This window comes from Micropterus salmoides, unplaced genomic scaffold, assembly GCF_014851395.1.
Source record: "Micropterus salmoides isolate LMB-PRFRI ecotype aquatic unplaced genomic scaffold, ASM1485139v1 Ms_hic_scaffold_14, whole genome shotgun sequence".
Classification (NCBI taxonomy): Eukaryota; Metazoa; Chordata; class Actinopteri; order Centrarchiformes; family Centrarchidae; genus Micropterus; species Micropterus salmoides.
The window spans coordinates 11367907-11469834 of NW_024040485.1; the positions used below are offsets into that span (position 1 = coordinate 11367907).

Here is a 101928-nt window from a genome sequence, read left to right on the forward strand (position 1 = left end):
GACACGCAGCGTGCCAACTCTTCATGCGGAGGACAAAATCATAACACACCTGGGTAATCACTGCGCACACCGCTGAACTGCCAGTCCAGCCAGATCAACTGCCCTAGAACGTCAGTTCCTCTGGCTTCATATCTACTCGAAATGTAGGCTTATTTGGTCCTATAAAATAAATAAATAAACGAAAACTAAGGACATTTACTCTTTCATTTTAGTTATTTTTGCAAACCTACAACACAGTTTTAGTTATCGTTTTTTTGGAAAGCCTTGTTTTAATTTTTATTTTTCACATCTAGTTTTCGTTATTTCGTTCGTCTTTGTTAACGATTATAGCCTTGGTAGAGACAGAGCTCAATTAAAACTTTATGGATGAAAGATACTTTTGTTACAGATTGATAACTCACCACTCTGAAACTCTTGCTCCAGTCCATGTTACTATCGTGCGGAAGAGGATTAGGACCTCGTGAAATGTTTTTTGAGTTCTGACTTTAAACTTAGAATTCTGACTTTTTTTTAAAAGAATTCTGACTTTTTTCTCAGAATTCTGAGAATTCTGCGTGATGTCACAGAACATAGTTACACTCACTGAGTGGCAGAAAGACAAGCAGCAGTGTTAGCTTGAATCAGCTAAAACACAAACAACACATCTAAAATGGGAAAGAGCTGGATCACTGGTTCTTTGGTAAGCAGTTAGGATCACTGTTGAGTCCAACTGCCTTTAATTTGAGCAAATAATCACTTGTTTTACTCCCAGTTTGCTAAACGCAGCTATGGTAACAGATGTTTTGCCACTCAGTCCAGTGTGTTCCGGAAGGGGAAGTGACATCAATGCATACCCTCTATTCTGACTTCTCAGAACTCAAACAAAAATCACACGTGGCCCAAACCCTCTTCCGCACTAACGGGATATACAACTGAACCAAAGCTGTGTTTACCACTTCTCACTGACCTGCCCTTCTCTGCTTCTCTGCAGTCAGACACTTGCGACTGAGTTCCCCTTCGAGGGAACTCGAACTGCGTCGGTTACGACACTATGGGAACGCCTCTAGGCGAAGCAGGTCTGAACGTGAATGAAATCACTCCAATCCTATTGGCCTGTTGCTAGAACGGTAAGGTGTGACGGAATAACCGGAGGAGTATAAAGCACACCTGTACACACTCATCATTAGCTTTTTTTTATTCAGCAGGCGCTCTGTATGTTGTTTGAAGAAAGCTCCAGTCCTACAAGCAGTATGTCTTACCTGAAGAAGAAGTCTACCAGCATGTCCGGCAACCAGATGTACAGAAGGTGTGTTTTTTCTTGCCCTCGGTATATCACGGATGGAGATTCTCATGAGATGTGTGTCTCATGTTTGGGGATGGAGCACGCACGGGCAGCTCTCGAGGGGGCTGCCTGCGCCCGTTGCGAAGCCCTTTCCGTGCGGGTACTGAGGTCCCGCATGGCTCTCTTTTCCGAGGATGGCCGGATGTGTTTTCCCCGTGGTGCGGGCCCTGCGGCCGCTGAGGCGGCCCGGCGGCTTCACTCATGGGTTCACAGCGTGATCTGTCGGAGGATTTCGGGACGGCTGAGGCTTTTTCCCGACCTTCATCCGCTGGCTCCGACGCTTCCTTTCCTCATTCGGGAGCCCGTTCTCGGCTTCTCCCGCTCGCGGTTTTGGATCCGGAGACGCTGCAGCAATCCCACTCCGAGGAGGCGGACGTGCTCAGCGCAGTGGACGATGACTTCCGGGTGTCGGGGCGGCGTCATCTGGCCGCGCCCGACTATGACGTGCTGCTGGAGGTGGTGACTAGAGCCGTGGCTAAGCTCAACATCAACTGGCCACGGGAGGAGCAGACACCACAGGCTAGTGGTAGCTTGATGAAAGGTTTCTTAAGCACCACACGCCACCTCCACGCCGGTCTCTGCCATTCTTTCCTGATTTACATGATGAACTAAGTAAATCATGGGGCAGACCCTTCTCTACATGGCTTTCCACACCCCGATCACTGAACTACAGTAATGTGATGGGGGTTAGGGACCGTGGTTATGGGAGGATGCCTCGGGTGGAGGATGCGCTTGCGAGCTGTCTCTCCCCTCGACTTGCGTCCTTCCTGGAGAAGCCGGCATTACCATCCAAACCATGTCGCACCACATCCACGCTTGTGGGGAAGGCGTACATGGCAGCAGGCCAGGCAGGTGCGAGCTTGCACACCACGGTGCTTCAAGCCTACCAAGCCAACCTGCTACAGGAGATGGTTCAGAGGGGGGGTCCCTCCAAGGAAGATCTGGCGGAGCTTCGCAGAACCACGGAGCGTTAGACGCAGTGCGAAGCGTTCCGCTAGTACCTCCCTCGCCGGTCTGGACCCAAGGCAGCTGAGGCTGCCAGGCGTAGGTCCCTTCCCTCTACGAGCTCCTACGGAGAGGAAGGAAGCAGAGTGTCGCTTCTCGGGGGCCCCCCGAGGAGCTGGGGCAGCAGGACGGCGCTCTCACCCTCAGCCGTCTGAGAGACGCGATCTGAGGACCGTCATCCAGTCCCGACGGAGCTCAGGGAAGACCGGGGTAGGGGAGTCTTTCTCCCCTCCCGCACCCCCCCCCCCACCCCCCCCGGAGGCCGACCGAGGTCCCCTCCGCCGTGGCAACAGGTGATGTTATCCCGCCGTTTACACGTTCAGGACGCACCTGCCACCACCGAGTCCGCGCCGTACTGCCTGCCCCGAGGGTCTGCAGGCGGACGGCATCCCGACTCACTCACCGTGGATCTTCGGCGGCTCCCCCCTGCCGTTCTGGGGCTTCAGGGGTCCACCAGAAGATCACACGAGACACCGACCACCAGCCCCGAGGGGCTGGTTCCGTTGGCAGACTTTGCAGACGCTTGGCGGAGCCTGACGAACATTTCTCCGCGGGTCCTGCGCACTGCCATAGATGGGTATCGACTACAGTTCAAAACCCGCCCTCCAAATTCAACAGAAGAGAGGGGGTGGTTTGGACTGTGGTCCGCCCGGAGCAAGGTCCGGTGTTGGGACAGGAAGTTTGTACTCTGCTGAGGAAAGGGGCCGTGGAACGTGTCTCCCCCCCAGACAGAGACGCCGGTTCTACAGCCGGTACTTCATAGTCCCCAAGAAGGACGGAGGGCTGCGTGCCCTATTTTGGATCTGCGGGTTCTAACCGGTCTCTGAGGAGATTCAGGTTAAAGATGCTCATCATCCCCGCCACCGTGACGCACATCCAATCTGAGGATTGGTTCGTCACGATAGATCTAAAGGACGCCTATTTCCAGGTCTCCATCCGTCCTTCTCACAGGAAGTTCCTGAGGTTTGCCTTCGGGGGTGTGGCTTACCAGTATCGGGTTCTTCCATTCGGCCTGGCACTTCCCCTAGCACATTCACCAAGTGTATGGATGCAGCACTGGCCCCGCTGAGGCTCCGGGGCATCCGGATTTCAACTTCATCGACGACTGGCTCATCCTAGCCCAGTCTCGAGAGTTGGCGGTTCGGCATCGAGATGTCGTTCTGGCTCGTCTGCGGCGTTTAGGGCTGAGGCTCAACGCAAAGAAGAGCGTGCTGGCGCCCACCTAACGGGCTACGTTCCTAGGGGTTGCATGGGATTCGACGACGATGCGGCCACAATTGTCTCCGGCACGTGTCGACACCATATTGGCTGCCGTGAAAGGGGTGAAGTTAGGCCACGCCATCACTATGAAACACTTTCAACGAGTGTTGGGTCTCCTGGCGGCTGCGTCCAGCGTAATACCATCTGGACTGCTGCACATGAGACCCCTGCAGTGGTGGCTAAGGAACAAGGGTTTTTCCCCGAGGGGAATCCTCTCCGTCTGGTTTGGGTTACGCGCAAGTGTCTTCGTTCCCTATCAGTTTGGAAGGAAACTTGGTTCCTGTCCCAGGGGCCCATGCTGGGAGGGTCTTGTCGCCGGCTGGTTCTTTCGACAGACGCCTCCCTCACGGGCTGGGGCGTGGTCATGGACGGCCGCTTTGCAAGGGGATCCTGGCAGGTGCATCGATCCGAGTGGCATATCAACTGTCTCGAGATGTTGGCGGTGTTCCAGGCTCTAAGGAGTTTCCTGCCCGATCTCCAAGGCCACCACGTCCTGGTTCGTTCCGAGGAGAACAACACAGCGGTGGTGGCCTATCTGAATCACCAGGGCGGTCTGCGCTCGCGCCCTCTGGACAGACTGGCGCGTCAGATCCTCCTGTGGTCCCAGCAGAGGTTACTATCGCTCAGGGCGATGTATCTCCTGGGGACGCAGAATCAGGGAGCAGACCTGCTGTTGAGGCAGGGGCTGAGGCCCGGGGAATGGAGACTTCACCCCGAAGTGGTGGAGCTCTTGTGCGAAGAGTTCGAGCCCCATAGACGTGGATCTGTTTGCGTCTCTCGTTCCTCCAGCCCCGTTGGGTCTGGACGCCATGGTACATTCGTGGCCGAGGCTACGTCTGTACGCTTTTCCCCCAGTCGCTCTGCTCCCGGGGTTCTGGAGCGGGTCCACCAGGACTATGTCGGCCTACTGCTCGTAGCCCCGTTCTGGCCAACCCGGGTGTGGTTCTCGGACATCATGTCGCTCCTGGACGGCCCGCCGTGGCGGGTCCCTCTGAGGAGAGACCTGCTGTCCCAGGCGCAGGGCCGGGTTCTTCACCCTTGCCCCGCCATATGGCGACTGTGGGTCTGGCCCCTGAGGGGGCACAGTACCTAGAGGCGGGTCTAACAGCCGGAGCAGTCGAGACCCTCCTGAGCTCCAGGGCCCCGTCCACACGGAGGATGTACGGCCTGAAGTGGAGTGTTTTCTCCACTTGGTGTAGGGAGCGGTCGGTGGACCCTGTTACCTGCCCGGTGGTTCAGGTACTTGAGTTCCTCCAGGACCGGTTCTCTGCTGGTCTTTCCCCTTCCACCCTCAAGGTGTACGTGGCAGCTATTTCATCTTTCCACACCCCTCTGAGGGAGGGGTTCTTGGGGAAACTTCCCTTGGTTGTACTTTTCCTCCGTGGTGCCCGGAGGATGAGACCTGCGACTCGGTCCAAGGTTCCCACTTGGGATCTGGCAGTGGTTCTTGGGGCGTTGGCTGAGGCCCCCTTCAAACCCCTGGAGTCAGCTGAGGCTAAGCACTTGACCCTCAAGATGGCCTTTCTCCTTGCTATCACCTCTCTGAGGAGGGTGGGGGAGCTCCAAGCGCTTTCGGTTTCCCCGCAAGCCTGGAGTTTGCCCCAGAATATTAGGGCTATCCTGCACCCTCGTTCAGGATACATCCCTAAAGTGCCTTCTTGTGCGGCAGGGTCCACAGTGCTGCAGGCATTTCATCCTCCACCTCATGTGACGGCGGAGGACGGGAGACTTCATCTGCTCTGCCCTGTCAGAGCACTGAGTATTTACACTCTGAGGTCCTCCCGTTGGAGGAAGGCTGACCAGCTGCTAGTGTGTTTTGGGTCTCCCAGGGCCGGGCTCCCTGCATCCAAACATACTATTAGCAACTGGATTGTTCAGACTATTTCCCTGGCCTATCAGGTGCGCGGTTTGCCTTCACCTGTGGCTGTGAGGGCTCATTCTACCAGAGGCAAGGCGGCCTCTCGAGCCCTCCTTTCTGGGGCCTCTTGCAGGATGTTTGTTTAGCGGCTGGCTGGGCCACTCCGCACACATTCATTCGGTTTTACAGTCTTGACCTTCCTTCGGCACCTGGCACTCGTGCGCTCTCCTCTTAGTAGTGCCACTTTATTGCGCACTGGGGCAGGCGGGGTTTTCGGCACGGTTTAGTGGGTATCTCGTTCCCATAGTGTCGTAACCGACGCAGTTCGAGTTCCCTCGAAGGGGAACGTCTCGGGTTACGTATGTAACCCTGGTTCCCCGAGAAGGGGAACGAGAGACTGCGTCGGTCCGCCGCACCTCTCTCCCCGCCTGAAGCGCCTGCTTCATAGTTTAAGCTAATGATGAGTGTGTACAGGTGTGCTTTATACTCCTCCGGTTATTCCGTCACACCTTACCGTTCTAGCAACAGGCCAATAGGATTGGAGTGATTTCATTCACGTTCAGACCTGCTTCGCCTAGAGGCGTTCCCATAGTGTCGTAACCGACGCAGTCTCTCGGGGAACCAGGGTTACATACGTAACCCGAGACGTTTACTTTCTATTGTGATAGTTATTGTAACACTTGTTTCCATGTATGAGATATCTCTCTCTCTCTCTCTCTCTCTCTCTCTGTCTCTCTCTCTCTCTCGCCCATTGCCATGAATGTTTAGGTTGCAATGTTGCCAGAGCACAAATTCACATATAAACAATAAAAAATATAATTAATAAATAATGTGATAATTAAGTTACTTTATACAAACAACAATGGTTCTCCGTTTGTTGCATGAGGAAGTACATTTAGCTGCAATGATATGGCAATAAGTAGGAGAGTTTCTGTGTGTCTGATTTAGCTCGCTCTCTCACACACACACACACACACTGTTTGGAGCAGGTTTTTAGTTCTGAGTTCTGTCTTATATTGCTACTGTGGAATGAAGTTAGTTCGATATAAACTATATATATATATAGTTTAAAAAAAAATTAAAAGTAGCTTAGATGTAACTAAGCTACTTTAGCCACGTTGCTGTAGCTTAGCTTGCTACATCTCACTGGGGGGTAGCTTCTGTGTAGTGAAGCTTCATTTAATGTAGAGTATAGTAGCTTAGCTCACTACATTTTCCAAGTAGCTTGCCCAACACTGATTAAAGCATGTTAGTGGATTTCCCCACTAAATTACAAGATTTAGGGACATTAACGGTTAACAAATTAACACATAACACATATGACACTGGCAATGGATAAAGTTAGCAGCACACAATATACAGGTGCAGCCTGTTAATTTATTTTAAAATACGTATTTTTTGGAAGGTGGTATTTAATTTTATTAAAATATATTAGTGGTGCGTGTATGAATAAAAGATTTCAAAACGTTATTTATTTATTTTGGGGGGAGTTGGGGATTTACCAACTAACGAACTAAAAGTAGTATACTAACATATTATAAAAACAATCTTCATAGTAAACATTAATTATGTTACAGCAGTAGACTCTGCGTGGTGAAGGAGCAGTGATGCTAAAGAGTACTGAGTGGACTGAGTGGTGAGATAGAGAACAACACATGATTGTAAATGCCTATTATAATATACTATTTATAAGAAATCATACTTAAAATGTTATATTATTTTCTTTCCCTTCTCTCGGTGTCTGCATCCCTTCTTTCTTCCCTTCTTAGCTTATGAGCTTATTTTCCACACAACAATTCAGGTTTATTTACCCACATTAATATAGCATAGTGGGTGAATGCACCATATTAGTGAACACTCAATTCTTACTACTAATTACATAATTACTTTGTACAAATTCATATCACATCATCATCAAAGTTCCTGTGTGTGAGAACTGCTTGAAAAAATAAAAACATGAGCTAACTTACAAACTATCTAGTAACTGATGCCAACATCAGCAGCAAAAGCTGTTGATGAAGTTCCAAAACTTAACAATGCATAACTTTCTCAATAAAACCTGTAGCTGTTTACAAGAAAGGTTGAATTGAGGGCAACTGGACTTCTTCTGAAATGTCATCTACAACCAAGTCCAGTTGCTCCCAATTCAACTTTTCTTGGATAACCATGACCTGGATGAATCTTTACAGATGTGTAGGTTTCTCTAACCCTCTCTCTCTCGTTCTCCCTCTCTCAGCACAAGAATCATAGGGGGTTCAGTGGAGCCTGAAGATAATCTGCAGTGATGTTTTTAATAAACCAAACATTAAGCCAATGATGTGTTCTTTCTTTGTGGAAAAAGTACCTCACATATTTTTTTGTTGTTAGCCACTTTAGTGATTGCAAGGTTGTTCCTGTTGACCTGAGTCAACCATTTTTCCTCCTCTCCATGTCAGCTGGGAAACCATACATTCGTACTCCTTTTTCTGACCGACTGCAGCAGCATCTCCACACAGCGCAATAAACCGTGCTGTAGACTATTGTAAGACAGTACACAGGCACAAACCACTTAACATGCTGTTTTCTGAGTTTATTGGAGATTTATTACATTAATACATGCCAATCATTGATAGTCACCTGTCTGCTCTATCTGAAGTCATAAACATTACATTAGTCATTAAGATCAATTGACCCTGGTACCATGGGATTACTAAAAGGAATGTTAGAAAGGTAAATCTGATCTGAATTTTAAAACGTGTTTTCAAGAGGAACGCACTTTCCAATGTAAGGTTAGCCAAAAAATGTCAACAAGGTAGGTGATTGTAGCTGTTACTTTCAAAAATATATGTGCTCCTTTTTAAAAAATAGTAATGTAACTACATACACGTGTCAGTGTGCTGTACAAATATTGTAAATCAACACATTTATTGTAAAAATGACCAAAAATTTCTTAAAATTGCTGTTTTTTGTTTCTCTCGCTCATTTTCAATTGCCTGCCTAGTACTTCGGGAACTATCTGCGGTCTCCATGAACCACATGATGATCAAGCATTTTGGACCTGTACTGACGCTCTCTCTTTAAAGGGCTCTGTTTGAATTGTCACCTGCCACCTGAATTGTGTTTCCCTTTACATAAATAAAAACATTTTCATCATAAATTAAGGTAGGAAAGGCAGAACAGGAAATGCCACCAAAATGCAGGAAATTATGTGTGTAATGCTCAAAATTATCTGGGGAAGGACCCCCAGAAAAAAAAAAAACTACGTAAGTACAGTAAATATAGAATTTGACACACTGTGATCTGTAATTGATAGAGCTGGTGTAACTGTCTCAGGGGCCTCAAAAAGGCAATATCATTTTACTTGTCTTTTATAGTTAAAGGACCAGTGTGGTGGAAAAGTACACGGACAAATTGCTGAACCTGAAACAGAAATGGTGATGACATCAACGTTTCATCAATCAATGTTTACAGGAAGTGTGTGCCAACCAAAAAACTACACAATATCTGGTATAAAATATTTTATTTTGTAAATAGTAAATTTGTACTGTGCGCCTAATGAATTATTGCACATTTCATAAGCAAAACAACATACAGTATATTAATTTCCACTCCTTAAAGAAGCAGATCTGGAAAACATCTTTTGAAGTTCTCTTGTTCAGGTGAACTGGTGAAACTGGCTGTTTCCATCATGCTGACGTGCTGTTCGTTTCCTTAAGATGTGATCTGGGCTTTATTTGAGGAGAAAGATTGGAGGGTTAAACAGTAGGAGAAAGAGAAATGTGCTATAATTTAAATACCAACAAACGAGTGCACTAACTGTCATCTACCTTTTCAGTGCTGAGCACATTTGGGGTAAAGCAAAGTAAAGCAAGCTTACCAATTTGAAAACACTACATCCTCCAGGTCTTCTCCAACAGCTTCTTCTGATTGGCTTTGCTCCTTTTCCAGTCCCTTCCTACAAAATAAGAATAAACAAAGCACTATCATACATGGAAAACCACATTCTACTGTTTTTAGTTGAATTTATAATCTGATAAATAACAGAATTACTGCTATTTCAAACACCAAAAATGTTTGTTTTCAGCTCTCTTTCTCTCAGTGACCTGTTTGACATCTAAACAGTCCAATGAAAAAAACACCATGTGAATCAAGGACCTGCCTACAACACAAGAAAAACTCCTTGCAGTCAGTGACCAGCAATGAGTCTTCTTACCAGCTCAGGAGACTGTTGTTGTTGATCATCTGTCACCAGAGCAGCTGCATCTGTAAAAGTGAAGGCTGTGATGAGCAGGAAAGCCTGCAGACACAACACGACCAGCAACACACCTTTGTCCATGGCTGATGAACTGAAGAGTCGGAAACACACAGGTCTTAATATACTCACTGCTGCTCACCACTTGTATGTGGGCAAAGAGGAAGCAGCAAAAGCACACTGAGCCAATCTTCCACAATTACGTAAGGCATTACATGTTTGTGATATTTTCCATAGAAGTGGCAACACTATTTTACATTACTAGCATAGCATAATATGCATAATATGGGAAATATGTGAAATATGAGTCTCTATGGGAAATGTAACCTAAAGTAGAAAACTTTGATGACATACAAAGACCTTACATTAAGCCGTAAACTAAAAACATTTTTTCCCCCCAGCCTTGGTAGAAAGTGTGTTTAAAAAACAAATTGAATTACTAATACTGTTACTATATTTCTGTAAATTAATGAATGGTAAAATTAGCCAAATGTTTTTCTTGAATGTGACTTATGTGATTTAGGATTTTAGTATTATTGTTTTGTTGTTGGATTGCTGAGAAATAACAGATGTTAACAGAGCAGTGAACTTCAATAACGACATGTGTAGTACGACCGTTACTTAATGTCTCTCCACGTGACCACATGTCACGCTACTGAATTCTGAGAAATTGCACCACCAACGAGTTCCATAAACAATTGTGGGGAAGCATCACAAAATGACAAAACGGCAAGAACAGAAAGACACATCCTGGTCTCCCTTGTGGTCGTTTACCGCTTTGTCTAGTCCTTCACAGTTTCTCTCACCACTTATGATGCAATATTTACGTGAAAAAACTGTCTTACATTGTTCACCAAACCTTGGTTACATTTTCTGTAAAGTTTACTGTTTAGGATTTGTAGTTATTGCCTTTTAGTGTTGTGATTGTGAAAATAAAGTTTTTCAAGTGCCTAATGCCCCACTCAGTAAAAATTAATGTAGGTTACATAATATATCTATATCTATATATCTATACAGTATATATATACATGCACGATGTCCAGTTTTATAAAGCTTATGCACCAACAAAATCTCTCCCATATAACATGTACTAAACAATAACGAACAAAGTAAACAACGTCAACATTATCATGATGAAACCAAAATAAAACATGATTCCAAGGTAGAGGCTCATATCAAGAGAGCCCTGCAAGGCCTTGAATAGTATAGGTCCCAATAGGGAAATGTCCCACCACGTCACGGAGATGGGGCCCTATATATTGTCCACACACTAGCATGGAAGTAGGAACCCTTTAATTGGATTAACTGTAAAAAAAAAAAAGTAACTGCAGCCATACTCAATTTCAATTGTAAAAGTAAATAAAAAGGGACATGTCACTCATACCTCTAGTAAAAGTTGACCTTGGAGCATCAGTCCGCAACAGAAAGCAGCATATATTTAATGATTTGTGATAACATAATAATAATTTCATAAAGACTATAATACTATGAGAAGAATTAATCCAATTGAAATGTACATTTTCACCGCTGTAGTTGTCTCCCCTAATGAGGTGCAGCTCGATCCTAAAGTATCGATATTTCTGATACCAACGTTTCCTGCACTAGGATCGATACTCTTATAAAAGGATGGATATCTAAACTCAGTCATTTGGAGTGAGTGTGTGTTTTATTATAAGTATCTTACTGTCCCCAGGATGGTCTAATTACTTTTCCTTCCGCCTGTCAAAGTCATGTTTGTTCTGTGACAGAGCTTCTTTGAAGTGAGCCGCTGCAGCCCATCACAGCCCCGCGATTGAATACTGACTCTGGCTGACTGTAAAAACAGTCACGTCTGGTTGATGTGTGTGCAAAGACAGTGAAATACTTTGGCAAACTTCGCTAAACATCTGAGATTAAGTCTTACACAATAATATGATTATGTTATGAAGCTCAGTTCTGAACAGGATATTTTATTATAATTAAAGAATATGACAGTAGTTGATGTCTTGGCATTATGCAGCTATTATTTTGAATTGGTAAGGCTACAGCCTACTCCTTATTTCTCTCATAAATACAGAAACGGGAGGGGGGAGGTCACATTAAACTATAAATAAAATATGTAAAAAGTATTACCAGTCTGGGTATTACTTGGTGTTGGATAGGATAGGAATTCAGTGGTATCGCACATCACTAGTCTCCCCACCTAAAGCTAATATCTGGGCTGTAACGTTAGCTTGCCCACCCTCCATTTGCAGGCGCAGTGGGGGCACCTAGCAAACTTACTGAAGTCTCTCTGGAACAAACGACAGGGGGTTCTCTTTCTTAGTCGGGGATAAAAGAGCAGAGGAGCTGAAGAGAGGAATCCGATGATGTCTATTTGTCCGGAGAGGTGGTGTCAGCCTGGAGGCGAGTCCAGGCTAAGTAGGAGTGGATGACCCACTTTTATCTGTAATCATTAGAACAGTTTTTTTTTTGACTGCAAGTTGGCACTCACACTGCAAAACCATTGAAATGCCGCAAATTCTGATACCACCTTTCTGCACTAGATGGCAACACTGGCCAATGTCACATGGACAACACAGGACTATATTAATAGGCTAAATGTGTAGGCCTGTGTGTAAAAACAAATAATTAGGAGGGTCTGGGCATGCTCCTGGTTTCAGTTAACTTGTCAAACAAATATTTTAATTTTAGAGTCTAGTGGCTTCCAAGGACAGCAAAATTTAAACAAACTTAAATAAAAGTCAATGTTGCATTGATTTGATCATATGTTAGGGGCATGAAATTGAGCATAACAACTTTATATAAATTATTATATATTATAAAATAAAAAGAAGGAACTTCTGAAATAAAGAAAGACAATAAAAATAATCTACAAACACACAAACTGACTAGTTTTAGAAACATTTGACAAGAAAATTAATTTAATATATCAGAATATTTGATGATTTCTCAGGGATTAGTTACCATCTTTTGTCCCCTAAGCAGTACTTTACAAATGGATGGATTACTGAGTGAGCCCACCAGTGAAAGGGGCCTCTGGGAGGCCATGTGTTGTTGTATTTAGTATAATATCTGTTCAGAAAAGTGTCAGTGTGGATCTGCTGTGACAGGAGACTTTGGACAGGATTCTCTTTATCTCCAGTGTAAAGGAAATACTGAAGTTCAGGTGCAGTCTTTTAACCAACAGCAGCACCTGAGAGCTCTGTTTCACCTTCACAGTGTCACTAAAAGAGACACAAAATGACTAAAAGAGACACTAAATGGACCACATTTACAACAACTTATTGAAAGGAATGCAAAATTGACACATTTCATATATTCTCCTATTTGTCTATACATCAATTCTGTAAAGAACAACAGGTAGAGCAACATGTCCTGCTACAGTGAAGTCTGTTTGAAGACAAAATAACCACGTTCTTTACCAGAAGTCAAATACCAAGAGTTTGACACTCTCTAAGATGAAATATTTTTCATCCTTACCATTACTAAATCTCATTTAATTATTGTAAATTAAGTTTTATTTGTTTGAAATATTGTTTTTCCTTTTATATCGGAAGTGTAGTAATGTTTCTTCCATTGCTTGAAATTCTGAATCATTATTCTGACTTTATAAACTTTGTATAACTATAAGAGATGCAATGATATATATTGTTATAGATGTTGTGGCTTATAAAAAGATATAAGACAGAACAAAAACAAAAAAGAAAAGGTTCCCTTACAAACATTTACAGTGCTTCAGCCAGGAGAGAAGTAACACTCAACCACCATGACTGCTGCAATTCAAATGGTTCCTCTTTTTCAATTACCGTAGTTATTTTTAATTAAGCTCAAAAATAATTATTTAATGCAGCTGGAATATATGATCACATGCAGTGGTGAAAGAAGTATTCAGATCCTTTATTTCAGTAAAAACATTTGACTAGATCTGTCAGATCAATGTAGTCGAATTTCCAGTTAAGTATAGTTATTGAGTAAATCTACTCTACTACCGATCATCGTTTATCCTAGGAAATAGACATTAGTTATTTTAGCATCTTAAAAGATTTTCTATTAATGCATATACTGAAACAGGGTTTTTGTCATTAAAACTCACATTTATTCAAATATATACCATAATGCAACATGTTTGCAGAAAATGATTTTACACAGATGAGATCTGTTCTTGGGTTGATGATTTACAGTATGATTGATGAGGAGTGGAGGTCGGATGAGGTCCGGACATCAGTAGTCAAGTTCAAATCCTTTAGTTCTGCTGTTGAAGAGCGAGAGAGAGAGAACACTACTGTAATTCACAACAACCTCTTCCACTGGCATACATCTCTTCAATTATGAGCAAATTAAGATCTTGAAATCTTCATAGGAATATTTTCTAGTATGTAATAAAAAAACCCCCATCATATTGCAAGACAGTAAATGTTGCATTGTTATGCACAGAATACCCTTATCTACAGTTTCACCATACAGAATGTGTTGAATTTGTTATCGCTCTTATTTATTATTAATAATATAATTACTGCTAATTTTTACTTTTTTGTTCTGTTTAGTGGCTCTCTCTGCGTCACATGTTTGACATTTACAACTTAACAATATGATGAAAATTTACATTTATACAGTGATTTTATTTCAGCATTTTTCAAAAGAAAGACAGAGAAAAGAAACAAACTCTGAAGTAAAACAAGTTTACCTTGCCAAAAAGGTCACATGCTCCTGCCATGTATTCACAGCCTCTCTTCTTCCTAAATTTCAACCTTGGTCTTTTTTCCTGATGAGAATAAATAAAGCATTATTATATGAACAGAACCCAACTTCTTCTACTGTTACTTGTTGAATGTGTGATCTCCTAATTAATAAGAGAATGACTGTTAATATAAACAGAACCAAAAACTTTTGTCTCTCTCTCTCTCTCTCTCACACGCAGGCACGCACGCACGCACACACACACACACACACACACACACACACACACACACACACACACACACACACACCATGTGAATCAGGGACCTTCTTACACCACATGAAAAGCTTCTTGCAGTCAATGACCAGCAATGGATCTTCTTACCTGATCAGGAGAAAGTTGTTGTTTATCATCTTTCACCAGAGCGGCTGCATCAAGAGAAGTGAAGGCCGTGATGAGCAGGAAAGCCTGCAGACACAACAGGACCAGCAGCACCGTTCTGTCCATGGCTGATGAACTGGAGAGTCTGAAACACACAGGTCTTAATATACTCACTACTAAACCAGTCTCATCCATGTAAACAAAGAGGAAGTAACAAGATCGGCAAGAAGTCACTGCCAATTACTATACAGTATATATGATAAAAGAGAAGTTGCATCTAAGTTTCATTTAGAAGAAGACAATGACACAGCAGAAGAAAAATAAAGCTAACAGAAAAACAATGCCCTCATACGTTACACAGGACAGGTCATCCAGGAGAAACAGGAAGAAACTGGAACATGTCCTGAGTCATGCTGCAATTTACTGTTTATGCCATGATTTGTTTATGTTATGGCAGAAAATTGTGTCCTCTTACATTTAATCTTTTATGTATGATGTTTTAATATTATTATTGTTGTTATGTCTTATAGATATATATGTATTGTGTTTTTAATCCTTAACCTTTCCTTCTTCTATACTCCTTATGTTGGTCTGTCCACATTTACTAGAGTTTAGGTCAGAGCTGTGAGATTGTTTTGGTGTTTCCCTCTCTTGTTGATCCTCTCCTCTCCTGTAATGTTCATTCAAGGCAGAGAGAGGATCTCTGTTCCCCAAAACATAGATACCTTGACTGTGTAAATGATCATGCATCCCTTTGCTCAGGGCCAGATGCCTGAAGCTGCCCTAGGCGGCAGGTCTCTGGACCAGCTGTATATGTGTTTTAGTACTTCTCTGTTTATTCTCGTTTAATAATAGAATAAATTCTTCAAAGACAATGGTTGGTTGTAACTTGTAAATTATTTGCTCAACCCCTCACCAGCAAGATACAATTTCCTGACAGTCTACTTCTGTGGTAACCTAGAGGTTAGAGAAGCAAAAAGTCACAAGTTCGATGCCAGGACAGCAGGATGAATCAGGGTGGAGAAAGTAAGAAAGCAGTATTTGCACCTCCCCTGCTCTCGAACAAGACCCTTACCCCAACTGCTCCACTGGAGCTGCCCAGGTCTGTACTTTTACTCTGAAGCTTCCAGATGCCAGTGTGTTCAACAGGGCTTTTTCACAGAAAACTGTCACAGAAGGAAAAGCACAGGTGTTAACAATAAAATAAGTGATGGCTGGATTTCAGGGCTTCAACTAACAAATAATTTTATACATTTAATTAAATTTACCCAGAGCCTGGTGGGGTGTTTCATACACCCTACTTTATCGGACCAACAAGCCGAGAATGTCTAGTTTACAGTCACATACATAGATAAAATATTCATATTGAAGAAGCTGGACCCAAAGAAAGTTTGGCTTTTTTAGCCTGAAGAATGACTGCAGCAATTAATCCATTATTTAAATAGTTGGTGAGTGATTTTTCATTGACTGACTAATCATTTCAGCTTAATAGCTGCTTTGGTTTCAGGGCCCTGCCTCACTGTCACACTATCACGACTCACTAATAACACCAGTACTTTTCCTGCAGTGACAAGTAAGTAAAATATCCGGTAAGTTAAAAGGCTTACTGTCAGATAAAACACCTGGATTCAATCAAATAACGCAATTAAACAAATCTATATTACAGGTTATTAAAAAAAGGTTACAAATATGTTAAGGTCCATCCTCTTCACCAGCATGTCGTCATTCAGACGCTGTAATTCTCCACCTGTCCACTAGTTGCCCTCAGCGCGGTTCCTATGTCTGCACACCTGTGCCTCATTAGCCCATCAGTCTGGCTTCCTGTAGACACACTCTGCACCAGGCTGTCTGTAGCTCTCCGGTTTTGTCCAGTTGTACTTGCCTGTTTTTGCATTTCTAGTTTTGTTTTCTGATTCGACCCAGCAATTTTTTGGCGAGTGGACCAAGTAAACATAATTTCATCCTTGACTTGTCCTAGGCTAGCCGGAAACAAGTGTTACAGTCAGTTATATAGGGATGTTATTGTCGTCTATAATCAAGTATCCCGTCAGGAATCCCCCCCCCCAAAGATAAACCCTCCACACTCTTATAAACGATCAACATCAGAATCCGTCTTTTATGTTTATAATCCAAATTATTTTCTCTCATAACGTCTTTCATCACTTCCATGTCGCCTGACTCGCCTGAGAAACAATGGGAGCAGATCAGACTTGATCCCAGAAACCGGGACTGGCTGCACAGATCAGACCAACACCGAGTGCAGTGAAAACCAACCTTTCCTACTGAGAAAAATACTCGAAGACTCTTTGCGACTTTGCATTTCAACTGATTTTTGGCGACAGTTTAGCGTACAATTCCCACAAGGAGTAAACGGATTGCATTGTGTGTGTTTTTCCCGTTTGTCCGCCGCCGGTGTGGTTAGTTTCAACAAGCGGGCCAACACCGGAGATCGGTGAGTTTTGAATTAATTATGAATTTTTGAAACACTTTTACAACAAGATATAATATGCAAAACCTATTTTTTTTAAAATGATGGGCCTATTTCTACACTTTGTTGTCAGCAGCCTGCACACAACGTACTTTTACCAGAATATTTCCAACTTGTGAATTATTTGTGGTATTTATTCTACTTTGGATAGAGTATAACATTTCTGCTGATCTGCTGTCATGGTGGCTTCAGTCATAGAGAAGTGGGCTTCTGACTGAGGGAGCCAGATATTTCCTCCTCAGGAATGCTAATGCAGGAAACCCAAATCCTGCATGATGTTAATTCCCTTCATTTGCTTGTGTAAGTGGCTTGTAGGATATCAAAATGAGTTATAGGTGCTTATGGACACAGTTCTGTACTCTATAATATTAACCATGAGATTTGGTTATCTACATTCACTGTCTGTCACGCCATAAACATGTGGGGGAAGGCGTCCAGTTAGTCAGTATGACTCTGAAGGGCACCTTACGGGGAATATGACAATATTTCACCAATATTTAAGAGATCAAGTTTAGAGCTTTTCAAGAATAAGAACTATTATGAACTACCATCGCCACTGGTGATCATTAGTCACTTCATTATTCCACAAAAATATACCAGTAGCCTACTAAGGTATAAAGCAGATTTAGTTTTTTAAAGGTCTAAGAAGTTCATGAGTGGTGTTTAAATGTCATGACAAGAGGAAGTACAATCAGTTGCCAGTTAGGTACACCTGATGAAGTCTAGCAAGGTGTTGATTTAACTGATCATTTTAGAGGCTGCAGTTTGTAACTGTATTGCATTATACTGGCAGGTGTTTCTATGATTTTATCCACGCCATTTATATCACTGAGGTATAAGTAACAGAAGCACCTCTTTGTGTAACACAATGCAGTCCAACAGATTAAAAAGAATCCAACAGTTGTACTGCGTCTGTAAAACAACAACAAAAACTGAACATTGCGACCTTTAAGGAGGGACGATTTATTGCACGACTGTTGGATTAGACTGCATTAGTTTTCGTTAGGTGTACGTAATAAACTGGTCACTCAGTCATAAATGCTATTAGAGTTAAACTAAAGTAGGTAAGTAGCCTAATGTCGCAGAGGGGCAATTTGGCTCAGAGCCAATGATAATCATTCAGTTAGGGATAATAATCACTGAATAAACAGCAATAATAAAACCAACAATACAAAATAATAAAAACACAGCAGGTTAGCGCCAAACGTCTCTGACTCTCGTCACCAAAACAATGTGGAGAAAACGGCCAACAGATGGTGAAGTTAGGTAGGTAGGTAGGTTTATAGTCACAATATAACAAGTTATAGAGTGAAATTGTGTTCTTAATACAGAATCAATTATAAAAAATGGTAAGCAGAAATAAACTATAATCAATGGAGCAGTGCTGAGGATGAATTACAGTTTCAGAGTCTGATAGCTTGGGGGAAAAAGCTGCTCTGCAATTTGGTGGTGTGGCAGCAGAAAGTTAGTTGACACCCTGTGACACCCACAGCTGGTGACAGGTCAAGTCACCTTTTGTTTAACAATAACTGACTAAAATACCTCATATAGCCTATTACCTGTCAGTGCCACCCCTCTACACAGGTGAAATCTCCATTCTGATAGAAGCAATTTGAAATTATTGACGTGCTTTCAAGTTTTATTATGTAACAATCTGATGTCTTCAAGTGCTTTACAAACCTCATGAAGGCTAAACATCATGTATTTGTCTACTGGCACCCTTGTGCCCATGTTTTTTTTTACCTCAATGTACTCTAAACCTTTCTCTCCTTTTTTTTAGATGATAAAAACAAACTGATCAGAGGGGGTGTCAGCGATGGGTCGGAAGTTAGATCTGTCGGGACTAACGGACAACGAGGCGGAGCATGTGCTGCAGGTGGTGCAGAGGGACATGAGGCTCCGCAAGAAGGAGGATGAGCGCCTCAGGTTAGTTCTGATGAGTGGCAGCAGAATGATCCACAGGTTGGAGCATACGAGCAACCCCTTTCTTACTTTCATGTTGTTTTCACATCGTCTTTCAGTACAATATTATAAAAATATAGATTTTAGTTCCTTTAATTTCCATCAGTTTCAAGAGATAAACAGTTTGTGAAATAATGAAAACAGAATCAAATTTAAGTTTTATAATGTATAAGCAGTGCACATTCACATACTTATTTTGTTGTTTTAACCGTTAATTGTGCAGTGCTTAGTTTGCATTCGAGGCATTTTTAGACCTCTGTGGGTATTTCCTATCCTGCCTTTCTTCTCAGAAGGGTGTCTTCATAACACTGGACAGGAAGTGACCTCCCTTTCCTGTTGTAGTCAGACCAGCTTCCTCAAAAACTTCTGACGTTAAAGCCCAAACACAATGTGTATGCTATTTGGGAAGGTTTAAACGAGTCTCTGGTGTATTATTGACCTGAGTTTGCTCTGAGAGTGAGAGGGGTCCATCATAATGATTTGTCTGCTTGTCAAAAATAAGTAGCAATAACATGGTTATGTAATTTCCCCGTGGCTCTTTTACATGTTCCTCGTGCTTTATTTCCTCACACAACATTATTCTTCTTCTTACGTTACTAAAAAAAGGCTTTCAGCGATCAGGGAACCCAATCAAAAGATTGGACCACAAATACAAGATAAAACTTGATGGCTGGGACTTCCTTAAGATTTCCAAACAAAGGAATGCCTTAATGTGGAATTTGGCTCAAGCCTCGTATACTGACGTCTGCTCTATGCGGCAGTTAGTTGGAACATTTTATTTAGTTAGTTAAATAGAAATGTTAATATATTGTGAAATTTGTGGACATACTCCATTACAAGTAATGATCTTGCATTTGAAGTCCTACTTAAAAAAAATACAGTATAAATAAAGTATTATAAGCAAAAAGTACCTGTTCTGCAGGCACATGTCCCCTGTCAGTGATATACTTGAATATGTCATTATGAGATTGTTAGTACTGCATCAATATGTTTGTAGCATTGTACTAATGCAGCTGACCAAGGTGGCGCTAGTTTATCTACTTTAGAGACAGTTAGGTAGATTTATCCAGTGGTTCAAACGTAAGCGTCAGGCCATATGCACCCCAATGGTCTGAAGATAAATGTGGGACAGTTTTTGGATAACCGCTCGTTTAATCTTTAACAATGTGTTGTATTTTAAAAAGCTCATCATCTGTCATATCCCTTTTTATCTGAAATCTTGAATTTTATAGTAACTTGTAACTACACTTGAGGTGAAAATGTAGTTGAGTATATGTAAAGTACAAGTACTTCAAGTGCAGTATTTGAGTAAATGTACTCAGTTACTTCCTCCACTATGTAAATTCAGCTCTTAATAAGTAAACCTTTGTAACTGGAAGGGTTTCCATGTGACGTTACCTAAAATGATTAAATGGTGAGCTTTCCACTTCCTCTAAGTATGGCAAGCAACGTGCTTATTCATAGCTAATCTTGTTGTTGTTTGCTGTACCAGGTTTGATTGGACTTATGATGACATTTGGCTCAAAAAAGGACATTTTTAAACACATTCCAACTGATTTCTTTATTAGCGAAGAGGCCACGAAGGCCTATTTTATGGTTAATCTGCCAAACACATGTACATCACACACTTTAGCAGAAGTACACTTACACATAAGATCACATACTATTTTCAGATATTGCATCTATTTGGTAAATCTCTCGTGTCACGCACATCGTGCACAGCTTCCTTAGTCTTCTAGTGTTTAAGTGGGCTCTGACTTCATACATCCTACTTTTCAGTTTCTTTGACTGACACCCCCTGAGATGACATCCAGGAGCCTTACGGAATGTCAAACAGCAATGAGTGATAGAGTGGGAAGTATAGGAAAGCAATCAGCTTCTAGAGTCAAAGTTTGTAAAGGAATACAGATGAGTGATGAATACAGTGCTGAATTTTGCGGCTGTTTCTTGTGGCTTCAGTTGCACAAGAAAGCCTCCCTCTATCTCATGCAAACAGAAACTGTCAGCGTTAACTCAGGGCTGATCTGGGCTGAATCTTGTATCACTGGACACGGTCTAGTAAACGTGCCTGTGAAAGATAACTGAATTATCAGGTACCCGTTTATTACTGAACTGATATTATGTAAGACCCTGCCCTGCATTGTTGTCTAGATTATTGCGACAGTATAAGTACTTTAGATTGCAATACTCTGCAAAGAAAAGGGAAGTAATGGTTTATGATGACATTAGCAAGATTCATGTAAGATTGATCTGTGTTATTGTAACTGCCAGGTTTAACTAACGGCAATATTAAACACTTACTTAGTGCGTCTACATATTTACTATAATCTGTATTCAGGGTTTCAAGTAATCCATTGTAATCCTAATTAAATTCTGAAGAATGAACAGTAAGTGTTTTTATATTCACTGAAATAAGGCAATTGAAATTTGTCTTTGAAACTTCTCGCACAGCACAGGTAACTTCAAGAACATACATAGCATGTTTCCATTTTCATAATTTTTATTTGTCTATTTTTATGGCTTTAATTATGTTTTCTTTTGGACCTCAAGTGTTTTTTAATTCAATATTTTGTGATTCATGTGACCTTATGTAGTTTTTCAATGAAATCACATAATAATAATAATAATAACAATAATCTTTATTTGTAGAGCACTTTTCAAAAACAAGTAACAAAGTGCTTCAACAAGTGCAAAGACAAATACCCAAAAGATGACAATACAAGCAAGAAAACATTGAAAAGACTAAAATACACACTTAGGATAAATATAAAGTCAAATAAAGTCAAATAAGATCGGGAAAGGCTCTCCTATAAAATTATGTTTTAAGAAGGGACTTAAAAGAGTGAAGGCGTGTAAAATGGTCTTGGTGTCCTCAAAAGTTAACATAGATCAAATTTTTGCTATATTTCTAAGTTGATAAAAACACGATTGAACAAGCTTTGTGGTGTGCTGCTCGAAATTTAAATTACTATCAAACCAGACACCAAGGTTCTTTGCAACAGGCTTAATGTGATAATGGCAGTATTTGATTTGCCATCTGCTGAGACCCGATGACCAGGATTTCTGTTTTGTCTGAGTTCAGCTGGAGGAAATTATTTGACATCCATTTTTTAACTTCACAAAGGCAGTTGTTAAGTGAACTCAGCATTCCAGGGTCTGTGGATCTGACGGGCAAGTACATTTGTGTGTCATCAGCATAAATATGAAAAGAAATACCATGTTTATGGATAACATGTCCAAGGGGAAGCAGATGCAAGGAAAACGAAATGGTATACAAGGAAAACAAAACATTTTTTACTTCCTTTTTGTCAATGGACTGTAATCTCACCTAGAAATGAACCTCACACCTGTTTTCTCTGTTGCTCGCAACAGCCACTATTCTGCTCTATGCGAAGGAATCGGCTCGAGATGTAGCTGCGTGTGCACTTCCAGGCCTCACCGCAGCTAACGAAATGCAGTCCACTAACACCATAAAACACAGACTCCAACATAAACTCCATGTAAGAATAAAAACCAACAACAAAGTTTTATGTGCTCGAGCCCATCAGGCCAAACGAGATTGAGATGATGTGCACACACACCTGTTGCAGTCTTAAAACTACACCCCTAGTGGCCACTGAAAACTACATATTAACCCTTTCAGTACTCCATCTTTCTAGAAACCTCTCAGTAGAACACTATGCAATTTAACAGCACCACAAACTACAGAATAAACACCTCTCTTAAACAGTTTCAACCACAACTAGATATTATAACCTTCATGCAGGTTGGAGTTATTGTGTTAGACTGCACTAGTTTCAGCTTGGTGTACCTAATAAACTGGAAAATCAGTGTAAAAGCTTCATCATATTCCTGAAAAATAATCTAATCTAATTCAGCAGCAGACTAGCTGTGTTGTGAGTATGAAATTGTTATAAAATGTGGTGATACTGATCACCCAATGTCTGTGTTTATTTTGTTAAGTCTTCCAGTAGGATAACAAGTTCTCAGGGAAAAGCCACAGGAGCCAGTCACTGCCATTGCACCTGATGATTTGGGGACTGCTGACATGTGTTTCTCAGTTGTGCCGCCCACACACACACACACACACACACACACACACACACACACACAGCTTGGCACTATGCACCTCCAGAGTGCTCACACCCACATGCAGAGCCTTAGTGTGGATGTTAATCCTGGCTGATGGAGAGTGGAAGTATGTGGAAGTGAAGTGTGTGTGTGTTACTGGAAGATGAAAGGGGGAAAAAAAATCCTGCCATACAGAAAACGAATGACAGAAAAAGATTTGGTTTGATGCCTTTTTCTGAATCCTCTGTAATTAGCCCAGCTGAAATTAAACTGCACAATTTCAGCTCATTGTTTAGAAGTTCAGTCCGCAGCTTCACTGTTTTGGTTCGCTCTCGCTGCTCTCATAGCAAGAAAAATAAACAAATACACATTCACACAAATGCAAGCAGACATTAGTGGATGTCACATCAGCTTATCACTAAGAAGCAGACTTTTTGTGAGGATTATTGCCGCTGACACAGCTCGAGCCGCTCTTTGTTTGTTCTGTTTTTATGCCTGAAGCTAGAAAGCTCCTTTAGACAAGGGTGTGTGAGGACAAAGCTGCACTACAGATTCTGTACAGCGTGAGCTGCTGAACATATATGTTTCATTTCTCCTAAGTATTCAGATGAGAGAGATCGATCGATCATGAATGACTGTTGTTATCCTTCAGATATTAGCTTCTTAGCTGCAGGTTTGTCCTGCTGAGTCAGAGGTGTGTTTAAATGGGTATGCATGTATATTTCTGCATGTTACTGTACCATGTTGCATCTTGCTGTGAGTGTCGTACTGTGACAGGGTGTGCGGTCCTGCCTCTGAGTTATTTATACTGTCCAGTGAGCGTGATGGAGTGTGCTGCTGTAGTGAGAGGGCAGCCGTCTCTCTGTCAGACGGGCATCTGAGGGACACTGTTAAATTTTTATAGTTTGGAGTTACAGAAATGTGGCCTAAAGGTTAGGGCTATCAGAGCTTCCTGCTTTAATGTGCAAGAAACGTGGCATTCAAAAAGTCAAACAGTGCGTAGTGCTGAAACGATTAGTCGATTAATCTAATTAATTTAACTAATTAATTAGTCAATCGACAGATTTTTCACAGGTTCCAGCTATTAATTTTTTTTTGCTGTTTCTTTTTTTCTTTTACAATATCTTTTTTTACTTTTTGAGCAAAAGAAGACATTTGAACACATCGAACTTGGGCTTTAGGAAATTGTGAGGATAATTTTTCACTGCTTTCTGACATTTTATAGACACTTAATAAACTGATTAATAGAGAAATACAATCAGCAGTTTAATTGATAATGAAAATGATGTTAGTCGTATCACTAATAATGTGTTATTTTGTTGTTGTTTTTTTTCATTTTTTAATATTTATATTTGTTATTTCTCGCTTTCTATCACTGGTTTCCACGATTTTCTTTTCTCTCTATTTCCCCCCCACAAAACACATACAGTGCACACCCTCAAGTGAATACAGTCTGGGTATAGGGAACGGGGAATGCAGAGTTTCATTTTTGCTTTACAGTTTTTAGTCAAACGTTAAAAGAAATGTCTTTTTTCCCCCCGTCTCTGTCCTCGTGTTGTCAGACTCCATCATTCTCCAGCAGTAATCACCTATAAATGATTCAGTCATGGCTGATGCTCTTGCAGTCCTGATGTGAAAATAAGCCACTTTGCTTCCAGCGCTACTTACACCAGTTTCCATTCATCCCTCTCCTGCCTCCTTGTTTTTTTTCCTGTGATTTCTTATTCTGTCGCCTTTTAGCTTCTGTTTGAGATGTATTCATGTGCGAGTGTTTGTGGATGCTTCAGTGGTATTTCTATTAATTTCATTCATTCATTTAACAGAGACTCACTTTTGACTTAACTCTTTTCTTCTGTTCAAAACTTCTGCAAAATACAAGAAACCTTGAAATTATGCTTATAACCTTGTGCTGTTGCATTTCCTGTATGTATCAGATATAAATCTGAGGTTAAATGTTCTTGACCTTAGGAACACCTGTTAAGAATACGCGCTTACCACAGGTAGCATTTGTGATGGTTTCGATCATATCACATGATCTTGATAAGCAGTTTGAGTTTGCCTTGTTCTCATGGACATTTTGATGTTTAAGTTTTCAGTTTTTTAGTATTTTTATGGCCTACACACCCCCAAATTGCTGACCACATCTCCGATTTGTTCAGTGATTCAGTTCGGTATGTTGTGCCCAATTCACAACTTAGAAGGATGGATTACATAGCTAGTTAGCCAACTAACGTGCAGTTCATGAGAAATAGCATCAGCAAAATGGCAACAAATGTGTATGAGATGGACATAGCTTAAAGACCATCTCATCCACTATTCTAAGTTTGAACACTACAGAGCAGTTACTAAATTGACCTTTTGGTGATTTTTTAAAAAAAGTCTCCAACTGTTGTTTCCAATGTCAAGAGTGAACTTTGAAGCTTGACATTTTTAGCGAACATGAAATTAGGACAAAGTTCATGACCAGCTACTGAACATTTAGCAGCTAAAGAGCCAGATATTTGCCTCAGGAGTTGGTAGAGACCAAAAACTGAGCTAAAAGAGAGTGAGTATTGGACTTGCGTTCATCAGGTGGCCACAAACACGACTCCAAATGAATGACACTGTTGCTCCATGTTGCTAGATGTGTAAATAAGCAACTGTTTGCTAACAGGTTTACTTTTTATCAATAACAATAATAGATTTAAAATTTATTTAAAACTAAATTTAAGCATCTACAATCCAATGACTTCTGCTGATGAAGATCCTTTCTATGTTTGAAAAGCTCCAGAAGATACTAAATTGACCTTGTGGTGAGGCTTAGGCAATAATAAATGTCCATGATTCTCATAGAGGCAAAAAAGCTGCTGCTGGAAAACACACCGATGTATTATTCAGCATGTACTTTAACCTTTTGAATGAGCACAGCAGGCGCCATTTAAATGAATGTGAAATGATAAACGATTAAATATGCAGTCAGACATTTATGAATGAGAATTTCACTTTAGCTAAAGCTCTAGCGGCATTTCACAACTTTAATAATGTACGTTGATGGAGATATTGCTGCTTTTTTTTAATCATCACTTAATAGAAAATGATAAAATGACCGACTTTGTGAAACCACTTTAATTTCTGCTCCATCTTTATTAAATGAGGATCAGTACGACTGGCTGTGTGTTTGTGTGTTTATGTGCACGCCATGTCCTCATTGTAATAATCGTCCTATTTGACTCAGTAAATCCACGAGTCTTGATTTATCCACAGAGAGGACCCATATCTCCCCTTTCTCATCCCACTCACTTTCACATACCAGTTTTAAATATTCTGTCTTTTCTCTCTCTCTCTCTCTCTCTCTCTCTCTCTCTCTCTCTCTCTCTCTCTCTCTCTCTCTCTCTCTCTCTCTCTCTCCTGGTTTCACTATCTTTCTCCTCTAACCATCCCTTCTCTCTCCCCCTTCCTCCTCCTCTCAGTGAACTGAAGCAGGAGCTGGACGAGGAGGGCAGTCGCTGCCTCCTGCTGTCACGACAGAGTTTCTTCAACCAGCGCTGCTGTATCCGCTGCTGCTCGACCTTCACCTTCCTCCTCAACCCCAAGCGCCAGTGCCGCGACTGCCACTACAACGTCTGCAAGGCCTGCCGGGTCTACAACAAGCGGGACAAAGCCTGGCTCTGTTCCGCCTGCCAGAAGAGCAGGTAAGGACGCAGAGGTAGTAGTTGTGGTAGTGTGGTGATTCAGATGGTGTATGTGTGCGCGGCGTGCACCAAGAACATGAGGCTAAGTTGAGGATGAGAGGCTGACAGTGACGTCAAAGGTTATTAAGGTCTTAACTCTGCTGTTGGAGAGATGGATTTAGCAGTTATTACTCACAACAAAGTCACGAAGATACAGTACAGGCTGGAATATATGTACTCTGCTTAGCACAACATGACAGAGAGAAAGAGACTTACTAGGCTAATGTTTGATGTTAGACCGCTTTCTTTGATGCACCATTCAGAGGTTCAGTATTCAAATGTTTGCTGTATTTCTATAATGCTGTGGTTTGTCATGTCAAAATTAGATTTTCATGTTTTAAATACAGCGCAAATATGTTTGTTTTATGAATTCACAACAGTCTGGTTTACTCAATTCATGAACATGGCAAAACCTATTAGATAAATTGGAAAATGTGTGGTTAAGATTCCTTTTATTCATGAAAAACTGACATTTTTGATATTTGATATTTTCTTTTAAATGATAAAACTTGTGTTATTTTATGTGTTTCTTAAGCCACGCAATTCACATTTGGTGCTATAGGACAGTGTATATCACGTACAGTGTCTACATTTGTGGTAATGAAGGAATGTGTAACAAAAGTATAACTTTCTGATGTGTTTCTGGACATACAAACACAAAAACAGACAACACAAATATTAGTAAGATACATTATTTGTTGGTTTAAGTTTTTTATGGAAAAAGGAATAATAAAAACACATATCCTTTGAAAATATATGCATTATTAAATACTGTACATTACACATTTGTATAATGTATTTTAAGAGTATCCCAAAATCCCAAAGTCCATTTTCAGTTTCCACTCAGTCTGTTAGTTTTATTCTATGGATCAGTTCTGGGTGGCAGCAGATATCATTGCAGGCATTGAGCAAGAAGGCAGACAGTTGTCACAATAACAAACACTTATAGTGTGAGCAATAAAAATAGAAAATGCTAATCCACACAGAAAGGCTTGAACACATACACACACATACTGACTGACCACCAAACACTTTTGTAAAAATGTAATAACCTAAATTTCACATTTTGGTACTAAAACAATTACTTCCTTTGAAATGTCTAAACCTGTCTAATGAATTCTCTGAGAAAATGCATAAGATTGTTTTCTTCCATATCAGCTATCATCTTAGTGATGACTGTGTGAGTTTTATAAATTGGTGGATATCTTTTTTTAATATATTTGTTTTTTTTTTTTAGAAAGACAGAGTTGACAGAAGAGCTGGTAGTTAATCCCCACTGAAAATATTCTGTTCAGTCTGTGGAGTTACCTAAATATGGGTCACACCTGGAGACTTCCTGTGTCACCTCCACCTCCTGTCAACACACTCATGGCACACACACTTACTCAGCTCCCTTCACACTGCATCTTGCACAGTGGACAGATGGTAACTCATTAAACATGCCGACATGAATATCTCTGCAATATCTTACAGCTGTGATTCCTCAACATTCAATTATATTCTAGTTAATTTTAGTCTTAAATTTGCGTTAAGCAATTCTAATCCAATACATTTCTTTTTGTCAAATTTAGGAAATATCTCCTCAGTCTGCTAGCTGTCCGTTCACTGTGAGCACTGAAAAAATATCCAGTGTATGTACACAGCCTTGGCTCTGTCAGTGGGAAAACACTATTCCAGCCATCCCAGCCATGATTTCTTTGTCAGCTAACGCTAAAAGACTTGCCCACGGACATTCAGCTTACTTTGTAGCTTGCCAAGAAATGCTGTTGCTGTGATGTTAGCAGTATTAGCAGGAGAGTATTGTTGTCTAGAGGTGGTGTGCTGGCTTCATGTTAGCTTCGCAGCAGCAACTGTAGCAACAATTTGCTAAACCACAACTTAGCTAACATTAGTTACGTTACTTGCTTGGTCAGTGTTGGCTCTATATCATGGTTTTTGTCATGTTGTTGGATTTCTCCAGAATCGCTTATTCCACCTTTTTTAAATACTACTACTACTAAATACTCTGATTTTTAATTTTCCTTTTATTTCACCAGGTATTATTGAGATTGAAGTCTCCTTTACAAGAGACACCTGGCCAAAAGGGCAGAATAAAAAAACCTTGTTACAACAATAAATACAGACAAAGATGACTGTCAAACCCTTTAGAGTAATTTACAAAGCATCAATCTAAAATGCAGTAAAAGAGTAGAGACAAAATTTTAATTTTAAGATTCATAAACTGGTATGATTTTCCAAAACGACACGTCTTTTAGAATTCTATAAAAACATGATTGTTGCCTGAAATATGTTTGTTTCTAAACATATTTGATGTTGAATGTTAGGTAGATGTAATTTTAAGGAGACAGTAATTTGTCAGTGTGGGAGACATGCACTGTATTTTCCTATTTACTTTTAAAGTTGCTGTAATCACAACAAAATAAGCAAGCTGTTTTATAATAAGTATCATACACTGTAAAAAATGCTATATCACTGCTATTATAATCCATAGACTAATTCTGGGAAATGTTACTGTGCAGTTTATCATCTGGTATTGGCATTACAAGGGGCAGTTGGAAGTGAATTGGAGAGCAGTTAAGCAGTTAACTACATTGACCTTTAGCATCAGCATAAAACATCACAAATAAAACAAAGTCTGCAAAATCAGAATAAGATGCATTCTGATGCACTTTTAACCTGCAGGTCTGTTTGTCTTCCTCAGATTGTGGAAGACACAGTCACTGGAGTGGTTCTACACTAATGTGAAGAGGCGCTTCAAGAGGTTTGGCAGCGCCAAAGTGCTGAAGACTCTTTATAGGAAGCACCTGGCGGAGCACAGTGCACTTTCAGAGCTTACTGGTAAACCACTGTGTTTATTATTAATGTTGCAGCTAAAACCTGTTTCCATTCACTTTGGTGATTTTATTTATTTTTTTGAATTTGGGTTTTGAGGATTAACAGAAGACAAACAACAAAGAACAAATCTGGTGTTATGTGACACACTTTGGAAAAATTTGACATCTGAAAATGTTTTGAAATCCTGTATATGACTTCAGATGTTTTCTACAAGCCTAATCCCATATTGAATGCTGAACAGATTACTGTAGAGAGAATCTACTCTCATGAGAAATTAGAAGTGTGTTTTTATAAGAAGATTTGTGTCTACCTCAACACACTGTGCCAGATTTTATTTGTATTTTTCTGTGCAGCACTGTGATTTTTGCTGTTTCATATCTCAAAGCAGTGTAGAACAGGAAGTTGTGAAGAGAGTGAAACAGGATTAAGCTCTTGCTTGGCTTTCATCTCACATAAATGCAGGACATTATTTTTGCTGCCAGACTCCCAAGTTTTTTTAAATGTTTGGTTGCTTCCTTCATATCATCATCCAGCAGGAAACATCCAAGGAGTCTGTGCTGTTGTATTTTGGTTTGGCAATAATAATGCTTATATACAGTTGTGTGTGTACAAATGGTAGATGCTTATGTAAATTTCACCAGTGCTGTTTTTTTTTCAATTTGGGCCTAAACAACCTGTCAAAATTGAATCAGATTTTTGAAGCTGCACTAATCAGGATTTTTTTATATTAAAAATAGATCAAATGACTGTGTCTAATGTAAATGTTGCTCGCAGTAACAGACCAACAGTAAAAATTATCACCAGACTCTCTTTCAGCGCATCATTTTGGTTTTACGTACCACAACTTTGCTGTTTTGGTTCACGCTGTAAAACCCACTGCCAGACGTTTTTCTCAGGAGTTGCTGGAGAGCCAAACTGAGATAAAAGGAGAAGGAATATTGGACTTACATTTGCAGAAACACGACTCCAAATGAATGATGATGTTGCTCCATGTTTGCTGGATATTTAAATAGGCAACTGCTAGCTAACATGTTAGCCATATCAACATTGTAACATTTGTGTTTACACCTTGTTGTGCTTCTTCCAAGGACCCAAAATATGAGTTAATGCAGATTTTTTATAGTTTGGTATGTCAGTTATATTTCAATTGAGTGTGTCAGAAAAAGCAATTTAGCAATACAATCTTTCCTTAAGCTTTACTTATTATGCCCCCCACCCCAAGGCGCAAGTTTAGATTTAGGAGAAAGCTGTTTCAGTCATTTCCTTCACTTTATCCAGAAGTAGTGTGTTTCTTTAAGCATTCCTCCACAGCTTAATGTGAAGTGTGTAGCACAAATACCGGAAAGGTTAGGAGCTTTGCTGGAGCCAGCCATGCTGAAAATGTATTCGTGGTACTATACAGTGCTTTGAATAAGACTGTTCACCCAGCAGCATGCTTCCAGCATGTTCATCTAGTCGAGGACAGAGCGTTACAGGCGGATGAGTGCATCTCCAGGCCATTAGTTCATAGTCTCTGATCTGATTGAACAGACACAGGATTTCAGAGAATTATAAGTGTTTTGTGAAGGAGAGGTCGCTGCCTGCAGATGATGCAGAACCGTGACCCTTGTGGGAGGAGGACTGATGTGGGCTGGCATCAGTCCACCCCCCAGCATGTGATTCTGGTTTATGTAGCTCCGTTTTTATTTTCCCCTCACACACGTGCACTGTATCATACATTTTAATTTGTTTATTACTGACTCCGACACTGGACATTCAGCACTGTTTATCCAGCTGCCAAATCCGATCTGCATAGTCTGACTCATGGAAAGCCCTGCTAATGTTACTTTGCATAAGAACAATGTGAGCTGCATGAATAGCAGCAGAATTAATAGAGCTGACATTTGGGAGCTCATAGCTGTGGGTATAGGCATCATATTGTGCAGCAGTGAAACATTTCCCCCTCAAGAAAGTGCTACAGCCCAGCAACAGTGCTCAGAGACATCCTCTAAAGAGTAATGCAAAATAATGACTTCACATGTTGTCCTGCTCTTGATGATCTTTGTGAGGTTGCATTTGTATTTTAAAAAATGTGTTCAGCTGTGAGTTGCTTCTGCTGTGACTCTCAATATTCTGGAAAATGTTTGGCTAGAATTTATATGAGATATTGTATCAAGAAAGACTTGAACTGCTATGACTGTAGTTTCTCTCTGAGTTAACGGGCCATCATGTACATTTATATTACACATTACATTATGTATAAACATAATACAGTGAGATACTCATGTTATGCCACTGTCAGTCAGTCTGATGGTGCCTTTGGGCTTACTGTGACCTTAAGTTGCCGTGGTAGAGGGAACTGTGTTGGTAATGGGTCTCTTTTATGTCCCTGCGCTGGGGCCAAATGTGTCCCGACTCATTAAATGTTACAACACAAATGTCTGCATGTGCATATCTCCCCCAAAAAATCCATGCTCCAGTCCCTAAAATACATAGATTTAATTTTGTCTTAAATTTACAGGATATCTCACATCAGTGAACTTGTGCTTGCCTATAGGGTTTTTAGCAATGAAGGGGAGTAGAGTGCTCCCTGCATGTTCAAAATAATCTACAGTCCATTTCACTTGGTTTGAGTCCTCTCTTTGCCCCTTAAAATGATTGGAAGTGACCCTGTGTGCTCTACTGCACCTCTGAACCAGCGCCTGCTGTGCACAGATCAGGTCGCCTGGTAATACCACACGCGAGGTCGCTCTAATGCACTTATATAACCACAAATGGCGGCATTGTTGCATGTAAATTTACATGATGTGAAAAAGGTTCAGTGTTGGAAGGGGAAACTGTCTACAGTATGACTGAGCTCTCTTCTGCTCCGTCATCTACTCCAAGTTCAAGCCCAAATATATTTAAAAGGCAGAAATCCTGTACATTGTTTTGCAACACAGATATCAGAAACTTCTACATTTTTGTATTTTCTTCTTTGTGTGTGTGTGTGTGTGTGTGTGTGTGCGCGCACGCTTGCACGCAGAGGGCAGCGTCTACCAGGGGAGTATCTGCGATGAGGGTAGCATCTGCTGGAGCGACTCAACCTTTTACAGACAAACTGAAGGTGCAAACATATTTTATAATGATTTCAGCCATCCTTGTTTCCACTGTACACCTATTTTTGTAAAGCATTTGTAAATTCAGCTTCAGACACAGGTTCCATTAATACAGTTTTATACAACCTTTTATTTCCGTGTCAAGACATCTTACAGTAACCGATACACAAAACCAAAAGACAAACTTCAGTTACAATACTATACCTCAATATACTTTTAAGTTAACATAATTTTATGTGCAACATTTCTAATTGTGTACTGAATAGCTGAATGGCTATAAAGCTTAAGAAAATGTATCATGTGTGAACAGCCATCTCAGGTTTTGTGCATTATATTTACTGTATCACATTTTAGTGGTACTGCAGTAGTGATAGCAGTGCCTTTTTGAGGAAGAAAAAGCATCTGTAATGGTGAGTTAAAATATTTCTGCTATGGTTTCTCTATTTCTAGCAGTGTGGCAGAAGTTGCTGTGCAGGAACTGTGCCCTAGTAGCAGTTTTATAAACTGTACTAGTAAAAACAGTAGTCGTAAATGTGGTTCTAGTAGTAATAGTTAAGTACTGAAGTGGTACAGCTACTACTCTGAAGTACCAGGGCCAGTTTAACACACTCAGTATTTAACCCTGTGTATTCCACAACCAAGTTTGGTTAGAAGTTGATTAACTGCTCATTTATTTAAGAATATGGATCTTTTCACAATATGAACTGATCCATTTGATGGTTTGAGAAAAATTACCTTTGTTGCTGAGAGTTTCATCAGAAGATTGACACCACTCTAATCGGTTCATAAGATCACCTTAGAGCTCTTCCCATTCTGGATTTTTGTACTGATTAAATGATATGTTAATTAGTGAGCTTTAGAGGGGCTGGTAGGTGGATACTATTATCTTTGGATAGAGGTTGGTTAGCTGTTAACCCCCGGTGTGCAGTCTTTGTGTTAAGATAACAAGCTGCCGGCTCTATCCTTATATTGAATGAGTAGATTTGAGAATCACATTAATGTGTATTAAGTGTATTATTAAGACTATTTCCCAAAATGGTGTTCAAACTAAATTTGGACAAAGTCCCCCTCTACAAAACAGGGCGTCAAGATTGAAGTAAAAGAAACATAAAAATGTAGTCGTCATAAGACCCTTTCCATGCTAGTATATATTAAATAATTTAATCAAATTACCACAAACTGTTTGAGATGCAGCAAACTTTTCACCTTTAGGGCCCCAGGGAAGTCCTGTTCGCCTGGTTGATAATTCAGCCTCACAGCAGTGAATGCTTAATTCATTCTACATAGGAAAGTCACCACAACTGACCCTCTTTGTCCACATTATCCAGCTCAGGGTTATTTGGGGGTCACTTTAATCCTCTAATTAATCCATAAACTCATATTTGTTCCCAGCTGCCAGTAATCTAATGCTTTACAGCAGCTGAAACATTAGAGAGATGAAACGTCAAATGAGCTTGGTCTTGATTATTGTTGTAATATTTTGGCTCAAGTTGCCAGTTGCATCTCACACAGCTGTGTTTTTAGTGTGCTCTTGCTTGCTACCATCCATCCTGCTGTGCCCTCACGTCTCCTCACTCTTCAGTTCACTGCACCAACAGGATCAGTGATTGCAAACATGACTGAAAAGCTGCAGCGGCCTGATGGTCATGTCTCTGTCTGTAGTGCCTTGGTAAGACCAATGAGGCAGTGAAACCAGATGAGTAACACGGGGCTTGAAAACAGAATTAAACTGAAAAGGATGCAATTACTCCCCCGTTTTACATAATTGCAGTGAGTGAATTGTATTTTTGCTTTGATTCCATTTGAAGGATCATTCGGTTAATAACAAAACAAGTAATTATTGCGTTTCTTGTGTTCAGAGCACAGCATGGCAGAGACCCTCACTGTGGCCTTAAGGGTGGCAGAGGAGGCCATAGACGAGGCCATTTCCAAGGCTGAGTTCGACACTGCCAGTCAGGTTATTGATAATGTTATTCACATTTTATGAATAGTCTGTCATTTTACCTTATATTTATTTATCTTTTACATTTAATTTTTCTGTAAATGGTCATTCATTACTTTTTCCCCCCTTTTCAGATGGAAGTGTATTGTAGTTGCTGCTGTATGTTACTATTTATTGGTTTGCAATTGATGTACTTTGAGTGTCCACTCCTTTTAGTTTCTCCTTAATTGGACTTCTCTACTTTTTCTCTCGGAGTTTGAGTCAGATTGTGGAAAACCATCAGAATTATGCCGCAATACAAATGATTATTTATTACTACAGTATACAGGGCCATTGATAGACCAACAAATGCAAAATAACAGATCACTGGCTATATTGAACATAAAGTAGTTGCTTGTTTTTCACAGTTTTGACTGACAAAGATGACTATTCAATGGTTTAAGGAAATATAACCTGCATCTGAGGCTTTGTTAGATGGTTTCCTATAATATTTTGCATAGTATACTGAAGTACTTGCAGAGTGTCTGTGTCTCAGTGTGGATCTGCTGTGGCAGTAAGCTTTGGAGAGAAGTATGACAGCCTCTCTTCGTCTCCAGTGTAAAGCTAAATAAAGTTTCAGCTCTAGGTGTTTCCCCTGTAGAATGTCACTAACAAAAGTGACATATAGAGATGTAAAATTACTTCAAAGAGACATGAAACAACTACAAAGAGATGCAAAGTGACTACAAAGAAGTAAAAATTACTTTAAAGAGATGCTCAACTACACAGATGGACAGAGCAACTACAAAGATACACTAAACAATTACATAAAGATGCTAAATGATGCTAAAGAAGCGTAATGCATGTCTTCTACTAGGTATTGACAACTTCACTAATCTGTAAGTTAAATCCCAAAGTACATTCCTCATTCTGCAGACTCTTTCTAAAATACTACTGTATGTTAGAAAATATTTCCTTCTCACTAATCTGTTAAAGTATCCTTCAACTTCAAAGAGAAATCAAACAATTACAAAGAGACACTAAATGATGACAAAGAGACTCCTAAAATTATTAAGAAGAGATGGGAAGCAACTCTAGAGACGCAAACCACCACAAAGACTCTGTTACTAAAAAGATGCACTAAAAACTACAAAGAGATGCTAAATTACTATTCAAATAAAACTTTCCAAGTTAAATCTTAAAGTACATTCCTGGTTCTGCAGCCACTTTCTAAAATATTACTGCATGTTAGAAAATATGTACTTCTCAGTAATATGTTAAAGTATCCGAAATAGTTTGAACTGAGTACTGCAAATATGTATATTTAGAGCATATGTTTAGAAGAGTAATCCACTTATGGTGTATATTTGTGTGTGTGTTGGTCCGAATAGCTTTCTTATTTGGGTGTTTGTGTGTTTACCAGGAAAAGCAGAATGAGGCACACTATCTGCGGGAGCACAGAGGAGAGCTCATTGAGGAACTTGCCAAAACTATTGTGCAAAAAGTAAGAAAAAATAAGAGATTTTGTAGTCTGGGCTGAAAAAACTCACTCACTTAAGTTTTTTAGTATGGAATTAGGTTGATTTACTAGTGTAAAAAAAACAATTGCATAATACTCGAATTTGAGTGAACAAGCAGGATGTGTTCAGATTTATACCTGCTGAACATATTAAAACAAAACTATTAATTTGTTCTGAAACTGAAAAAACTGCTAAATTTTTGTGTTCTGTGTAGGATAAGATCCATATGCAGTACTAATCATGCCTCTGACTCTTAGATTATCAATAGGAGGAAGACTTTGGCTGAAATGAGGGCAAAATATGACCAGGACTGGCCACTTGAAGACACCACTGACCATTATCAGTCCGCCAGCGGCCTCAAACACCAACCAGGCCTCTGGGTAAAAAAAAAAAAACAACTCGCGCCTTTCCAGTCTGCCGACCACTCAAAGCACTTTACACTACATGTCACATTCACCCATTCACACACATTCAGACACTGATGGCAGTGGCTAAGGTGCCAACTGCCCATCAGATACAGAAAGTAATCATTCACACATGCACAAAGCCATCGGGAGCAATTTGGGGTTCAGTATCTTGCCCAAGGACACTTGACATGCAAGACTGCTGCCAAGGTCCAAACAGGGAAAATGGTCTAATATTTAACAAAAAAAGTAGGTTGAGAACCACTGGACTAAACAACCAAACTGTATATGAAGTTTATAAAACTAGCTCCACTTCGACCAGTAAAATGCTGCTTGCACTTTAATACATCAGCAAACAATCTAATTATGTCACATATAAGCTTATATCCGTCAAATGGTCCATTTTTCTGCAGAACGAGTACTTTTACTTTATGTACATTGTGCTCATAATACTTACATACTTTCATTTAAGCATGATTTTTAAAGAAGTACCTTTACTTGTAATGCTCTTGTCCGAAACTGTGCCACCAAGTGCTCTAACAGTCACACCTCTACATGTGTCAGACCACTATTTCATTCAGTTCATGGTATGCCTACAGGGAAATCCCATTGTTCCAACATCGTTGGTCTCACACCGCCGCAACCTCCGCTACCTGTCTCCCTCTCACTTTGCCTTAGTGGTAGCTTCCGCTCTACCTTCCCTCAACACATTTTCCTCACTTGAGGTCAATGATGCCACACAATCTCTGTGCTCTACACTAAGCTCGTGCCTGGATAGCCTGTGTCCTCTATCAACCAAGCCTGCTTGCCCAAACCAGTCCCACCCGTGACTAACTGATACCATCTGTGACTACTAACTATTGACCAGTGTCTCTTCTACCATTTTTATCCAAAACTATTGAACGGGCAGTATTCAAACAGGTCTCAGAATTCCTCTCACGGAATGACCTCCTAGATCCATATCCTGGTTTTAAGAGTGCCCACTCTACTGAAACGGCTCTTCTGTCTGTAACGGAAGCCCTAAGGTCAGCTAAAGCTGCAGCTCAATCCTCGGTTCTTATCCTGCTTGACCTATCAGCTGCCTCTGACACAGTCAACCACAGGATCCTGCTATCCGCTCTCTCAGCAATGGGCATCTCGAGTAAAGCACTCCTATGGTTCGAATCCTACCTCTTGGGGTGTTCCTACAATGCTTTGTGGCAAGGACAATTATCCTCCTCCCACTGCCTCTCCACAGGGGTGCCCCAAGGCTCAGTGCTAGGGCCCCTTCTCTTTTCAATTTACACCACCTCACTGGGGCCGATCATTCGCTCGCACGGCTTCTCTTACCACTGCTACGCAGACGATACGCAACTCTACCTATCCTTCCCGCCAGGCGATCCCACCGTCTCAGCACGGATCACAGACTGTCTCTCGGATATTTCTGCATGGATAAAGGCTTGCCACCTTCAACTAAACCTTTCTAAGACTGAACTCTTGGTCATTCCAGCCAAGCAATCTATCCACCATAACATCAAACTACAAATTGACTCCTCAACCATCACTCCAACCAAGGTGGTAAGAAACTTCGGTGTCATGATTGATGACCAGCTGTCCTTTTCAGACCATGTTGCTGCTGTCTCTCGGTCATGCCGCTTTGCTCTATACAACATAAGGAAAATCAGGCCCTACCTCACTCAGTACGCCACCCAGCTTCTGGTACAGGCCATGGTTATCTCTCGCCTCGACTATTGCAATGCCCTCCTAGCAGGTCTTCCAGCTTGTGCAGAAACCTTTACAAATGGTTCAGAACGCAGCAGCGCGTCTGTTTTTTGATCAGCCCAAAAGGACTCATGTCACTCCATTACTCAGTGACCTCCACTGGCTCCCCGTGGCCTCCAGAATCAAATTCAAGTCACTAATGCTTGCATACAGAGTGACTACTGGGTCCGCACCCATCTACCTAAACTCCATAATACAAACTTACGTTCCTTCTTGGCCGCTATGCTCCTCCAGCGAACGCCACCTGGATCTGCCATCCCTTCACACAAAGCAATCCCAGTCCTGGCTATTCTCATCTGTGACACCACATTGGTGGAACGAGCTACCACACGCCATCAGAGCAGGGGCGTCCCTCTCTAACTTCAAGAAGCTCTTGAAAACTTCCTCTTATAACACCTCTAACTCCTAACCTCTAACATGCACTTTCTGTGTTCTTCTTCTATCCCCTACAATTATCTTGTATTGATTGCACTTTTTTTTGTATTGATTGCACTTTTTGTTAACTCTTAGGTAACTAAGTAACTAACTTCCCTAGGTATTTACCCCATTGATGTGATATGTGCTATGAGCTCTTACTAGTATTTATTGCTGCTCTTACTAGTATGTATTGTCAGTTGTAGATCTGTATTTGATGCTCTGTTGATGCTTGTATGTTGTTCCTCAAATGTAAGTCGCTTTGGATAAAAGCGTCTGCCAAATGAGTAAATGTAATGGAGGAATTTTTACATTGTGGTATTGGTACCTTTATTTCAGTGAAGGATCTGATTATCTTCCTCCACTAATAAAGGAAGAGTGAAATGTTGTGTGTGCAAGTCTTCTCATTTGTATGGTGACATTTGCTGACCTCTGCTGGTAAAATGGCTCTGTTGACTTTATCTTATTGCTGACGTCCGGTGTGCCTACAGAATGATTGTAGATAGAAGAAGTGACTGTGACACAACAGAAGTGTAATTGTTTTTCTACTTTTCATACATTTTTTTATTTGTCATATGTCTCTTCCCAGAGGTCAAACTCTGCCTTCTCTCTGATGGACAATGACCCTCCAGGTCTGATACAAGACTCTCTACAGGCATTAAAGAAGGAAGGCGGTGGGTTAGCTATGTCAAACTGGAAGAGTGTAGACAGGCTGGACAATGCTGGTAAGATATTTTTGCACATTGCTTCTTAAACCCATCAATCACCGTCTAGATTTTGTCATGCCACTGGTTAACTTTGCACATTTTTGTTGATCAAATTGTTTAATCGCTAGTAGCTTCAATGAAGAGCTATGTATATACGGTAATAATGGAGGTTAAGGGGTTAAACATAAACATATGTTATATAAGTGATTAGTAATTGATATAATCAATGTCAGCTATTGCCTGGCTCAACTGTGTTTGTTTATGTTGCTGCATGTGTTACTTTGTGTGGGTCGTGTGTGTGTGTGTGTGTGTGCGCGCGCGCTCACATGTGGAGGTGTGTCTTCAGTGCTAAAGAGCCCAGATGGGAACTGGATTGCCCTGCAGAGCGCCCAGCTGTCGCGTCCCAGCCTGCTGACGAAAAGGAAGAGCCTGGTCTACAGTGCCTTGGAGAGGGAGTCTGGTGTGGTGTCCGCCTACGAAGGCATGGGCTCTGACAATGATAGCAAACCCGAGCCCGACAGCTCATGGGGTGCTGCCCTCCAGGAGTTCCACAGAAAGATGACAGACTCTAACTTTAACCTGCAGGACACCTGCGACAGGATCCCGTCCCCACTGATGGGAGACCTAGACAGCAGAGACGATCTGTTTTCAGATGCTGAGGGGAACTGGAAGCCTAATACACCTCTGCTGGCTCTTTTTAAGAGGAAGATGCCGCGGAGATCAGGCAAACCTTCATCATCCCACAGGGCCAACATCATGGATGTGACCTTTAATGTGGAAGGAGCAGAAGATGAAGTGGAGAGCGAGGTGACTGCCGAGCCAGAAGCTGGAAAAGTCAGGAGACTAAGGAAAAAAAGGACGAGTAAAAAAGAGTCGTCTTCTTCTGTGCTGGTAAGAAATAAGTTACTTCAAGCTACAAACTGGTGAGATGAAATAAGAGGTGGATGTTCAAATTATGATACAGCCAAGTAGGTGTTACATAATCATGTCAAACTGCCAACTCTGTACTATACCATCTGTAAACTTCCTGTTATGGTTCATGAATTTAAAGTCTGGATCACAGGGTTTTTTTCAGTGAACACAAAAACAGCAGTAGGGTTGTTAATATGGGAATGCAGGAAAATATATCAAAATATTAAATTAATTCCTTGCTAGCTGAAACAAGAATGACAAACTTATGATTAAATGGCAAATATTCTGTGGTTTTAGCTTCTCAAATGTGAAGATGTGCTGCTGTTCTGTGTTTTATATGATTTTAAATGTAATATTTTGGACCAAACAAGGCATTTGAAAGTGACACTAGGGTCTCAAAAGCTTTCACTTTTTGTTGTGTAAAAGGAAAATAATCATTATGTGCCGCCCTAAATTCCTTAAAAACTAATTCTAAAAATAGCACCTCTCACTTATTGCAGGACTATTGTATTAGATGGCATCAGTTTTAACTTGGTGTTCCTAATTACCGGCAACTGAGAGTATAATAAATTTTCAATAAAATACAAAGAATTGCTGGTGTAACATGTGCAGGGCTTATTTTATCTGCCTTTGTATAGTTGAAATGCTACCTGAATTAAATAGAGATATAATGTCTTGAAGATTATTAAGCGAAATCCTACTTCATTCACCACAGAAATAAACATTTTATTGTTTACTTTTATTTCTATTATTTCTTACATTGACAGGATTACAGCAAAACAGACAACAATTCCCATCATCCTCCTGATGCTGTGACCCCCCTAGACACTATGACCTCTGGAGCCACAACCCCTGAACATTCTGACCTTGGGAGTGACATCACAGGACACGGAGCCAATCAGATGGACCGGGAGCTCACGTTAAAACGACAACAGGTGGCAGGTCGAGTTTCTGACTCCTCCTCTGGAGAGGAAGAAGACGATGGAGAGAGAGATTCTGGTAGACAAGGAAGCAAGGACAGAGATGAGGAATACGAGAAGCTGTGGAAGATGGAGATTGACCTGGATGAAGGAAGAACAGATGAGGAGAAAGAGGAGGAGAAAGAAGAAGATGATGATGAAGAGATGAAATATCGATTATACAAGCTGGTCGCACAGTCCAGACTCACGTACTTCTCGTCTACTGATGATGAGTTAGACAAAGTCGGACAGAGTGAAGGAGAATGGGAGGGAGACAAGGATGAAAATAAGGGGGAGGTAAATAAAGAACAGGAGGAGGAAAAGACAGACGGACTTACTTATAAACTCTGTCAGCTGGAAAGGGAAGTCGGGGCTAGTCAGTTCTCCTCCACAGAGGATGAGCTGGACAGGCTAGGCATCATGAATGAAGAGAAGAAGACAGGAGAAGAAGAAGGGGAGGATGAGGAGCTGGCGTTGAAAGTATGCCGATTAGCTAACGAAGTCAACGGCATCCAGTTTTCATCCACAGAGGACGAGTTAGACAGAGCAGGCAGAGGTGAAGAAGGAGAGGAAGCGATAGCAGAAGAGACGCTGTGGAAACTGGAGGCAGAAAAAGCCGTCCAGGCTGCTAAGTGGCTCGATTTGGCCAGTCTAGTCGGTGCTTCTCAGTTTTCTTCCACTGAGGATGAGCTGGAGAGAGTTGGAGAGAATGAGGGAGAGATGGAGCAGGAAGTAAATGAAAAGATGTTTGATTTAACTGATGAAACTGAGGAAAGAAAGAAAGAGAGCACTGATGTAACAACAGTGAATGTTTTGGATGGTCAATCAAAAGTGGAAGATGTCCAACAAAATCTAACAGAAGTAGAGGAAAAGAGAGATTGCATGCGGGAGAGAGTTACAGAGGCGATTGAGGATGAAAGGACGGTAAAGGAGCATATGTGTGAAGAAAAAGTAGATGTTTGGAAAGAGGATAAGGCTAAACAAGTAAGCGAGAAAGAGGAAAGACAAGAGATGGAAGCAGAGAGAACTGGGGATATAATAGCCTTACATGAGACAAAAGTCCAACAAGAGAATCAGCCAGAGGCAAAGCGGCCAGACAAAAAGGAGGGAGAGAGCCAGGAAGAGGAAAGAATAAGAGAAAGTGAAGGGAGTCAGGGGGAGATGGCAACAGACAGCGGCGAGGAAGACGCAGAATTTGAGAGAATAATCAGCAGCATGTTGATGATGACTCTGGACGACATGCAGGTAGAGACATTAAAGGATGAAGCAGCAGAAAATGAGAGAATATATAGGGAGACAGATGAGAATGTAAAAACAAGGGAAGAAAGTGGATTTGAGGACACCGTTGTGGATGCACAAAGAACAGATTCATCGGAAGAGACAGGAAGTGCAAAAGAGTTTCAAAGTCGAGGCGACAACGTGATGTCAGCTGTGAAAGAAAGACCAGGAGAAAATGCCACTGAGCACAATGGAGGAAATATTTCCAGAGAAAAGGAAACTGGAGATGCTACAGGCGGAAATGAAAATGAGCAGCAGGCAAAAGATAAAGATCCACAAGAAAAAAGAAATCTCGTGGAGACACTGGAGGCCAAATATACATGTGAAATAGTAGAAGTAGATGATGACAAACAAGAAGACAGAAGGGAAAAAGACGCAACTGAGTGGCAGATGATGGAGACGCAGGGAGATGTTGCAGAGGGAGGCTGTGAAAGTAAAGAAACACATGAAAGATGTGAGGAAACCAAAGAAGAAAATGCAGACGACACGGAGCAGAGCATCGCGTCTTCTCTTCAGGAGAGTTTACTGTCACCAGAGGAGATTCAAATTGTAAGCACTTTTCTATCTCTTTCTGGACTGTGACACACACAAGCATTGTTGTTCCGTGGTGGTGGCCAATGCTCCTTGCAAGAGTAACAAAAGTCAGGTTCAGTTTCAAAAACCTGTTCATAACCATATATTTTCCACTAAAAGTCTGTTGCAATTATAGTATTAAGGTGATTCTGTGTAAATTTTGAAAGAGAAATAACCTATTATCTATCTTACAAACGAAAAATTAGCAATAAAATGCACCGTTGCGCATTTCAATACTCTCAGGGGGGGTTTCCCTGCTACAGCTTCACTTGGTCTGGTATGACCAGTAGCTTAGGGTGGCTAATGTTAGCAAACTATAAATAGATATGTTTGTAACTGACAAAACTGAATGTTTGCTGACTTTATGGCTCTTCTTTACTTGCATTGTAGGATTTATTGTTACCTTAATATAGCCAAATTAAAATGTGATATTCAATAGCAGTAAAACATTTTTTTCCCAATTCAGTACAGCTGCAGCTTCGCTTGGTCTGGTATGACCGCTTGCTAATGTTAGCAGAAAAAGTCACCAAAGTCCTGAATGGTGCACAAGTTAATTATCTTGAAGGAACAAGTTATTATAAAAAAAAAACATACATATATCACCGTTTGGGACTTGATCAGCTGAGTTCTCTCTGTTATCTGATGTTGTTAGAGATGCATATGAATTTATAGTAAATAACTTGTTCTCATAGGATAAAATATTTTACCTTATGGGTTCTGTATAAAATAGATTTTGCTTGGTAACTAATGTTACTGAATCCGTTTGCTGACTTTATGCTTCTTCTTTACTTGTGAGATTGTTACACCATTATCACCAGTATCTCAACCAGCTAGTAAATTGTTGTGGCTAATGTTGGCAGACTTTAGATAGATGTTGCTGTGTAAGTGATATTACTCGGTCACTTTACTTTTACTGAGCATGAGAGCTCCTCCTTGATCTTGGAAACCTCAAATGTAAGTCTCTTTGGATAAAAGCGTCTGCCAAGTAAGTAAATGTAAATGTTGGAAATGATAGTTTGACCAAATAATCTTAGTGGTTATTGAGTTCAACTTATTTTATTAATAACTTTTCTTTATTTGTGCTACTAATATAATTTTAAAAGTACCCATCGTCAGCAAGAGTTATAGGCTCACTTTTAAGAAAGCATTACATCTGCCAGGAACTTGATCTGAGCGAATATCCTTTGCAATGTAACTAAATACAACTAACACTCTGCTTGATGCTGACTTTCTTCCCCTTTTGTCCTGTGTTTTCTTCTCTTCTCTGCTTTCGTCTGTGCACTGTAGGGTAGTGACATGGAGCTTTACAAAACAATAGCGTTTATATCAACTCTGCTGGAGCAGGTGAGAGCCTGTTTGGCTATAGGAAGGCAGCATAGCAAAGACTGCTGATTAAGATGCATGTACATTTACACTTTTCACTCTCATTGCTATCGTATATTTTATGCTCACATTTAATTTCACAACTTAATTTTCAAAATGCTGCTGTTGATCATGTATTCGGGTCACACTGGTGGTCACATCAAGCCTGTGTTGGCCAACTAGTATGAATGTATCAGCCAATCACGTTATTTACTGAAGATATGATAGAAGCTCCTCATCCACTGAAGTGTTAAAGTATCTTTTCTTTTGTTCATTAATGTCTTATTTTTTCATTAAAAGCAGTGATGTATTTTTGCGTTCCTCTTTTATTGAATAACAGTGGCTCTGCTTGATATGAAAGGCTGCTAATCCATGTAACATTTCATTAATCAGTTTCACTAAAAGAGCATTGGTATCCTCTTTTATAATTATGATCAGAATTCTATATAATCCTGTAGACAGGGGTGTAGGAAAATGAAATTCAAAGTAAAAATATAAAATTATAATATTTAAGTATAAATTATTAATAAATTTTTTTTTTACCATTCTCCTAAATATCAGGTATTACAAAGATATCCGGCAGCTTTAGAAAAACACCTGTCTGTCTGTGTATTTTAGAGGTACTCGGCAGAGTCTCTGCGCAGTATCACGACTGAGGTCCTGAAGGTGCTGAATGCCACTGAAGAGCTGCTGCACGGAGAGGAGGGAGGAGAAGAACCCCGACCCTCCACCACATCACTGCCCCCCAACACTGACCCCAAGAAACTGGATCAGCAGTTCTCTAGACTGGAGGAGAATGTAAGTTCAGCTTTATTTCAGTTTAAATTCCATTTACTAGATTTGAGCTGATGCTTGTCACTTGTTTTTTGAGCGTGCAGTAATATTATACTACAGACCAGTTCTTAATTGTAAGCATCTGACTGACACTATTAAACTCTTGTCTCATACTCATCTTTTGATCTTAAATGTCTTCAGTGAACAACAGAAACAAAGGAATTTGCCTTACCGTTCCAATACATTTGGAGGGGACTGTATATGTTGCAAGATATAGAAGGGCTTGTAAAAATATAACTAAATACAGCTACATGTGATCTTACTATAAATAGTTCAGTAGTTAAGTATTCATTACATTAGTTGTTTGATCTTAAAATGTTACAAAACATTCACTCATTATAAAGTGATGTTAAAGTGTTTTAAAGGAAACATAGTGCACACATTTCCTCTATATCAAAAGGCCATTTTAACTGCTGTTGTAAGTGTGTGTAAGTGCTTTGTAGTGATGCTAGTAGTGGTAAAGGTTAGAGAAGTGGACGTGTGGCCAGCAGGTTATAGTTCAGAAAATCTGAAGGGTAAAACAAGAGTAATGATTGGATTAACAAGCATCAACAGTTTTACTTCCCTCTAACAATGAGTAAAAAACAAGTTTAAGTTAAGAAAGTCACAAGTCTTGTTTTCAGTTTAAGATATGTTGAACTGGATATGCTGCAGGTGTATGTGGCAGCTGGCGTGGTGTACAGTCTGGAGGCGGAGCTGAGTGACCTGGAGGAGTGTGCCAGGGGCATCTGCAGCGCCACGTCCGATATGGAGCTGTCCTTCCTGGAGGAGCAGGTAGCATCAGCAGCTGCCAAAGTTCAACAGTCTGACCTACAGGTGGGTTGAAGTTGGAAATGTCCATTTCATAGCTGAAAATGGAATATCAGGAAACCCTGAAAGTCTTTTGCTGCTTATTATTAGACCTGAATACTACTATGTTTAGGAGATCAAGCTGTACTTTAGTTTGAATTCCCACACTCCAAGCCCCCTTTTGTTTGTTTTTTTACAAACTACACTTAATGTCGTAATGGGCGTTTTTGTAAAAGAAAAGATCAGCTTGTTTAACTCAGCACAAGCAAGCAGAACATCACCACTTTCAATGAAATCTGGAGGTACATGGCTTTTTTGCTGCAGGGTTCTGGTCTTTAAAAACATGAGACAGATTGGCTTTATGGAGGCGCTGCAATCAAAAGTCAACGATCTTATTTGTTTGCGTTGTTTCTGCTCTAGACTTGTGATATCTCAGCCAGAATTGCTGCTTTGAAGAGTGCAGGCCTCAATGTGGACACACAGTCACGCTCGACGAAGACCAGGACCATTCCAGTTATGGTGCGTACCTGTTTACGTTTCTACATCTTTATCATAAGACTGTAACTACCACAACACTATGTTACTAAAACAAAAAAAAACCTTATTGTTCACATGCATCCTCCTGCAGCCCGTCACCCTGGACTCATCCAGACAGGTGAGGAGGCGATTACCTGCACCACCGGTGAAAGGTGAGGAACTTCTATATTCCATACAACAAACAAACTGTATACAATGCATTATACTACTTGCCTTAGGATGCCATTTTGTAGGTAGTATAAACTAAAGTCAACATACTTAAAAAGATACATGTAACATTTACACATTAAAATATCCAAAAACTACAAGACCTATCTTATACATTTTGTTGGGTTGCGTACTTCCAAAGAAATCTGTACTTTTATTCAAGGTAACGGTGCGTTTAATTTGGTCGCATGTCAGTGCCGTCATATGTCCTCTTTAGTTCGTCAGAGTGAGGAAGGAAATCGGTGAACATGACTAAAAGTAACACGAATAAAACTTTAATGCACGTCTGATTTTCATCATTACTGGAGGCTGTTTAACAATGAAGACAACTCCCACGCTACTTCAAGACATCAAACTATGCCTTTTATTATTGTTTTGATGTGAGAGACCAACAGCAGCAGAAATGACTGTGTTTAACTGTTTTATACCAACAGGAAATTCAATTCCTGCATAAAACTTTACTATGAAAGTATATTGTCCGTTAAATGTTTTTATATTAACAGGAAATCAAACTTTTATTTAATTATTTATTTTAAGCTATTATTTCGTTTTATTGCCATTCACATTTTTTTCTGGCTGTGGCCAGCTCCTCCATTTCCTCTCTGCAATGCATTGTGGGACAATTGTGTCCATTAACAGCACACCTAAAAGTCAAGGGTTTTTTAGTTTGCGCACTAACCTTTTAAGTGCTTTGTCACTTTTCCAACATGAACATACCACATACTGATAACCTGTTAATGTATGTAGTATACTCATTTCATCACACTGTTATAACTTGGTACTCTTTAGAGATCCAAACCAAATATTATGGGGTATTTGTCAAGAATGTGCAAATTGTTTAGATTTACAGTTGCATAATTTTATTTTCTCCATTTTGTTTTATTCTTTCTCAGAAGACAAGGAAACTTAAATCATCGACCCAGGACCTTCGCAGTACCTCCAACACAGCAGTGCCTTGACCCCTGCAGCCTACAGGCCAGTCTTAAATGATCCATTCAGATACCATTTGCCTTAAGTTAATTTTAAACTTAACATGCCTCAAATAACACTCAACTGTATGTTCATTTGGTGTAGTTGTGCTGTATGTCATTGATAGTACAGGAAACTGTTGATTCTTGTCATCTTATCAAAATGTAGCGTAGATAGAACTACTTTACTTTCAGATTAATGACCAAACAGTTTTGAAAATGTATCAGCGTTGATCAATCTGGTAAAGACCAGGAGCAGGTAAACCCTCAGCTCACTAAACATGTTTTAAGACTTTTTTAGATTTCCAAGAAGTGGTAACTGGTGAAATTACATTAATGTGTACAAATAAATCTAATATTTTAATTGTAATACTATTTATAAACTAAATTTTAACATCAGAAGTCGTTCATTTAACTTACTGATGATTAAAGACATATCATGACTGAAAAGACACTAAAATGATCAGAAGTACAGAGTAAAATCTGCACTGTTTTTACCATTATATCATAAATGCACAGATTACACAATGGGAACAATTATAGCATGTTAGAAAAATGTTGCGAGACTGTATCGTAATTTTCCATGTTTGTAGATGTTTACAATGTTGTAGTGTACATGTTTTCTGTCTTTATTATAAAATTGACAAAATAAAGTCAAAATTCAAAAAGTTGCAGACATTGCTTCACTGTAAAAAAAACAACACTTATACTGAGAAACAGCATTGAAAACACTGTGCACCCTGTTTGCCCCTCAGGATGAAGGTGGGTGTAATGGTGAGGAATTTAGTCCGTATTTTTGAGATCAGGAAATAACACCCAAATATGACATTCCTCCTTGTGAAGGAGTGGGAACGACATAACAGCTCTTGAAAAACTGTCTCAAAACAAACATCCAGCAGCGTCACCTCTTGCTCTGTGACGCTACAGTAAACACGAACGAGTGACCTGAGCAAAGTTTAAAAACAAGTTTTCGTTATGCCGTAAAAACAGTCCTGTGGCTCACCAAGCGAACACCAACATAAAGCCAGACTGTTACAGTGTCCTTAAAATGAACTTTGAGCAACAGCTAAAAGAAAGCATTCAAGGAAGCAACACTTCCTCTCAGAGAACCAGCTCTGTCCCAAAGCTATCTGGGATACATAGTTTAGGTCAGGAGCTCTGAGACCAGGAAGCGCTCCCTCTGATCGGAAACTATGAATCCTTCTTTCTGGTCACTCTCTCTTCTGTCCGACATGGCAAAAGACTGTTTGGGGTCGATGACCACCATGCTGTCTTTGTCCTGACCAGGAGCCTCCACCTCAGCGTAAGAAGGGCGACCGGAACCCCGGCTGAACTTCATGATTGGCCAGCGGGTCGGTCGTCGCTGATGGAAAATGAACACACGAGTTGGTTTGTGCAAGGAACATTTAGATGTGTTCAGAGCCCACACAAGTACATAGCACTTTACTCTCTATAAGATGTGGGTTTCTGCTCTGCTGATGAATCTTCAACAGTATTTATATATTTAACAAAAGATTTGGGACAGACAAAGGAATGTTTGAAGAAGAACCACCAGTCACACCAAGGAGGGTGTTAGTTAAATTCCAGTTTCCAAAAATTCCAAATTACACAGAGGGGTGTTAGAAATGTTAGTGTTATGACAGAACTAATTGTGCACATAGATGGAGGGAAGTGCAACATTGCTTCAGTGAAGTGCTGAGACTTGGATAAACATGCTGAAAAGTTAAATAGTTCAGAAAAGGTCAGGAATTCATCAGAATCATAATTCATCGTCTGGGAACCCCAAATATCAGCTGCAAATGTCATTAAATCAATTTTAAAATACCTTTTAGTGGACAAAGGTATGTTGGTTAAAGTGACATTTTTGGTGCTAGATGAATGTGTTGTGTAACCAAAATATGTTAGGAATCACTCTCTGGGACGAGTATTCATACCAGATTTCGTGGTTATCTCCCAGTATTTGTTCGAGATTAAAGTAGTGAAAGGACCGACTTTTTATCTTTAGGCCGCACTGCTTGCAAGGCAAACCCCCCCCCCCAAAAAATCAATCTCACAAAATGTTGACTGATTACTTATCCCAATTAAGTTTTAAGTCTCTGCATTTTGACTTTCTGGGAAATGAACAAAAACCCGGGACGGTAGGTAATCCAAATGAAAACTGCAGAACTACTTGCTTCTACATTTCAAGGGATTATGGGGAATTTTAGATTAGGACAGTCATACACAGCAGCTGGGTGACACTGACCTCCATGAAGAAGAGGCTTGCGTTGGAGGTGGGGTGGTTGTACATGTAGACAGACATAAGGACGGCTGCTGCCATGATGACCACCACCATGACGATGCCTGCCAGTAAACCAATCTGCAGTCGCTCATCACTCTCTCCTGTGGTCTCGTCGTCTCCTGCTGTACAGTGATGCTGATTGGATTCTCAGTAATACTACTCATAGTTCTAGACTTAAAGTCCCTTTGTAGAATTTTTCAAATGACTTTAGCATCAAAAATACTGCCAAACTAGGGGACACTAGAGGTGAATGGGCTAAAAACAGCGTGTATGTGCAGATATTTTCACCAGGATTGTCTAATTTTTCTGTGAAGATTTCTTATGCATGCTTAAACAATGCTGTAATCACATACAATTATGTAGATGTAGGTGCGACAACAATTTGGTCTCTCACTAATGATTCAGGCACATGAGATGCAAAAGGTTTACAAGACAACTACTGAAAGCATCGTGTACCAATTAAAACAAATCAAAATCAAACACAAGTAGGTGGACATGAATGACTTACTCGCTTCATTGATGTGCAAAGACCTTGTGTCATCTAGAAAAAGAAAACGATTTCAAATCATATGACATGAGTAAGTTTTTTTTAATACATTTTCTAGTCTTTTTATCTAGCTAGTAAAATGCCAGCTTTTGTTAAAATGTTTGACACTTCACTTACAAATAACAGCCACTACAGAAAACCAGACCATCCAGCCCACCCATATTCTGACCCAAACAGTGATACACATACATTGAGTCATCCTTCAGCAGATGAGGACACTATGCAGTATTTAACATGGCGCTGTATACGCTCAGCTATGAGCTAACAGAGGGCTGGGAAATAGCTGACCACTTGACCCTCGCACTGTCAGACTTTGCACAACACGCTGGGCTGGGAATTCAGATGCATTCATTGTTTTGTTTACTACAGGTATTGTGAAAGCATTAGTCAGCTCACCTTCTGCAGGTTTGCTGGTAGGAGGCGGTGGAGTGGAAATAATTCTGCTTGTGCTGCTGCGCGTTGAGAGGTTGGCGACAGCGGACATCTTGCTGAGGGGGGTGGAGGTCATGCTGGAGCTCCTCTGCTGCATCGTGATCGTTGTAACAGGAGTGGTCATATGTGGGAGGAGGTGAGATGTGGTGTTTGTGAAGTCTGTCATTCGGAGACACCGGGGATCTCTTCTCTGGAAAAATAAAACATCAGTGAACTCTTTTGTTCAAACGGACACAAGTGGTGCTTTCTGTAGTTTACTCAAATGTAAAAATAATGAGGACCTCCTCCGGACAGCCATGGTCAACCCAGTCTTGCCGGTTACGATCAAAGCCACTGGAGCATCTGAAAAGGGATGTAAATATTATTAATGTATGGAGAGTAACCTATATCCATTCAAGATCCCTTATTGACAAGGTGCTTGATGCAATTTCCAGGAGTTTTGTAGCCAGCTTGTATATTTATCGGGCATTGTGTAAATAAGATGATACTGTGATCTGAGTGAAGGCGTGGGTAGGTATCATGTACAACATACTTACACTTTATACTCCCCTGCAATAGGGCAGCATGTAGTAAGGCAAAAGGACAAGAACAAAGCTTTTGTAAATTGGTTTAGTCTTAAAGGATAGGTCTATCTTAATGCAATACTCACATAGCCTACATTGAAATGTGACATTGGATAGATTATCGGTCTCTAATTGTTTCTCCTGTCCTTTCTGCCTGTAAAGAGATCCTTTCCTAAAGTGATTTCACTGTACAGTAAGTGATGGGTGTATAAAATCTTGTACCAAAAAGTCCAGAACATTTGAAAGATATCAACTTGATTTTACAAAATGAGGACTGTAGATTTGTCCCTCTCCGCTTACATGGAAATTACTTTTCAATGTGTGTGGCTGGTAAGGACAGCAGAACAGTTACAGAGAACAATGACTCTCAACTATCTCGATTAAAATATGGAAATGCGAGTAATATTTTAAAACAGTCCTGTGAACCTATTATTTATCGTGCAAACCTTTTACTGTAAAATGCATTAAAATCATACAGTAAATGTTACATACTGAGTTAGTTTTAATAATCATGTGATCTACACAGATTCAATCATTTTATACAGTACAATAATCTTTACTGTTCATGTTATTATTTCCCATACCATTTTCAAGTGGGTTGTCCTATTTAAAATAAAATACTATCTTGGAAACACTGATATGATGTGAACACACATCAGCATTTTCTGGGGGAAAAAAGACACTTATAGAAAACACTACAGCAGCATAGTAGATTAAAAATTGCTTTAACTCAGTGGTCATGTGTCTGACTGACTAGGAATTTAAAGGCCTCACACTCCCAGGATTGAACAGGATTCAAGTATTTTCATATAAAGTTTGCCATCAGCAAAGATTGTTTCTCACTATGTGCATTTTATTGCAGAGCTGGATTCAAATGCAAATTAAACATTCCTAACATTTTCTATTATTAAAATACATTTTATGGAATGAGCAGCCTTGTCGGCGGTCTGTGCTCTCAGTGCTTTCCAGTTTACCTTTGTAGCCGACTGCACCAGCTGCAGTTAAAGCCAATCTGAGAAGTGACACATGGACCGCAGCTGGAGAACTGGAGACATGCTGAGAATAAAGAAAGACCGTGAGGAGGAAGAGACAGATTTGAGTTCTGTAAATCAAACCTGAATGCATTTTTTCAGGCCATCCCACAGTGTAGAGCTAACATGCAACTGCTGCTACTGTATTATTGTCACATCCTTTTTTACAATTTGAGTGGCCAACAAAATTAAAAATAAAACGTTCCGATTAGGTTTACTGATGGTCCACATATACGGATAGGGGAATCTGTGTGTTTTGCCATCTTAGCAGCACATGTCTTTGTACATTTTAATTAGGATTAACTTACTAGGGAGAGGTATCATCTCCACAGCTGTAGAATTGGAGATTTTGGATTTGAGGATGTCGACTTTGTGGTACTCATAAATGGTTCTCCGACGAACATCTGGACAAAGTCAGAAAGGATATGAAGTGAATTAGTAGTGAGGCCCGGTGCTTTGATTAATAAATTAAATTAGTGATTTTACGGTGATTTTGTGCCACACACCGGGGATCTGTTCTATCTCATGAAGCACCACAAAAGCATCCGACAGGCCGACTTTGACAGGATGGTTCTCAGTGCTGATGTTGTTGATGTTTATGGGAATCTAGGACAAAAAAGCTATTTAATTTAACAAATTTTGCATTAACAGAAGAACACCAAGAGGAGAAGAAATGTCACCCGTTTGTATGCAAAGACGATTCGTCCGTCGTTGTGCAGAACGGCCTGAAAGGTGAACGTTCCCAGACTGATGTTGTCCTGGAGGTGAATCTGGTTCCATTGAACCACCAGTGCAGTGCCTAAACGGTGGATATACATGCACATACATTAATTATAAATATTCTACAGCAGACCCACAAACAAAAAGCCATTCTATCTTACCATTATCAAAGTAGATCACAGTTGAGTTTTTGGACAGGCTTGGGTCAAAATTCGCCATTAGAGGGGCGATGTACTGAGTAGCTGTGAGCATTCGGTGGAGTAAATCTCCAGTGTAAATGAAACCTGTGTGAGACAAACATGCAGAGGTTGCCATCAGTCTTTTCTATGAACTGCAGAGAGACATCACAATATTCATTTTAATTGTGGTTTAGTTATGGGACAAAGGGCCCCTCCCTCCTACTTACCAGAACCCCCACCAACCCCTCCAACACACACTGCTTCACTCGCAGTCACTTCACATGTGTTTTTTTTTGCAAGTTAACCCAGTACTTAAATGTCTGCTGTTGTTTGAAAACAGATCATCATCTTCAGTATTTTATTTTGTTCATTCTGGAGGTAAAGAGAGGTTGTATAGATACAGACCCAACCTGATCACACAAAATACTACAGCAAAAAATAAAAGGTAACCTATGATGCAGATGATGGCCTCTCAGAGCAGTGCTATTCTTGTGTCAAATCTATTTAAACTGCTTTACTCATTAAGTATGCACTGTGTATATGTACAACGAAGGTATAAAGTGAACAAAAATATAACAATTCACTCAAAATTTCTATAATGTAGCTCTATACAGTGTGTGTATCTCAAACTACTTTGAATTCAGACTGAGCCTCATAACTCTGAACTCACAACTTCTAGAGATTGTGTGTGTGGTTAAAGACTTACCTCCAGTTGCCACTGTGATTTCTTTTAGTATATGACCGTAGAAAGGGAAGTTGAAGGAAAGATTCACTCTCTGGAAACAAAGAAAGGCAAAGTGAAACATCAACTGTGATATGCTGATCAACACTTCATTAATACAATGTCTAAATAATTTGGACATCAACATCTTTTTTCCCCCCATTCAGGAAAGTCAAAGTAAATACACAAATTAAAAATGGATTGCCCACTGAACATCTTCTACATGAGGTTCTTAGTTTAACTAAAACAATGATTGTCCCATTTATTCACACAGACTGATTTCATACCTCAGCTTGTCTGTGGGTGCTGGACAGGAAGCCAGAGACCTTCCACTTGTCCTCTTCCATCTCATCGACGTTCACCCACAGCTCTTGACTGTCTCCAGGACCGTAGATTTTAGATTTATAGTAGGCGTGATCAATATCCTGTCCAAACATGTAGGGATTAAAATGCTTTTTATTAAAATCAGTATTTAAAAAAAAAAAAGAAGTGAAGTGGAACTAAAATTTAATTATTGCACTTTAATAAAAAGTGTGCTTTCATTCTTTTTGAAGAGTATAAGATGGACAGATTTGACAGGTATGAAAGCAGATAAATGAAGAAATAATGTTTCGTTGCATATTTCCCTAATATTACAATTTCCGGTCCCAAAGTGGGGAAAACATGAGAACCACTGCAATAAATATTTCCATCAGTCATTTTAATCAAACCTTTCTTGCTCATTCACTCTATACATTTAACATTATCTACAGAAAATGTGTTAAATTCTAAATTTGGAGTATAATACTTTCTCAAAAAGAGAACTTTTCCTTCCAGGAAACAAAAATTTAGATGTTAATTCACAATGTTCAGTTGGCTAACTTTTTTCTTCATCTGCTGAACCTCTCTTACCGATTAATAACTCTTACCACAATCTGTAAGGAATTGTCATGTCCCTCCTCCATCAGCAGGTCTGAATGTGACTCTTCTGGTTGGTGCTGCTCTCTGTAGTGGCCCCTCTTATCTGCAGCCTTGCTAGGGTCCCCAGACCTAGACCTGGATGCCCACCTCCTCACCCTGGGTTTGTGGTTCCCTGCGACTAGATACGACCTTCCCTCTGGAGGAGACAGCTCCTGTGTGTCAGTTCTGTAGATTCCTGAGGAATCAAACAGAGGGAGATCAATTTCCATCATCATATTACTACTAATAAAATCAAAATGTCTGAGATCTGAGCTGATGCTGACAAAGATATGCGTTTTAGAACTCCATGTATAAATGTACAAAAGTCATTAAGATTAAGACAATTTATATGACTTTTGTTCTTTGATAAATAAAATAGATGGTGGCGGTAAATACTGGCATATAAGTAATTGAAAATAATGGTTGATTAATTAATGAGTTGATAAAATGAATCTATGTTGTTGTAGTTACTGTCACATGAGGAAATAAACCATTAAATAAATAAAAAATAAGGCAACTCAGATACCCAAACAAATCTGACAATTCAGCTTTCTTAACTAGCTGGATAAATCTAGAAGTTCCTACAATTAAAAATTTTCTAAATATGAAAAAACAGCAATTTTTAGAATCGGATAAAAAAAGTTATGTTAGGTTTAATTTATCAAGAAAGGATGCAAAATTTTGCAAAAAACATTTGCTTCTTAAATATGATACGTTCCTGCTTTTCTCTGTTTTAAATAATGGAAAATTGTATATGTTTAACAAAAGACAAAACAAGCTAGAAGCTTAACTTTAGGAAATGTTCATAGTTATGTGGCATTTTATAAACTCAAGGACCCCTTAACAAGCAGCGGCCCACTGGTGGGTCAGTCATTCCAAACTCATATTGTGCAGGCAAACAAATATTCAAACTAGGGCTGCAACTACAAATTATTTTCATAATAAATTAATTTTTATTATTATTTATTTTATCCATCAATCGTCTAAAAACATTTAAAAAATTTAAAAAGTGAAAAATGCCCATCACAATGCCCTAGAGCACAAAGTCGTGTTTTGTCTTTTTTTGTCCGACCAGTTCAAAACCCAAACATACTCAGTTTACTACACAAGGACAGCAGCGAATTATCACATTTGAGAACATGAACCGTTAAATGTTTGGCATTTCTGTGTGAAATAATGACCTAACTTATCAAAATAGATGCTGATTAATTTTCTTTGGATCAACCAATTAATTAATCGTTGTAGCTATAATTAAAACTTAAATTTGATGTTTTCCTGTTTCAGATTTTAAAGTTAAAGCCAAAGATATGAAATATGTCAGGCTAAATTTTAGGGGAACCCATAAATACATTGAGTCTTGGGTTTGAATATTAAGAGCTTGATAAAACTGGCAGACGACATATATGCTGTCTGAGTGGAAAATTACAAACATACTATTATAACAAACTTAAAGCTGAAAGGGGAAATAAATAGGGAAAGCTGTATATTCAGGGAATAGTAGATTTCATACATCAGATTCTCAAACATCAGAAAAACAAACTCTTGCATTTTAAACAATTCCCGCGGCATGTGCCATGTGGCAAACATGCGTGGTCACCCCGTCATTCTGCCCTCCCAGTGACAACAGTGCGTCCTAACTTTTCTCTTCACAGCAGAGGGTGAAAGCATGCTTCACATTCTTCACACCAGCAGGTCCAGGACCAGGCATGTGAGGCTGGGCAGCGGTGGGTTGTTGGGTCTATATTTCTGTCACATGGTGGCCCTGTGGCTGCAAGGCCTGACAACCCTCCACCTGATGTGGGCAGTTTCCTGGTGCTACAGAATCTATAGTAGTTGTGTAGGTGTCTGTAGAACTACAAGTCAGATAAGTTCAGTAAAGCTCACCAATTCCTGTTGCAGCAGAGTCCACTGTTTCCTTTCCACTTAAAATACTCCAAATGTTTCACAGAAAATAGAAAACGACGATTATTGGCAAAAACAAGGTCAGAAACTGCTGCTTCAGCAACACACCTGAGCCTGATTACACCTTCAATTTGTCTCTATCAGTGATCCACCTGGTGGTCGCAGGTGGTAATACAAACACAGATAAAAGTGAAACTGGCTCCTACAAAGACAGAATTACTTACCCTGGTATTTGAGGTTAAAGACAGAATTATGAAACACTGAAATGATATTAGTGAGTTTCCCACTGTAGTCTAAAAGAACAAAAGACGTGGGAAAACAGTGAATGCTAATAGGCCTACATTTTTTAGATTTTTGGGGATTCATTATTTAAAAGACATTGTCAAACAAATTTTCTGCAATTGTCATATTCAATCCAAATTTCTATTTGGTTTTGGCATAGAACAAATATATCTCCAGCTATTAATTATGCATATATTTTACCAGAAAAAAGTTAAATAACCAATATTACAGGTGTCTTAGTTATAGTTAGTTATGTTAGCTGGTTATATAATAGGCCTACAGCAATATTAAATAGGCTAACTTTAACCGATCAAATAAAAGGCTATACTGCACAAAACGTTACGTTATAACTTACAGTATTGCGTTACCGAACCTCCTGTTACCTCCCCTAACGTATCTTAACCAAAGTCCACTCCATTATTTTTATGGCGTACCATGAGCGGATTTCAGCTTCATGAAACTTAGTTGAAACTGGAAAACAATGAGCAGTCCTGTGATGAGATTAACCGTCTTCCTCAGAGTCATCGCCATCCTTCCTCTCAGTTCGTAGCGCATCTTTAAAGGGCAAAGAATGAAACCAGGGAATTTGGGCAAAGCGAGTTTGCGCGTGTGACTGTGAACCTCCGACGTCTCACTGCTGGTCCTTGTCAAGTAAAAAATAATCAGAAACGACGACCTATCTAGCCTAACGTCGAGCTTCTCACATGTTGATGCCCATGTTAAAGGTTTAGCTCATGTTCGCAGACTGTCTGCGTCAGTTTGGTCTCGGGAATGAAACGCTGTTGGTGATGAGAGCCCGTACCCGTGGAAACGCTGCCTTCAAGTGCCGTTGTAAATGTCACCATAATGAGCCCGAAGCAGTGGTGGAGAAAGTAAAAGTCCTAATACAAATATTTTTATATTACGAGTAAAAAGTCTTGGATTGAAAATATCACTGAATTAAAATTATGTAAGTATATTCAGGAAGATTTGAATTAAAACCCCTGTGACTGTTGTATTATTAGCCTATATATCACCAGATTGTAGTTGGTTACAGTGGTCCTGGTGAACTATTTTGTATGGGACTACAACTAATGATTATATTCCTTATAGATTAATCTCTTGATTGTTTTGTTTCTAAAAATGGTGAGTAAATTCTGTCATGACTACTCAGAGCCAAAAGTGACATATTATAGGGTAGGCAATTTATTTCAGAAGCATTTTTTATTATGGTTAGTTCTCTTTAAATCCTGACAGCAATTAATCGACTATATGTGGCTGTCGCAGGACTTCAATAAGCATCAATAATTGTAACACAATAATTTAATATAAATTATTTGGAAATGGGCCAATCTGCTCAAGTAGGCCTACTTCTACTTTTAGTAGCCTACTTTCAGTATATTTCGATGCTAAATTTGGATACTGGACTTTTCATTTCAACAAAGTATTTTTTTCAACATGGTATCGCTACTTTAATTAAGTAGGCTACTTTATCTTTATCTTTGAATCAAAGTGATCCTCCACCTGAAAGCGCCGTAAATCAAGATAATTAGAAGCGAATGAAGGCAGCAGTTTATGTACTTAATGTAATTCCAACCTTCTCCACAAGATGGCCACAATCACATAAATTAAACCAGACACTTTTTAAGCCTTTACAGTATTTGAATATCATTTAAACGCTATACAAAGTACATGCAGAAGTGATAAGGTTGGCCAATTAAATAAATTAAAGATAATTATGGTGAGATGTGATTCTAATAGTCAGATTTAGCATCTTTATGCATTAAGTTTGGTTTGACATGAGCTTTGTTATAAAGTATTTTGTGGCCAATGTGAATACAGTGTCAGTACATAAAACATTTTAAGTATTTAGCATCCACACAGAAATAAAAAACTAAGATCTATTAACAATTTACTTAATAACTATTAAATTGTGCTTTAAAATTCATTCATCTGTTTATCAGTATCAACTGTCCCAATATTAAGTGTCCTAATATGTATAGATATTTATCACAATTACTTGTTTATTAGGTCTAAATCAAGTTAATGACAATGAAGCATAAATGTTGTGTACTTTGTTTTTAATGCAATTTCCACAGATAAGACCATTTCTAATGGATAACAAAGAAATTAAACATCAAAAACTTTAATCATGAGCCATTTTTGTTTCCAAACATATGAAGAGTTCCTTTACATTGTGTCAAAGGTTTCACACTGTCAACAAATAAGCTCTTCATTAAAAAGGTCTATCATGTGCATTTGTGACAATAATCATTACAATACTTTTGAGACACTGGAATAAACACATTGTTTTTTTGGCACAAAAAACCCCCAAACGGCACACTATTCTTTCTAATGTTTGTTTTTTGCCACTACGTTATGTATCTGATGTGCTATCTGATAGCTAAAGGATACGTCAAATATTTATCAGACAAACGTAACAATGGAGGCCACTAAATCCTTAAATAAATTAGCATATTTCCCAAAATGTCATAATATTCTTTTATGGTTTTTGGATTAGAGTGTCATCTTAGCACCAACAATCCTGCTGGAATTTGTTTGGTCTCACTTGTTTGTCAGTTGTCTCAATTTCATAAAGCAGGATTCTTTTTTAAGCAATGATTTATTCATGTTTATAAATGCTACTGACAGCACCTTTAATAAAACAGTTATTTGTGTCAGAGATGTGGGTGGAATGAGAAACTCTGAAGAGCAACATTCAGCTGAAACACTCAGCAACCGAGCAGCTCCACTTCAAAGATGAGAGTGGCATTTGCTGGGATGATAGGTGGGTATCCTTTACTGCCGTACGCATAGTCCGGCGAGCAGGTCAACTTGGCCACCTCGCCAACGCTCATCTGTTGAGGTGGTGAAGAACACATTAAATAAAAAGGTTATGTGGCTTTAGTATTTAATGGCTGATCTGTATTTTGGCATCTCTGTTAAAGGGCTGATTTAGTCCTGAACGACTGATGGGAGTTGTATTAAAAAATATATTTTCAATAGCAATGCACCAGAGGTAAACACTCCATGTCTGGTAAATGCTTGCACCTTCATAACTCTTGCCCCCATTTTGTAACGCATACTTTGTTACAAATTTGAAGTCTCCAAGGCCAAGCTGAGATAACCCTGATGACAAACTCCTCTAGAGCCATAGAAGACATTTTACAACCGTTTTCACAGTAGGGCTGGGTGATATATCATAATAATTTGATTAATTCATTTAATTATGATGTGTAAAAGATCCACATAGTGACAATTAAGTTTTTACAACATGCATAAAATGGCTATTTTCTGTCAAAAAATAATGTAGATGATAGCTGGCTGTGTGGTGTTATAAGACACAATAGCCCTGTTGTGCAATGTGAATAGTTAGACTAAATGTGCACCTGTTGCTGTATACAGGGCCATCTTGACTCCAGATGTCCAATCTAACAGTCCCATCGACAAGAGACTGAAAAAACGGAGCACTGGGAGCTGACAGACCAGTGTACGGAGTTTACTTTGTTCAGTCTGTCACTACCTGCTGGGTAGCTAACGTTAGTTAGCCAGCAGATAAACTGAAGTCCAAAAAAGCATAAGCAGATGAATGAATGAGCTCACTTTTATGCTGCGTTTCAATTAGGGCTGGGCAATGAAACAATAATGATTATTATTGCAATTTAATTTTCCTCAATAGCAATATAATAAATGTTCAGTATATTGTTAAGATTTGGTTTATTTGAATTATAGACAAATTAGCTCTTTTTCTGTTAAAATATTTTGCTAAAGAAAAGGGACTAAAAAAAATTTTACTAATGATATTTTTCGAAAAAGATTTTATCATAATAGTTTTGAATGTTCTACCTCATTTGTTAAGTGATCCCCTGTTTGGCATCAAATGTTTGTCTCATTCTGACCGTAAAGAAAAGTTTAACCACATAATTAACCATTTGGTTTCTTCAATTTTCCCTCGAGCAAAAATCAGCCTTTAAACTGCAAAGAAATAATGATTTAAAATAGATTGTGATAATTATCAATATTGAATGCTATGAAATGTTTTTATCGTTCAACATTTTTGGCCATATCGCCCAGCCCTAGTTTCAGTCCTAGCACATTTAAGGGTGGGGGGGGGGGGGGATTAACAATCATGAATTGTCTCAGCTTGAAAAGTATGTATATATTTGAATTTTGGGCCATATTGCCACGCCCTTTTTCACATGCTGAGCTGAATTTCCAAAGAGTCTTGATGTGTGAAATCGGTGGCGTGCCCCTTTAATAAAGTCTCTCTCCTTACCTGAGCTACACCCTCATCCCAAGCACGAATTACTTGGCCGGCTCCAATTTTGAATTTGAAGGGCTGTCCCCGGTCCCTGGAGGAGTCAAACTTCTTTCCATCCGTCAGCGTGCCTGTTCAAAAAACAGCAGCAGGAAGAAAAACACTGATTACACAGCGCGCTGTTGTTGTTGAGTGCGTTTGTAGCACTTTAAATACAATGTTGAGTGAGTGTTGCATACTTTAACGTTAGTCAGTGCACGCAGTTAGGCAGAACATGAATGGCTGGACGTTTTGGTATGAGGAGATCAATAAGCAAACGTTACCACTTCAACTTGTAACGTTATACATTCAAAATGAAGCAGCAGCATTATTACGGTTAGCTTAACTTAGCTTAGCACAACGACTGTATATATGGGGATACCGCCAACCTGGCGAATTGTTGTCTTTACACTTCATGTTCGGTTTCATTAAACGACATATAACGTCTTACATTGTGAGCATTATGGGTGCTGGTAAGCGTTATTGTGTCAGCCATTTGCCCCGTTTCCCGTCTTTGTGCTAAGCTAAGCGTTTCCTCGCGGCTGTAACGTTAACATTAACGTTGCCGTACAGACACCGACTGGCATCGCTGCTCTCGTCTGTCTCTCGAGAAAAAAGCGAATAAGCCTTTTCTCAGAAGTAAAACTTACATTTTAAACCGATCACACGTTTATATGAGTGGGTAATATTTTTTATTTAAATGGGAATGGGCGGAAAAAAATAACCTTTGCCCAGTCGGTACTGAAATGAGTCTTACCGACGTAATGTACGCTAACCTCGCGTCCACGTACCGGAAATGTCCTTCCTGAAAGCGGAGAAAAAACGTGAGTTAAGAACTGCTATATTGTGAAAGGGAAATATAATATTGAAGTTATCAAGGCGCTTGGATTTAAAAAAAATTCCTTACCGTCTCCCGGTCTTAAGATCTCGACGTCGACTCCCATTGTTCTTTCCGAGTGCTCTTCCCCCGCACACACTTCCTGGAGTAATGATTGTGTGTGTTTAGTCACATGCAACGTGATTGGCTCGTTCACTAAAGCCGTTCAGTGTAACGTGTCTCACGTGGTCGAGAGGGCTTGAAAGCATAGATTGTATATATAGATAGATACTTTATTTATCCCGAGGGAAATTCAAATTTAGCCTTTCAAAAAAGTCTGAAATCCGCGTCTGTCATTTTATTTTCCCCTGCATGTGTGGGTGTGTGTTTTGCATTGCATGTGGGTGCTTGTCTGAAAGACAAAAATGTGAGTCAGAAAGGTAGAATCGTTGTTTTGTAACCTAATCACGAACCCAATGTAGGTAACGTCGCTGGATGTACTGAGAGGATTGGAGCTAAACTACCACGGCTTCCGAAGTAGGGAGGGCCCTCAAAAACTCTGGGATAAAATTAGTTTTCATCGACAGATATGAAATTGTACGTTGTTAGAACCAACTACAACTGTTGGTTAAATAAATGCTAACACATACAATATCTTGTATCTAAAAGAACAACAGAAGAGCCTCTCAGCCCATGTGTATGTGTACCTGTATATCATATCCACCTTCAACATGTACATAATGAGAATAATAGTTTACTCTTGCATCCTTTGCACTCTGATCACTGCACTATTTGTCAATATGTCTATATTGTTTTGTTCATAGGGTGTATATTAGTGTTGTCTATTCTGTAGTTTGTGTTATGGTATTGTTGTATGAGTAAGGACATCATGAGCAATGTACAATCCTGAGTCAAATTCCTCGTATGTGTACACATATCTGGCAATAAAGCTGATTCTGATTCTGATTCTGATCCCCCCTTCCCGAAGGGTACACATTTTTAGGTTTAGTCCACTCCCACTGTAGGCAGTGGTGGATTGCAACCTATCAGTTCTGGTTTGTTTTTATTGAATATAATACATTTCATGTAGTGAGTATGACTGAGCACATGTTTACAAATACCATATACTTGTAACATACATTAAATTATATTTTTATAGCTTTTTTATTGAGAAAAAAGCAGAGACTTTGACTGGAGAATTTTGACATAAATAGTATGTTGCATGTAGAATAGACAAATTGATTAGAAAACAATCAGCATTTGCAGTACTGTAATATGTGAAAACAAAGAAAAACGTGTTTTCAAACTTGAGAGTAGGGTACATTTTGGTATATGACAGTATTCATACAGTAGAGGCCAAAACAAATGAGAAACATCTGTCGTTATCAAAGGTTACAGTTTTACAATTTTTTACAATTACAGTTTGTATCAGAATGACTTTGTATGTTAGTAACGAAAATTTGTTCTTAAAAAGATTCCATTTTAAGTAGCAAGTTACATTAGGTTCAGAATCAACTTCTCTCTGAAAGAGTGAACAAATCTGTTACTCTGTTTGGGCAACAAAGTAATAGCTTTATAACGTTAGGCTATCAGGCGGATCGATGTTGGACTAAGGTTGTAATACTGAGGCACAGTGAAGAGAAACTGGGCGAATGTTTAGCCTCATTTGAAGCTGACTAAATAACAAGAGTCGTAGGTTGGATGCCGTAACTGTTGTTTAATGGGGCTTTTTGTGGATATTTATACTGCAACGCTTGCTCAGAGAGTTAGCTTTGTTGTTATATATATGTATGTAAGCCAGCTGTGTGGGCGTCAGGCCCAACAGCAATTATGGACAGGGGGACAACATTTTCCAAATTGGGTCCCTCATTGAGACCTACTCCAACACCACTTTCACCCACCCGCTCTTAGTTCTAACACAGTGACAATTTCAAAGAAGCTCTTTGCCATTAGCCTTATTGTGACACAGATGGAGCCCCTAACAACCATTTTCAAATTCAGTGCGTTAGACTCATCCAGGCCATGCTCGCATATAAATTCAATTACTCAATATAAATATAAAGCACAAAAGGTCAATCCATTTTTCTTTTCAAATTAGACTGTGACAGTCTATATTCCGCCTTTTAACTTGACACAAGACAGGAGAGAAAAAAATGCCCTTCAATACTTGAGTGATTAGAAAAAAGTAAAATCAAACATTGAAAAAATTGCTACAAAGCATAAAATCAAATTATCAGAGAACAAATAAATGTCATCTGTTAAATTCAATCTTGGTGGCTAAATTAATCAAAGTATTGGTCAAATTATGTGCAGACCTGAAATACTGTATAGAGTATATGGCTTTGTTATGTGTAGCTTATTGCATTGTAACCATATTTGCAGCTATAGCCTATGGCTTGTGATGTGCTACTGAGTAGTGTTTACTGTAGGTCAATTTTCTTGAGACTCTTGCAGAGGAACTTGTGGGTGTTAATCTTCATTAATATAAGGGAAACACAAAATTCAGGTGGCAAGTGACAATTCCAAATACAATAGAATATAGTGCAGTAAAGCTCTCAGGCATTCGGTGTTGCTTTTAGATATATGTTTTCTCCTGTAGTTTAACTTTTACAAGGTAGTTTATTTGTCATTATACAGCACAAGGTTGTTGTATAATGAAACAAAAGTTTGTAGTCGCTTCACATTGCACAACAGATTAATATATTAATATTTGAATACCTACATATTAGATGTGTATTAAAATATTTTCTCATGTACTATCATCTCTGCTGAGTCAGCACACATGCACGAATTATTCTTCTGTTTGGGGAAGTAACTTCTTTAAATGTCACCTTTTCTCGCCTCAATGATAAATTGTGTGTTGAAAACTTTCTGCACATTCAGAATCTCCCCCACATTGACAGTTGTAATATTTTAAGAATAACGTCATCATTTAATGAGAATTCATAATATTTTTAAACATCCTACCTGCCCCCTACTCTGCTGTGCATTAGCCTGCGTTGTTGTGGAGGTGGATAAACGAAACTTACTGAAAACCCTTTTGATCAGACAGAAATCTCACCACAAATCCACACAAATGTTCACTTCAGCACCTCAGAGAAATTGCAGCTCACAGTCCCAAAAAGATTTTAGATGTTTAATTTGCAAAACTCTTTCAGTTAGTTACAGCGACATCAGCTGGGTGGAGTTCACTCGCCCCAAGTCTTAGGCTATACATTTGTTTTTCACTGCGGGAGAAAATTGATCTGTAGCATGAGAGCATGTGAAAAGTGTCATGAGTCTCATGCTCAATGTGAGTTGGCAGCTCTGGTGTTAACATTACTTGAAAGTTAAGCAGGCTAAAGCTTTACTAGTCTGCCTAACTGATAGCTCCTCACCTTCGCCTGTCAGACATATATGGTGCTTCTTAACACTCTTTTTAGACAGATATTTGGCCATTGTCTGCCAATGATTTTATTTTCCTCTGTGTGATTTGGCTTTTCTTTTCTTGGGCCCCTGACAGGCTGCAGTGTAGTGTCCGCTTGAAAAGACTCGCTTTACAGTTGTGGGTCCCGCACATCTGAATGGCCAAATGTTTCAACCATACCATTTTCACAATCAAAGCGGGGGTGGGTTATTCATCTTCTAAATAACAGTTTTAATGGAAATCAAATATCTCTCAGAACACATAATTTACAAACAGGTTGTGGTTTATTAGTTTCCCTGTAGTTATTAGTCTGGACTAAGCATCAGATGAAGCCATACTGGCATCAGTTACATGCGGCGATGGATTATACAGTTTGTTGAAGAAGGAAAAGTCTGATTCAGTTCCATGTTGTGTGCCCTGGAAATAAAAAAAAAGATTGTTTATCATCTGAATCTGTAAAGGCTGGACAAGATATTGTATTAATAAATCCTGCCTTACATCTATTTTGCAGTCATAGAGATCAAATGCAGAGTCCTGGTTAATTGCGTTGTTATTTATTAACGGCTGATTCCTGAGAGACACACAAGCAGAAACATCAGCTGACAACATAAACCAACATTCTTCAGGGTTCTTATGTACATCGTGTCAATTATTTATGTATTTAAACAACTGTGTACATTGTACTGTGCTTCCTGTTCAGCATAAAGAGGAAGATGCAGATGATGACTCCAGCCAGCAGAGTCAGACCAACTGCCAGACCAATGGATAACATATCTGCACACACAGAGAAACACAATGAGAGCACATTTGACATCAACTTCTTTAACATTCATTTCTTTTCACACTACACTTCCCACTTGCACTGAGGCTTTAAAACACCCTCACTTTTGAGCATTTGCATAAGGAGTTAACGGCTTAGGTTGTTCCAATATTAACATTTCTTAAGGGATAAGGCTGGTGATATTCTATATTTTTCAAAAAGGCAGGAAGGGAAATCTGAAAGTACCGAGAGAAACAAACGCATCGTTGACTCGGGCCTTTCTTTACATGAAGAAAATATTACCACGCTTATCCAATAGTGTTTTGTAGAAAATGCTGCTAAAATAATAAAAATATATCTTGCAAATATTTTATAGAAATAGTTTACACTAATAGGCATTTAGACGACATGAGCCAGCAGTGCAGGGCAGGCTTTGTGTCCAGTGTGTTTGGAATGAAGGGGAGAAAGTTTTTTTTGTATAGTATAGAGTAAGTTTTCTTATATAGCTTTATGGTATCAAGATTTTTAATAATGTGTTTTTGCATAGTAGCTATTGTCTCAGATTATTTAAAGATTCATCGAATAGTTTAATGGTATTATAACAGAGTGGTTTGCCTAATTGTATAATAAGGAAACCTTAAATCCCTACCTCCTTCTCCCCTCCCAAAGAAAGAATAGTTGAAATTTACTAAATTGTCCTTCCCTGCTCCCTTACAGTCAAGATAGCGGTAAATATAACAAAAACAGGAATGTATTCATCTCTTATCCACCTTTGGTGGATCAAAAAATATTATTGGGTATGGAATTAATCTGCAGATGCAAAGGTTCAAAAGATGAGACAAAACTTTTCTATGGATGTCAGATTCTGAGCCACGACAAAGGCCAAAATGTGCCCTGCAACAGACTTGTAAGCCTGGTTTTTCGCGTAGAAATGACTTTCGTAAACTGGCGAGTACTGCTGAAAAGTCTCAGCTTTAAGATAGGCTCAGGCAGTAAAATAGGTTTTTCAAAAATTGTTCATCACTGCAACCACAAGAGTTCCTTGAGCACACAGTAAGAAATGTGCGCAAATATTAGGCTGATGGGTCCAGTAGTATGGCGAGATTAGTTGCAGACATACATACATAATTCATATTTTGTCAGTTAAAATGTCAACCAATTCATAAGAAAAACAGAACAACAGAAAATGATTCCTGTTTTCTGTAAAATACCTCTCAGCTAAAGAATAATTGAAGTAGCTAAAGAGGGTTCCGGGTTACCATTATCATCATCTGGTGGGTCAATGGGAGGCTGTGAGTAGCAGCCGCCAGGGAGGATGGTGATGTCATCAAGAGCAACGTCCCCACCTGTGTTCATCCCCCGCTGATACACAAACACAAACTGTGACAAAAACAAGAGTTCAAATTCAGCAATCAGAAAATTCACACGCTCTTTCATTCTCCTGCTTGCTAATTTACGAGCAACTTTTGTTACTGATTTTCAGTCAAACTAGCAATTAAAAAACATAAAAATGATTCTGATGAAACCTTTTATCAGCTTATTATTACCCAGAATTCTTCTTTATGTTTAATAGGCACAGTGGCCTCCAGCCACTTGTCTCCCTTGTTTCCCGTCTCAGTCCACTTCAGAATCCCTTCTTCGTTGTCACCACTGTGCTGTTTTCTACAGGACAGGACAGAACAGCAGCAATTTAATTTATGGAAAAAGCATTGAAAATGCTATCAGAGTACAGTTCATGTTTAATGTTGCTATTCCGCAGACATGAGCAGCTAGTCACCTGTCGTTTATGTAAACTCTGAGAGTCCCAACGTGGTTGCCATACATGTGGTACCAGAATGTCAGACAGAGACCTCTTGTGGACGGCTGGAACACATCACTGATGAGGAAGGACATGTCTCCCCACTCACCCACTGAGCTGTCCACATACATATAATAACCTGGTGGAAACATGATGCAAGATCACTCAAACATAATGTGATTTCATGAAATGATATAGTCAACCCTCACTTCAAACAACATCTGGTATGCTAAACTAAAGATACCATCATGTGCATTCATGACCTGCTCATTGACAAATCCAGTCAGATGTGTGCTGTGGTGGTGGTTTTAACTGTACTTCTCATAAGATACGGACATGGTGAGGGTGATTTATTTTGCTTTGGTCCAGGTCTCTGGAATAAACTGCCTAATTACCCAAGGTCAACAACAACCGTGACCACTGTTTAAAAGCAAACAGAAAACTTCATTTTTTAATTATCATAAGCCTATTTTCACAGGCTTATTACAAGGTACTTAGATCATTTAGGTGTGTGTCTCTCTTTCTGTTTCATCCATCCGCTTATCCTGCATACAGGGTCGCGGGGTGTATGTACATGTATTTTAATGAAAATATATGTATAGAGTTTATTAGAAATAAAAGATTCTATATAAACAAAGGTGCCTTGTCTTACTGTCCTTTTCATACAAGAAGTGATGGGTTAAAATCAATTTTTTTTTTTTTAATTTTATATCAAAATGGATCAGATGTGTGTGATGTTAAAAGGGTTGCTAATAGTGATGAAGTGCTTTATTGGCGACTCTGCCTCATTCAACATACAATTTAACTGTCTTTCAGCTCGTTGTCTGGCTTTTTTAGGTTTTCTCTCTGCCCTCTATGTCATTTCCAGAGGCAGCAGGCAGCTCTTTTCAGCGAAAAACTCTAAAAACAGTGCACCACTGAACAGCGCACAGACACAGTTAGCAACTAGCTGGTGAACATAGTGGAGAATTTTGTAGCTGAAGAGTCAGATATTTCCCTCAGGAGTTGGCGGAGAGCAAAAACAGAGCTAAAAGGAGAGTGAAAGTTGGCCTTATGTTCATCAGGTTGTCAGAAACACAACTCAAAATGAATGCTTTATATCTGCTCAATGTGTAAATGAGTATTTGTTTAATAAGTTTTCCATATCAACTTATGGTATGTTAATGATTTGTTTACAGCGTGTTTCTGCTGCCCCCACCTGTCCAAAAAAATCTGTTACTGCGAGTGCTTAAAACGTTTTATCCACTACCCACAAAACACTTGCTCACTGTTGTTTGTATTTCCCTATAAAGTCTTGATTTGCCATTGAGTAATGAGCTACTAGAAGTGGATTTTAGTGAGTAAAACAAATGTAAACTGGTTGCTGTGAATCTCTTCATTACTGCTCATTAATGCAGTTGTGATGTACAACGGAATCAGTGGCATGACATTTCTGTAAGTTTCAATAAATTGGATTTGATCACACCCACGTGCACACTGTTTAAACCTAGAATCAAAGATTTCCATAATATGTATTATTACCGTGGTTTGAGTTGGTGGTGTGATCGACACTGGGTCCCGTATTGGGATTTGGGGAGGCTCCTCTACCGCGAAGCCAGTCCCCCTGGTCGACTCCTCCTCCCAGGTTGCTCCAGCTACACGTGTTGCGCTCAAAGTCACAACGTCCAGGAGGAGGACACTGAGCATCTGTCAGCTGAACATCATCAAAAGCCATGTCTCCCTCCTGGGTGGGGCCAGCTTTCACACCTTCCACCACGATCTAAAACACAACGCATGGGCTGATGAAAACTGCCCACTGTAAATATTTATATATAATTTAAATCATCCTAGTCGCATTATATCACATTCTAGTCTCATTTTAACACCGCTGTAGACTCAAAGCAATCAAATCAGTGGCTATCGAAGGGATGGAAGAAACTCTAAAGTAATGGAAATTTATGCTCGTTTTGTTTAAATTAATTGCATGGACTGTTAAAGGATCAGTTCACCGAAATTATTATTATTAGTCTTTACTAATTTTGGGCTAAAAGTTCCTGATGTTGTTTTCATGAAATGTTTTGCTTAAACAATATGGAAGAAATGTTCCATGACATTTTGATTTACCTCCATGTACAGTGGTGGAAGAAATACACAGACCCTTTACTTTAGTTTACTTTTGTGAAAATACTAAATTACAAGTAATAGTCCTGAAATAAACATGTTACTTATGTAAAAGTACAGAAGTATTACCAAAAATAATGTCAGTGTTGAGTAAAAGTATTCATTATGTAGGCTCAATGGCCCGTGCCAGATTTATATTGTTACACAATATATTATTGCATAACAACTACTAAATCAAGCTGTCAAGTAAATGCTGTGAAGTAAAAGTGATATAGTGAAATATAGTGGAGGTAAAATATAAAGTAGCACAAAATGTTGACACTCAAGTAAAGTACAAGTAGCTTAAAACTGTACTTTAGTACAGTGCTTGAGTGAATGTACTACCACCATAGTACATGTACACATCTCTTTGCCTCTGTGTGTGTTTGAATAGATGTTTGTGACTCACCCTGTAAGGCTGAACTCGAGGCAGAAGTGAAGCCTGAGCAAATCTCCACAGCCGGCCCTGGTCTCCTGTCTGAGAGAAAATCAGAGCTTCCTTCCCTTCTTTGCTCTGCTGGTAAACGTTCAGCATCCCCATTCCTTTGCCATACATGTGGTACCACAGCTGCACACAAGCTCCTTTGCCTGAATGAAGGGAATCCATATCAAATGTAATTCCACGACTGAAATATCACAAGTAAAATTAAGAGTGTGTTGCAACACATTAGACTGCTTAGATGTCCAGATATTTGTGTTTTATTGTAGAGAAAGGCAGTGGTGGACTTTCCATTTTATTCTACTTTATACTTACTACTTATACTGTACTCCACTACATTTCAAACAATCAACTGATTTATTGAGAAAAAAAGTAGTTGCAGACAAAAACTCAGCAGAATAATTAAATAAATTAGAAGGCCAGGAAATATTCAGACTGGTGACTGTCTCACCTGCAGGGTACAGCGGTGAAGACATTTTAGCTGTCTGTCCGGCGCGGTCAGCAGCAGAAGAGGACAGGTAGTAGTAGTGGCCCGTGGGTGTGTTGGTGGTGTGGTCGCTGTCTGGCCCAGTGTTGGGGTTCAGGGTGGAGCCCGACTGTCTGACCCAGTCAAAGTCATCCGTGGTCTGTTGCTGCCAGTTACAGCTCCCCTCCTCGAAGTCACACATATCTACAAGATAATAATTTGGAAAGCATTGTCAGAAGCATGCATGTATTTAGCAAAGAATAATTTTTTTAGCAAGTTTAGCACTCACTAATTTATTGCTAAAATACTGTGAATGGGACTAAATCTAAACAGGATGTTAAACAGCGACTTAACAGGTCACCCACAGTGCTTGTTTTCCTTTTTTCTTTGAAGTCCATGACAACCCTTCAATTTGTGATTAAATGTCTAATCTTGTCATAGTATATCTCTGTCTGCATGTTGTTTACATGTATACTGTATGGGCTTTGTATATTCATATTTATCTTCTCCTCTGCCTGATTCCTCCATGGTCATTATTTTCTTTCTGCACTGTCACCAAAAAGCTGACATTATTCTGTATTTTTCTTGTTGTCAACAATCCTATGAAAAGACCAAAACCAACAGGTGTTCCTCAGCCTTTCTGGCTCTCAGTTGCAAGCACATTTTTTACCACTGAAGATGCAAATCTTACTCATTTAGGACGAAACTGTGCATTTAATGGGGACTATTTTCAGCAGGCAGAGTTGGTATTTACAGCAGCAGGACAGTGTCTGTGGTAATGACTCAAAAAAAAACTAATGAAAGAACATGTCACCCAGTGCAACAGTGTGTATTATTAATATATAAATAGGAGCTATTTGGCACAGAGAAATAAAATATATCAGGTATCAGCTACACAGACAATAACTATTAGGGGGTTCAGTTCATTGTTAGTTTTAGTCTTTTCATAGGATTGTTGACAAAAAGAAAAATATGCAATATGGACAGGCTTTTCCTTTAAATATAGGACTACGTGTATCAAGACATCTCTACTATCACATAAAGCTAGTGACAAACACTAAATAAATGGGAGGTAAGGAGGGAGATAGACAGCATATTTTGTTTTATTGCCCATAGATATAAGATATATTTCCCTTGGCAAAGACAGTTCTTAAAAATGTGCTCAAGTTTTTCTTGCAAAATGATTTAATAATGAATCACTTTAAAAATAGTTGAAAAAGAACTAGAAAATCACAGTCTAGTAAACCTCCTAACTTTCTGTGATTTTCAGTCTTATTACCAGAGGCAGGACATGGTCCACTGATGAGAGAGATGTCATCAATGGCTATGTCTCCTGCCTGTCCTCCCACTGTAGCCTCCAGAATCACTTGGTGGACTTTCTGCAGGGTCACATGGATCTGCACAAGCAGCCACTCATCCCCTTGATTTCCTGATCTTTGCCACACCTACAGGAAAGACAGGGTGCTGATTCACTCGTCACAATGAGGATGTGAGGAGGTTTGTGCAACACCGTGGTATGCGCTGAAACTGTGCAGCTTGCACTCATTATACAATGCATTAATGTTGTTTTGCAATCAGCATTTCACAACCATGTGAAAAGTATAATAACAGAGAGAAAACCCAGCCGGAACAGTTACAAATATTTCTCAATAACCCTCAAAGCCGTTTTTCTAACGCTTTCATAAAGGGAAGTCCAGATACACAGTTATTAATGAAAACAATCTGGCCATGTCTAACCTCTTATATCTTTGCTTGGTAAAACATACGATAAAGTCATTTATTTCCATTCATGTTTTACCAATATTTTCTTCAAGGGATCAGCTGTTTGTAGAAACATCCTCAAAGAGCCCACAGTGGTTCCAAACATATGGTGCCAAAATGTGAAACAGTATCCTTTTTCACCAGCAGGTGGCAGCAGTGACGACTTCAGCTGGGCCATATTTCCCTTCACACTTGGCGGGGAACTCTTGATGAAAAGGTATTTACCTGCGAAAACAACATAAACGGTAGTTCTAAACCTTTCTGGCTGTTGACCCCCTAACACAAAGAAATGTGTACTTGCGACTCTTTGACACAGGTTGCATATCATATCATATATCTATGAGCAAAGATCAAAGAAGTTAGTTTTTTCTTGCTTCTGATTCATCCTGCTTAGATTCATCCTGTGACCCCTGGGGCGCCCCTGCCCCCAGGTTGGGAACCACTGCCATACAAACATGTTGCTATTCGGTAAAGTAATTATGTGGTACTGTCCATCAGTGATGTTTGTCATAATTTCACATTGTCAAATTTAAGCGAGACAGTGTAACTTTTAAAACTGTCAATGACATAATCCTATAACCTCTCACAAACAAAACTTTACACTCATAAGAAATAAATTGCACCACTGTTCACTAGCATGACTGTAACTGACAGTTGATTGTGACAGTAATTTTCCAGTAATACTCACTTGTGTGGCCACAAGTTACAAAATCTTGCCCTAATGGAAAATTCTCATTTATCAACTGACAATGATGCACTCTCGGTACTGAATGTAATTCATAAGTACACTACTCTGCTATTCTGTTATTTGTATAATGCTTTAGGACACAGCTTGTAGAAAGATAGTCTAGAATAAAAGTGACCTTTGCCAGTAGTGTGGTCTCCTGCAGGCCCGGTGTTGGGGGTTTCAGTGGGACCAGAGCTGCTGAGCCACTCCAGCTCATCTTCAGCCCCCTGCACCCAAACACACAGACCTTCTTCAAAAGAACAGCCGCAGGCAGACAGAGCTGAGGAGAGAAAAATAATTTCAGAACTAGCCAACTATCCTCCCAAATGCTCTATGTCCTGTAAGTTTTTACAAAGAACACAATTTATGAAGCATACTACTACTACTTGCGTCCAGTACATGCACATTAATGTTGATGTAATCTTTACCTGGTGGTTGGTAGGATTTTTCACAGTTTAGAAATGAGATATCATCCACAGCAACAATGTGATCTCCTGCTGTAGTGTCCGACTGAGTCACTTTATTCATGCTACTGAACCAAACCTAAGAATAAAAATGGTTACATTCATGCGTTCCTCAAAAACATTTCCAACATTCACACAGCACCCTCATCCTTATGCACAGCCTACGCTACTGATATTCCCATCACATACTCTGTTTTGTTATGTTATGCATTTGTTTCCTTAATAATTTGCCTTGTTTAACCAATGGAGTGCCTCAGTCTTTTTCATGGCCTCATGAGGCAGGCTGTGACAGTGATATTTTAACAATATTGTACATTTAGATAAATACTCAGTTGCAAGTTACTGGTACAGCTGGCTAAAACTAATGTAGTCTAATACAACCATCCTGTTAAAAGTTTTTGCTAGAAATGTTTATAACCGTATATATATATATAGTACATACAAATGAGGATATACAAATGAGGATATAATAACATTAATAATAACATGATTGTAAATGGACTGTACTTGTATAGTGCCCTTCCAGTCTTCTGACCTCTCAAAGCACTTTACACTACATGTCCCATTCACACACATTCACACACTGATGCTACCATGCAAGGTGCCATTTACTCATCAGAAGCAGAAACTAATCATTCACACAATTTGGGGTTCAGTATCTTGCCCGTGTACTTCGACATACAGACTGGAGTAGCTGAGGGTCAAACCGGTCTTCCAATTAGTGGGCATTAACTACATAACATGTTTTGTTTTTTAACATTCAGATATACTGCAAATGTATGCAATATTGTACATGGCGATATTTTTTACACTATACAAAAGTAGCATTACTTAACGTATTCTGCAATAAATGGAAAATATAGAATTCTAAATGTTCCAAAACGTATTGTACATATACAATATGTTTTATAAGTACTTGTGCATTTACTTATTTGATCTTTATTCTTTGTGAATATAGATGAGTGACGTATTAAATAAAAAAACACCTTAAGCTCTCATGACAGTCTAAGTATTGAACTGGATTGAGATCTGATGACTGTGAAAGCAGTATAATAATAATGTGATTCAACCATGTAGTGTCACCCTCGTGCCCTGTTTGGAAACTTCTTCATTCATTATGTTTTTAGACTCATTTAATGTGCATTTTTCTTTATCTGCCACTCATCTGTATATCCTTTTCATTAGTCTTAAAACGTTAACTGTTCAAAATGTGAGCACACACCTTATAAGGTTGCTGGTGTGGGCTTAGAGGCAGATGTTCTGGGGTCCAGTGGGAGATAGTGTTGTGACTGCGTGACCACAGGATTGCTTCACTCCCCTCAGCTTGCTGCATAAGCACTCTGAGTGACCCAGCACTCTCTGCACTGATGTGGAAGTGAAACCTGCGTTAAGGAAAGAAGGAAGGAAGAAGGGGAGAGAGGGGATTGGGAAGAGAGTTGCGTGGTAGAGAGACAGAGGCGGTGGGGAGCATTGAGCAATTCATACTTTAAATATTCAACTTCGTATCAAAACAAATATTTTACAAGGATGATTATAAGAAAGATGCAGCCATCAGTGTCATGGTTTCACTTACAGAATCTGGCAGTAGGGGGATGAAGGGGTGAGTGCGGGACTCTGGAGTCGGGCCTCACTCTGTGTAGACCCCTGACTAAAATTCACTCTCATGTAGTAGCCTTAGAATGAGGGAAAACATCCTGAATTTCGTAAACAGTGCAGTTATGATCATTTCTGGGTCATGCCATTTCAGATGTTGAACATCTTGAATTCTTGTGCAGTGAGTGCATAAAATCAATACACTATTCAATCGGTCAATAAACCACTAAAGCCACCTGTGTCTGTAGTGTGATCAGTGGGCGGCTCAGTGTTGTTACTGGCTTTTTGTCTCTGCCACCTGCTCTGTCCATCACTGGTGTCAGTCCATCGGCACTGGTTACTCTCAAATGTGCACGGACCTGAAAGTTTAAAAGGCAGGCGTGAGTAATGCTGCTGGGGGGTGAGTATTGGTTCATGAATCACGGGGGTAGGGGGGGGGGGGGTAATACAAGTCTGGTCCTCACAAGCAACAAGCAGACAACTGCACACACGTCTCTGACTAAAACTGCCTCAGATATCACATTTCTTCTCACATGTAAAACTACAGATCATCAGAGCAGATCTCAGGACTGGCTTACCCTTGACACCCCATGAGTAAATACAGAACTTGGGAGGACTACCTCATATAAATGTAATGCATGACAAAAAGCAATAAAACTTGACATTCTGATCACATTGCGTAAATTTGATTTAGATTTTTTGTTTGTGATTCTTTGCAGTGCTGTTTGGCTGCTTTTAGCTGTGTGTCTTATCTCTGTTCTATTTCACTACTGTACTCAAGTTTTAACAAAACAGGTACTGACTACCTGATTAAATAAAAGGTAGGCCTAATTATATTATTGTTTTTGTCTTTGTCAATCCGTTACAGCTATATTAGCATGCATATACTTTCTGACTGATTTCAACAATACTGCCCTACAAAGACAGCCAGCAGTAACTGCAGTGATGTTAAGAAAAGGGTTAAAAGGCGACCTATTATACTGCTTTTCCTATATTGTTGTTCTGTGACTCCTGTATGGCAGCTTTGCATGATTCTCTATCTTATAGAGGCCCTTCCTGTGGACCTTCATTTCAGTCTCATGTAGACCTTCATTTCAGTCTCTGTCTGAAACAAGCTGTAGATGCTCCTGTCTCTTTAAGCCCCCCCACCACTGTCTTCTAATTGGCCAAGACATGAAGCATGTTACCAGGCTTTTGTTGATACTGAGTGTGATTGTGAAGGGAAAACAACAAAATATTTTTTTAGCTGTCACCTCTATTTAGACCCTCCATTTGTTAGGATAGGATTTTAATGTATCTCTGTTTTTTTGTCGGTTCTTCTACCGTTAATATTTATGTTAAAATCAATAAATTAAACAAATTTGCAATTGAGTACATTTAACCCATGTTATTCCCAAGAGTCAAAAGCTGCAATGACAGCTGCTAAGCTGGTTAGCTATAGCAGAATTTTAGCTTAGATTGAGCTACTGCTTCATTTAGTTATATGAATTAATTTGTTTAATTACTGAATATGTTAATGAATCCACCTGCATAAACATTTAATTGTTATTGTAAGACATTGTATACTGCTGACAAAATGATGGTAGCATTGGTACTGCAGGTCTCTACAGCAACACGCTGCTCACCACAGTCATCCTCGTCCTCCCCCTCGGGGCAGTCTGGTTGATAATCGCACTGTAAAGTAGCCAGAATACACACTTTCCCAGCGGACCGCCAACAGAAAAACTCATTATCCTGCAACACCAAAAAAAGAAGGTGGATTATTTTCAGCAGGTTTACAGACTTGTTTTGTGGAATACTTTATGTTTCACAGAATTGCTTTGTCACGTAGTTTACCTGACAGGGGTGGGTTGGTACGGTTGAGGTTGAGGGTGTGGCGGCAGAAGTGGGTGTGTTAGAGGATGTAGGTGGGGCAGAGGTGGGCAATATGTTGTTGTCGGGGTCAAATACACACTCCCTGGAGAAAGAGATATCGTCCAGCGCAACCAGCCCTCTGCGACCATCACCTCGCTCATATCGGAATACAATCTGACAAGATAATCGAAAAAAGAAAAAAAAACATTCTGACCTTGTTGCTAACTTTTCATGAACATCAGCGATAAAGCAAATCATAAACAAAGTATCAAAGTAAAGTCAAGTCCAAAGGTGAGTTTTTTTTTTTTTGTACCAAAAGCTAAAACTACTTTCTATAACCACCAGTGTCATTGATCTGAATCTATTTAAATTTGTATTAATTGATTTTTATTAGCAAACAATGGCTTATCAACACATCACACAGACATAAAGCAATATTATCATTTATTTTGAGTCATGATTCTGGCCACCTGGTGAAGCGAAGTCCCATTTTCATTCTCCTTGTAGCGCATGTTTGGAAAATATCAAGCTCCTCTATATTTGCCAGCTAGTTGCTAACTGTGTCTGTCTGTATACATGTGAGTTTGACTTTGAGCATCAACTTTCACATTATATATGATAGAGTTAATAACCTCAGCAAGTATTTTAATAAATTAATGCAGGAATGCAGGAAAGCAGAGCGCAGATGGAAAAAATCCAGTCTCCAAGTCCATTACCTCAGTCTGAAGGATTTATTAATTAAATACAATAACTTGGTTAAGGATGCGAGAACACACAGCACTGAGACTGCCCTGCTTAAAGTCACCAATGACCTTTTGATGTCTGCTGATGAAGGCATGTGCTCAGTCCTAGTACTCCTGGACCTTAGCGCTGCTTTTGACACCATTGATCACAACATCATGTTAGACAGACTGAGGCACTGGGTGGGGATCTCTGGTACTGCCCTAGAATGGTTTTCATCCTACCTGTCAAATAGGAAGTTTTGCGTGTCTGTAAACAACTATGTCTCTTCGTTCTGTCCAGTTAAATATGGTGTGCCTCAGGGGTCGGTCTTAGGACCCATTTTGTTTTCCTTGTATCTGCTTCCCCTTGGACATATTATCCATAAACATGGCATTTCTTTTCATATTTATGCTGATGACACACAAATATACTTGCCCGTCAGATCCACAGACCCTGGAATGCTGAGTTCACTTAACAACTGCCTTTGTCAAGTTAAAAAATGGATGTCAAATAATTTCCTCCAGCTGAACTCAGACAAAACAGAAATCCTGGTCATCGGGTCCCAACAGATGGCAAATCAAATACTGCCATCTGCTGGTTCCCTAGTAAATCACATTAAGCCTGTGGCAAAGAACCTTGGTGTCTGGTTTGATAGTAATTTAAATTCCGAGCAGCACACCACAAAGCTTGTTCAATCATGTTTATATCAACTTAGAAATATAGCAAAAATTTGATCTATGTTAACTTTTGAGGACACCAAGACCATTTTACACACCTTCATCTCATCACGCCTGGATTATTGCAACAGCCTTTTCACCTGTTTAACCCAAAAATCTATTGATCGACTCCAGACTGTCCAGAACTCAGCTGCCAGGCTTTTAACCAGAACAAAGAAATATGACCACATTACCCCTATTTTAGCTTCATTACACTGGCTCCCAGTATGTTTTAGAATTGACTTTAAAATTCTATTGATCACTTTTAAAGCTCTTCATGGCCTCTCGCCTTGTTATATTTCTGACCTTTTAGTCCCATACGCACCAGCACGCACCTTGAGATCCTCAGGCAGAGGTCTGTTGTCTGTTCCAGAGTCTCGACTGAAAACTAAAGGGGACAGAGCGTTTGCTGTCGAGGCTCTGGAACAGCCTGCCCAAGGAAATCAGGTCGGCTGAGTCAGTGAACTCTTTCAAGTCCCTTCTTAAAACATACTTTTATAGGAGAGCCTTTCCCGATCTTATTTGACTTTATTTTATCCCTTTTATTTTATTGTATTTTACTAATTTTATATTTATCTTAAACGTGTATTTTAGTCTTTTCAATGTTTTCATGCTTTTGTCTTGTATTGTTTTTGTATTATTCTCTCTTGGGTATTATTGTCTTTACACTTGTTAAAGCACTTTGTAACTTGTTTTTGAAAAGCGCTCTACAAATAAAGATTATTATTATTATATTATATTATTATTATAAATGTGAGATTCAATGTCATTTATTTAGCTACCTGTGGTTCACTGACCTTGCTATTGTCTGAGGAGGAGAATGTGACCTCTGCTTTCTGCCAGCTGTAACTCTGTGAGTTTTCCCTGAGCCACAGCACAGTGTCATCGCTACCAGACTGTAGCGTCCTGGACTGGGCTGTCAGTCTGGCTGCAGCATCGTCCAGGCTGAAGTAGAAGAATCTCACCTATATGGATAAAGTAAGTGGGGTGAAGTGAGGTACAGAAAAGAAGGTGATGATGTGCTTTGAAAACAAGAATTAACTATTTGTTGTTGCTTAATTAGCTGAACAGTCTTATGTTCAACCTTAAAGAGTGGTTAATAACGTCCTGCAGATCAGAGATTAACCTAAGACAGATAATAAAAGCTACACACTCATAAACAGAAGCAAGAAGAAGAGAGCAAGTTATCACTGTAACATATTCAGAAGCATTCAGAAGTTTTTATTTGTGCTGTGCCAAATAAATAAAGCAATAAATACAGAGATTTATGTGGCTGTCATAAGAAAACTAAACACACATCTGAGATGCATGCTAACGGCATTCCCATAACTCGTTAAACTAAGATGTTGAACATGGTAAACATTATACTTGTTAATAATGTCTTGACTCGAAAATGGATTTTACCACCTACGTCTACTCACAGTGCAGTTAGAGCTGGGTAATAAGGTTCTGGAGAGAATCTCTGACGTCTGGCCCTTCTCAGTCAGGTGAGTCCCAGGGATGACATAGTGACCTGTGTCATGAAATTAAACAATGCAGTGAAATGTTGAAGTATAGCATTACTGATTACAGAAGACAATTAATAAGAGTACATTAACCATCTAGTCAGGCAAGTTATTCAGACCCATAAGGATTATCTCAGTGCCAGGAGAGACTAATACCTGCAGCAGAGTTGTGGGTGTGATCCCTGGGAGGCCCATGTTCGGACCAGGCTTCCTGTCCTTTGTGATGCGTCCACTCAGCTCCAGGTGTGTCCACATCACTTTCTGCCCAGGAACACAGGCCCTGTTCAAAGCTGCAGCGCTCCACAAGACCTTGTTGCTCTGCGTTGTTATCATCAGATAAAAGAGAGTGAGATGTAAACAAGTCATAAACTGCTCACCAAAACCATCAACCTGTAGATGTGTAGGGCTGCAACAACACTTATTGTCATTAGTAATCTGTTGTTTAATTTAAAGATTAAGTGATTCTTAGGTTGGCCTATAAAACATCAGAAAACTATGAAAAATGCCAATGACAGTTTTCTAGAGCCCACCATGATATTCAACTTACTCCAATGTAAGACAGGGAAAAGCAACCAATTTTAGCCTTTGAGATGTTAAAAAGAATGTTTGTCATTTTTGATTTTGAAATTATAAACAATGTTCAGGACAAGGTGAAGACTAAATAATACTACATTTTTCACCAAAACTATTCTGTGTTATGTGCCAGAATAACTGATTTAATGATCATACTATCCTGTTAACTTCTAGGCTAGCTAATATCTGACTTTAAGCTGCTGATTTTTGTAAATCTTCAGCACACAGAGAGTGCACGGGACTTTATATATGTGCATTTACTGAACTGGTGCATTCAGTAATTCTAACATATTTAACAGTACTTAATGATGATATCTCACCACAGTTGTTCTCATCAGACCAGTCCCCACAGTCATCACTGAAGTCACACACTTGGTTGTGCTCAACACACACACTGTTGTTGCAGGTGAACATGTTCTCTGGACATAAGGGTTGGGGCTCTGAGAAGAAAAAACAAATATATCATAGATCAGCTTAACAAAGGGGCTGAGAAACCCATTGTAGAGTGTGCAGGTAGAGCAGGTAGCCTACCAGGCAGGGTGCAGTTTGTAAAATCTATGTCATCAATGGCAATGTGTCCAGGCTTGGTGAAGGTCCTGGAGGCTTCAAACAGGACGGTGAAGTCCTGAGGCATTCGACCAACCGTTACCTCAGCGTGATGCCACAAATCTCCATGGTTACCAGATAGCCACCACAGCGTGGTGGTCCTGGAGCCCCCATTTAGCGCCACACTCAGCTCCTCTATGTCTGTAACAATGTACAGAGTTAAAGATTACATGCAGATGTTATTTTATTGGCTGCACACTTACACTCGCATTTTCAAAACATACCTTCTCCATACATGTTGTAGTAAAAGTGTAGTGTGCAGGTGGCGCTGGCCTGTTTCATTTTGGGACTCTGCACAGCAGCAGGGCTCATTTGTTCTCCTCGGTCAGACTGCACTGCCATGTACCAACCTGGAAGAATCAGGAAAATCCCGAAGCATCACCCTTTATTCTTTATTCCTTACAGTCAGTGGTAGGGCTGCAACTAACAATTATTTTCATTGTCGATTATTTTCTTGTTATTGAATTTGATTAGTTGTTCGGTCTATAAAATGTGAAGTAAGTGAAATATATCGATTAGAGTTTCCCAGAGCCCAAGATGACGTCCTCAAATGTCTTGTTTTGTCTGCAACCAAAATACTTGTAGTTTACTGTCATAGAGGAGTAAAGAAGCTGAAATCAGATAATGTTTTCATTAAAAAATGACAGATTAATCAATAATGGAAACAGCTGGCAATTACTTTAATTACTATTTGATTATTCAATGAATTGTTGCAGCTCTAGTCAGCAGTACAAAACCATTGCAGTAGAAAATTTTAAGTATGGTAGATCTTCCAAATGGAAAGGGTATGGATAAGTGGTGAAGATTTTTTAGCACAATGGTGGAGAATTAGAGAGTGAATAGAGCATTTTTCTTCACAGGTATGCAGCTTACAGATAATAAACTTCCTTCATATTCAATTGAACTGCAACTCTGTATGCAATGTGTGGTCTGTTGGATTCTTTTTGATGAGGAGGCATCATGATTTGTGGTTTCCCCCAATTTTTGACACCTGTTTCAGTGCCCTGTGTCATATGTTTTGGAGTTATGGAAGTTACATAACAGCATAACTCAATAACAAATCACAGTAAGTATAGATTTCAAGTTTAGCATAGACTATATCATTAAAATCGAGGAAGCCCAAGTCTGAACAAAACAAGGATGGGGATGTAGAAACTGTGGCTAACACTACCCACAGGCAGCATTGCCACCACACATATTGAAAAAGGGGAAACACAAGAGACATCTCACTTCCATATTGAGCATATTTTACTCTTGTCACAAACTTCTCATTATAACACCCATAACATATTTTTCTGGTCAGAAATTAATGATCAAAAGTGGCTAAAAGATTTTGATGCTGCCTTCGTTGGCGGTTTGTAACTATTATTGGTAATCTGGGTTATTTTATGAATGGAGTCCAGACTGCACACAGATTATGTTTATGTTTTTACTGATTTAATTCCAGTGGAGCATCAACAATTTTGGTAACCCCTTTGCTCTGACTTTTACTACTGCATTGTGAAATTGTGACAGTGGCCTCAAGACTAGAGAAGGGCATTGATTTGAATCTCTCCAGTATGAGACAGTCAGTCTGTTCTGTATAACGGTAAAGCAGTCCATTTGCAGATAACTTGTCCCATCATAAATAAAGGTAGTATAAGAGTGTATGATCTCACCCAGTTCAGTCCCCACTGTGTGGTCCACAGAGGGTCCAATGTTCTCAGTAGCATTCCTTCCTCTCGTCCACTGAACCTGGCCAACACTCATGTCCTCCCAGCCACACGTGCCATTTTCAAATGAACAACCCAAAAATCCCAAACTTGTTTCATTCACTACCAGAAAAAGAAAACAGTTTCATGCATTTTACTACTTAATTATCATCAAATGCATTTCAGTCATAAACTAAAGGAATAATAAACAATATCAGTACCTTGGCAAAGGCCTGGTGTGACACTGACGTCATCAATGGCAATAAAGCCTCTGTTGTTGGCCTGTGCCTCGATCAGCAGCTGAGTATGAGGTTGTTGTAGGGAGTCAGTAAAGATTGCTGCTAAAATATCCATTATTTCTCATATTATAATTATTAGTAGTATTATTTCTACCACTGAGCCCGTTTTGGGTTACCTGGAAAGGTTTGCTCCTCTCTATAGACTGAGAGAACCTGGTCCAGCTGCGTCTGCTGCTGGTGCTGTTGAACATCAGACCCTCCTCTGATGGCCCTGAACCCATGTACACCTTCAATGTCCCTGAGTCACTGACAAGCATCAGACAAATGTGATGTTTTTATATGATACGTGAAAACAACTTGAGTCAAGTTAGTTTAAACAAAAAGCATTTGTTCACTTTGCAAAGTTTTTGTGTTCCAAAAAAGTTTTTATTTAAAGAAAAAAAAAGAAAATCATTGACGTTGCTGTGAGGTTGCTCATTTTTTAACTATTACTTGTTTCATTTGTGCTACAATGACACAAATATTGTATATAACACAGTACATGCTGATATGCTGAAACTATTATTTTTATGTTCAAAATTGATTTTAGGTCTTTCATTCAACAGAGAGTAAAGAGTGAACTCTGCCACATAATATTCTCAGTCTTGCACAAAGGGGGGCAGGTGATTCATGCCTAAATGACACTTGAGCACACTTCATGAGGAAGTCAGTGAGGAAACTAAACAGGATAAAGTGCATCCTCTGCATTGTCACACACTGTATGTTGTGAAAAGGGTGGTGGCTTGTCATTTTCTTTTGCTGACCTGCTGTTCATACGGTACCATAAGGTGAGACAGGAAGTGGTATTCCTCGGTTGGATCCATTCTGACAATACCTGTGCTAGACTGCTGTGGTTTTGGTGCAGTGATGAGCTCAACAAGAACCAACCTGAATGCAAAAATAAGAATAAAAATATAATGCAAAGTGCAAACTATCAGTTGTGAATGAATTATCAGTACTGCTCATTTCTGCACTATTCAAACTCTTAGTGCAGGAGTTGATTAGGATCAAAATTAATAGAGAGAAATATGATCATTTCTAATGATTTTCAAGGTTTTCATTGTAGATCAGAAATAAGGAAATTCTTTGTGGGGCAGGGAGGTGGTAATGTCAGCAACAGAACATATGTTAGGGATAAAAGGAGAAGTTAATAAGTAACAGACTATGTCAGTTAAACAGCAACTGCAGTGCCTCATATTAGGCATAGACAGCTGTAGAGCTAACTGTCACATTTTCCAAAACATTTTTGTTCATTTAGTACCAATCATCATTTTGTGCCTCCACAGTTACTGGCACCCTTAAAGGCGCGGCCACAGCTGAATATGGAATTTTATAGCTGCATTAATACATTTTTTCCGGCATGAGTTTGGAGCTGTGAACAAGCTGTAACCACAAAACTGACATTTTATCACCTTAAAAGTTGATATGGTGAAAGTGAATGTATATATATTTGGACATCAAGCAGAGCGACACTAGCAAATGCAGTTGTGTTTGTGGTCACCTTGCTGGAGAAAAAATTCAGTACGTTTACTCCTGACATATTGTTGGGTCGGATATAAAGACTTTTTGTTTGTTTGTTGGTTTCTTTGTCTTAAAAGATCTTTTTACTGGGGCTCACTAATATAAAATGGAGATATGTGAATTCTACTTTTGTTACATGTTTATCTTATTATATTGAAGTATATCTAAAGTTGTACCCTCTGGGGTCTGAGTGGTGTGGTCTGTCGGTGGACCCTGGAAGCCTCCACTGGCCAGCACCCAGTCATGTCCATCTTCTTTAGGGACATTGACCCAGGTGCACTGTCCGGACTCAAAGTCACAGCTGCCTGGAGGACTGCAGACCCCATCCCTCACAGAAATATCGTCTAATTTCACTGTAGAGTTAGTGCCTGGCACATAGACTGACTTGAACACCACCTGGTGAAGGACATAAACGTTTTCAGAAAGCAGCTTAGCGACTCACTGGGAAAGAGACAATTTGATTTGCAGAGTGTGCGAGGAGAGGGATCGTTGTAAAAACCAGCTTACGTGGAATTTTGCAGGGGAGGACACAGTGACCTCTGCCACCTCCCAGCCTGAAGAGGGCGCTCCAGACCGTTGCCAAAGTGCATCACCCAGCTCTCCGCTCCGCAGAACATGCACGGCGAGGATGTCAGAAGGCCCTGCAGGTAACCAGTACCTGAACAAATACAGTAGATACACAAACATTAAAATCTGCATTAGACAACAGTGTATAAATGTGTGTGACGGCAGCACTGGACTCACCAGAAGCGTACACATAACTCTGCAGCTGAGGTGATCTCAGGTGTGAGCAGCTGAGCTACTTCATTCTGTGTCGAGTTTGATATCATCACAGTCATGTAGTAACCTACAACAAAGACAGAGTTTGTTACAAAGGCAGTTATGGTCTTTTTGTTCAGTTACAGCATGACTGATGTTTTTGATTGTTTTGCTCTGCTTTAATTGTATTATATTTGGATTTTTCCTTCACCTCAATAGTCTGTTAAAAGCTACAGTACATGCATTATGAATTGAATAACAACAAAGGAATTTGAGACCCAACTTTAACTTACATTAAAACCTTCATCTAGTGGTGGTGAGACCACAATTTCTCTGCTACTTTCACGTATTGTCAACGAGACTTTGGTTGGTTTTGTACTGACCATTTTCAGTTCCATAGGTGTGGTCCACCTGATTTTTTGAGGCTCTTTTGTGACCCCAGCGACCCTTATGACTGACATCGTTGCCAAAGCCACACAGGTTGGAATCAAACCCACACACATCTAAAATAGTGTAAAAAAAGAGGAAAGTTGTAATAATCTCTGTAATGATGTTTTGACTTCCTGTGAACATCATCCATTGGTTGGTCTGTGTTTACGTACTCTGATTACTGCAGGGCCCGTCCCTCACTGTAATGTCATCAATGGCAATGAATCCTTTACTGTTGGTGTTTCTGTGGCCAGTGAACATCACCTGTGGATGAAGGAGGAATACATACAATATTGAATAGAAGAAAGACAATGCTTCTGTTTCTGAATTCTGTATTAACAAAACTATCCCTATAAATTAAATAAAATAAATGAAATGCATGTGCAGATTTGATCCCTACCGACAACTTAGCCTATTGCATATTGGTATCCCTATATACATCAGTAGATAACTCTCACATATTGAAATGGGCATCACCCTTAAAAATACAGCATTGGTTCGGCTTTAGAGCAAACATGAAAATGTAGCTGAATTAAATTTACCCGCATTGTATTGCTCATGCTGATGGTTACTTGTGCATTAATCCACTCTGGATTCTGGGTTCCTTGGCGAGTCCAGACTAACAGTTCAGAGGATTTCTAGAACAAAGCAAGTAATTATAGTAAAAAGTAAGAACACTGGAAGCAAAGATTGTAAGAATGTGTGAAGTAGTACTAATGAGAATGCATACTGTCTCAACCAGCAAATCCAAGGTGGATACTGAAGGCCCGAGCATGTAGTACCAGAATCCAACACAGATATGTGATGTAAGATTGATGACAGGAACAAAGATGCCTGCTCTCTCCCCATCCTTAGATCCAGATCCATTCAACAGTAAGAAGAAACCTTGGTAGACAAAGACTGTGATGCAAATTACTGAATACAACATAGCGCAATATCAGAGCTCCTTATTCCATTTCATATTTGACAAGGCGGTGCTTCCATTCAACCCAGCATTGGTTATTTTGTTTATGAACACTTACTACTGACATCTGCAGTATGTGCCAACTTTTTATGGTTTGAATGGTGGAATAGCAATAAAGTGATAACGTCAGCCATAACATTATGACCACCTGCCTACTATTGTATAAGACCCACTTTAAAACAGCCCTGACCTATTGAGACATGGACTCCACCCGACCTCTGAAGGTGTTCTGTGGTATCTGGCACCAAGACATTTGCAGCAAGCCCTGTAAGTTGCCAGGTAGGGCCTCTGTGGATTAAGACCTTTGCTCAGCGCATCCCACAGATACTCCATTGGTGTAAGATTTGGGGATTTTGGAGGCCAAGTCAACGCCTTGAACTCGTGTTAATCAAACCTTTCCTGAACTAAATTGGCTTTGAGACAAGGCTCATTATCCTGCTGAATGAGGTCCCTGCTATCTGTGAATACCGCTTCCATGAAAGGGTGTACATGGTCTGCAACAATGCTTAGGTAGGTTATATGTGTCAAAGTACGTGAATGGCAGGGCCAAGCAGAACATTGCCCAAATCATCACACTGCCTCCGCCGGCTTGCATTCTTCCCAAAATGCATCCTGGTGCCATGTGTTCCCCAGGTAAGCAACGCACACGCACCTGGCCATCCATGTAATGTACAAAGAAAACGTGATTCATCAGACCAGGCCACCTTCTTCCATTTCTCTGTGGTCCAGTTCTGATGCTCACGTGCCCATTGTAGGTGCTTTCCACAGTGAACAGGGCTCAGCAGGAACACCCTGACTGGTCTGCAGCTCCACAGCAACATACACAACAAACTGCGATGCATTGTGTGTTCTGACACCTTTCTATCAGAACCAGCTTCAACCTTTTCAGCAATTTGTCCTGGATCAGACCACACGAGCCAGCCTTTGCTCCCCACATGCATCAGTGATCCTTTGCCACCTATGACCATGTCGCCGTTTCACTGCTTTTCCTTCCTTAGACTACTTTTGATAGGTACTGACTACTGCAGACCAGGAACGCCCCTCAGAGCAGCAGTTTTGGAGAAGCTCTGACCCAGTCGTCTAGCTATCACAATTTGGCCAAGGCACCACGGCGGACCACGGTGATCGCTCTGAGGAGAGGAAAGAGAGCCAGGAGAGGAGCCATACTGGCCCAGCATGGACTTAATTCTGCTCCTAAAGATCTGGTCTGGACAAAATGGGACTCATGTTACCAAGTGACGGAATTCAGAGACTGTTGTGCCCACATCGTTACAGAGACCTGCCCTAAAAATGTTAATCAGTCGTCAAATTTATTGTTGATTTCTGTTTCTGTATCCACAGTTATAATGTATCTACCTTGGCTAAAAACACTGTTTTGACTACTAGCACATACAGTACAACAGTTACACAGATGTCTGATGGTCTTTACAGAAGTACTGTTGCTACATATGTTTTCAGGTTTCTTCTTGAATGCTTATATTATGCATATATTATTGTCAACTGTCAATACCTTGATCATTTCCAATAGTGTGATCATACTGAGGTCCATCCCAAGGCTGGTCCACTTGAAGTCCACTTCTGAGAGTCCAGTTCATATCATCACTGACCTCCTGGACCCAACTACATGGACCTGATTTACAAGATACAATCTTATATTTTAAAATATTGTATGTGTAAAATGGGTAACAGGATAAATAGACAATAGAATGTTTACTTCAAAGTATGCAAATATCCAAATGCAAATACTACTCAACTAGCCTCAAGTAAAACTAAGATGTTCACAAAACAATGGATAAAATTCACATTATTAGATATATATCGGTAAATAATTTATCTTGCCCCTGATACAGTATGATAATGTATGTTACTACATTTATGATCTTTTAAAAAACACAATGAATTAGTATTAGTAGCCTTTAGTTTTTGAAAAAAATATCTGTCAAGTCAAATATGTTCAAGTCAGCTGATTTTACTTCACTGCTGCTGAAACAGATTTTAAGTGCCTTAAGCAAGGCTCTCAAACATGCTAACAACAAGCCCTGACTTGCAGTAACCCTGCCAGCAAGGATTTAAGGTTTTTTGGTTTTTTTTTAAAGTACAAAACAAATTGAGAATTCACAGTCATTTCTGAACCGATTTTACAAGAGTCACCTTGTTCAAAAGTGCAGTCCATAGCAGAGGCAGGAGCAGTGGTGGTTGTGGTGGCAGGGTTCGGGGTGGTTGTAGGGATAATGTCATTGCAAGACTTCTCCCTGATGATGTGGATGTCATCCAGGGCAAAGCTCCCTTCCTTTGAAGCTGGACAACTCGCTTGTAAAATAATCTGTGATGAAGGATGGTTAATTTAGAAATGTGCACTGATTCATTTAGGAGCGGTGTTTTCTCAAGAAAACTTATCAGGATATATTATGAATTTATCAGCAAATATTTACCTGATGAAGCCCTGATGCACTATAATCCACCCTGTCTTGGATCCATGTGCCATTCATATATCCACTTGTATTCCACACAGAACGCAGTCCAGCAGTCTCATTTACTAACACTGTCAGTTTAATGGCTGAGGGCCCTGGAAGCACCACAATGTGCATTTATTTACAGATTTTGAGAAAGTTTCTCCTTATCCATGATTGGTTCTCACACCCCAGTGAGTATTAAACCCCTAACATACATTTTCCATCTTATTCCACACTGTCTGAAAGTATGAAATGTTCTTTATCAAATTCTTCATTGTAGCTGTATATGTATATGTATGTGTATTCTGCATATATATATACATATATATACACACACACACATATATTTGGCTGCAGTTTTAACAGTACTAACAATACAGTTACCATTCTCAATAGATAGTGCATATTGAAATATAGCTTTATAATCTACATAAAATACATGAGAATATTGTAAACAAAATAAGTGACCATACCAGTGCTTACTGTCACAGTTAAAAAAGACTGTACTTACTATTTACTGCCCATCCGTCAGTGTAGTGCCAGATCTCCAGGCAAGCTCGGTCTACTGCCTGCATTGTCTCACTCTCCAGTCGTGCAGTTTCTTCTTTATTATACTTATATGGACTGAATAATACAAAGTGCCCTATGGAGAGTAAATACAACACAATATTTAGAATAAATATTGCGCCATGCACCTGCACACAGCTGCATAATATTAGATTCACATTATGACTATTAATCAGCTGAAGTCTGAGTGGCTCCATTAATCACACAGTTTGCTATAATAGGTACCTTAGTAAGTGGAAAGGTTCATCTTACTCTGTCGCTTACCCAACTGAGACCTTACCAGCCCATCTGTTAAAGTGTGGTAGGTTCACAATTTTTCAAGTATGTCACAAAAAATATTCAGGTGCCCAAATGAACATTGAAAAAGGTTTCGCTTGCTACAATGACTCCTCCTGTTCATACCAGCCAGAGAGCTCCTTCTTATGCAATTTCAGTATTCAGTGACGGGGGACAAAATCAATAGTCCTCCTTCACGGCGGTAGCCAGGATTTTAGATATAGTGAGTCCTGCCGGGGGGTTGGAGAAATGAGGAAATCACTGTTTTCCAGTTTCTTACTGCATTAAAATCACTTTCACCATCAATCAAATTAGGCAAAAAGGCACAACTGCAGCTGCAGTAGATTAAAGGGAGAAGCTTTAGCTTAATACACCCACCAAAAATGCACACACAAGGGACAAAAGAAGAGCTGGACATTTTTTGATTTGGAATTACAACTTGATTCAAACTTATTTATTTGTAAATAAAACTAACTGACATGTCCCACAAATCAAGGAAGTCATAAAATTGTTTAAAAGATACATAGTTAATATGCCTTTAAATGAAATCTATAGCTTACCAATGCATAGCATACTGAACTGAAAAAGTAAATGTAAAAAGTATAAAAGTATTTCTCATTATTGATAAATGAGGTATCACTGAAACATTTTAGTAATAATCACTGGACACACAACTATCTATGTGTGCCTCATTTCCTGTCTGCAGAGATTCTGATACACGGAGCGCAGAATCAGAGAGCAAAAAGAATTGGGAAATCTTGTCATTCCAAAATCTTCAGCAGCACAATGACCCAGAAGAAACTGACTTCTCTCTCATATACATGAACATTTTTAATTTGGACATCTAGTAGTATATACATCAATTGGCTAAATGACTGATGCGATCCTCCATCACCATGAACCTTGCAAAAGGCAAGGCCACCATTGGAGTAGGTGATAACAGACAACGTTACTGCAACCAGGTGGGAAGTGTAACGTTATTACAATGTTTTAGCCTATTTTACACCATGAATATTTCTGTCACCGAAAATTTCACATTTTGAAAGCATAAAAGTTAATAGTTTGCGAGCTCAGATCTTGAACGCAGTTACTTGTTTTGAGTGGTAGATCAGATGAAATACAGCCTAAAATGCTACACTCATTATGATGCCATTACTTAAAGTATATGTGGGTGACTTACCCAAAGCAGAATTTGTGGAGTGGTCCTTTTTTGGAATAAATATATTACCGCCACTTTCACCTGACAGCCAGTCCCAGTCCACTCCAGTCTCTGCTGGAGGACTGTTCACCCAACCACAGAAGTCCATTTCAAAGTCACAAAAACCTGCAAAGAATAACACAAATAAGCATGAATTATGCAACCATACATACATGCATGCACAAATTATAACTACCCAACCACAAACCCACATACATTAATTTTCATCTTTCGTCCATTTTCTGTTTTAACTTTAAAGTAAGTTCACAACCTGGTGGGGGACATGCGTCATTAAGGACAATGAGGTCGTCAATGGCGATATCTCTCCTCGGTCCATCCCCGACCACCGCCTCAAAAATCACCTGTCACCCAGAACGACAAATGGATTTGAATTTATAGGACATTTTCCGTTACTGTGTTTATTCATTATTGTATACATGTATTTACTGAGGAAGTGCAGACTTCTCTCAAACTAGAGTCTCTGCTGAAAAGGTTGAATGTGAGAATCTACACATGCTGTACATGCACTATTAAACGTCTTAAAGCAATGCTCACATGCCCATATGTGCGTTAAAAGAGTTATAAAGTGCTATAATGAGTCCTCTCATCCATATCTACAGCAAAGATATCCATTTCTAAAGCAATTTCATTGCTGTTGGTATTTTCCAGCATTATAGTCTTATTTAGTTTTACTTATTTATTGTTAACTGATCATAAAAAAAAAAAACACACTCTCTTCACTCATTCCTCTTGAAGAGGGCTGTGAGTTTGAGGGTTTTGTGCAGTGTCTTAGCTGTTCTTATGACTGCACTCTTCTGGACAAAGACTTCATATGTTTTACCTGTATGTTTAATCTGCTAGAGACACTCCCAGACTGTGGGTCACAACCCCAGTGCTCTGATTACCACCTACATCTTTTCCGGCTCATCTTTCAGCCCTTGGTATTTTTTGAGCTTGTTGTGTTCCTTCTTATTGATGTTGCTGATGTTGTCAGCTGCTTGTCTCTCCATAGAGGTTCATCCTCCTCCTTGTCATCATCCTTGGGTTTTTGCTGCCAGAGGTACACTTAGCCATTCATCTTTTGGGTCCATCTTTCCAATGTACTCCAGGATCTTTGTTGTTTCATCCTGGACAGCAGTTTTGATACTCAATAGCCTTGACCTCCATAATTTCGTTTAGTGTACAGTCTCTAGGATGCTTGATTTGGGGTAAACACCATGTATTGTGAGGAGCTTTCTTGTCTTGATATCAGTGGCCCCTATCTCCTCCTTTGGCTCGTTTGTTATACCACCGGGGTATCTGAAAACTGGCAGGGCGTATATGTTGATAATCCAGATTTTGTTCTTCCCATTCAGCTGACTTTTCAGGACCTGCCTTACTCTGTGTAGGTATTTGGCTGTGGGAGACTTCGTTGCTGCCTCTTCACAGTTTCCGTTTGCCTGCGAGATCCTAAGGTATTTGTAGTTCAACCCCTTCGGTTCTGAGTTTTCCTTCTATCTCACTCATTCCTGGCATACAGCTTGATGTCATCCATGTAGAGGAGGTGACTGATGGTTGTTCAGAATTTTTGATGATCTGGCTGAGGGGGTTAAGACCTATATTAGTAGTGAATCACCTTGGTATATGCTGGACTTGATGGTGACTTGTGCAATTGGCTTTGAATTGGCTTCCAGACTTGTTTTCCACAGCCCCATTGAGCTCTTGACGAAAACTATCGTGTCCTGTTGATCTTGTACATTTCCAAGCATTCCAGTATTCATCAATGTGGCATTGACTCGTAGGCTTTCATGTAGTCAATCCAGGCACATGCACATGTTGGTCTGCCTGGTTTTGAGTGACTGCTCTATTGACCAGTAGCTGGTGCTTGGCTCCCGTGGTATTACTGCCAATTCCCTTCTGGGCCCTGTCTATCTATTGAGACATGTATCTACTCATCTTGGCCACTATGATGCCTAACAGGAGCTTCCATATTGTGCAGAGGCAGTTTTATTGGCTGGTAGTTGGATGGGATTGTTCCCTTCTGGGGATCCTTCATGATCAGGACTCTCCCATTGTAATGGTTACTGGAGACATCTTTTGTTTTTGCCCCCATCATTCATCATTTCATCATGAGCTGAATTCAAAGATCATTTTCAGCTCATGATGAATGGGGGCAAAAACAAGTGTTGCACACACACACACATTAAAATACTGTGTAAATACATTATTTGAATGGTATCTACAACAGCGATCCGGAGAGCAATAAGATGTGTGGCATCAGAGTCTTATAAGAAAAAACAAAAAAAAATAAAGGCATTAAAGCGACCAAAGTAATTCAATGTACATATGGGCATGTGAGTATTGTTTTAAGATAGACTTGAAAGAATGTGAACTATTCCTTGCATATCATTGTGATTACACTGTAATGTTTTATGTCACTGCCTAAATTACACTGTAAAAAAAAACCCTGTAAACTAAAAAAAAGAAGACATATGCATGTGTGGTGATGGTACATCTCAAGGGATTATTCACAGCTGTTGGATTCTGTTAAAAATGCAGCACAGAATTTCCAACTTTTCAAAGCAGCTGTTACAGAAGGAGGAAAGTAAAGAGAAGGACAACTAAATGTGTAAAGCTTGCACAGTTTTAAGATGCTAGTCCAAGTGTTCACTGATCTGGCAATAATTTATTCACCAACCATTTTCTGATGCCTAATCACCAGGTACCTGATACGGGGTGTTGGGACTGACAAGGGTCAATCTTCCGTGCCTCCAGTGCTTCCCCTGATCTCCCCTTCTAGTCCAGAGCTCGGTGGAGCGTCTCTGGCTGTCTGGGGTTTGAAGGTAAACACTGAGTTCACCCACTCCACTTCCCTCCATGTAGTACCAGAACATGAGGCATTCCCCGCCAGGAGCGGTGGGCTCCATCACTGCAGTCATCACTGCGCCTCTGGACCCCATAGGGTGACGCCACAACTGGGCACTCAGATAATAACCTACACATACAGTACGGAGGAGTTACGGACATGCTGCTTTGGATTTGAGTGTGTGTGTTTGTGCAAACATGTACGTTTGTGTGTAAACTGGTTTATACAGCAAGGGATCACACAAATGTATCTACCAGAATAAATTGATAATTTATTCCAATGCATTATCATCAGGAAACTTTTTAATACTAAAATAATACTTAATTCATCTTGTTCATAAACAATCCTCAGTCTTTCCTCAGTCTATTTTCTTTGATATCACATTTAAGTGGAAGTACTGACCTTTAAAAAAAATAGGATCCTTACAATACCAATTAATGTAATATATGTTTTGCAGGTTTTAACATTCAAGCCAAATTCAGACTGGTGGTGACTTTGACAGATGGACAAATAGAGCCCATTTTATAGTCAACTCAATCCCCCTCCTCCCCACTTTCCTTGTTTGGACGAACACAAAGTCTGAGCAAACATCAAAGGCCGACACGAGATATATCTATAGGCAAAAAAAGACGAGCCAGCTGAGGCTGCATCTCAAAGACTTGCTGACCTTGCTCTGTCCCCAGAGTGTGATCTGTGGCGGGGCCTGAAGAGTTGGCTGGTTGGGACGCCCCAGTGATCCGGCTCCAGGTGAAGTTTGCTGACGGTTGGGGCAGCAGACCACACAGGGAGCCCTGGAAGGTGCACTCTCTCTCAGCCGGACAAGTGCCATTCTCACTGCTGGACACCATTATGTCATCAATGGCTATGCTGCCTTGCTTTCCATCTACCACAGCTTCTATAATAAACTGGAGAATGTCACAAATTATTTGAAGTGTGGGTTTCAAGAGGACAAAGAGTTTAAATTTGTCATGAAACATATTTATTTGAGCTACTGTTTTAAAAGGTCAATAAGAAAAAATATTTATCGAAAGTGCATTGAAGCCAGGGGTGGACTGGTAATCCGGCATACCGAACAAAGGCCTGGTGGGCCGATGAACTTTTGGGGCCGGTGTAAGGTAAATTATTTATTTACATAACTAAAAATGGGCAAATGATTGGCCCATAAGGCGTGGACAGCGGCCCATTGGGTAATTTTATTTCCATTTTTCATTCATTTTCATCCAATCACATCCCTTACTAGCCCCCACTCCCTCCCCCACGGCTTGAGCTGTTTCTTGTGTTATAATTCAATTCAATTCAATTCAAATTAGCTTTATTGGCATGAATGTGTAACAACAATTTTGCCAAAGCATCATACAAACTACATATAAACAATCAACCCCATACATTTCATTAAACAAGTAATTAAAGCGTAAAGTAATTAAAGCGTGTGTGTGTTTGTGTTAGAAAAATTAAAATATATAAAAAATAAAAATAAAATAAATAAATAAAACAGTATGCGTGTTTGTGTGTGTGATAAATTTTTTTTTAAATATAATCAAAATAAGATAAATAAATAAAACAGTAAGCATGTGTGTGTGTGTTAAAAAAAAATTAAAATAAAATGAATAAATGAAACAGTAAGCATGTGTGAGTGTTAAAAATATATATATATAAAACATTTACATAAATAGATAATACCGTAAATGTGTGTGTGTGCATTAATAGACAAAAAAATTAATTAATTGAAAAAAATAATAATAATAATAAAAAAAGAAGTTAGCATCAAATGTAAAAACAAAATTACTAAAATATCAAGCAATCAAAATAATAATAATTTGAAAATTTGTACAATTATTTATCAGTCTGAGTTTCCACTGGTTGTCCTCACTTCGTGGAACGAGGAGACATATTTTGCAGCAATTATTTGACATTTGGGCATTTCTCCCAGTATATAGGAGAGTTTCTGTGAGTCTGATATGAATTTGAATTCGGGGTGTATTTGGGAAATGTTTGCAAAGTGTTTTTGTCTTAGTGTTTTGTATTTGGGGCATGAGGTTAGAAAGTGTAGCTCTGTCTTTAACTGTCCTGTGTCATATTACATCCTGTGTCCTGTTTTATATACAGTCTATGGTTGTGGGCCAAAAAATAAATAAAAATCTTCATACAAAATGCCACCAAAGCGTGAAAATAACCGATATGTTTGCTACTGGGGTTTAAATTTTTTTTTTTAAAGTAGGCCTATTAAAATATATTCTTGTATTGTTGTCATGTACGGAAGCCCTAAGCGGCCATTGAATCAAACATTCTTTAACTCCGTTTTCCTGTGATAACGGGATAGTTTTCTCGAGATAATGAAACAGTAGTTTAACACAATGGTTTAATGGTAATTTCACCATGTGTCACTGGTTATCTGAGGTGGGGTTGGTAGAGCATAGGATGCATGCATACACAGGAGTTGTGGGTTTGATCCACACGGAAGCCCAACATTTTTTTCTTTTGTATCTTTTTCAGAAGCCTCTTCAACAAAGTTCTTATGAAGAGACTGGAGGTAGGTCCACATCCATCAACCATTGATTCATTTCCAGGCAGAGGAAATTCCTGTGCTTCTAATTCAGGGGAATCCATTTAACGTTACACATTTCCTGACGGCTATTTCGGAAACTTTGAAATAGCCGTTGGGAAATGTGTGATTGGATTTCCCTGAATCTCTTCCTAACAACTGTGTTGGAGAGGATAATATAAAACAAACAAAAGAAGAAAAAAGAGTTTTTGAGAGCAGGAGTCAAACCTGCAATCCTTGATTGAAGTCCTACGCTCTACAAACTGAGCTAACCCAACAAACTGTGAAATACTAGCCCTGAATGAAACTAACCTGTTACTAGGTTATTAGACACTTAGACCCTAGTTGCTCCAAAAGCGTGCGGCCTCTGACGTATAAAGCAATTGTAAGTCGCTTTGGATAAAAGCATCAGCTAAATGAGTAAATTATAAAAATGTAATGTTATTATTAGACTTCAATAGGAATAGAAAGAAATTGGTAATTTTTGTTGTAAAAAACACTGAGGAAGAAACAAAAATAAGAGACTTGTATTTGATAAAAGTAATACTAGTTTGAAGTCACATTCTTGGTCATCTTTCTACATGTTGTGATAACTGCTCTTTATTTGCTCTTCACAGGAAATAAGATGTCTTCTCATTCTAAAAAAATCCTCTAATATATCCTTCAATCTTATGATCAGCAGAGGAATATACACAAAAATAATACCTGTATTGGTTTGTCACTGTTGAAGGCAAGATCTGCAAATCTCCATTTGTTTCCCTGGGTGCCACTTCTCATCCATACAACCGTCTCTGCTTCACCAGAACGCTTTGCAATAAACTTCAATGAACCTGATAGTAAGAGAATATCAACATAAGTTGTGAATTAGAGAAATGGATGTTTATGTAACTGTAGTTAGAATGAATCAGAATTATATGGATCTTAAAAAAGTGCCGAAAAGTAGCATTTTTTTTTTGTATATACCTGTGGAATTAATTGTGTTTGGAAGTGTACTGAACAGTGATGCACGTACCAATGCTGCTGCCAAATATGTGGTACAAGAAGCTCACACATATGACTTGACCTGCAGGTCGAGGGAAGCTGATGAGTCTGGCTGTTGATGAATTATGTGGTTTGAGCTCAGTATTTATGAGCATGTAGTAGCCTGCAGAGGAAGAAAAAAGAGCAAAAATTATCAAGTACTCAGTGTGCTTACAAAATTAAATCATATATATGAAAACAAAAATATTTTGTCAATAGTATTTAGTATTAGAGAATCAAAAATGTGATTACATTTTTAAGGAAACTATATGACTGAATATTCACTTCTATCTGATATCTTCATAGTTTTAATAAATTTTATGAATGGTTGCAATTATTAGCTGTAGTTTGTTTTTACTTCTCTGTATTTTGTTTATTGTATCAGGCCTTGGGCCCCTAAACCTTTAGCACCCTTAAAGTTCCAGGATCACTAACTGGACTGTGGTAATCTAATATTGTAAGCACTAAAGGAAAATAAGATTTGAGGGCTTTATTATTTCAGTTTATTTATAAAATCATTGCTAAAACAAAATTCTAGTGTACTGTCAATAGGATATTCACCATTCCCAGTTGGGCCTTCATTATATTTCCCATTACTCCTTTTCCACAAAAGGCTGGCAGTGTAGTCATGGTACCAAGAACAGGTGTCTTTTTGAAAATCACACGAGAGTTGGTCTGACCCTGCAGGGACATCTCCCTCTCCACAGTTGTCAAAGCTGATATCATCCAGCATAACGTCTGCTTCTGATGAAATTGGAGGGCTGAATAAAAACTGCAGCTGTAGAAAGAGAAGTGGTTTATTCTACATTTGTTCAGAAAATCTACAATACATTCAACCTTATGGTGTAACAAGATGAAATAATCAAATTTGTCTTGAGTATGGCTGCACTGACTACATACAAAACATACCTTATATATTTTCTAATCCTTTGTATTGTGTAGCCTAAGCTACAAAGCTGCCAACACACTATACCTACATGAAATGTCCTTTAACCCTAGAAACCAACCAGTACATCCGATTTCTGAATATTACCAGGCACAGGTTTGCTGTTTGGCAGTTTATGGCAACAAAATATATTTAGGATTATGTACTAAAGTGCTTTATTGATGCCCCAGGGAGAAATTAGTAGTTAATATATAGGAAACAGGAACAATAAAGATCAAGAAATAAAAAACGCCTACACCGTGAATCTAAATTAAATTAAAGTCATATACAGATACAAAATATGTAGAATAGTAAAGCTATTAAAAACCTAGGGTCATACCTGGATTTTGAATCTACAATAGGCCTATCCATAATGCTTTGGGGGTGTAAAGAGGACATATAATGTTGTCATGGATTCAGAGAATTAATTAATTGGCACAATTGAAATATGCTAAACCTATTAGAAGTTAATTTGGCACTGAAGAAAACTTAAAAATGCTCAGGCAAGCTCTGCAGTGGTAAGAAGAGTCTTTTTTCCCCTTTGATTTCTAAGCAGATTTATGGGTGTTTATTTGCAAGTTTATTTATCGGTGAATAATATTGAACAAAAGTGTGGGTCACACTGAATCAAAAAATTTGCGAACTGTATTGTATCTTTGTGCTCATATTTGACTGAGTTACTGTATGACTCTATGAAGGAGTAACATTTTTTAAGCAAGTTGTGGCAATTGAGTGCTACGGATTTTAAAAGTACCTTGATGGCCTCAATGAGCTGTGTGTCACTGCTGCTGCTCCAACTGTTGCAGGCCAAACTTTAAAACCTAACTTTACTTTCATGCACCTGTCTCTTTCACCTCACACTGTATCTTTGTCTCACTTCTCTCCCTCCACGTCCCCTTGCCTGACAATATGAAAACCCCTGCTCAAGAAAATACATTTAAATGTATTACTATGTCTGTACTATACATACTGGGTATTTCACTTACCTTGTATCCTCCCGGCTGATTACCGATGAAGACTGTGGCATTCCCCCAACTGTCTGTCGTACTTTTAGAAATCTCAACCAAGTCTTGCACAGTTCTGCCTCTGACCATTCTTAGCTTAAGGGTTGATGACGAGTACGATGACTTATCATAAATATGGTACCAGAAGCTGAAACACATTGACAGTCAAATTACAAAAACAGGCAACAGCTCGCAGAAGGTAGTGAAATAATTTTATAATGCACCCTCAGTCAAGGACATATCTAATTAAAACACATATCTTAACAAAAGAAATCTGGACAGAGTATTTATAGTACCTGATCTCGCATCCCAGAGCTGCGAGGTTGTCTACAGACAACTCCAATCTAGCCGTTGAAAATATGCTACCGTCTTGTTTTCCATCTATATGCATGACATGTCCTGTATGCAGCAGACAAATATCCAATAATAAGATGATTGTCAAAGGCTAAATATAACCAAACATTTTTTATCACAGATTTAAAATGTCACTGTAAATTAATTATCAACCAAGTAATGACAAGAATGGAACATGACAGTAGGTTAATATTTACCCAAGGGACTTCCTGTGGTATGGTCCAGTCCAGGTATTGAGGTGATGTTTGCCACCTGCCATCTCCAGTGGTAGGACATATCATCACTGGTGTCATACCAACCACAGGCATGATGCTCAAAGTCACATGAGCCTTAACAAGGAGGGGGCAACACAGTGAATAAATGGGAGACAGACACATTTTATTAAATAACCTCAAAGCTTTCTTGTTCCCGGTGTCATGTTGTTTATTCTGTGTTATTGAACTATTTTTTTGTGCATTTAAAAGACATGTCATACCTTCACAAATACTAAATTCCAAGTTAAAATTGTTAAGTGATAATGTTCTTTGCTGACTTAATGAAAAGAACTTAAATTAGACCTGAGTTGAAAATATTTTCCTGAACTGTAAGCATACCACAAAACTCCTCGTCCGAGCCATCTTCACAGTCCTTCTTAAAATCACAAACACGTCCAGCAGAAAGATGTTCTCCAGATGTACAATTGAACTCACCATCAGAAGACACAATGACCAGCAATACTGTAAAGAGTGTTTCATTACAAAGAGACAAAGAATCTTTGGATTCCATTACGGTAACGGTTGGCAATCGGACGATTTTAGATCAAGATGATGATCTAAGGCGTCTACACTCTACTTTTCAGGTGAATGGCAGAGATTGCAGTATAGGACTAGCATCCACA

The 101928-nt window shown here is 39.6% G+C and overlaps 4 protein-coding genes across 11 annotated transcripts; 1 reads left to right on the forward strand and 3 right to left on the reverse strand.

Moving 5' to 3' along the window:
- The first annotated feature begins 16545 nt into the window (after positions 1–16545).
- Positions 16546–48703, forward strand: si:ch211-106h4.9 (rab effector MyRIP). Of its 5 annotated transcripts, none has more exons than XM_038717651.1 (16): positions 16546–17168; positions 18985–19130; positions 26687–26908; positions 29649–29785; positions 32787–32867; positions 34719–34816; positions 36204–36284; positions 36558–36680; positions 39469–39604; positions 39933–40477; positions 41266–43284; positions 45289–45468; positions 46159–46320; positions 46714–46812; positions 46922–46982; positions 47931–48703. In XM_038717651.1, the coding sequence occupies exons 2-16, from the start codon at positions 19021–19023 to the stop codon at positions 47945–47947; spliced, it is 4071 nt and encodes a 1356-aa protein (XP_038573579.1). In that variant the 5' UTR covers positions 16546–17168; positions 18985–19020; the 3' UTR covers positions 47948–48703. The 5 variants fall into 5 exon arrangements, with proteins under 5 accessions (XP_038573579.1, XP_038573577.1, XP_038573578.1 ...); XM_038717649.1 differs by having other exon boundaries at positions 16547–17168; positions 39921–40477; XM_038717650.1 differs by having other exon boundaries at positions 16547–17168; positions 39921–40477; positions 47934–48703.
- si:ch211-106h4.6 (plexin domain-containing protein 2) lies at positions 48616–58172 on the reverse strand. Of its 4 annotated transcripts, none has more exons than XM_038717655.1 (14): positions 58037–58172; positions 55388–55614; positions 54767–54904; positions 54465–54534; positions 53741–53863; positions 53540–53658; positions 53366–53465; positions 53168–53263; positions 52803–52884; positions 51547–51607; positions 51230–51455; positions 50795–50827; positions 50251–50405; positions 48616–49368 (listed from the first exon to the last, which is right to left on the reverse strand). In XM_038717655.1, exons 1-14 carry the CDS (start codon positions 58155–58157, stop codon positions 49150–49152), a joined length of 1770 nt encoding a protein of 589 aa, XP_038573583.1. In that variant the 5' UTR covers positions 58158–58172; the 3' UTR covers positions 48616–49149. The 4 variants fall into 4 exon arrangements, with proteins under 4 accessions (XP_038573583.1, XP_038573582.1, XP_038573585.1 ...); XM_038717654.1 differs by having other exon boundaries at positions 50251–50408; XM_038717657.1 differs by lacking the exon at positions 58037–58172 and adding an exon at positions 57303–57407 and having other exon boundaries at positions 50251–50408.
- Positions 58173–59645: 1473 nt separating this feature from the next.
- On the reverse strand, positions 59646–62909 carry LOC119901893 (peptidyl-prolyl cis-trans isomerase FKBP1A-like). The gene is made up of 4 exons (XM_038717659.1): positions 62786–62909; positions 62636–62683; positions 61858–61970; positions 59646–60439 (listed from the first exon to the last, which is right to left on the reverse strand). The coding sequence occupies exons 1-4, from the start codon at positions 62820–62822 to the stop codon at positions 60314–60316; spliced, it is 324 nt and encodes a 107-aa protein (XP_038573587.1). The 5' UTR covers positions 62823–62909; the 3' UTR covers positions 59646–60313.
- Positions 62910–65817: 2908 nt separating this feature from the next.
- si:ch211-106h4.4 (MAM and LDL-receptor class A domain-containing protein 1) lies at positions 65818–101418 on the reverse strand. Its single transcript, XM_038717660.1, has 49 exons — positions 101249–101418; positions 100994–101096; positions 100680–100845; positions 99330–99546; positions 98761–98892; positions 98454–98578; positions 95874–96111; positions 95067–95335; positions 92633–92723; positions 92344–92487; positions 90832–90963; positions 90300–90433; positions 90019–90190; positions 89378–89497; positions 87634–87788; positions 87446–87541; positions 87077–87167; positions 86858–86977; positions 86460–86562; positions 86223–86373; positions 85892–86111; positions 84959–85082; positions 84332–84461; positions 84138–84216; positions 83884–84039; positions 82450–82575; positions 82151–82366; positions 81940–82059; positions 81203–81364; positions 80963–81054; positions 80339–80506; positions 78085–78276; positions 77874–77982; positions 76485–76607; positions 76229–76328; positions 75878–76037; positions 74620–74734; positions 74328–74471; positions 73502–73689; positions 72983–73148; positions 71689–71907; positions 71208–71386; positions 70181–70418; positions 68639–68798; positions 68409–68523; positions 68121–68241; positions 66779–66875; positions 66600–66672; positions 65818–66518 (listed from the first exon to the last, which is right to left on the reverse strand). The coding sequence occupies exons 1-49, from the start codon at positions 101325–101327 to the stop codon at positions 66417–66419; spliced, it is 7032 nt and encodes a 2343-aa protein (XP_038573588.1). The 5' UTR covers positions 101328–101418; the 3' UTR covers positions 65818–66416.
- Between the last annotated feature and the right edge of the window lie 510 nt (positions 101419–101928).

Excerpts from the sequence above, each read along its gene's own strand:
- si:ch211-106h4.9 (XM_038717649.1), top strand. The coding sequence starts at position 19,021 with ATGGGTCGGAAGTTAGATCTGTCGGGACTAACGGACAACGAGGCGGAG. Across the intron at positions 26,909-29,648 it reads TCCGCCTGCCAGAAGAGCAG|ATTGTGGAAGACACAGTCAC; the intron begins GTAAGGACGCAG and ends TGTCTTCCTCAG. Across the intron at positions 46,321-46,713 it reads TTCAACAGTCTGACCTACAG|ACTTGTGATATCTCAGCCAG; the intron begins GTGGGTTGAAGT and ends TTTCTGCTCTAG.
- si:ch211-106h4.4 (XM_038717660.1), bottom strand. The coding sequence starts at position 101,327 with ATGTCCTACCACTGGAGATGGCAGGTGGCAAACATCACCTCAATACCT. Across the intron at positions 87,789-89,377 it reads CACTATTGGAAATGATCAAG|GTTTCTTCTTACTGTTGAAT; the intron begins GTATTGACAGTT and ends TTGTCTACCAAG. Across the intron at positions 68,524-68,638 it reads AGAGTTTACATAAACGACAG|AAAACAGCACAGTGGTGACA; the intron begins GTGACTAGCTGC and ends CCTGTCCTGTAG.
- si:ch211-106h4.6 (XM_038717654.1), bottom strand. The coding sequence starts at position 58,157 with ATGCGCTACGAACTGAGAGGAAGGATGGCGATGACTCTGAGGAAGACG. Across the intron at positions 55,615-58,036 it reads GAAGCTGAAATCCGCTCATG|GAATCTACAGAACTGACACA; the intron begins GTACGCCATAAA and ends TTGATTCCTCAG. Across the intron at positions 50,409-50,794 it reads TTTGCACATCAATGAAGCGA|CAGGAGACGACGAGACCACA; the intron begins GTAAGTCATTCA and ends ATCACTGTACAG.
- LOC119901893 (XM_038717659.1), bottom strand. The coding sequence starts at position 62,822 with ATGGGAGTCGACGTCGAGATCTTAAGACCGGGAGACG. Across the intron at positions 62,684-62,785 it reads GATCTTAAGACCGGGAGACG|GAAGGACATTTCCGGTACGT; the intron begins GTAAGGAATTTT and ends CTCCGCTTTCAG. Across the intron at positions 61,971-62,635 it reads GGTTAGCGTACATTACGTCG|GCACGCTGACGGATGGAAAG; the intron begins GTAAGACTCATT and ends TTTTTTGAACAG.